The sequence below is a fragment of the Prenolepis imparis genome, unplaced genomic scaffold (assembly GCF_030444845.1).
Source record: "Prenolepis imparis isolate NDT839.2.m4 unplaced genomic scaffold, iyPreImpa1.0 SCAF_10, whole genome shotgun sequence".
NCBI lineage: Eukaryota > Metazoa > Arthropoda > Insecta > Hymenoptera > Formicidae > Prenolepis > Prenolepis imparis.
Window position 1 is genome coordinate 3,856,957 of NW_028141168.1, and position 137,137 is coordinate 3,994,093.

At 34.1% G+C, this 137,137-nt stretch overlaps 6 protein-coding genes, 2 long non-coding RNA genes and 2 pseudogenes across 20 annotated transcripts; 7 read left to right on the forward strand and 3 right to left on the reverse strand.

The window, feature by feature from the left end:
• The first annotated feature begins 3,184 nt into the window (after positions 1-3,184).
• LOC145941351 (palmitoyltransferase ZDHHC2) lies at positions 3,185-12,786 on the forward strand. 10 transcript variants are annotated; one of them, XM_083047463.1, is made up of 11 exons: positions 3,186-3,741; positions 4,196-4,222; positions 4,433-4,527; positions 4,611-4,731; positions 5,304-5,527; positions 5,652-5,781; positions 5,867-5,993; positions 6,890-6,976; positions 8,258-8,387; positions 10,472-10,531; positions 10,938-12,786. In XM_083047463.1, the coding sequence occupies exons 1-10, from the start codon at positions 3,621-3,623 to the stop codon at positions 10,481-10,483; spliced, it is 1,074 nt and encodes a 357-aa protein (XP_082903589.1). In that variant the 5' UTR covers positions 3,186-3,620; the 3' UTR covers positions 10,484-10,531; positions 10,938-12,786. The 10 variants fall into 10 exon arrangements, 9 of the variants coding, with proteins under 9 accessions (XP_082903588.1, XP_082903589.1, XP_082903590.1 ...); XM_083047462.1 differs by lacking the exons at positions 10,472-10,531; positions 10,938-12,786 and adding an exon at positions 9,070-9,672 and having other exon boundaries at positions 3,185-3,741; XM_083047464.1 differs by lacking the exon at positions 8,258-8,387.
• A 97-nt stretch (positions 12,787-12,883) lies between these two features.
• Gip (hydroxypyruvate isomerase-like protein Gip) lies at positions 12,884-16,076 on the reverse strand. The gene is given in 7 exon segments (XM_083047471.1): positions 12,884-14,399; positions 14,401-14,498; positions 14,971-15,090; positions 15,182-15,354; positions 15,478-15,589; positions 15,689-15,908; positions 16,025-16,076. Coding segments are annotated over 7 exon segments (798 nt in total). The 5' UTR covers positions 16,058-16,076; the 3' UTR covers positions 12,884-14,357.
• Positions 16,077-17,822: 1,746 nt separating this feature from the next.
• On the forward strand, positions 17,823-18,588 carry LOC145941353 (uncharacterized). The gene is made up of 2 exons (XR_014426168.1): positions 17,823-18,069; positions 18,156-18,588. It is a non-coding gene; the product is annotated as an uncharacterized LOC145941353 (long non-coding RNA).
• Positions 18,589-23,894: 5,306 nt separating this feature from the next.
• On the forward strand, positions 23,895-34,714 carry LOC145941767 (WD repeat-containing protein WRAP73). 2 transcript variants are annotated; one of them, XM_083048046.1, is made up of 7 exons: positions 23,895-24,309; positions 25,265-25,447; positions 25,555-25,734; positions 33,555-33,812; positions 33,898-34,054; positions 34,150-34,314; positions 34,423-34,714. In XM_083048046.1, the coding sequence occupies exons 1-7, from the start codon at positions 24,139-24,141 to the stop codon at positions 34,626-34,628; spliced, it is 1,320 nt and encodes a 439-aa protein (XP_082904172.1). In that variant the 5' UTR covers positions 23,895-24,138; the 3' UTR covers positions 34,629-34,714. The 2 variants fall into 2 exon arrangements, with proteins under 2 accessions (XP_082904172.1, XP_082904171.1); XM_083048045.1 differs by having other exon boundaries at positions 23,897-24,309; positions 34,150-34,359.
• On the reverse strand, positions 25,840-32,187 carry Elp2 (elongator complex protein 2). Its single transcript, XM_083048044.1, has 3 exons — positions 31,907-32,187; positions 27,506-28,742; positions 25,840-27,044 (listed from the first exon to the last, which is right to left on the reverse strand). Exons 2-3 carry the CDS (start codon positions 28,699-28,701, stop codon positions 25,877-25,879), a joined length of 2,364 nt encoding a protein of 787 aa, XP_082904170.1. The 5' UTR covers positions 28,702-28,742; positions 31,907-32,187; the 3' UTR covers positions 25,840-25,876.
• A 6,379-nt stretch (positions 34,715-41,093) lies between the features above and the next one.
• LOC145941310 (uncharacterized) lies at positions 41,094-75,341 on the forward strand. 2 transcript variants are annotated; one of them, XM_083047366.1, is made up of 9 exons: positions 41,094-41,252; positions 53,364-53,618; positions 68,719-68,937; positions 69,136-69,314; positions 69,607-69,904; positions 70,016-70,456; positions 70,672-70,899; positions 71,353-71,629; positions 74,104-75,341. In XM_083047366.1, the coding sequence occupies exons 1-9, from the start codon at positions 41,136-41,138 to the stop codon at positions 74,199-74,201; spliced, it is 2,112 nt and encodes a 703-aa protein (XP_082903492.1). In that variant the 5' UTR covers positions 41,094-41,135; the 3' UTR covers positions 74,202-75,341. The 2 variants fall into 2 exon arrangements, with proteins under 2 accessions (XP_082903492.1, XP_082903493.1); XM_083047367.1 differs by lacking the exon at positions 41,094-41,252 and adding an exon at positions 50,744-50,824.
• A 24,375-nt stretch (positions 75,342-99,716) lies between these two features.
• On the reverse strand, positions 99,717-100,506 carry LOC145941462 (uncharacterized). The gene is made up of 3 exons (XM_083047574.1): positions 100,373-100,506; positions 100,165-100,278; positions 99,717-100,092 (listed from the first exon to the last, which is right to left on the reverse strand). The coding sequence occupies exons 1-3, from the start codon at positions 100,504-100,506 to the stop codon at positions 99,717-99,719; spliced, it is 624 nt and encodes a 207-aa protein (XP_082903700.1).
• A 3,377-nt stretch (positions 100,507-103,883) lies between these two features.
• LOC145941943 (uncharacterized) lies at positions 103,884-107,106 on the forward strand (annotated as a pseudogene).
• A 252-nt stretch (positions 107,107-107,358) lies between these two features.
• Positions 107,359-109,235, forward strand: LOC145941944 (uncharacterized; annotated as a pseudogene). The gene is made up of 5 exons (XR_014426262.1): positions 107,359-107,653; positions 107,774-107,815; positions 107,891-108,056; positions 108,134-108,298; positions 108,406-109,235. The product of XR_014426262.1 is annotated as an uncharacterized LOC145941944 (transcript).
• A 1,126-nt stretch (positions 109,236-110,361) lies between these two features.
• On the forward strand, positions 110,362-111,332 carry LOC145942191 (uncharacterized). The gene is made up of 3 exons (XR_014426326.1): positions 110,362-110,452; positions 110,595-110,660; positions 110,781-111,332. It is a non-coding gene; the product is annotated as an uncharacterized LOC145942191 (long non-coding RNA).
• Positions 111,333-137,137: the final 25,805 nt, after the last annotated feature.

The following is a 137,137-nucleotide window of genomic DNA, read 5'->3' on the forward strand; positions in this document are numbered from 1 at the left end:
CCCGCCCCCGCCAAGCGCCAAGATACTACATGCGTACATATGTACGTCACTGTATCTTTCTGGCCGCGCATGCGCAAAAGCACGCATGCGCGGCCAGCCGGTCCCTAATCGGAACACAAGTCCAATTGAAGGAAACACCCCGTATGAAGCATTTTTTGACAAGTCAATAAATGTCAACGAGTTGAAAATTTTTAATACAAGAGTAGCTGTACATATACCAAAACAGAAACGTCTAAAATGGGATCCGAAGAGCAGAGAAGGAATATTCGTCGGCTATGGCGAAGATGTTAAAGTTATAGAATATATTTCTCAAAGACAAATAAAGTAGAGTATCATAGAGATGTTATATTTTTACCGAATAAAAAGAGTAATATTGAAGAAATCAAGGAAACGCTGTGTGTAGAAGACGATGAATATGAGAGTAGCAGCAGCTCTAAAGATGATGTTGAAAACGATGAAGACGAAAGTCTAGTAAATCAAAACGGAGAAAGTAAAGATGAAAACGACTATGTTTCCCGCAATGAAGATGATGTTTCTAGTAATCAAGATAATAATACTCGCAATGAAGATGATGTCCGTTTAAAATACAATCTAAGGGATAAAAATAATATAAAAAGGCCGGCAAAGTTTGAAGATTACCACATGAGTTTCCTGTCAATAATGGAAGAGGAAGAGCCAAAAACTTACGATAAAGCAATATTAAGTAACGAGTCCGGTGAATGGAGAAAAGCAATAGAAGCAGAGGTCAAGGCTTTAGAAGAAAACGAAACTTGGGTGTGTGCAAAGAAACCAACAGACAGTAAGGTAATCGAATGCCGATGGGTTTTTAAACGTAAAAGAAACGAATCTGGTAAGGTAGTATCGTATAAAGCCAGATTGGTGGCTAGAGGCTTCCAACAGACCGACAGAGAATTTCTAGATGTATATAGTCCCGTGGCTAAGCTACCGTCCGTATGAATATTTCTAGCTTTGTGCAATGAATATAATATTCCAATTTTTCAATTAGACGTTTGTAGTGCCTTTTTATACGGGGAGATACAAGAGAATGTTTACATCACATTACCGGAAGGTTTTAATAAAGTAAAAGAGTCGGTTTACAAACTTAAAAAATCGTTATATGGACTTAAACATTCACCAAAGAATTGGAATAAAAAGTTTAATAGCCTAATGTTATCTTTAGAATTTATTAATTCAGAATATGAATATTGTTTATATGTAAAAGCAACTACAGAATACAAGATTTATGTTTTGCTTTACTGTAGATGATTTGTTGTTAGCTGGTACTAGTGTAGAAGATATTCAAAAAGTAAAAGCGGTACTTAAGAAACATTTTAAAATGAAAGATTTAGGTTATATCAAACAATTTTTGGGTATGAATATTTCACAGAATCTCAAAGAAAAGAAAATTGTCATTAATCAGTCAACGTATTTAAAGATTGTACTGGATAAGTTTGATATGCAAAATTGTAAACCAGCGTCTACACCTATGGATATAAACTTTAGACATGATTTGTTAAAAAGAGATAAATCAGAAAGTCCTGAAATCGAGCATAAGTGTAGAAAATTGATAGGATCTCTTATGTATGCAATGGTATGTTCTAGACCAGATTTGTGTATTTCAATAAGCATACTAAGCAGGTATCAGTCAGGTGCTAGTCAGGAGTTGTGGTATGCGTTAAAAAGATTATTGAGATATGTTAAAGGAACTGTAGATATGAGTTTAATTTTTGAGAAATCAGATAATGACAAAAATTTTATTTATGGATATGCTGACTCGGACTGGGCAGGCAATAGAGTTGATCGTAAGTCAACTGCAGGCTATATATTTAAGATGTTTGGATGTACGGTTTCCTGAGCTTCTCGTAAACAGTCAGCAGTCGCTTTATCGTCAACTGAAGCGGAATATGTAGCGCTTAGTCTAGCTACTAGCGAAGCGTGCTGGCTAAGATACTTATTTAAAGATTTAAAAGTTAATAACAATTATATACCTGTAAAAATTTATGAAGATAATCAATCAGCTATAAAAGTATGTAATAATCCTGAATTTCATCAAAAGTTAAAACATGTTGACATTAAAGTTCATTTTGTTCGAAATAAGCTAAGAGAAAATGTTATTCAAGTAGAATATCTAAGTACTGATAAACAGGTTGGTGATATGTTTACCAAACCGCTAGGAAAACAAAGTTTTCAAAAGTTTCGTACTATTTTAGGTATAGAATAAGTTAAAAAAAATTATATAAAATATTGTTAAAGAAATCTGCCATTGAAGGGGGGTGTTGGAATACAATGGTAAATTTCTTTTATGTGGCAGCACTGATGAAAAGAGCGCGTTTTTTTTTTGTTCCCAGGTCTGTTCTGTGCTTTTCCCCCTGTTCCGTTCCGTTACGTTTTGTATACTTATACTGTGTCTGCGTTCTGCTTTTATAAGTTTATATCTTCAGGAAAAGCTTAAAGTTCTTAATAAATATTCTAATATATACGTCGATAACTGTCTGCTGTTATTTAAAATACCCATAGTACAACATTTGTTTTGACGAATAAATATTCTAATTTGCATAAATAATAAAAAAAAGTGCGAGTGACGGGAATTGAACCCGACTCGTAGTACGTACACTTAAGTCCGTGGTTATCACGTTACTGATTGTGAGTAGGGTTCGATTCCCGTCACTCGCACTTTTTTTTTATTATTTATGCAAATTAGAATATTTATTCATGTAAAACAAAATTAATTCAACAATTTTTTTTAATGTGCACTGTCAGAAAACAATTTTTTTAATGTACTCAGGAAACTGGATATAATTTTTATTTAACTTATAATCTGATTTTACACCTTATATTTAATATATATTTAATTTTTTATATATTGCCCAAAGTTTAACGTCATAAAATTTTGTCCTCGAATTACGTGGAACGTACGCGCGAAAGGCGAAATCTCGTGCCTGCCGCCGCACGAGTCCACGAGACGCTCATCGTTGGTGAGACAAAGCCAGAGCGATGGATTGTTGGTCCTTGTCTGACTCATCTGTTTAGTTCTCAACTCGGTTCTTATCCGAGTAGTTCGGATATGAACCATATCACGGATTCGAACCATTTACCACGCTTTTTACCGAGTGTAACGACGTAGTTTATATACACTTTCTCAGGGGGCGCATTAGTACACGCGTCCGCTGAATCGCGGTGGCCGCTCTCATGTTTCTCTCTGTTATTGCAACTGTCAAGCCTCTGACAAGCTTGCAAGTAAAACAGATCGACTGATCGGGAAAATGAAATAAACATGCGTGCGGTGTGCAAAGCGGCATTGGGCCCAAAATAAGATTGATTACGAGCATCTCCGATATCGCGCTCCTTAAGAACGTCGCGATAAGCACACTTTGTTGCTGCACTACATGACAATGAGTGTTCTCGCGTTTTGGCATTCGTCCTAAGTTACGGAATCCTCGATAAGGGTTCTCGCTTCGCGACGAAGTGAAGTGGATCTCTCTTGCTTTTTTTTCGCTTTTTTACTGCGATGCCGCTGCGTTTCAGCGGCGCGAAGAATAATGCGTTGTCATTGATGACGGTCGAAGGGCACGCGTCCTCGTGCTTGTCAACATTGTCGACTCAACGGTGAACAGGGAGAAATGGGCAAGCAAAACGGCTCGTGCTGGTGGTGCGTAAAGGCCGTCAAGTGGATACCAGTGATATTCATTTTGACGATCGTCGCGTGGTCCTATTACGCTTACGTCGTGCAACTGTGCTACTGTGAGTATTCAAGGATACTTTTAAATTTTACATTATTTTATGCTCGAGCGATTTGTTACTGGCGGAAAAGACCGCGAAAGATGATTTTTCTAACCTCACTTTTTTTATTATTTTTTTTTTTCTATTATCTCGAAATGTGACTCGATATCCATCTTTTCGTAACACTTTGTACGTATTATCGAACACGAGTGTATATAAAATATATTGTTAGAGTATAATTGGGAGCATTCCAGTAAGAAACACACATACAATGTCACGATTGGTTATCAAATAGAACAATTTTCGAGACAAAAATTCTCTAGTCGATAGCCAATTGCGTCACGTGTCTATTTGTTTTTTTTTTTTTGCTGGAAAGCTCCCATTGGTTGTTAGTGGAAATGCAAGTTGCAAAATAAAGCTTTTATATTAAAAAAAAAAATTTTTTTATTACAATACGATATTATATCTGTTTCAGATACAATAGACAGCTATGTTCAAAAAGGTTTGTATATATTGTGTATTATTTTAATCTTGTTAATGTTTGTTGTCATTTTATTATTTAGCTGTTTTTTATCTTTTATTATTATAACTTATTAGTATCACTGTTTTATATATTATATAATGTTGAATATTTTATATCCTATAATTTTGAAACCACACCATTTAATCTTGTGCACACACAATACTTTTATTGTTTTATGTATGTTAACAGCTTTCTACCTGCTTTTCTTCCACATCCTAATTCTGATGTTTTTATGGTCATATTGGCAGACAGTGTATACAAACTTAATGCCGGTGCCAGATAAGGTAATTTATCTAATTTATATAAATCGAATAGTTTATTGTATATTATATAACATGGCTGGAATAATTTTTTTTTATAAACACAGTTTAAAATACCTGATGTCGAAATGGAGAAACTACAGCAAGCTGAAACAGAAGAAGCACAGAGACAAATTTTGGAAAGATTTGCACAGGATCTTCCAGTTACTAATCGCACCATAAAAGGAGGTAATTTTATTTACAGTAAAAATGATTTAATGATGGAAATTTATATACAGGGTGTCCCAGAATGTTTGGGACTAAATTCGTATGCAGATAGAGCGAAATAAACTGAAAGAGTCGAAAAGTTCTCTACCAATTTGCAATTTTCGCAATAGTTAACGAATTATTAATTATTAAAAATCGCCGTATAGCCCGGCCTACTGTCAAATGCAGGCGCGCGGCAAGATGCGGCCGCCCAGCGATCGAGGTTGCTAAGGCTTGTAATTTGTAATAAACATTGCCGCTTGTAATAAACAACTCCTCGCGCGCCTAGTAACCTCGATCACTGGGCGGCCGCATCTTGCCGCGCGTTTGCATTTGACAGTAGGCCGAACTAATACGGCGATTTTTAATAATTAATAATTCGTTAACTATTGCGAAAATTGCAAAATGATAGAGGACTTTTCGACTCAATTCAATTTGCTCTATCTGCACACGAATTTAGTCCCAAACTTTCTGGGACACCCTGTATATATATGTATATAAATACAATATAAGAATGTTTATAATATGTTAATGGCATTATACATTTTTTTTAGCTATGCGATTCTGCGAGAAATGTCAGTTAATAAAGCCTGATAGAGCACACCATTGCAGCGTGTGTGGCACTTGTGTCCTAAAAATGGATCACCACTGTCCATGGGTGAATAATTGCGTAGGCTTCCACAACTACAAATTTTTCATGCTGTTTCTGGCATACGCACTTCTTTACTGTATGTTTATTACCGCCACATCTTTACAATACTTTATACGATTTTGGAAAGTGAGTGTTATTTTTTTTTGTAATTTATAAAAAAAGAGAGAAGATTTACTTAGATAATATGCCAGAATATTTATATCAATAATTTCATCTTACAATTTGTGATAAAGTGAATTTTTTCTTATAGGGTGAATTAGATGGAATGGGTCGATTTCATCTATTATTTCTTTTTTTCGTTGCGTTGATGTTTGCAGTCAGCCTTAATTCTCTTTTCTTCTACCATTGTTATCTTGTTGTGCATAATAGGTCAACGCTAGGTAATTAATATTATATGTTTTAACGCTAATATGTAATATGTGCCGTGCTTCTTGTCTGGGATATTAATTAACACGATATTTACAGAGGCCTTCAGAACACCTATGTTTCGAACAGGAAAAGATAAGGATGGATTTAGTCTGGGAAAATACAATAATTTTCAGGAAGTATTTGGTGACAATCCACGGCTTTGGTTTCTTCCTATATTTAGTAGGTATGTATCTATTTTGTTTAATACTTTCTATGCGACGGAATTGCGTGATTTACAAAGTGGGAACCAGTTGCACAATACATAATAACTGAATTATTGTATCAATTTGTATGCTTCTAGTATACTGCCTATGATAATCTTTACCATAAAAAAGCAACTATGCAGTTTATGGCATATTTAAACGAAATTTGAAATGCAGTAACATATAAGTACTGCAGGGCCTTGAGTAAAGTGTGAGCAATTTTAATTTTTTCAAAGTTTATTTTCCTTCAAAGGCAAAACAATTGCATGTTTCATGTAATTATTTTTTATTTCTAGTTTTTTATATATAAAATATATTATTTTATCTAAAATATACATGTAGAATGCTCCAATTATGTGATAATATTTCTATATATGATATTATTTCAATTCAGTCTTCTTTCATATAAAATCAATTTATAGGAAGATTTACACGTATCATTGAAATATAAAATATATGTGTATGCGCGTGTGTGCGTGTGTTGAAAACCTACTTTAATACATCTTTGTGTTATAGCAGTTATATAAAAGAAATATGTATGATTTATATCTTATATTTATAATCAGAGCAGAGGATACATATGTATACAGATCGTTAATAAGTTGAAATTTGTACTTCTTTATCCCGTGTGTGTATAAACTCTTTTTCCCTTTTTTTTATGCAAATGTAGTTTTATAGAAATGTAAAAACTGTTGTTTTGGTGCACCATTGACTAGTATGCAACTTTCGCACATTTTAAATTATTTCTATGAGCACTATGTTTATTTGCACCGATTATGGCCGATAAGAGATATTATAGTAGATTCAGATTCACTTGTGTGTCAGAGACACAATTTTTCACTTTTAAATTGGAGTGGTTGCATTGGATGTGTTCTAGTCTGGGAAATGGTGTCGTCTATCCAGTAAGATCGCAACACCAGGGCACACCCAATACTTATGACTCCATGGGCAGTACTCAGAACAGGTCAGCATCATAAACACTTTAAATACAAATGCACTGTTAATTATCTTGATTTACTTGATCTTTACTGTGGAACTCGTTTATCTCTGCTAAAGATATGATTGGCGCATAAATAATATACATAAATACTGTTGAGGCTCCTGCCTCTTCGCCGACTATGTTGGAATTGTGAAATCAGAGGTGAGAAAACACACGCTAAAAAAATCTTAGATGCCATTTCGAAATAAAAAGTTATTTCGATAAAACCACTTCAGATGGCTTTAGCACACTCTTAAATTATATATATATTTTTTTAATATTTACATATACTATTATATTTTTTTCGAGAGTTCCAGAGTTCCAAAGTAATGACACGATTTACAAGTGCTTTCACAGGTTGCATGCAACGCATTTGCATATTGTATTTTTGTTTGACGCTGCCTATCATTTCTATAACTATATTTTCCCAATCTTTTCTTAATAACTTTGCTATAATATCTGCAAGGTCTATAAAATCCTTATCCTCTTCTGCTTCTGAGAAGATTTTCTTTGCAATTACGTTTGTGTTTCACAGAATTGACAATTTACAGTTTGCATATTATTTTCAACTTACTACACAATATAATTTTTAATCGGTTTTATATTTTTACGTTTTTATATATTTTTTTTAAATTGAAAATTTTAGAGAAAATAAAGAAAATAATATAAGGGATATTACTGCCAAATAATAGAAAAACTTTATAAAGGCTCTGCAATATTCTCTAAAAATATCTTAGTTATGCATAATATTTTATTTATATATAAATATTTATTTATTTATAGAATGTGTGTATATTGAAACATTTAATCATTATGTATCTTTATTATGTATAAACACAATTTAGAGATTATATATTGATTTTTTTCCTTTTAAAGTTGCATGTGCCCTATATGTCACATTATAAATTTCAATTAAAGACGAATTTGCATAAAATTTACAATCTGCATATAATTTTTATATTATTACGTGAGGTATTGTGCATCTGGTTCTTACAGACAGTACTTGTAGTACGAAGATGGTGTAACTATGTATAACAATAATTTTTTTTTATGGAAGAAGTATCTCTCTTCTTACGCGATATCTTCTTTCTTTATTAAAATTAATTTTCGAAATTACATTAAATTAACAAATGAGCGAAAAAAAATAATAAATGAAATCAACGAAACAAGATAATGATGATGATGATAACGATACATAAGATAGTTACATCATGAGGATAGTAAACATGGGATGACATCAAGTAGAAGGTAGGGTATGGCTTGCAGCTTTGGAGACGGGGTAAACTTTCCTGAGCGGCTGTGCAATGAGGATACACATACTCTGTTGGGAACCCATGGCACCCAACAGTGGAGTGACGAAACCGAGTTTGATTCCCCACCTCCCTACGTAAATCAGGTACTTTATAGGCTCGATCCTTAGATTATCGAGATGGTCGATTTTGCTCAAAACAAGTAGAGCACATATTAAGACCTCCTGGCTCCTCTCCGACCATGTTGGAATTGTGACGTCAGAGGCGAGAAAACACACGCTAAAAATTCTTATTGTTAGATGCCATTTCGAAATAAAAGATATTTCGATGAAACCATTTCAGATGGTTTTAGCACACTCTTAAAATACCTCGAAAACTTTTCCTTTATAATTAATCAACAGCTGTAAAATAACTGTAATATGAGATGCAGTTCGTCTGGCTTTTGCACATGCGCAACCATTCCAAAGTCTGATATCAAGATTATTTACGGTTGTTGATTGACTATCAAGGGAAAAGAAGAGTTTTCGAGGTATGTTAAAAGTGTGCTAAAGCCATCTGAAATAGTGTTTCATCGAAATATCTTTTTATTTAAACATGGTATCTAAGAATTTTCAGCGTGTGCTTTCTCGTCTCTGACGTCACGATCTAACATGGCCGCGGCGAGGACCCACGAGCCTTAAAACAAATAAAACATTTATGTATTAGGTATTAAGTTCCTTATATACTTATGCATAGATATTTTGTTTTGATTATTTAACGGTCTACACAGCTAGCTGTAAATCTTGATTGAAATAAAGTGTATCTAACTTATAACTTTGATTTTCATAGATCATGGGAATTTGGAATTGATTTTTTTCTGAGTGAAAATGTGGTATCGATAATTTCCGAATTAGAAACGATTACTTTCGCGCGAATTTATAATCTCTAGCTTATCTCTATATAAATAGATAATAAATATATTGGATTTTCTAATAGAAATTTCAATTTCTAGTCTAGTTAAGTGAGATAATGTGTTAAAAAATTGGAAAATTATGTATATTATAAACTATTTGATTCTACTCGATATTTTCCTTCATTGAGCAATTGACTCCAAATGATCAAAGAATTTATCAATTAGAATTAAAGTCATAAGTTGTGGAACATCCTGTTTATTTGGAGGACTTGGCATATTAGTTCTTACATTATAGCAAATAAATCGATGTATATCTAGAAAAAAATTTGAATTGTGATAAATGTGGAATTTATATTACGTTATACAATGAATGTATATTATTTTAAAAAAACGCTATTTATCTATTAATAGATAACAGACAAAGATATATACATTCCGATACTGATTACAAATATACTCTTTGTTATTTAGAAATGAATATTTGTATCTATAAAGGATAAAGTAGGAAAAATATACTTTAAACATCTTTATAAAAGAAAGCTAGTTTCTTTCTGTAAAAAATAAGGTTTTATTTATCTATCCAGTTCCTATCCTATATAATGCACACATCAACAAATATTAAATTATATTGATGTAAATTAAATTAAATATTAAAAATATTGAAAACAATATTAAGAAATACAAAAAACAATATATACACTGTGATCAATAATTGATTAAATGCATAATGTTTTCTGCGTAAAATTTACACATGCATCACACAAAGTTTTCTCATAAAAATGTATACGAATCAAATTATATATAAAATATACATCATATGCTATACGAAAAGAAAATACAGTAAGTTTCCGATTTTAATACTAATAAATATTAAACATTTTTTTGCTGAGTGCTCCTGCTTCCACGATAAACTAATTAAACATTCATGAGCTATTTGCTTTTATTTTCCCTTTTAATAATTTTGTATCAAACTGGTAAGAGATAACTCAATTTGAAACAATCTATAACATTAATATTCTCTGTAATATTCTTATAAGATTTTTTTTTGTTTCCCATTTTCGATTTTGTAGTATATACTTATTGTAGTACATACGTAGAAATATGTAAAAATAAGTTATGCAATCGCATATTTTTCTTGTTTAAAATAGAAAGATTGATCTCTCTCTATATATTTTTTTAAAAGTTTGTAGTAAATTTGTTCTAATTTGTTTATAAATGAAAAAAACAGGCAACTTTGAATTTTATTTACAGCATATATATAGTATGATGTATAAGTAAATATAATATGATATTTCTCTTTGATACAATTTATTTTACCGAATTTTTGATTGATCACAGGTCCACTATTGATCAAATGACTTTGGTACAGGAAGCTACAATTTTGGCTCTTGGCACTGGGTAATATCCATAATCCCCTGATGATATATTACAGTTAATTTCATGCTTGCATGCATATGTACAATACATACATATAAAGTTTTTGAACACTCGGGCGTTCTTTCCTTTTTTTCATTCTATAATCTTGAACTCTCTATTTGAACTTAATGTATACTTTATCTGGGTGTGAGGAATGCAATTTAACACCGCTTACATTTTTTACAATGATGGTATTTATGTAACAACATTTGGGAAAGCTATAGCTTTGGTTTGATTTTTTGTGCGATATGTGATTCGACGGCATTTATTACATATATATCTTGTTTTTGTTGTAATGCATAAAAGATCATGTCCTACATTATTGCTATCATGTTTTACAAAATTCATAGTAATTCTCTTAATATAATGTATTTAAAATATTTTACAGCACTGCTGTGATAGGTCCTTCTGTTGATGTCGACCAACCACTGATGAATACCACTACAGAATCTGTCTGAATAGCACCGTTTGTACGACAAATCGGCTTTCATGCAATTGCTATTTTTGTTTTGATACCGAGTATAATTCGGAATATAATATTGATTTATATTTGGTATGCTTTTTTACATTTTAAGGCTCTTGGCTCCTCGCCGACCATGTTGGCATTGTGACGTCAGAGGTGAGAAAACACGCTAAAAATTCTTAGATGCCATTTTGAAATAAAAAAATATTTCGATGAAACCATTTCAGATGGCTTAGCACACTCTTAAAATACCTCGAAAACTATCGTTTTCCCTTTATATCCCCAATCAACAGCTGTAAAATGAGGCCCAGTCTGGTCTTTGCATATGCGCAGTCATTCCGCATGACAAAGTCTGATATCATGATCATTTTACGATTGCTAATTGATTGTCAAGGGAAAAGAATAGTTTTCGAGGTATTTTAAAGTGTACTAAAGCCATCTGAAGTAGTGTTTCATCGAAATATCTTTTTATTTAAAAATGGCATCTAAGAATTTTCAGTGTATGCTTTCTCGCCTCTGACGTCACAATCTAACATGGCCGCGGCAAGGACCCAGGAGTCTTAAAGAAACCTTTTTTAAATTATTGGCATTGTGCATTCAAATTTCTTATAAATTGTAAATTCACACTGAAATTGTTAGTCCAGTAATAAATGCAAGTATTTTTTGACATTACGGATTGTGTCTCTCCTGCATACATCAAGAAATTTGAATATATTAACTGTATTATAATATATATTGTAATATATATTATACATGGATCGTTGTTAAAAAAATTGTTACAATTACTTGTAATTTTAATCATAGTACGCCGCGCATATAATTAGATTATCCTGTAGTGTAATACATTAATATCTGTTATATTACAAATTTATAATTGCTTGAGTGTGTAGATTTACTTGTACCATAAATAATGAGACGAGTCACTGCAGTATAATCCAAAGATTACTGCATTTGCAATGACTATCTTTGTCAAGATATAGACATATATGGGTGTGTTAAACAAAACAAGATTTACAAATAAAGGTTCGTTTATACTTGTGAAAAATAGGATGATTCTAAAATTCGCTTCTTTTATTAGAATTTTATGTAAATTATGTTCATAATTTATTTTTACATAAAATAATATTAATAAAAAGAATGCAATGAGTAAAGGAAGTAAAAAATTATGAATAGAAATATATTTGTCTGATTCATTTATAAAATATGCATTAATGATACGAAAATACATATATTTACACCATAGATGTGTACACAAAATTTATTGTAATCATTTATCATTGTGTAGTAAGAATCATCCTATTAATTTCTTGAGAATAAACTACTTAATATTATTTTATTTTATTTTACATAATATAAAATTTGATATATTAAATATCAGTTTTTAAACTTTTTAACATTAGTTGCAGTATAATGCTGTTAAACAGAAAATAATGAAAATGCCTGTACTTATATCTGTAAGCACTTTTGATTATTTGATTAACACATTAATTTGAAAAGAGAACAAAATAAACATTTTTTAAAAATACTTAAACTCAGAAAATAAATTATGCTACATGTGGTGTACTTTACTACATGCTATGAATTTCAGACACAAGATTGTATGTACTCATCTTATATTAGACTGCCATATTTTTGCTTATATACGAGTTAAGATATTATTTATGTTTATATTCGTGCGAGATATAAAAGCAATATATGCTTTATCAATCTGACATGTATATAATAATTATTAAAAGACAAAATAAACATGTAAACATAATATTTACATATATATATATGAGCTATGTAATAATGTTTATTTAGATATTTTAATAATTCTTTGTATTTCTCTCTTATACGAGTTAAAATTAAAATCGAAAATTATTCATTAATTACAATTAGCAATCTGTTTATTATTTTTAAGATGTAATAAATGTGTTTACATAAAATTGGTAGATGTTTATTATTTCATTATATTATAATACACAGACATAATATGAATACATATATATATATACAGGGTGTCCCAGAATTAGCGGATCACTTGTTAATGACTGATTCCTGGGATCATTTGGAGGCGATTTGTCCTCAACAAAAATGTCGTGGTATCAATAATTTTCGAGTTATAAGCGATTAAAAATAATGGGTTTTTTCGCAAATTAAGCCTTGTAGAAATAAAATATTAACAAAACCACATTCTTCAATTAACTTTAAATAGAGTTTACTTTAATAGAATTTTAATTTAAGGCTTAGTTACAAAGATACATGACGGCAAAAATTGGGAACAAAAAAATGATGGCTTTCCTCGACATTTTTGCTGAGGAAAAATCGTCTCCAAATGATCCTAGGAATCTGCCATTAACAGGTGATCCGCTAATTCTGAGATACCCTGTATATATATATATATATATATATATATATACATTTCTGATTTAAGACGTTATAAATAAAAAAAAAAATTCATATATTTATATGTATACATAACATATATGTATATGTATGTATATATATATATTAGGGTGTGTAAAAAAAAAGTTTTTATTTTCGCCCGCATTCCAGCTAAAAAGTTAGCTAGTGGGGAGATAATAATTACCCTAAAATGTCAACTCCAATAGATTTCATTTAATGGTTCCACATTCGCCTTGAAATTTTCCCATTTTTTTCTCAATAAATTCGACTTATCTTCATCAAAATCAATTAAAACAATTCAAATTTCAATCTCAGTAGTTACTGTAGACTGTGTTGATAACTGCTAAAACAAAGTAAATTAAAAACGCAGTAGAAAAATGAATGAAAGATCTAAAAAAATAAAAAAGGGCGTTTTTTTCAATTTTTATCTATTTTTTTTAACATAAATAATACACCAACTAATAAATGTGTATTATTTGTTAAAAAAAAGATAAAAATTGAAAAAAACGCCTTTTTCTAATTTTTTTAGATCTTTCATCCATTTTTCTACTGCGTTTTTAATTTACTTTGTTTTAGCAGTTATCAACACAGTCTACAGCTACAGTAACTACTGAGATTGAAATTTGAATTGTTTTAATTGATTTTGATAAAGATAAGTCGAATTTATTGAGAAAAACCGCATTCCCCGTATTATTTAAATGGGAAAATTTCAAGGCGAATGTGGAACCATTAAATAAAATCTATTGGAGTTGGCATTTTAGGGTAATTATTATCTCCCCACTAGTTAACATTTTAGCTGGAATGCGGGCAAAATAAAAATTTTTTTTTTTTAAACACCCTAATATATATATATACATATACACATACATACATACATGCATACATGCATCATACACACATGAATACTTATTTACAGATTGTAACCATATTTCTTAATCCAATTTAATCCTTCTGTTGTTAATGATTTTGGTCGATATTCCAAACCAATATATCCAGTATAGCCAGTTCTTTCCAATAAAGAAAAAACGTATTTGTAATCAATCTCGCCTGGAGTATCTGGTTCATGTCTATCAGGAACTTGCGCTACTTGAATGTGGCCTATAAGAATAATAGTATTATACTTTATGAAAATAATAATATGAATATATTACAGAGTGTCTACTCCCTGGAAAAACGGGATTATCAAGGATTTCTTTTTACCTTAAAAAATCCGGAATTTCTTATGGAATTTTATTAAGACTCAGGAAATTTTTTCAAAAATTGTCTGAGAATTTTATATTGTAAGCGATTGATAATCCGCTGATTAATCAAATTAGCAATCATATATAATTGCTTTCTTTGTAATCGTATAAATAGAAAACATTAGAAAGCGCATACAATAAAGATACTTATTTTAAAAAGCATCTACAAGTTTTTTTTATTTTATTTGGAATTTTAAATAAAAATGCCTGGAAGATCAAAGAATTCTCATGGAACTTTTTACAAGATTTAAATAGACACCCTGTATTAACATAATTTTTTGTATTGTTTGTTGCATCTGAAAATTAATATATAATATAAAGAAACTAACCCACATAGGGCAAAAAATCCTGAATGCATTTTGTAATATTACCACAGCAATGTTGTAAATGGAAAATATCCATTTGTAGCTTAAAATGTACATTGTTTATCTTCTTTACCAAATTGAAAGCTGTAATGACGAAAACAAAAAGTTATTCTGTAAGTCCATTATAAGAAAAAGAATACCGATAATTACATTAAAAATTAATTTGATCTCGCACCTTTCTGAAAATTATTCATGTAATAATTTGGTACACTATAATTATTAATTGGTTCAATAAGAATGACAATGTCTTCCAATTTACATTTTTTAATTGCATACAACAGGTTTTTTTCATAAACTATATCGTTAGCAGTGGTGGGTGATTCCACTTTTCCTGACATTACATGAATCCTAAGGATAGAATCTTAAGAATAGAATTTGTTGTCATATTATATAGCAAAAATTGTTCATCCATACAAGCATTCTCAGTCTAATATTGTATGTGCCTTTACAACTTATTATAGTTATACTCACATCTTACAATCCAAAGCTTTTGCATATTCTATTGTCTTCTCAATACTCTTCTTGAAATTTTCCTCTTCACCTGGAATTGCAGCAAAACCCAATTCCCCTTTTGTAACATCACCTTGCGACACGTTAAAAAAAGTTAAAAAAAGAATTAATGAGATTATTTTTATAAATATGTAACATGTGAACATAAATACAACATAAATACAATATATACCTGTGAATACATTCAAAAGTATTTGATCGACATCTGCTTTTTTTTTAGCTGCAGCGACCTGTTGAACAGAGAAGCCAAATGGAAATCCACTTTCAACTGTTTTAAATCCTGCTTGCTTAGCCAGCTGATATCTATCAATAATATTCGGAGCCTCCGTAAACATAAAAGATAGGTTACTAGCAAACTTTAAAGTCATGGCAGTGGTTGTAAGAAACGTGACCTATGCAAAATAAAGTTTTAGTTAATTACAACATTTACCGATGTATTATATAATAATTCTTATCTTTTTGATAAGAAAAACTCTATAGCAACTAGATAGATAATTAGACAACAAACATCGATAACTGCCATATAACACGTAACTAGCATGTATTGTAAGAAATATGACCGAGATATTCTCTGAGTATATTTTATAAGATGATATACATATATATGGATGTATGAAATAAAAAGAAACAGATCAGATAAAGGAGTCTTTAACACTGGATAATAAAAGATTGATTTATGAAAGACGTATCTTTGCAATAAGGTAACGTTTAATTGATAAATATTAAGTGTGTGATTACAATATGCTCGCTAGAGATCTCGCCAAGGTTACGCTGTAATTGTTCGTTCAATACAAGATAACAATATATAAGTTTTAATTACAACATTTAAACGAATGTCTGTACTTTTATACCAAAGGACTTCCGAATCGATTTCGACCGGTGAAACAAACGTTAAAACTAACAATCGCAAAAGCAAAAAGGCAGACGAATCTGCACAACTAATTTTTCCCAAGGAAAGCGCGACTGTCTTGTTCAAAGGCTAGATTCGCACTCTCTGGATTCAACGACTTTCTCGAGTTTCGTTCGATTTCGATACTGTTTTAGGCCATTGCACGTACAAAAATTTTAGTCGTAATCGCAAGGCCGTAAAGCCCGTGTCACACTACATATTGCGGACGCGGATCGGATTGAGATTGCGGATCACCGAATTTGGATTCTTTGTTCACACTACGGATTCAGTTTGCAGTGTGCGCATTTTCGTTTGCTGTGTGTGATAATGTTTAATTTACAAAATTATAATTATAATCGATATGTAAAAAAAAGAAAACTATGTTCATGTCTTTTGTTGTTAATAATGGCTGAGTACGAATCGCGTGAGCGGAATATATGGGTTCATAATTTGGTATTAAAAAGAAAAGAAAAAGGTTTGCACCATAATCTTTTTCTGGAACTCTCATTGGAAGACCCTAATCGGTTCAGAAGGTTTGTTATAAATTGAAAAACTTACAATTTAAAAGGAAAAACTTAAAATTTTTAACAATAACGGCAATTTTTATTCGACATAACTGGCTATAATCTTGGTAGTCAGATAACATTTCTTTTGAATTTTTATACTTAAAATTTTTATTTTAAAGAAATTTGATTATTTAGATGTCTCAGAATGGACGCAGACACTTTCGAATTTCTCTTAAAAAATTTACTCCTCTAATTAAAAAGCAAAACGGGAAAGCATTCCACCTAGTGAAAGGTTATCAGTTACTTTGCGACATTTAGCAACAGGTAAAAAACAACAAAATCGATTGATAATAGTGTTTTTTGTAACTAAATCTTCATTTTATATGTCATTGCAAAGGAGAAACTCAAGAATCGTTAGCTCTCACATTCAGACTTGGTAGAAGTACCATTTCAAAAATTATAAAAGAGGTAACAACAGCAATAATTATAGTTTTAAAAGAAGAGTTTCTTCGCTTTTCTCAAACTGAGGATGAATGGCGTGTGGTTAGCAATGATTTTGGACAGCAATGGAATTTTCATCATGTAATTGGAGCAATGGATGGGAAGCATTGCATTATTGATCCTCCATTACAATCTGGATCTATGTTTTATAACTACAAAGGAGATTACAGTGTAGTATTATTAGCCTTGGTGGATGCTCAATTACGTTTTATTTATGTTGATGTGGGGACTAATGGCAGAGTTAGTGACTCCGGCGTTTGGAACAAGTGCTCTCTAAAAAATCATCTAGATCAGAGCTGTCCACGTTTTGCACTTTTCGGCCGATTTCCGAGGCTCACCGCCTAGCGGCCCCCACTTACGCTCGAGACCTTAGCAACACGTGACCCGATAACCGTAGTTGCTAAGGTCTCGAGCGTAAGTGGGGGTCGCTAAGTGGTGAGCCTCGGAAATCGGCCGAAAAGTGCAAAACGTGGACAGCTCTGATCTAGATAGTGGTACTCTGCACATTCCTCCTCCTGCTCCATTGCCATTTACACAAGATAAGTTTCCCTTTGTAATTATTGGAGATGAAGGTTTCCCATTATCAGAGAAACTTTTAATTCCTTATCCAGGACCTCAGTGTAGTGGAATGATAAACAGGAGAATATATAATTAGAGGTATGTAAACTATTCATACTATTTTTTAAAATTTTATGTCAAAACCTACAACAGTACTAAAATACTTGTTTAATCGTGCGTTGCAGATTATCTAGAGCTCGACGTTGTTCGGAGAATGCTTTTGGTGTATTGGTTGCTCGTTTCCAAATTTTTCGATCCGCAATGCGATATGATCCCGATGACGCATGTAAAATTATTTTAGCTACATGTTGTTTGCATAACATGCTAAGAAGCCAGTCTATTGGACGAGCTATGTATACACCACCTTCATTTCTTGATAAAGAAGACGAAATCTCAGGTGAATTTTATCATGGGGATTGGAGAGCCTAAAACGCAAGAGGCATGATAAATTTAGCTCACCAAGGTGGCAATCGTCATTCAAATCAAGCAATTGCACTTAGAGATAGGTGGTGTAATTATTTTAATACTGTTGGTGCAGTTCCGTGGCAAGAGAGAATGGTTCAGTAAACTGTTATAAACAAATATTGAAATATATACGTTCTGCTTTAAAAAATTAAATATATTTGTTCATTATTTTATTCATCTCTTATTGCTAGTACAGTTTTAGTAAAATTCTTATTGCTAATACAATCTTATAGAAGTTTAATATCTGAACCCACCAACGTAGATTAACTTTAATCTCGATTCAACTTATCTTCATGAACCGAGATTAAAGTTAATCTATGTTGATGAAATTGGACATAAATAGCTTTGATCTTTAACAATATTTAACGTTTCTAGAAATACATAAATACATACTAGAATACATTACTGAGACAGTGAGTACGTTTACACGGCACCCTTAAGGGGATCCTAGTCGGATCCTAAAGTTAGTTCTATCGGTACGGCAGAACCAACTTTATTATTTTGGGATATCTTTTTATTGACTATACAGATCAATAAATCCTTTTCCACGATTAAAGTACTTATAAAAACGGACCGCGTTAGCTATAATTCCATATATAAATCATATAAAAATCAAAAATTACAGTTTTGTTATCGGCTTCTTTCATGCAGCTCGTAACAATACTTATTTAATAAAAATAGTTCTGCAGTTTATCTGTGCATAAAATATAGTATACGCGATAGGGTTAACATGAAGAAATATTAGTAAACAATAAAAAGTGAGATTGCAAGTCTAATAAAAAAGTTATATATTAAAAACATTTTCACGCATATGTGTGCATACGTGCATATGTTGGATATGTGTGGTGCTAACCTATCGTGTGTATATGTGTATACGTGTATATGTTTGGATATGTGTGGTGCTAACCTATCGGAGTTCTTCTTCTTCTTCTTCTGTATTGGCTGCTTGAGCTATTTATGCTCATACACCATTTTAAACTAACCTATCGGAGTTCGACCATCCGACTAGGATCCCCTTAAGGGGATCCTAGTCGGATGGTCGAACTCCGATAGGTTAGCACCACACATATCCAAACATATACACGTATACACATATACACACGATAGGTTAGCACCACACATATCCAACATATGCACGTATGCACACATATGCGTGAAAATGTTTTTAATATATAACTTTTTTATTAGACTTGCAATCTCACTTTTTATTGTTTACTAATATTTCTTCATGTTAACCCTATCGCGTATACTATATTTTATGCACAGATAAACTGCAGAACTATTTTTATTAAATAAGTATTGTTACGAGCTGACATGAAAGAAGCCGATAACAAAACTGTAATTTTTGATTTTTATATGATTTATATATGGAATTATAGCTAACGCGGTCCGTTTTTATAAGTACTTTAATCGTGGAAAAGGATTTATTGATCTGTATAGTCAATAAAAAGATATCCCAAAATAATAAAGTTGGTTCTGCCGTACCGACAGAACTAACTTTAGCATCCGACTAGGATCCCCTTAAGGGTCGGCAGGCGACCCAGGCAAACTCCGAATTGATGTTGGAGACCTCGCGCGGTGACAACGCGAAACTCCGGTTTCAGTGTTACCAACGTTGAAAAACCAATTTCAGGTTCTATGTAGTGGTGTATATCCGTACACGTACACACTATTGCATTGCTCACGCGGACGCACGGTAGAGAGACAAGGATCGATAATCACGTTATCCTTGTTCCTCTACCGTGCTAATCACGTGACATGCTACACGCGAGATACGGCCTGAAAATGCTTTCTGGCCTTCCGTAGCAGAAGGCAGGAATGTAGCAAGGCTAATAAGCACCCACTTTTTGTAAATTTTATATATGCTTATGCACATATGTGCGTATATATAACAAATAGTATCAAAAATTTATATATATGTCTCCAAATTGTACAATGATAAATAATAATGATAAAATAATAATTCGCAGAGTGAACTAATATACAACATGTAAGACACGGGCGCTTATTAGACTTGGCAATTTATTGCTTTTTTACTTCTACTTTTTTATCGATATTTTATATATCGTCAGCGCGATAGAGAGACAAGGAGAGAACGAGTATTTTAATTCTTGTTTAACATGTAGTGGCAATTGTAGATTTATAGGCTAACAAATATGTATTACTTAATTACTTTTTGATTATATTGATGTTACTGTATAAGAATACTTGCTCCATATAAATCGTGATGTAAAGAACATACGAGTAACATATTATAAATAGCTCAATGCAAGGTGTTCGGTCTGTCACCCTGAAGACTCAAGTTCAAGTCTATCAATATGATTTTTTTAAATAATATATTAGAATATATAAAAATTATTTTAAAAAATATATTTTTAAAGGCGATTAACTTTAAGAATTGTTAAATATTGAAAAGATCAATTATTTTACAACTATCATATACATAAAAATGCAAAATAATTCCGTGAATAAATTAATGTATCCTGTAATAAATCAATAATTAATATATATATATATATATATATATATATATATATATATATATCAGGGACCCGGACCAAAACCGATAACCGTTCCATAACCGTTTTTTTAGTAGAACAGAAACCGTAAACCGTATTGAAATTCTGATAAATTTATAACACCGGAACCATAACCGGACCGTTAAATTATTTTCGGTTTACGGTTCTTTTCGGTATTTTTTTCTGTTTTTGCGCAAATGACGGAAGTGTCATGATAACTGTCTCCTCGAAGTGCAATATTATACAATTATAATTATAAGAGTATTTTTGTGTCGCCAGTGAAGAATAAAATTAAGCAATTATTGTAAACGACCCAACTGGCTTAATTGATCTTTATTAATTCGATATCATATATAAATATACAGACTACGTTTCGACCTTTGGTTCAGGTCCTTATCAAGTCTAAAATTAAAGGATAATACTATATAGAAGGAATCATTTTATAAAAGCATAGCGCAAACCAAGTTGAAAACAACAATTATTATAAAGTAAATGATTAAAACATACCTTACTTAAATTTTTTTTCTTTTTTCAACATGTTACAATTCTCTCTGTACTAAACGTTTCGTATAGATGGTAAAAAACGAACTAAGTTAGACATCCTTTATTATTCTATCATAAATAGGGTTTAAATTCTCTGTGTCTTTATGTAGGATGTAGGTTAATCGTGTTGTTAAATTTTTTTATATAAAACATTTCAGCTATCTCTCTTTTCCTAGTATGTGTTTCACGATGTAAAATATTAAAGGTTGTCCATTTAAAGTCATGTAAATATTCATTTCTATATTTGCTTATAACGCTTTGGTTACATCATTAACAACTTACAATTAGTCGATCACGCTATTTTGTTATCTGATGAACATTTCCATAATAAGAACTTACATATTGTTAAGGGAATCTTGTCTAATAATTGCTAAAGCAAACATAGAAATGAATATTTACATGACTTTAAATGGACAACCTTTAATATTTTACATTGAAACACATACTAGGAAAAGAGAGATAGCTGAAATGTTTTATATAAAAAAATTTAACAACATGATTAACCTACATAAAGACACAGAGAATTTAAACCCTATTTATGATAGAATAATAAAGGAAGTCTAACTTAGTTCGTTTTTTACCATCTATACGAAACGTTTAGTACAGATGAGAGAATTGTAACATGTTGAAAAAAGAAAAAAATTTTAAGTAAGGTATGTTTTAATCATTTACTTTATAATAATTGTTGTTTTCAACTTGGTTTGCGCTATGCTTTTATAAAATGATTCCTTCTATATAATATTATCCTTTAATTTTAGACTTGATAAGGACCTGAACCAAAGGTCGAAACGTAGTCTGTATATTTATATATGATATCGAATTAAGAAAGATCAATTAAGCCAGTTGGGTCGTTTACAATAATTGCTTAATTATAATTATTTTTTAAATGTTCTGAAACGTGTATGTATTATCGCAATAATGATAGCTGTGAAGATATTATATTTTCTGTTTTATATATATATATATATAGGTATATATATAAAGTATATATAAATTATATTACTTTAAAAAATTATTATTAATTTTTATGACATATGAAAATATATTTATATATGTATCTATATTATATATACCTATATCTAAATATATTTTTATGTATAATATGAAGTGTTGTTTATTTATGTCATAAAAATTAATAATAATTTTTTAAAGTAATATAATTTAGAAATTAATTTAATTAGAAAAACAAAAAGTAAAAATTTTTAAAAACCGGAACCGTAACCGAAAAAATCATAATTTAAACGGTTTCGGTTTTTTTATTTATCAAAAAACCGAAACTGGAACCGGAACAGTTATTCAATATTTTATTAAACCGTAACCGAAACCGAACCCTAATTTTGTTTCGGTCCGGATCCCTGATATATATATATATATATATTGATTACTGATTTAGAGAGATAGATTTATTACTGGATTAATTTATTTACCGAATTTTTTGCATTTATATATACAATGTGTTTGTAGTTGTAAAATTATTGAAATATTTTCAATATTTAAAAATTCTTAAGTATCGCCTTTAAAAATATATATTTTTAATAATTTCTATATATTCCAATAATAATAAATATAAAAAAATATATATATATACCGATAGACTTGAACTCGAGTTTTCAGGGTGATAGACCGAACACCTTGCATTGAGCTATTTATATGTTATTTATAAGTTCTTTATATTATTCTTTATGCAGCTGATATTTTTATACAGTAACATCAATAAGAAATCAAGATAACACATACTTGTCAATCACATATATATATATATATATATATATATACACACATATATATATATATACATATATATATACATATATATATATACATATATATATAAACTTATAAATATTTTAAATATTCTTTCTAAATTATACATAAAATAATCCTTAAAAAAAATATATATTTTAATATTTAATAAATCATTATTCTATAATTTGAGATACATAATATATGCGAGATACGGCATACAATAAGATACAATTATTGGAAGATATATCGTTATCCTCGTTTTACATATACAGAGAAACAAAGGTAATACGATAGCCGGTTCTTGTTGACATTATCTTTCAATAATCGCATCCGTGTGCTCAATATATTAGTATTTGTGCCTACATGGACGCTACTACATACGCGATGCAAGAGAGACAAAGACAGAACGATTATCTCTCTCCTTGTCAAGCTGTCAGTATGTTACCACGAAAATTTCCCCAGTTCCTTAGATCTAGTGAGAATCGTATCGTCCAGATTTCTCATCAAATAAGTGACATAGCTTCGTGATTTTTTTTTTAATATATTCTTTATATAATAATGCAATCAGCTAAAGAGCCCGATTTTGCATTTTTGCTCTTAAAAATTTATAATAAATTAAATACGGACTCGCGGCTAACCCAACCTTACCCGTTGCTAACTGCACATTTCCCCAAGTTTATTAAAAAATTTTATTTTCACCTTTTTTTAATAAAATAGCTCTTTAGCTGATTACAGTCGAGCTTACTGATTAAGAATATCGTAAATTTAATGAGATTCATTCAGTATTTTGGCTAAAATCTGGATTATACGAATCCGTAATTCCCGGCCGGCCGACAGGCGTCTCCACCGTGTCGCCTGCCGACCCGGAACACCTCCGTTTTCAAATTTTCTCGTCATGACCGCCAATGCTGAAGAAGAGGATAGGATTCTTCGTGTAAATAATCGTTTGTGCCATTTTTCGAATAACGGAGCATATTTGGCAATCGCGTTTCAGGCAAATTTGCTTATAAAGGATGCAAAGACTCTTGAGACCCGTCAATCGTTTATATTCGCGGATGTGATACAGGTTAGGTTTTTTACATCGACAATCGGTAAAGAATATAGAATGCAAACTGTCAACGCACTATTTTATATATATATATATTAATATATATATTTTATATTAAATTATATTAATATATATTTTATATATATATTAATTATTGCAATTAAATATATATATTGCAATAAAGAACTTTCCAGTAAGAAAACACAAATAAGTATATTTATAATAAATATAAATTATATATATAAATATATATATATATTTACATATATTAGTATATAAGTATATATTATTAATACATATTAAGAGCTTTTTAGCAAGAAAACCTAGATAGACACAATGTCATGGAATTGGTTATCGAATAGAGAATTTTTAAAGATGTATGGGAGATATCCAAAAATAGTACAAAATTCATAAAAATTACATAGATTGTTTCCATTTTTATACTAAAACTATTGTAAAAAAATTTGGATTTAATTCACTTACTCATTAAAAATTATTGCAATTTCCGTTAGTTTTATATATAATCTTATGAAAATTCGTTAATTATGTGGATTATTACATTAAAAATATCGAAAAAATGGATATCGTTATATCATAAATTGATAATATTCCAAATTCTTTACATGTATAATTAAAACTTTGGCACAATGTGGCAAAATTGCATTAACATTTATTAAACTGTTTAGAAGAAAATAATAATTTATTGAAATTCTGGCTTTTTCTCCGATTACCGAGCATTCGGTTGTGTCAACACTTGAAAACAGCTTAAAGTTAGAAAATTAAACTATAGTGATTTTCTATAAAATGTATGTACAGCGTGAATATATAACGTTGGTACTTTTGTCTTCAATTATATTTCCCATACATCCTCAAAGACTTGAAAATTTTTCTATTTGACAGCCAATAGTATAACATTATATTTGTATGTTTCTTGCTGAAAAGCTCCCATTATCCATATCATCTTTCATTACAGCATATTGAATGGTCTTTAAATAGCGAATACATTTTGTGCGCAAATATGAAGAAGGCTATCGTGCAAGTATATTCAGTGCGTTTTCCACAATGGAAATGTAAACTCACCGAAGGTAGTGCAGGTTTGCAGAGCGTTGCTTGGTCTCCAGACAATAAATGTATTTTTACAATAGCAGATTTCAATGTAAGTATACAGTATAATTATTTTTGATAACATTTGCGATTCTAAAAAAGAAACAAAATTTAATTTTGAATCCTATTATAAAATTGAAAAGTGTTATATTTATACAGATTCAAATATCTATCTGGAATTTGGAAGATCAGACCGTATCGCACATAGAAAATCTAAAGTCCTCCACTTTTGACAAATTACATTTTAATCCTGATGGTAAGAAATTGGCTGTGATAGTTATGGAGGAAGGCCAGGATAAAGTGGAGATTTATAAAACTGATAATTGGAAGATAAGTCGAGTGAGTAAAAAATTATGTAAACTGGTTTTAAAATTTCACACAGAGATATTTGTACAATTCTTTTGTATAAGATTGTGTACAATTTTATACAAAAATAATGCAATATTGGAGTAGAAATATTTATATTTGTGCATTATAAAAATTACGTCTTTAAATCTAACAATGATAGATCTATATCATATATCTTAACTGAATGATCAGAACTGCTACTTGCTAACTGCAATGTTTTGCATGAATGTTCATTGTTTGGTCGAAACATAAGTCTCTTTACAGTTAAGTGATGGGCCTGGGAAGTATCATATTCCAACAATCTCAACCATATGTTCTCCAAATTAATAGTGATTTTTTGAATTTCTATGCATCCTGTTTCGTATCCAATAGCCAAAACATAAGATCCTTCTATGCAACTTGGCGCAAAGCATAGGGCTGTAACTGATTGGTTTCTTTGATCTAGAATCGTCTTTGGTATAACATCTTTAGTGTTGTCCTCCATCGTCTCTACGAGCCATATACCGATTTTTCCATCTCTGGAACCAGTCGCGAAATAATTCGAATCGCTCGTCCAAGTGCAGCACCAAATTATCCGCGAATGCGGACTGTCTTTCTTTGAGCTAACTGCGATTAACGCGTAATTTTCCCTTTCGTTTTTGAACAACGACCATCTTCTATCTCTAGAGACGGACAGTAAATATCTATCATTCGGAGAGAACTCCATTTGCGTCACCGTCAATTGATGAGAAATCAATTTTTGAACCTGCAACCACGTGTCGGTGCTCCACAAGATAATTGCCGAGTGTTCTAAATTGGTCGATTTGCACGCTGTAGCTAGCAATTGTCCGTCATGTCTCGCTGTCATGCAGAATATTTCGTAACCATGGCCATAAAGCTTTTGCAATTCCGGCCAAAGTGTATTTTGTGCCAGTTCCTCTTCCGTGGGTGGTTCATATGCAACATCCTTCGTCATTGGACTTCTTTCGTTTTCGCGCTGATTTTCTTCGTCGTCAAACGTTGCTTTATTTGTTAAACCAAGAGCTGGTACAGTAGCACCATAGGCTGCCGTAGATTTGAAGTCCTCAACATTGTCGGCTAGTAGTCTTAGACGATTTTTAAACACTGACGTGGTCGCGAAAATGCGCACCACTTTCTCCTCTGCTCCGGAAGCGTACATGTATGGTGCTAACATAACTAAACACGACATGTCGTATCCGTGTACCTGAGGACGCGCGATCTCATGCCATAATTCCTTAAGATCGTTCTTCCACGGCGCATGAATTTTCGTAGTTTGATCTGTGCTGGCTGTGATGAGAAATCTGTAAAGTATAATTTTAAATTATTACCTTTTACGTCAGCCTCTTTTCATTATATTTAAAATTCCAAAATTCTCTTTCACATTTATCATCATTTATACAATAAAATATAATAATTTACGAAAAAGAGAAAATTTTACATATGTTACATTACATATTGTAAATTTTAAAAGGATTAGAGTGTGAGAAACATTCAAAATAATTAAAGAGGAATTTTTTAAATAATTTTGTTGCATCTAATATCTGTGCTTGGTTCTCATTAGCTCTTTTTATATCTGATTTTATATTTATATATCAGAGCCTTTTCAATTTATTATTTTAAAGTGTGAGAAGTTTAAGAACAATTGTGAATTAATAAGATTATAAAGAATTAAATTCAATTCTTTCCAAAATTTTCCCACAAAACTAGTCAGAATTTAGATAATTTCTTGAAATATTTTAATATTTGATTAATTGATACAGACCTTCCTCTCGGTTCCCAGCACAAATCGATCACTTCGGAAAAATGACCACTGGGTGTAGATCGTGGAATCCAATTTGCAATTTCTTGGGAATATTTCCAAATGTGAAATGAACCCTGATAACCATGCGCCAATATATGTAATCCATCTGGACCAAATTTACAGCCATAGAAGCCCAGGGAATTGCCACCAACTTCTCCAACGCGTACTTTCTCAGTCCAAATTCCACTGGAATCGTCCAATTCCCATATTATCATAGACTTGTCCAGCGAGGAGGACAGTAATCTCGTTGTTTGATCTTGATTGTTCCTTTTTATAGGCTGCCAGTGCACTCCATAAACCCAACCTTCGTGACCAGAAAGAACAGATTCCAGAGTAACACTATACTCTCTATCATTTATTGTAAAGGTATCCCTTTTTTGTTCGAGTTCATCACTCGATGATTCCCCGGCGACAGCTTCGGTGATCTTCCATAATCGTATCGTGTTATCTTGCGATCCAGTCGCAAGAAAAATATTTTCGTCGCAATCATAATGGAAATCGATACATCTCACCCAATCTTGGTGTCCGAGTAAACTCTGGACCCTTACGAAATTCGAGTCCGATACATCTTTGGTGTACAATTGGACGGAAGCGTCCTCCAACGCCACGGCCAGGAGAGGACATTTGGCATTCGGCAAGTACGTCAGACGACAGTGTATCGATAATTTCCTTTCGTAGGAAATAGTCTGAATAATTCGGACGTCCGCGTGTCCCTCTCTCGACCACAATTTCACCTCGCCGTTGATCGAACCCGTGCATATCAACAGCCTCGGATGAGCAACGGCGGTAGACAACGGAGTGTCGTCGAATAATTGGAGGGAGTCGACAAAGGTAACGACACTTCCCACGTCCAGGACTGAGGTGACGCGAAAACCGTCTCCTCGTCCTTCCTCGATACTCCAGATGATCGCGGTTCCGTCCACAGAACCGGATAAGAGTTCCGTTTCTGACGTGCCGTCTCCCGGCCTTATCCAGTGCACGGTGTTGACGCGATCACGGTGCCGGTGCAACGTGTGCGTGACGCGACCAATAAACACGCATGGTTCGTATATCGCGATCGCGTTGCACGTGCCGAAGCAGATCAGACCGTTTGTACCCCAATCGGCGCAATGCGGCACGCGATTGCACGAACAGGCGACGTAATGCGTCGAAGTCATCGCGTCCAAGTGTCATCCGCGAGCGCACCACGTGTTACGTGCTTGAATCATGAAGATAAAGGTCGCAATGGTCGCATTTACGGAGAAAATCATTAGGGAATTTCTCTATTTTGACATAAATAAAAGAGAAATTCCCTAGCGATTTTTTCCGCTAGATTACAAAAAAATTATAGAAAATGAATAAAAGGCCCTGCGCACAACTGCGCACAATAGAAGAATAAATATTAAATATTAGGAATAAGAATTATTTTAAAATAATAAAATCGGAAAAACTCTAATATAAAAATACAAATTCGGGTATAAAAAACTCTTAGTAGTTTATTAGCCCTTACTAGTCCTTTATACTTGAATTTGTATTTTTATATCAGAGTTTTTTCGATTTTATTATTTTAAAATAATTCTTATTCCTAATATTTAATATTTGTTCCTAATATTTTCTCTATTGTGCGCAGGGCCTTTGCGTCGCGTGCCCCAAGCATGCCCTAACATGCTTCTTCTCACTTCAATGCGCTTTAATGGAGCGCATTAGGCTGGGTTTAGGCTGGGTCCACAATAGGTGATTTAAGCCCTAAGCCTTAAGAAATTGATCAATCGCAGTCAAGTATGAGGAGAAAACTCGACTGTGATTGGTCAATTTCTTAAGGCTTAGGACTTAAATCACCTATTGTGGACCCAGCGTAAGACAAAAACTTAAGGGCATAAAACATTGTCTTAGAACCAATTTCACCAACGTCGGTTAACTTTAACCTCCGGTTAAACTATATGTTTGTCTCTTTTTAATGAACGTATCTGAAACGAGACAAAGATATAGTTTAACCGGAGGTTAAAGTTAACCGACGTTGGTGAAATTGGCCCTTAAAGTTGTAAGTCAGCCATTCTGCTCAGGCCCTTACAATAGGGGTGCGTTCGTAAACCTTACTCTATGAGGTATAGGTTAACTTTATGGGGACTAGTCAGGTGAATGTGTAGGGACACATCGATCTCCAAGAACTACCTAAAGTTTATGAACGATCTTGAGGTAAAACGATCGCGTAATATAAATTTGTCAAATGTAATTATCATCATATTATTTTGAATAATTATCTTCATCACTGTTTATTTGTAGAATTCTAATGTGGATGAACTTTAATCTCAGTTTAATTTACTTTTTATTTTTTTTTAACTTTTAGAATTAAAAAAAGATGAAAAGTAAGTTAAACCAAGATTAAAATTAATTTGCGTTAAAGAAGTGATATATAATATTTAGAAATAAATGAAAAAATCATATAAATTAACAATTAGTATTAATAATCTTATCGACTTCTAATATTACTATATATTTACCATTCATTATTCAATGTTCGAACTCCTTCTCATCTCCACCATAAAGCATACCTCCAGACATCTTGGAAGATTGTAGGATTTCTTCAAGTGGTAAAATGTGAAAAGTGCGTTTCTGCGCATGACGGGTAAACTCTACCTCAGTCGCGAGCAGGGTACATAAGGAGCACCCTGGGTAATTCCTCAAGAACTTTCTGAACACATGTGGGTAAAGATAGCTTTTCCACCATTGATGTGTTTTTTGACTTTCTGAACGAGTTCAGAGACATTTGTACCCTGCGGGTAACGTTTACGAACGCAGCCTAGGTGATTTAAGCCTTAAGCTTTAGGGCCTGAGCAGAATGGCTGACTTACAACTTTAAGACAATGTTTTATGCCCTTAAGTTTTTGTCTTATGTAACGCACAATACTGTCTTTTGTCTCAAATCTTATAAGTCAGCTATTCTGCTCAAGCCCTTAATAAATTGACAAATCACGGTCAAGTACAATGAGAATACTCGATCGTGATTGGTCAATTTCTTAAAGCTTAGGGCTTAAATCACCTATTGTAGACCCAGCCTTAGGCCGGATCTACAATAGGTGTAATAAGCTCTAAGCCTTAAGAAATTGACCAATTACAGTCACGTATTCTCCTCATACTTGATTGTAATTGGTTAATTTCTTAAGGCTTAGGGCTTACTACATCTATTGTAGACCCGGCCTTATAGTGGGTCCACAATAGGTGATTTAAGCCCTAAGCCTTAAGAAATTGACCAATCACAGTAGAGTTTTCTCCTCATACTTGACTGCGATTGATCAATTTCTTAAGGCTTAGGGCTTAAATCACCTATTGTGGACCCAGCCTTAGAGTGAGAAGAAGCATGTTGGGGCATGCTTGGGGCACGCGACGCGAACAAACCTTAGGAATAGGAATTATTTTAAAATAATAAAATCGAAAAAACTCTGATATAAAAATTACTCTGATATAAAAATTATAATATAAATTCAGGTATAAAGAACTAGTAATGGCTAATAAACTAGCAAAGAGCCCTTTATATCCGAATTTGTATTTGTATATCAGTTTTTTCGATTTTATTTTAAAATAATTTCTATTCCTAATATTTAATATTTTTATCCCGCTATTGTGCGCAGGGCCTTATTTAAAAAAATAAAATCCTGATATACAAATACAAATTCAACTATAAAGAGCTTTTACTAGCTTATTAGTTCTAAGGCCCGATTGCACCAACGTCATTTTGGTTTTAAGCGAGACTTAAATATATATGTTTGTCTTTATTTATTTAGAAAGAAAAATAAAGATAAATACATATTTAAGTCTCACTTAAAGCTAAAATAATGTTGGTGCAATCGGGCCTTAGTCCTTTTATACCCGAATTTGTATTTTTATATTAGGCCCTGCGCACAATGGAGAAAATATTAGGAATAAATATTAAATATTAAGAATAGAAATTTTAAAATAATAAAATCGAAAAAATTCTGATATACAAATATAAATTAGGACGGCTGTATAAAGGGCTCTTACTAGTTTATTAGCCCTTATTATTAGTTCTTTATATCCGAATTTGTATAATTTTTATATTAGTCTTCTATTTTATTATTTTTAAATAATTCTTACTCATCTTCACATTTAATATTTATTCTTAATATTTTCTCTATTGTGCGCAGGGCCTAAATTTACTAGGTTTGAATAAAATTATAAATTTACTAATAAACTCGGGGTGCTTTCCAGCAACGACACAGTGCGACACAGAGTATCTCTATCTTTGTTGTTCACTCGTATTGAAAGAAGATAGAATGATACTCTGTGTCGCACTGTGTCGTTGCTGGAAAGCATCCTCGCTCATTTTTGTAATTTTCACCCAGTTGTGCATGGACGTAAGAATACCTGGACGGAAAATACCCTTTTAGACGCGGGGAGTAGTTCCTGAGGGGTGAGAGGTCTACGGTAGCGTCCATTTTAGATGCCTCAGATTTAGCGTCTATTTTCACGTCGCACGACGTTAATCGAGACACACAGATTTGTATAGACATCTGTGTTGAGACATTATACACATTCACAACGATAACATTCCGTGAAATTATCCGCCGCCGCCATCTTAGATGCCTCATATCCGTGTCAATAGACATTTCATTCCCTTCACCCTTTGTGCTTCACCCCCGCAGTATTGCGCTCCGTCCAGGTATTCTTACGTCCATGCCACAGATTAATAGACAGATAGCCAAAGACCTGGATGAAGGCGAGACCGGCATTTCTCACTGATTTCAGCGCCATATCGTAGTAGTGGCCAATGCAGTAACTACTAACTACATTCCCAAAGAATAAGTCATTTTCGAAGTCAAAAGTTGCGTCGTTAATACGACGGTAATAGTAGTAATTGTGGGATCCCAGGTTCAAAACTTGGGATGGCATAATTTTTTTTTGTTTTTTATTATTTTATATGTATATGTTATATGTATTATTTATTACGTAGACATAAATATTCGGCATATATTTATTGTTTTTTAGATACGCATATATCTTCTTATATATTTAAAATGTATAAAATAATCATAATATAAATAAAATATTTTTACAGAGAAATATTTTTAGAAATATTTTTACTTTTTAAAAATTTATACATTTTTTAAATTTTCTTAAATAATCTAATAATGTTAGAATACACACTTTTCATAACTTACGGAAAACATTCGGATTAAAAATTTAAAAAATGTATGAATTTTTAAAAAATTAAAATATTTCTAAAAATATTTTATTTATATTATGATTATTTTATACATTTTAAATATATAAGAAGATATATGCGTATCTAAAAAACAATAAATATATGCCGAATATTTATGTCTACGTAATAAATAATACATATAACATATACATAAAAAATAATAAAAAACAAAAAAAAGTTATGTCATCCCAAGTTTTGAACCTTGGATCGATCCCCACAGTTACTACTCTTGTGTTCTCTCGCTGCGCCAGCGGTACTAATCAAAACTGTGTCTTTCTTTAGGCCTTATAACAAACATGAAAATTTCTCTAAATATCCAATATAAAAAAAAAAAAAAATATTACTTACAAGGCGCATTGGACGAAAAGCTCGAATACGGATCAACTTAAATTCAATACAGATTCACTATAAAAAAGGAGATCAAAATCGGTGAAGAGTCAACCGCGATCTCTCCTTGAAAGTATTGTTAAAAAGTTACAGAATAGGGGTGCAGGGGCGAAGTCTTTTGGTAAAGTTAACGGAGTTTAGCACGGACTCGAACCAGGGGCAGTCTTTTGGTAAAGTTAATGGAGTTTAGCACGGACTCGAACCAGGGGCAAAGTGTGTCGGTAAGGGGCAAAGTCTGTCGCACGGAAATGCCGAGCTTGCCTTTTTCAGACCTTTGGCTATCTGTCTATTAATCTGTGTCCATGCCCAGTTGTATGATACAATCGACTCCCTGTTCTCTATAGTTAAAACTGAGAAATTCCCTAGAAATTCCCTATCGTCACTCGTCTGGCGCACAATAATTGAATTTTTGAATTATTTCAGAGACTCATCTGTGAGCGTTTACGTAGCATCGACGGGATCCGCTGGTCGCCGAACAATGAATTGTTATGCATATGGTGTTCTTCTCCCGCAGAACCAAAGCTGCTTGTTTATTCTACTGTGTGGGAGAAACCCGTGGTCGCGTTTACCCCGTCGGAAATTGTACGGCCATTCGAAACCTGTAAAGAACTTAAGGGAATCGAAAATATCGAGTGGTCTCCAAGCGGACAATTATTAGCTGTAATCGGATTTAATGAACTGGTAATTTCTCACATTTGTTACATTTTATTTAGCTTCGTATTCGTTACACTCTAATAATTTTTAATTTTTTACAATCTATATACAGATCGTTCTTCTTAACTACATCACGTGGAAACCATTGTCGCAATTATATCTAGATCCTGTGATCAGGGAATGTAATTATCTAACGAAAGTGTACAAGGAATGTACTGATTCGGAAAAAACTTCTGATAAACGCTTTGCTTCTTGCGAAGAATGTGTTGGTAAGATATCAACGAATTAACAATTAATAAATAAGATATGCTGTTAAAAAGAAAGAAATTTATAAAAGAATCTGATTTTTAATTCGAAATTTCAGTACGTGAAATACACGAAAGGCCAATATATATAGAAATTGGAAAGAAAGATGATAATGACAATTTCTCGATAGCAAAAGTAAAACTATTTGAATTTAGCACATGTGGACAATACTTGGCTCTAAAACATGAACTTTATCCTACCACATTGTGGATATGGAATATCTGTACGGACTATCTTGATTATTTGTTACTCGCAAATCCTATTACAGGTTTGTAAAATTAAAAATCAAGTTGATTCTTTTGTGAAAATAATGTTGATAAATTTTCTTTAGCTATTAAATGGAACCCTGTACATCCACAATTGCTCGTATTCTCCGAATGTACACGTGTGTACGAATGGACTCAAAAAGGTGTAAAATCTGTGCCGCTGTCTAAAAATATGACAATCGTGGATGGAAATTGGCATCCCACAGGAGAAAAGGTTGCATTGTGCGGTTACAACAAATCGATGATTTATGAGATCGCGAATGTATATTAATGAATAATATATTTTTTTTATAAGTTCGTTTTTTATATTGTGCTATACAATTTTTTGATATCGTTTTTTATAGGAAAACAAGTTTTAAACAAGTTTTAAAACAAGTTTTAAAACAAGTTTTAAACAATAAAATATTACATACACTGCACTTATGATCGAAATTAATGAAAAATATTCATAGAGATCATATGCATCATAGTTGTTACAGAGTGTATGTAGATCGATTGATGAAAGATGTTGAGTTGCGCGAGAAATATATAGCAACAGTTTTCTCTATTCAGGAGTGTAGTTATAAAATGTAATTTATTTTAATTTTATTCTTTCCTTAGCCTAATAATTTTTAAATCCAAATAATAAAAGTATATTTTAATTATACATTCTTAATGATTGTCACATTTTTATTCAAAAATGACGAATAAAAAATGCCAATCTGAATTAATTTTTTAAATTCAAGCACAAATGTATTTTTTTTTCAATTTTTTCCATACAAGTTTTAATTTCCGTAAAAATTTATACAATCCGTAAAAATTTTTCTCGTTTACAAGATAATGAAACATGAAGAATTTTGCATTCTCGATTTTCGCAGAGGATTGAGAAAGCTTCGGCGATAGAATTATTTTGTTGAACAATCGCAACTTGCAATTTTTGCAATCAAGATTTGAATGATGTGAAAAATATATACATTGTGAAACATAAATTTTGATTTCAAGATATATGCAGGGGGCAGAGCGCACTGAAAATGGCGTAGTGTCTACATTACTGTCGGAGAAAGCGAGTCTTCGCGAATGGTTGACGCACGACTATCTATTCGTGATACATTATACACGAAGAAGATCAAAAGATTCTAAGCGGGTATATATGATTATGCGGTTTATGCACTAACATGCGCGATTCCCCACCCGCGCATGGTGAAAACATATTTTTCTAAGGCGCTTCTCTCGCGCGATGCGTCTACCGTCTACTAGTGCCTTATCTCACTTTTTATCGAGAATTATCGAGAAAGACGACCGTTGCGTGGGAACGCCTATTTTCTCCACGATGGTGACAACGAATGTAGGAAAGAAGGCATTTATTTCGCGTCGTCATAGACGACCATGAAATACCATTGATACATTATGTCGTTTAACTAGCGAAAAGAAATTATATATGCGATTTAATGAATATTAATATATTCGATAATTTTTTTCACTTTCCTAAAACTGGAAGCTGGATACAATAAACTAATTCTAGCTGGTTGCCGCACAATACTGTAATTAAAATAAAACAAAAAAATAAAAATTTACTTTAAAATATTATGTTTGTAACTAACTTATTATTTGAAATTAAAGGAAATTTACCTGATATAAATCCAAATAGAAATATATAATAATGTCAAATTATATATATAGAGAATATGTTTAAAAAAAATTTTTTTTTAAACTTAAAATTTATTACATATATTTTTGAAAAACTTAAGTCAATATTTTTACATAAAAATAAACAATTTAATATATTCCTTTTTTGTATGATATTTTAATAACTTTTCATTTTTTCACTTGAGACTTTAAAAAGTAATTTTTATTTTAAGTTTTTCATATTCTACATTGAAAATACGTAAACAAATTTATTTGATTTACAGGTTAAAACACATTTTAATTAATTTAAATTCAAATATAAAAAAATTAATACTACGTCAGTGGCCATCAATTATTTAAATTTTAAAAAGACGTAATATACTATAAAATGGTAACCAGCTATATATAGTTGACAAGAAGACATACTACTACATCAGCAGCTGCGAATGTATTTAAGTTCTTTTTCAAATAGAAAAGACCTGGAGAAACGCATTAAAACATGTTCGTACTTGTCCAAGGATGATAACGGACTAAAGTGTTAAGTTATTTAAGAAATAGATAATTTTTCGCATTTACGAGAAATGATTAAGAGGGGAAGAGATTATTATTGTATGCGTACATATTAAATATATGTATATACACGCGTATTTGTAATATACTACTTGTAAAAGTAACTCTGGAAAATAATGTACTGTATAATATTGCAATCTCAAAGTGATCTAGCACGGCAACGATCTAGTTATAGAAATAATGTTTTTGTTTGAAAATTAAGTGAAAGCTTGTGTATCCGAGAGATGCAAGACGTTTATCGAACTTACCACCGCCGCGTACTTACTTGCACCGCAAATTTTCCTTCTGGGAATAAAAACTGCGCACAACACATTATTTTTAAATTCGCGTGCAAAATGGTTTGATTCGACTAAAGTGCCCCCTTGTATGCCGCTGATAAACGATAATTGTTGCATGTACATAATTGGCGGGAATATAAGCCGACAAGATTGTAATTAAATTCGTCGCTTTTCCATGCACCTAATTACACGATCGTCCCCATTAAAAGGGATAATTAGTCGCATATAGTGGATCTCGAAGCAAAGAATATAGGGTGTCCCAGACTTATCGTATCACCCGTTAATGGAAAATTCCTGAGGTTATTTGGAGACGATTTTTTCTCAGCGAAATGTCGAGGGAAGTCATCATTTTTTGCATGTTCCCAATTTTTGCCATCATGTATCTTTGTAACTAATTGTAAACCTTAAATTAAAATTCTATTAAAGTAAACGCTGAAATTAACTAAAGAATGTAATTTTGTTAATATTTTATTCCCACAAGACTCAGTTTGCGAAAAAGTCTTTATTTTCAATTGCTCGAAAATTATTGATACCTCGACAATTTTCACTGAGGAAAAATCGTCTCCAAATAACCTCAGGAATCTCTCATTAATAGCGGATGATATTGTAAGTTTGGAACACCCCCAGTGAGAAATAATCAGTAAATCATCGCAGTTAAAAGACGTGGAATCAGTGACTTTTCAACCAAAAGAGATCGGTTGATGTAGACGTCTAAAATTTGGTCGATTAGATGTCCTTCAAATTTAACCTTTATAAGACATTCAAAAAACGTTTAAAAGACATCTATTAGTAGCAATTATTAGACTTATTTTAGACGTTTTTATTTAATAAGAGATAATAAGAGATAAGATAGAATATAAAAGTTTAAAGTAGACTCGGCAACGAAAGAATGCCTTAACAAATAAATTTACGTGCATGTCGATATATATACGTAAATTCATTTGTTAAGGCATTTCTCTGATGTCGAGTACTTTAAAATTTTATATTCTAAATTTTATATTTTATTGTATAAGATACGAGATAAAATGAATAAATTATAAGCATGATTTTAAGAAATAAGTTTAAAAAATAGAATTTATGATAATACATATATATATATATATATATATATAAATTAAATAAATATATATATATATACATATAAAAGTTCATAGAAAGAGAGCAACAAGTTATATAGCAAGTTATACAATATAATGTTTGTAGAATATTTTATTTTGTTCTCTTGTGAGACGAATTATAAGAGAAAGATGATTATTAACCACGCTCTTTTCTCTCTTATTTCTTCGCGTATCTATTTTTGCTTATATATTATAGCTATATATATGTCTATCTTATATTATTGTTTGCAAACTTTATGTCAAAGCTATACTATTCGAAAATATATAAAGAACTATATAATATATTATTATAATTTTATTTTGTTTTTATTTCATTATTTTTATATAATATTATTAATTATTTAATTTTTATTTATTTTTAAACTGTTTTATATCATGATATAAGTTATACATTTATAGATAAATATTTCTACGTAATCAATATAAAAAAAAATTTTCGATAATTTTTTAGCTGAAAAATAGTTTAAACTGGATTTCAACCGTAAACGACATAATAATTACTGTCTAATAGTCGTCTTTCCGACATGTTATTTTTTACTGACATAGTATATCTTTTTTTGAGATTATATACACATGTTGTTCGAAATCTAGAAAAAAAAATTAATCCGTAGAGACAGACTATTCCAAATACACACACATCACGCAATCAGTGCGTATTTAAATTCGTTTTAATATCGTGTGTTGAAATCTCTTACTTCGGTTTTTCAACCACACCGCGGCCACACCCTTCATCGGGTGAATATCTGCTGTATGTATATCCATCTACTTAACGTGCAGCAACATGTAGTTTTTTTCGCGTGTTACCATATGCGACGAACAAGCGACGATTTACTATCTGCGGCCTCAGATGTCTACTTGGGGAGGGGGGAGAGTACATTTCCTACTTTCTCCGCGATTCGTTCGTCACACGCAGCTCGCGCGCGCGTACGAGTATTTACCAATCTACTTATAAATGTCTCTCGCGCGCGCGTGCGCTTCTCTCTTTTCTTCAATAATGAACGCTCGTTTACGAGGAAGATTTATCCGCGAAAACGCAATCTCAATTTGTTTGTGCAAGCAAAGAGCAGTCTAAAGCATTTATGACAATTTCACGAAGAATACCGCGATATCTATTAACAAAATCTTGTCACAACTTAAAATTGAACTTTTGGGTGTTAAATCTAGTATAGTTTAGTAATTCGATACCTGTTTGTGATTAGAGTCCACTCGAAATTAATTAAAGAAAATATAAGCGCTTGTTATGTATAGGATGTCTCATTTTAATTAATATACAGGGCCCAGATCTACTGAAAAATCTAATATTAATGGCAGATTTCTGGGATCACATTTGGAGACGATTTTTCCTCAGTGAAAATGTCGAGACATCAATAATTTTCGAGTTATAAGCGATTGAAAATAAAGGGTTTTTCGCAAACTAAATCTTGTAGAAATATAATATTAACAAAATCACATTCTTCATTAGTTAATTTCAGGTAGGGTTTAATAGAATTTTAATTTAAGGCTAGTTAGTTAGAAAGATACATGATAGCAAAAATTGGAAACATGCAAAAAATGATGGCTTTTCTCGATATTTTTGCTGAGAAAAAATCGTCTCTAAATGATCCCAGTAATGTGTGCCATTAACAGGTTTTTCGATAGGTCTAGAGCACCCTGTATAGTCGAATGTTGTTGAAACTAGACTGTAATGAAAAAATATTTCATGCAAAGGTTAAAAAATCGATTTAATGGTTTCTTTTGAGGAAGAAAAAAGTTGATAATCTTGAATTTTAACTGTCATTTTTAAAATTATTTGGTCAACATAGTTTTTTTTAAATCGAAGCATCCTAATTTTTTTATAGTATAAAAAAATGTATTACTTGTAATATTTTGCATAAAACGTTATAAGGGTAGGATAGTCAAAATGTGAATAGTTTACAAGATATTGTGTACTTTAATGTGACATAATTTTACAATAAAACTATAAAATCTCCTAAAATATTTTTAAGACACGAAACCCTTTTTTTAAATTAATATGTCATTTATATACTTCTTTATACTATTTTCTTAAAAACGCCTCTACTGTAATTCGATCAAGCGATATTGTTAAACGTTGAAAATTTTATATAATCTAAATCTTGTTGGTCGAAACCATTTCGTGTGTATTATTTATCTCCTTTTTTTTTCAAAATATAAACATCCTTTTTCTCAAAAGATAAATATTTATTATTCTGTATTAAATATTCACATTTTTCGTAAAAAGATTGCTTTTATACACAGCAATTACATATTATGAACGAAGATGCTTTCTCGATGTTATTCCCGCCAACTCTCTGTTCATTGCCACATAGACACACGATCATCTATCATATATTACCGTTGTAATATAAATTTCTTCGCCTTCTCCGGCTGTCACTTCCTGCGAATTGCAGAAGAGCCGATAACGTCATTTCTATACTCCGCACACGATTACTACCATATTTCTCGTCGAAAAGCGATCGTCCCAACAGCGATCGTGCCAACTAATCATTTGTAAAAAAATTGTCGTATTACAACACACACCAATTATAACATTCGAATAAATATCGAATAAAAAATGTAAATAAAAAAGTTATATATATATATATATATATGTGTGTGTGTGTGTATGTGTGTGTACGTTCAATTATTGATCTTGCGATTTTCATAAATCAAGAAAGAAAATAAAGCAAAAAAATGATGCAAAACCATCGTCAATTGCGGTGTTGCTATCCACAGGAGCGTAACGTGCCGCAAGTGTATAGCAGTGAACCGTTCACGTTTACTCATGCTCGTGTGTTCGCACACACATGGTGTTTAGAAAGTCCCGGCAACAAGAACACCACCACCGACGATCGACGACCGCGCGGAGGAGGTACACCTTGGTACCAGAAGGTATAACGAAGTGGTAGCCGAAGGTAGTGCACGTCGATTTAGAGGTGGGGGCATCTCTAAGCTAGCGGTGTCAGCGCTTCCTCGACGCTCACTGCTCGTCGACCCGTCGAGCCATCGACATCGGGTGACAGATCGGAGCGTAAAGAGTTTTAAAGTAATCGTCCATCACCGGGAGAGAAAAAGAGAAAAAGAGAAAAAGAGAAAAAGAAAGAAAGTCAATCGGTTCAGGAAGAAGAAGAAAAGAGAGAGAGAAAGAGAGATATTGACGTTCCGGGTCGTTTTGTGCTACGTGGATTAATTCGAGGAGGCGAAAATACAATGGAGAAGGACCAACCGGATTCTTTGGCGACCGTCGCCGTCGTCTCAGAGAAGATGCCGCAGACTCATAGCCACTATGCGCCCAGCGAGGTCTACTCCTCTGCCGAGCCGCCACCGGTAAGCTTTCGCCCAAGGATTAAAAATCCATTCGCTTCTCATCCGTTTATTTTTTAGTCAATTTGGGATTTATTTTTCTTTTTTGAGATTAATATTTTTTTTCAACAAAAGAAAGATAAATCATTATTTTTCGACATCTTTAAAAAATTATATTTTATAATTCTCAAATTAGAAAGGATCCGCACAATCCTTATGGAAATTGGATTTTGGTGGAATTGACTGGTTTTTTCATATGTTGTAGCTTATGACCTGCTGAACAAAATATGTAATAGCCTCAAAGCTAAATAATGGATAGTTACTAAGCTACAGCCAAACAATCTGATTTTATCGGGATTCAATTTCATTTAGGATTTCATATAGATTCAAAAACTCTGCGTTAATCCTATATAAAATTGAATCTCAGTAAGATCAGTTGGTTTTCTCGTACATTGTAGTTTATGATCTGCTGAACAAAAAATGTAATAGGTTCAAAGTTAAATAATAGATAGTTACTGCAATTTACAGCTAGTCAAACATAAAAAATTTGGGCTTTGCGAGTTGTTTAACTGGCTGTAACTCAGTAACTATTCATTAGCTTTGAAGCTATTATATCTTTTGTTCATCAGGTCACAAGTTACAACATATGAAAAAACCAGCCAATTCCACCGAAAAAAAAAACCCAATTTCCATAAGAATATTGTACGGGGTCCTTTGTTAAAATCAACGAGAATATAAATGAGGAATAAAGTTTCTACTATTTATTTGTACGTCTAGAAAGGATTAGATCCAAAGTGATAAAAAATCTGTGAGTAAAATTAGTGATCCGCTAAGATCTGGAACGTCATATTTCCTATAATTCCAGATGTGCATGCACATGAAAATTATATATATATGTACATATTGATTTTGATTGACTGCAAATTAATATGTATTTGTTCATTGCATATGAATTCCATAGTGTGTATAGCAGGATAAATGGCTTAATTACGCCTAACATGAATGCTGTCAAACGATATGATGACTTCTGTGTGATTCATTGGCTCTTCACATTGAGATACAAAATTTTTTAAGTAAAGTTTAAAATTAATCAGTTTTTAAATTCATCAGAAGAAGCACTCTGAAGGAATTGAAGCCATATGTTATCTTCTACATTTTTTTGTGAACTTTATTTTTAAACAACCTGTTAAAATTCGCAAAATAAAAGCTGCATGAATGACAAAACGAATTATCACATTTTTACACTTGTGCAAATTTTATTGCTCATTAGTATTTTATAAAAAGTAAATATGAAAATGTAGCTTGATGTAAAAAAAAGAACAAAACATTTCAAATCGCAAATTGTTTCATTAAAAATATTCAGTTATAGAAAGATGCTATATTACATATATATGTATACATGTGTAATTTTACACATTTTTGCACATTCAAAAATAATTATAAGAGGCAATATATATATATATATATATATATATATATATATTTACCTCTTTTTTCTTTTATCTACTAGAATTTCAATTTAATATAACTGCAAAACTTAAAAAGATAGTTTACTGATGTGGCTTGTTTTGTACACAAATACAAAATATATCATAAGGTAAAACATAATGTTGGCCTTCACGTGAAATTGTTCATCAAGATGTAATTACGACGACTAAAATGGCGTATAATTTTGTACACGTGTGTGGTTGTTCTCCTGAATAGAAAAATGACATATAATAGCAAATATAGTGTGGAGATAATTGTAGTTCGAAAATTGGCACTATATCGTATAATTGAACATTGCCGTTGTAATGAGAAAGGGAATTACAATGAAGAAATTGCCGTACTTCTTACGATACCCTTTGTTTGCCGGATCGGATGATCCACGCGACTCTACTATGTTTACATAATTATACTGCCTCTATCGTTATCGATAATAATCGGCAATCAATCGATTTCTCATTTACGGTACTCTCGGGGATATTAATTTTTCCTTGGATGCGAAAGGAACGGTTTCAGATAGCAAATTCTCAAAGTAACTCGAATGTCTTCTCAACACTAATGTATAGCGTTGAAGTTTGGACATTTAAACAAATAGAGATGAGGAAACTAGAAGCATTTAAACGCTGGTGTTATAAGAGAATGCTGCGCATTTCTAGGATAGAGCGCATAGATAGCATATAGCAGGCATGTCAAACTCGTTTTGCATTACGGGCCACATGATCTATTTTGTATTAAGCTGAGGGCCGCATGTTTTCAATGTTCCTAGAATAAATAAAATACGATTTTTTAAATTATTATATTTAGTATGTTCAATGTATATTATACATAGTCGCTTTATATTTATATCTTATGTTACTTTTTAAAATAAAAATATTTTACGATTTTTTAAATAAAAAAACAAAAATAGAAACTATAATAAAAAATATTTTACTTTTTTTTATAAAAAGCAAAAATAGAAACTATAATGAAAAATAAACAAAATCACAATTTAATATTATTTTTTAGAAGATATTTGACATCGTTTTTCACAAACCAATTTTTTTGAAAAGATTTTCAAGAAGTTTCGGCGGGCCGCATGCGGCCCGCGGGCCGCGTGTTTGACATGCCTGGCATATAGCAATGGAAGAATGAGGAAGTGCTTCGGAGATTGAATAAGAACAAGGAATTAATATAGCAACCATTAAAAGAAAAAAATATCGAATAAATATGGAAATATCTAGATCATGTAATAAGAAGTGAGAAATAGTATTTGCTGCAACTTGTTATACAAGGACGAATATAAAAAGGACAGAAGTATAGGAAGAAGAAAGATGTCGTGGAGCTATGGAATTTGAGGGAATGGGTTTGAAATAAGTTTCAATCAATTTTTCGCTGCGAACAAAAATGCCATGATGATTTCCAATTTTCGATAGAAAAAAGAAGAAGAAATAACTTTAGAAATTAACAAGAAGAAAATATACTCTTACAAGTACACGTTTTAGAAAATTTTTATGTAAAAATTCATTATGTTATCGAGAAATGCAAACATGAATATTCCATTTCGAGAATGAATATTTACAGAGTATTCGCTATTGTCGTGACTTATTGTTGTTTCTTTGAAAATGAATGGACGAAGTATATCTGCGTCATTAAGCTCGAAGCGATGCGTCACAAGAGAGTGTCGTGTGACACGCATAAATTTGTCTGGCTTGATTCGAATCGATGAGCTGAATGTGCGAGCACAATTGGCAATGTAAATATGACGTCTCGCCGATTGATATCCGGTGACATTGTGTAACGCACTTGTGGATGCCTTTCGACCATTCGCTCTTCGGATCGTCGAGTGAAATTGCAATTGATATTGTTCGTAAATCGAGAGTCAGTATATTCGAATAATACCATTAAACAATATTATTGCGAGGATCCGCGAGACTCAATCTATCAGTAAACGATAAAACGCATATATAGGATTTCCGAAGGACATATGGAAAGACATAGGCATAGAGATAAAAAGATATTCAGTTACGTGATTTTCCTTGAAAATGCATTAACGACATAAAGAACGCTGCTTGTAATACAGCATGAAGCATAACAAATGGCGTGCAACCTTAGAAATTATCATTGCTTAAAAAAATAACGTCGAAGGTAATATATCGACAGATATATTCTTTATGTATATAATGTTATCATTCTTCTTTTTTTTATTTTTCGATAAATAATTTATACTGGAAACATGGCCTTTGCAAGTCGCAAGTTTTGATGTAAAATAATCTATATGCGTAATTATGCAATTGAAAAATTAATTCAGCGATCTTAAATTAGTCTATTGAAATAATAAGCTCTTTAATTATAAAATTGCTATATTCGCAAAAAGCGCACGGATAAGTTATTGTACACTTCCGAGAAAGTTGTTTTATAACATAATTGCACAAAACTCTCAATCACACTCCAAGAGTGATTATACATTTGCGCGATTGTTCGTTATTATTGTTTGTTCATTCGATCATTTCTCAGACTAAGACAGATTAAAATTAGCCGACGATAATTAATGACGAGAAAATTAAAAGAAACAGTCTAGAATACATTAAATGCATTTTATTAGCATAGTGTATTTAATTTATTAACAGTTTGAAATCTACGCGTTTAAAATAAATATTCTTCTTTATTTCTTTCGCCGACATAAGAGAAAATTTTGTTTTCTACGAAATTTATTTTTACGTATAATTTAAAAAAACGCATTCTTTTTTTCAAAAAAATTAAGAGAAGAATGCAGTTAAAACAAAGGCGATATTTGAAGTGGATAGCATATGTTACACTAGAAAAATAAGGAGTATTTAATTACGCTATTTACAACAAGCAAAGAATGTGCAATTCTTACGATGAAAAGACATAAATATGTATTACACACCGAGACGCGTGCACTTCCGCCACGGAAAACGCAAACGTCATTTCATCATTAAAAATGATCACTTAATTGGCCAACAGAGAGTTTGAGAAAAAACTAAAGAAAACATTAAATGTATATTTAAACGTATATTTCTTTCCTGAAAATATATATTTAACTTTTTATTTGTCATCGTAGTTAAACGAATATACATATATGTTACAAAAATTATGGATAATTAAAATTTCAACGATCAAATTAACATTTTATTCCAGATAGTAAAAGAGTTTAACGATTTCAACAGTGTGTATAAGCATATTTGACATAAATTTAAATTTTAATTATTTTATAGAGATATTTTATGTAAATTCGAATTAATAATATTCGAATTAATATTCGAATTAAAATTACGATATAAAATAATAGACGATGGAATAAAGAATTTAGGACAATTTGCTTTTCATCAAAATTTTTTAATCATATAAAGAGGAGCGTCTTTTCCGGCCAAAGAGTCACATATTCATGCTAAGAAAAAAACAGTCGGTATGAAACATCTCTTGAATACGAAAAGGAAGAAAATTAAACTTCGAGAATATGCGAGAATATGCGAGAAGTGAAACAAAGCTTTCGAAACTCGTTCCATCGTCACGATGATATCGCGTGTGCTATGTTTATGAACTCGCAAGAGCCCTGAATGCCGAAATTTTGTTGGCCATTTCATTCTGTTTCTGTCTTTCTCTAATATACATACACGTACATATATGTATACATATATGTATATACGATATACTTGCCTGTGAGTTTTGCAATCGTAAACATACAAAAATCGATGGTTGCCAAGAGTCGTTTTATACTTTAATAATTGAGTAAGAAACAATTTAATAATATTATTAATGTGTCAATTCTTGTGAAAAATTGCGAACGTATTTAATTTAAATAGAGATGCCAATATTACGAAAATAAAATCAGAAATATAATATAAACACTGCGTAGAAATATTAAATTAATATGGGGTGACATGTGGCCTCGCGTGGAAAGTCACGGACTGCTAGGCGAAAGGTCTCAGGTTCGAACTCGGTTTGATCCTAAACACCTCATATGTTTCATAAGAGGTTTTTTAGAAGAGAATTGTGGACGGAGGAGAAGGCAGTTAAGGAGAGGAAAGAAGAATGAGGAGAATGAGGAAGAAGAGAAGATGGGAGAGAGGAGAAAAAAAGGATTATAGTTGTAAGGTCGCTTATGATCAGATCAGATTAAAGGGAGTTAAAGAGATATTGTAAAAAGGTTCGAGTACGCTCATTGTAAAAAAGCGTCTTTGTAGTCCCAAGGGGATCAAATAAACGTTATTATTTATTAAATTAATATAGAAATGTTAAATAAAAATATATATATTATATAAGAGACAGTTCTTTTACAACGTTTTCGTGAATAAATAATATCTTTTCGAATAATTTTGTAGCTGTTTTGCAGCGAGCGCAGAATTCTTATAGCACAGAGTCCAAATAGCACGTTTCGCGTTTCGTTTCGTTTCACTATTGAGCAATCAACCATTCATTCGCCGAGGTTTAACTTTGCGCGTCGAACTTTCCGGAGATTTCAACGCGCGAAGCGGGCCTGGGATAATATCGACGCCAACATAATTCTACCGTACAGTAATTTTCATTAGTAACACGCGCTAATTCGCTATAAGAAAATGATATATTATCTTATTTTTTTATGAGTTCAAGCTTTCACCTCTCTACAAACCAGAAGGCCATTTCCGCCTACGTCGTCAGCAACAATGATTGCTCTGCCGTGCGTATCACCGGTCCCTGATGACAGTAGATTATACTTCTTTTTATTAAATAATATTACGTACTATAAGACAATTCTCGATCGTGTAAGAAATTCTTTTAAATCATATGGCGTACTTAAGTTTTACTTAAGTCTTAACTTTTAAAGCGCATAGATGAACACAATGTAAATGTACATACCTCTATTTGTATGTATGTATATTATATAATTTTTTACAAAATACAACATATAGTGGTTATATATTTTATAATATAACGTTTTTCGCACTTCTCAATTTAACTTGTAAATAAAGTGCTTGGACAAAAAAGCATTCGTCCCTGAAAACATCTCCGCGTTTTCGTTTCTTTCTCTCTCTTTCATTCTCTCTCTCTCTCTCTATCTCTTACACATTATTGGCATTTATTTATTCGCACGTGTAACGCATAATGGACAAACGCAGTCTGCGCTTACATAAGACGAACTTGAACCGGGATTTCGGGGAAATACCAGAGATACAAACTGGATTTTTTTACGTGGTCTTTAATCGTTCCGATGAGAGTTTATTGATTTCGTTTATTGACGCGTTTTAATAATTCAATTATGTTTATCAAATTAAACAACAGAATATATGGAAAGTAAGAATTTCTTGTTAAATTACAAAATTATAGAAAATGTTTTTCAAATGAAAACGATAATATATTTCTTTAAAAAATAAATTAATGCAAATGCATTATAGAGATAAAAATATTGAGAAAAATAAAAAGAATAATCTTGAAAAAAATGGAAATTAAAATACATATGTATAATGTATAAATAATCTATGAAAGTTTAAAAATGTTAGAAAATGGTAAACAATAGCAGTATGCAGTTATATATACATATACTATGGCACGCCGTTTTGCTATTTATTAATAAGATTTTTTAATCTAAAATAAAAATTCAATAACCGATTTAAACTGAAGCACATAGTTCTTCGAAACCATTTCTATTATGTCATAACATAATAAAAATGAATTAAAATTATGTCTTGACATAAAATTAATTCAAAATACATAGAGAAAGATACAGCGTAGGTGGAATTATTTTTATGTCAAGACATAATTTTAATTCATTTTTATTATGTCATGAGATAATATTAATGTATTTTTATTATGTCTTAACATAATAATAATTGCAGGAATATAAATTTTGTAAGCTATCATAATAATTCAATGAATTAAAATTGTGTTACGACATAATAAAAATACAATTTATTATTTTATCTCATGACATAATAAAAATGAATTAAAATTATGTCTTGGCATAATAAAAATTGAAAATTAGAATTACGTGCTACTGTCATTTTAATTCTAGCTTTCATACTAAATTTTAAATCGAAAGAAATTTTTATTATGTCAAGACATAATATTTATTGAGAATTTCTATTATGTACATAATTTTAATTCTCGAATTTCTATTATGTACATAATTTTAATTCCCATAATTTTAATTCCCATAATTTTAATTCCCGAATTAAAATTATGTACATAATTTTAATTCCCATAATTTTAATTCGGGAATTAAAATTATGTACATAATAGAAATTCGAGAATTAAAATTATGTACATAATTTTAATTCGAGAATTAAAATTATAAGAATTAAAATTATGTACATAATAGAAATTCGGGAATTAAAATTATGTACATAATAAAAATTCAGGAATTAAAATTATGTACATAATTTTAATTCCCGAAAAATTTTTATGTTATAACAAAATAAATTCAAAATTAATATTTTCTCTAGACATAATTTTAATTCTGCGTGTTTAATTATATGATAGCTTAATAATAATTCGATGAATTATAAATATGTCTAGACATAATAATAATTTATTTTCTTTCAGTATTAATTTAATTTAGTAGAATTTTTATGATGGTATTAAATAGCAAAACGGCCATACATATACTGTGTGCTTTTCACGCAAAATATACATCGTATTCATCGAATGTGAAACAAAAAGCACATTTACGTGTACTCAACAATTTAAAGAAGTTAATAAATGATTGAAAATTACTTTCATCCGTTAATTTCAAACATGCAATCTGCATTGTGCACTGGTGTATACATATACATATATATTAGAGAAAAAGTGCAAAACGCATAATCGATCTCATAGGTGGATCACATAATGCAGGAATTACAGTTTTTGAGATTGATTGTCATCTTCAAACGCGTAATACATGATCTACCAGAGCATCGAGACCACATTTTCCATTAATTAAATATAAAAAATTTAATTTACCGTATCATACAATAAAAAGAGGGTGATCATTTTGGGCGTTCTGGGCCCCTTTCTCTACGGTTCAAATATGGCAATAATTTCAATTTATTTGTTATAAAGTCCTGATCAAAAGTTGTAAAGAGAGTTTTTCTGCAGGACGTGCAGAAGAGGCTGTATTGGTCTTCAAATCTTTTGTTAGGATAATTGTTCTTTCCCTTGTTTTTTTTGTGATATTTTCTTTTAGTATTATCTTAGATTAAAAGGTCCGGCAATGGCTGGCGTAAACAACATACATATATCTCCCTCACGCAGAAGCAACTGCGTCGTCTCGATAAATATTCTAAGTTGTGAATTCACAACGGATTTCTTTGAAAGCGTTCTTTTCGTGCTCATGGCACTTACAATTAGTCGCACGGAAACGATACAATCGGATACCTCGCGCTCAGATTCCAATGCATCCATTGCGTTGTGGATATTGTGGAAAGTCTCTTTTGAGAGAAAAACAATAGCATTTATTAAGTGTTCCTGAAAATGCCGATGTTTTCCAATATGTTAGGGAGCATTACATGGAGGCTGAAGAACACCGTCGAAAAAATAAAGATAAAGGTTTACACTTACCTAATGAACATGCGACTATATTTGTCATGTTTGCTATCATAAGGTGCGATATGTGTCTTCTGATCAAAAAGAAGCGACTCCTACAAGAAAGTAGTAATTCGAGTGATGGGGAAGAAAACTAACGTTTTGAACTTCGCGCTTCATTCAATATTCTCATGCTTTCCACTCCTCTCCTGCATTAGCTACAAACTTAAGTTTCTAGTTACATTAATCTTTCATTATAAGCTTTCAAATAAACCATATTTCATTAATAGAGAAAGGGGCCAAAATGGTTATACAAATTATTGTTTATTATTGATTTCGATTAAATTCATAAAATCACGATTGTTTTCTCTAGTGTGATTCTATAATCGCAGACGATATTAATCATTGTTCTTCATCACGACGGGTGTCAATGACTCATGAGCGGAAGATAAAACGAGAGATTTGTCTCGAAGAATAAATAATAATTTTTTTTGCCTCCAAACAGTACGGCAACAGTACCTGTTTACTTTTGTCAGATAGATAGCGCAGTATAAAGTCAGCCTCGGATGGCCTACTATCTCTTGGAAGCCTCTCACCCGAGTCGTCCATCCGCATCGAGGTCATTACGAATTGTATGTACAAGTACAGTCTGTGGTGCAAGTCTCACACACATCTTCCGTATGGAAAGAAATTTTCATATAGGAGAATATCTAAAAATTATATAAATAATTATACCTGCGTGTGACGTATCGAAAATATTTGATTTTATTATTGTAAAGAAGCGAATGGATTGTTAAAAATTTTTTTTAATTTCGAAATTGATGTAATAAGAAACGCGATGTGCAGGTCAATCTCGTTCGATTCATTAATATGTATATGATATAGCATAATTATAATAATATAGAAATCACACTCATCTCTGATTGACGAGGTCGCGTAAAATAGCGGCGAATATGATCTACAAAGGCGTCGGGCGTCAAAACGGGTTCGCGCCGCGCTTTAATAATGTCAAGGTACAGTTATAGCATGCGTCAGATGTATTTTATCGCACTTATTCCTTCTCTAAAGAAGTTAAATGACGACGCAATACTTTATCTTCAGGTATCGTTAATTTACTCGATTGCGAGATGCAAATCATTCGATGTGACTGGTCGCGGATATTATACATCAATATATAAAACATTATAAATAAATATATATACTATTTAAATGTATATTATATATTATATATTATATATATATATATATATATATATATATATGAGCCGTTCGCTCGAAGAACGACTTAAGTCGACTTAAGTCGTTTTTTAAAATTCGCTTGCCACTGTGTTACTATTCATCTAAACAATAAATCTGTTCAGTTTCGCTAATTTCCTAACTATTTTAAGGTCTTAAAATAATATTTTGTATTGCGCGGTTTCAACGGCGCATCGCCACCAACGCGCCAATAGTGCGCTGTCGATGTCATTGCGCGTTAAATTCACAGTTAATCGCTCAGATTTCTGTATATAATGTATATGAGCCGTTTGCTCGAAAAACGACTTAAGTTGACTTAAGATTTTACACAAAAAATTGAATTAAAGATTCAACTGTGTGATTCGAATTATTAAACATTATGTTTTTCAGCTTTTATATTTTTTTAATACATAGAGGTATACTATTTAATAATAATTTACCATAAAAACAAATTTTAAAGTAATATAATTGTTTTCACCATTGATTTTTTCACCATTGATTACATTAAAATCATATACATATAAAACTTTAAGTCGTTTTTCTGATGATCGACTATAATAACATGTAAAACATCTTTGAGATGTCCGAAAAAATATTATTAATATACAAAAGCTGGTTTTTAGCATCAATTTCAATTACACATAAAATAAAACATTAATTAATTTAAAAGAAAACTTAGTATCTCGGTGGACGAAAATTTATTTTATTCTATATTACATTAATCTACAACTGTAGTTTTCTTTTAAATTAATTAATGTTTTATTTTATGTGTAATTGAAATTGATGCCAAAAAACAACTTTTATATATTAATAATAGTTTTTTCGGACGTCAAAGATGTTTTACATGTTGTTGTAGTCGATCGTCAGAAAAACGACTTAAGTCATATTTTATGTAATCCATGGTAAAAACAATTATATTGCCTTAAAATTTGTTTTTATGGTAATAAATCATTACTATATAGTATACTTCTATGTTCAAAAATATAAAAGTTGAGGTATATAATATTTAATAACTCGAACCACACAGTTGAATTTTTAATTCAATTTTTTGTGTAAAAACTTAAGTCGACTTAAGTCGTTCTTCGAGCGAACGACTCATATATATATATATATATATATATATATATATATATATATATGTATATATATGCGCGTATTTATAAAATATTTAATTTATATTTTTACGGATAGGATTATGATGGATAGGAATCAATAGAGAGGAATTGATGGGATTTGATGAGCTATGAATAATATATAATATTTATAAATAATATGTAAATTGAATATTATAAAATATTTATAATATTTATAAAATATAAATAAAATTTAGAAAATTTAGAAAATATATAAATATTTATAAGTATGTAAATTAAAGAGAATCTATGTATATATTTACGGTACATTTTTTAAGTATAAAATCTAATGTAACTTGGAGAACTCGCTAAGGAAAATCAAAGTTTGCATTTCCACAATATCTATTATAGTTGAATCGGCTGTAAATAAAGTAACAAGATTTTACATAATCACTTTTCTCCCTCTCTTATCTCTTATAACTAGGCGCGGGAAACCGCAGCAAAGTGCGATTTGTTCATGTTCGCGAAACCGTCTGTACATATATATATATATATATGCATACACATACAAACGTGTACGAATACGCTTCTATCATACACTTTTGTCACAGAACGTTGTTGGTACTCTTCTCAATGCGCACACATACAATAGTATATGGGACTTCACGCTGGTTAACCAACCAAGTCGAGGCCTTTTGTCGTTTTACACTCTTCTTTGACATTCTCCTCGCGATTGTCGCTTTTAAAATGTTAATGTTAATGTTAAAAACGAAGAGCGGTGGATTTATTTGTGCTGCTGATTTTCTAATAATAAAAAAGATTAAATTAATTAAGATTAAATAAATTAATTTTTTTTTTACAGGCGTACATGAGACCGCTGAAAAGCACTGCGGTTCAGATCGCCAGGATCGCCGCCATTACCTTGATCACGATGTCTGTGGTACTTGGTAGCTTCATCCTGGCGGCATCCTGGGTCCAGGCTAGAGCCTCCTGTACGCCGGAATCGATCGCGGCGATGCAGGCTGAGCTGAAGCTACATCAGCAACGACAGACCTCCGGCACGTATCAACCGCAAGGTGAATTCCTTAAACATCTGCAGCCGGAGGCTTTGGTGCAGGTAAGAATACCAAGGAATACCGAGATAATAACGTAGAGAGACATGAATTAAATTGTCGTAAAATATATATATTTGATTTATCCTATGAGAAAGAAATATAGATATAAAATCGAAAGATATATCATTTCTATAGCATTGTTATGAGAGAAGCACACTCAAACATACATATTTTGACATGAAAGGATGAATTCCACATATTATACAGGATTATTCAAAATGATTGATTCGATTTCAAATTATATTTTTGAAGTTTACAAATATATGTATAGTGATCAGTAATACATTAACTAAAAACTTTCAAAGAACTTCGCCTATTTTGGGTCTCCTCAGTCTTCAAACATATATAATTTTATAGATAATAATGGTAATATTAAAAAAAAATAGTTTTGGATTTTCAAACTTCCGCCGGAAGTTATAGTTTTGGCCTCCTAAAGATGTCTTTTATTCATTTGATAGCTCATCATCGAAGCTGTTTAAGATAACAAATACGTCATTACTGTGCTCAGAAAGTATCTGTATACCTTCTGAAAGATATTTAGCATATTCTAGATACTAAATAACCAACATGATATGAGAACAACAGCCTATGGTATGAGCATCATTTTTACGTTCAAGAGACCTCCACGAGGTAAATACTTTGGACATAAAAAGAAATCTTTAGGAAAGTATGAATACAAAAACAAAAGTTCTGGGATTCCCTATCAACTATAAAATAAAAAATCATCAGTTTATTGCAAGCGTGAAAGCATCGTGTAAGCATAGATAACAAAATGAATACACTTTATACATCAACATTAATGACGTCCTAACATTGACAGGCAGGTGTTTCGTACATTGGCATCTATAAATTTTCAATCCTTTCATAATGCCCTACAATTTGATATATGTCTCATCTCTGGGCTTGGGGGGCCCAGAAACTCCTATAAAAATGGATAAAGTTCTTTTCTCTTTCATCTTATGAGACGATAGTTTCAAATTCATCCTATATTCGCTCTATATCCATTGTCACTGATTCCACAGCTGTAACAATGCGATTTTTGAACTAGTTAACCTATTATCTGGATGAGTTCAAAAATCATATTGTTATAGCTGTAGAGTTAGTGATAACGGTGAAGTATTGAAGGAATTTGACTATCGTCTCGACCTTGCTCGTGTAACTAAAGAAAGTCACCGCGAGCTTATAAGGTGAGAGACAAAATTTAAATGATTCTTATTCTGTATCATCAATCACTATGCATTTGTAAACTTCAAAAATATAATTATTTGAAATCGGTTGAATCATTTTGAATAATCCCTACATCAAATGCTTCTTTTCATAACACTCGAAATTTCTAATGCTAACGAAAATAGCACTGATCTTGTCATCGATAGATTGTCGATTCGATTGATGGCGATCACAGCAATTTGATTGCACTGAGCTCAAGGTAAGTGTGTCAAACGAATGTAATTATAAAGAAAGAACAGTGAAACAGAGTTCTTTTATGAACGTCGCTGTTATCGGGGCATTCCTTCTGAAAACACAGCTGTAAACGCGCGATTATCGATTGTCTAACGATCATCCCGTTCGGACTATGGTCCGAATAGATGGTCGTTATGGAGAAATTGCCTCGATGGTCCTGCTAATTTTTCGTAGCGAGGAAAGTGATTCGATCCGTATCGATGACGGCGGATTTCTCGTTTAATTATTAAACTGCTCGTTCGCCGCAAAAAACGCACTCGACGCCGCAGCTTTCAGCTCGTTATTACGTTCACGGTGGTGATTTCCACGGTGGAGATTTCTCTAAATTTTCACGTCGCGGCGGATCGTAAGAAGAATCGATCGATGTCGAGATGTCGTCAAGCGTTCGTTTTTTTACGATCGAAAGTGAGATACGTTAGTGCAAAGTCGTTAATGCGTTAGGGCGTTAATGCGATTAACGCCCGGTAAAAAAAATGCAAATTTGTTTTCGTAAGTCGCGACGCAAAGTTTTTAACTGATGCGATATACGTTGGAACAAATAAAGCATAACACACCTGGGATCTAACGAGTCTGTACATAAGGAACCGACAGATGCCCATTCAGATTCTTCCACGATCTTTTCTTCAAAATTCTTTCGAGAACGCGTACAGTGTTCGCGATTGATATTTCCTTAAAATTTCATCCAAAAGAGAAACCATATTACAGAAGTATTTAGAGAGATTGGATTTCTTGGCAGTTAAGCTTATCGAATTGATTTGCCTTGCTAAAGTAAAGGTATCGGGATTGATTGCGCGTTTTAAATAATCATGTTAAAGTTCGAAGGATGTTCACTGTTATATATCAGTAAGAAGATAAAGCGAGTGGAATCGCTTCTCACGGGGCTCGTTGGAAAGAAAGGCTCGTGTTCGATCTGTCGTGATCACGCCCATCTTCGTGATATTTACTTTAATATTACCAGCATAATGATTACTGAGATCTGTCAAGATGTTTGTCGATGATTTTCTTCCATAGCCATTCCGACCGCAAAATAGGACTTACAATTTTGTAGACATTTATTGTAGAATCGGCAATCGGAACCAATCCACGAATCGGTTATTGCAATAAATCCATAGAGAAATTCTATTTGTTGAGAAAAAAAATGTCTCCGATAGGTTATTAAAGATAAATTAGTAGTTTATACCATAGTGAACAAAGTAAGTGCAACGAATAATTACGGTATAGGAGTTTTTCAGGAAGTACATAATTACAAAGATATCCATGATCGCGAGGTATTGCGTGCGTGATTCGCGGGTAACAATTACGCGAGGTGATTATCGATTGCGACGCGACTTGTATATATTATGTATAATATTTTGTTTAACGTCGTGTTTAGTGTAAAATTATACATTTTTAAATTTATATTCTTTAAAATTTATATTCTTCTTCTTCTCTATGATGTTACAGCCCTTGTAGGACCTTGTCTATTTCTTTATATCTATTTGAGTCTTTTTATAGATTTTTCGCAGACATATATAGGAAACTTATAGTTTTATATCAGTTCCGAACGACTAGACTAGATTAAAGGAGTTACCGAGGAAAGATACTCTCGATTAGTTAATAATATAAGTCTTTTGTTATCTATGCGCCAAAGTATGGAATATGATAAAAAATATATCGACTCATCTAGCTAGTTAAGCATTCCACAATCTGACACTTGTATGTTCAATTTAAAAAAAAGTTCTGGCCGGATTTGAATCCGGGCTCTCGGGCACAGAGCAAACACAACTCTCTGTACCACAATATTTATATTTATTAATATATTTAATGTTCTTAATTTATATCAATATAATAATATATTGATTAATTAGTATTTAATATCAAAATTTTATATTTATATTTTTTTAAATATTGATGTCAATATATATTTACAAATGGAGGAGAAGCGTTCCAAAATATTGATGAACGAAGATTTCGTACCTCTGGATATGGAACAACTTAATGTAAGAAGTTAAATTTTCAAACATAATATAAATGTTGTTTCTTTTCAGTTATTGCATAATCGTCAAATATCGTTTCTCAGGAGATTACCAAATAATTGTTTCTTGTCAATATACTTATTTCTGTTTTTTTTTATAATAAAAAGAATACTTTATTTGTTCAATTCTTTATCGCATTTATGTAGAAATATATGGAATAAATTGCTAAATTTCACGCATTTTGCATTTAACTCGTCCAAGAAAGTTGCATACATCCCGCCGAGATGTCCGCTGGAAATTACGAACGGTCAGATACTAATGAGTAAATTAAAAGCATAAAATATCACAAATTTAGAAAGCGTATAGCTATTTACAAGCGTATTCTTTTATGCACCTCGTCAAGAGAGCGAGCGAGCGAGTGAGAGAGAGAGAGAGGGGCGCGCATGCGCCTTGTAGATGTGCGCTTGAATTGGCACGCGAATTGTGTATTGAATGGATCGTGCCAGGCGGGTAATAAAAATATTTTCACTGTCGTGCACCGAAATTTGTGCGAAAAAGTCGCGAAATAGTCTCTTCTCTCAATCACGTTCGAGCAACGTTATGCACGTTCATTACATCGGCAGAAATAGCATAGTTTCGGTGGAAAACGCTATTGCATTTGTGACTTTTACTGTATCTGCACGCGATGAGAGACGCTGTGGCGTTGGCTCGCTCGTCTCGGACACGGAGAAATTGAGAACGTACACCTTACGTAAAACAAGAATGCAATAGCTTGGAAAAGAAACTAGGAAATTGGAAAATATCTCTCTCTCTTTCCCTCTTTGTTCATTAAGAGTCCGAAAATTTACAAGAGATATATAATTGATTCCCACAACATTCATATATGCTACTCAATTGGTATCTCATTGGGTCTACTAAAGTAGGGAAATAATGGAAGCTTAGAATATAATAGGACAGCGTTCATTTGGGAGATTACAATGTCGTAATCTCGCTGTGTTTATTGATGACAACAGAAAATTACGAAAATTGGCATAAGATGTAATTTTCATAGAATTCAATAAAATTCACAAATCTTATCTATCTTGACGTTATGTCAATTTAAACATCTGATTGAGAATTGCATACATGTATGTACACACACTCGCGTATATTATAGCAAAAATCTTAATAAATCTTAATAAATCGAAACTCTCTAATTTATATTTCACTTGATTCCTTTCTACTTAAGCCGAGACTCAAGGTTTAATTAAAGACAAAGCAAGATTATCATAACCGCACGTGACAGCAGTAGTATTGACGAATCATTTAGAAAAGATTATCCATACTAAAGCAATGTTATACATTCAACAATATTATAACTAAAAATTTATGCGTATTAATTAAGTGAAGATTTCAATTTAAAATCTTGAAATTTACATATTTATCAAGTACAATATACAGGGTGAGTTATTTTAATGTTCCACTCTACATATCTTTTTTTCTACGCCTTTTACAAAAGAATATTTCGCACAAAGATTTCGCACAAAAAAGTTTGACTTTAAGAGAAACACAAGACAGCGATATCAACTTGTTTACAGATGGCACTTTTGAGATATTCACTTTTTTTAAATAAAATCCAATTTTTTTTCTTTTAGCAAAAATTTTCTTTTAACAAAAGTTGTAGATTTTGTAAAGACAAATCCAACGATATGTATTAGAATTTTCTTGATTTTTCTATTACACAACTTTTTAATTTTGAAATATTAGTGCTCCACATATCGAGAAATACTTTCTACTTAAATTAAATTTTATTTTGTATCTTTATTAGTAATATTCAATGGCGTAGGAGAAAAGATATTTAGAGTGGGACATTAAAATGGCCCATCTTGTATATAATATATATTATAAGATTGTATAGATGTCTTATTGGATTTAAGAAGAGAATATTTATGAAGTATTTTATAGCGTTGTTAAAATTTAAGTTTGTGAAAAATATAAACAGATACGAAAGTTTAGATTACTCAGATACACTGCGACTCGTAGGTAAAACTTTTACTTGAAATCTCCCGTTTTTTTATCTTAACGAGCGCTATATCTGACATTCTTCTTAAATCGCGACCGTACTTTCGCTCATGAGCGCGTCGTGAGAGTATAATTGACGCGTATAGATCCTAGTAAGATTACATCTCTTCCTAGTGTCCAGCTGACTGACGGTTGACGCATGACGTGCATATATGACGATTTTTATATGTACATATGTATATATCGCAATTTTTTTTCATCATAATTCCCGACGCGACTTCCTATCGCCGCGAGCGATAACGGCCGAAATGTGCTGGCACATAGATAACAGCGGTTAATTCCGACGGTAAAGTGACTAGTCGTGTAAAAAAAAGGATAGACTTTCGAAGAAGGCACGTTTCGATCTCGTCTCCGAATGAATATGTAGGCGTAAAGAAAACGAAACGCGCGATAAAACGGGCGCGAAGCGGTACCAGGAGCCAAGAGCGTTCAAGGAGAACCGCACAACCTGGGGAGATTACGTAATTCGGCTTCTTGCGTTCCTTGTATGCGATTGCGATGATCGAGGAGCGAGTCACTTATGTTTGCAAATTCGTAATCGCGATCGATCGCTTTTCTCGATTAATCGATTACTAAAATGTAGATCAGCATTCTGTTTTCATTTGTTGATAAAACTCGATTAATTTCTTGTTTGTGTTTATAAATTCATAAATATTAAACAGTTAATTGTAGCTTAATTAAGCTAGTTATCTCGTCGAATATTCGACTTATTTCTCTTGTTAAAGAAATATTTTAATTTACGAATATTTCGTTTATCTCTCTACTTTAGAAATATTTTATTTATTTTATTATTACAGACAAAACATTGTATCCTTATTCTTTAAAAATTTTCCCACTTATTTTTAAAATATCCTGTTCTAAAATAGGCACTAAAAGGATTCTCTTATTTTAAAAAGAGAGAATCCTCTAAAGATTAATAACAGACATTCCTAATTTATAAAAATGTAGACGAAATGGAAATTTATTTTTACATTAACAAAAGGGTATATTATTTTACAGCACATAGGCAAAGCAACACCATAAAAAAAGCATAGGTATAGTATATAAACTAAGCGATGAGGTACGAGATGTAAGTTCTGAATGATTAAATTAAGTTATTTTACACGTTATTCATTCGTGAACACTTTTTTACAACTTACAATAAGTAACTTACGTTTCCTTCTTCGAGTCATTTATTAACTTCATCCATTTTTCTAATAAACTAAAACTTCATTCAGTGAACAAATACTGCGCAGATTATAAATTGCAACACTATATATAACCATATACATAACAGGTGTTATTATATGTATAGTACTATATCCTAACAGCACATGATATCATACGAACATTCTATACTGATACTGTGAATGTACGTACTGTATATAATATATTGAGAACATCTCTATATAATATCTCTTGTAGTATATCATTTTGCGTATAGTCTCAGGATATTATCAGAACATCTCTTATAGTATATCATTTCTCATATATTCTCAGTATGTTTTCAGAACATCTCTTGTAGTATATTATTTCTCGTATATTGTCAGAATATACTTTTACATATATTCTCAGAATATACTTTTATGTATATTCTTAGAATGTACTTTTGATTTACGCTGATAGCAACGCCACCTAAAAACGTAATTTCCGATATTGTCAGTATCGGTTTTTCTTTGTTTCTGTTACAGCGGTCTCAGTCTCAGTCTCTTCTCGACGATAATTTAAGATTATTTCAGAGTTCGATAAGAAAGTACAATCTTACGTGGCATTGCATTGTCTGTGTATGTGTGTGTGTGTTTGTGTATTTGATGAAGGAATATTTAATAAAGAATACAAATTAAAAAATATAACCTAAAATATCCTATCTTTATCCTAATCAATAGGTCTGTTCTTTTTAGCTGAACTGGTTACACTAGTTCAGGGTTTATCTTTTTTACACATTTTGAAAAAAAGATAAACTCTGAATTATACAACCAGTTTAGCTAAAAAGAACAGACCTAAATAATGCATAATATATTACATTCTGGGTGACGTTCTGTAAAACATACTAAAGATATATTAAAGATATACTAAAGATATGCTAAATATATACTAAGGATATACTCTGAAAGATATTCGCAGTATATACTACGAACTAAAATAAGTGGGACATAGGAACGTTTATAGTATGTACTCAGTGTATCGTAGTACGTATATCGAATGTTCTGTGAATGTACACAATATACTTTTGCGATATCCTCTGAACATTCTCAGAATCTATCTGTGCTGTTAGGAACCTAACCTAATCTAACCGTAACCTAATCTAAGCTAACATAATCATATACGTTGCTGCAACAATATAACCATATATAACGTCAAATGAATGGTTTACATAAATAAACATACGACCCTTTGTTATTAACAAAGAATATATTATTAGTTTTAACAGATACTTAAAAATATATGTTATAAGAGGGATTTTATTATAGTACATAGTCCTCTTACTTCAAAAATAACATTTTTTGGTGTACATCTTATTACATTGCAATTATAAATTAAACTTACTCTCCTCACCTTCTTTTGAGAGTAAACCTGCGGCACATTCCGTCGCCCATCATTTGACTTCCGTTAGACAAATCTTAAGTGCTCATTAAACAATCGCGGAAGCGACGCGCTCAATCGCGTAACGTATATTTTCTCTCTTTTGTCGTTAATCAATTTCTCTCGTTCGTGAGAAACTGATTCTCTTAAATTGGATTGTTTCCACGAGCCTTGCGGCGTTTAAAGTAATGCTTGCAATAATACTCGACTCGAAGTCTCTATAATTTTCGATAAAGTAGATCATCGCGAGGGAGTTGCTCTTTTCATTTTCTTTAATCGAATTAAACTAATATGAAAAGTAGAACGTTGATTATTTCTTCACTCGACAGTGAAATCCGATAGATCGATTATTTCTCATGTTCGATGAATGTTGCCATGTATGCGATCGTTCGTTATATTATATATATAGTACAGCGGCTGCTTCCGGTCCGTTTATGGCGACCGATAGAAAGTAAGATCGGTATAAGTACACCGCGTGAATGTAATCCGTCGAGCTAAAAGCTTTGTGTGCTCGTGTAACGGTCGTGCAAAGGTGAAAATCGGTCATCGCGGGGTCGATGAAATCCGGCGAGATCGATTACAGATCCGTGAACTCACATCGATGTCAAGACCTATAGACATCCAGGGAATCGAGGAATTTTTCGATAAAAAGGCAGAAAAAAAATTACAATAAAAAATAAAAATTTGCAAAACATAATAATTAAAGTTATTAAAACTGATGAGATTAAAGTTATTATCTTTTATTATCGCATTTAAAAGAAATCTCAATTCTAAGAAAATTAACTTATTATCAAGCATACAATTGCTTATCAAGAATTCTATAAAAGAGAGTGTATTTAAAGAACATAATTGTCTTCCCTCTCTGCCTTAATCACCTTGACATTAATCACCGACAATTTCAAACTGACAACGAAAAAGAAACTTCCTCGATGCTTTGATAAATAGATGTTTTGTCTATATTTTAGAAGCTGCATTGTTTCAAGGATCATCCTTGAACACACGATACCCTTAATTTCTGATGAGTCATAAGTGCAAATTAACAATTACATGTGCATGTTCCTCGCAAATTATTCCCGGATTTTATAATCGTTTTCTGCTTTGCAATAAACGGAAGTCATCAAGACACATGATGTTAAATCGTAACGCGCAATATTCTCACAAAAATTATTTAACTTGAAAAACGTAAATTAATGTCTCCAATTTATATGCATAATGATTTTTCAAGTTCAATTTCTATTGAAAAATTCTCTATTCAAGAACTTCTAAGAAGACTTAGAATTTTGGATGCACATTTATCTAATATTCACATTTATCTAATATATAGAATAGAAACCAATAAATTATTGTATGATTGTTAGATAAATTAATTTTTTGTTAAATAAAGATATCTTTGTTCAATACTTATAAACCAATAAAGTAAGAATTATTTTTTTTAATTGCCATTTAATTTATACATGGAAATGTACCATTTAAAATTAGAAATAAAAGTTACACAACTCGAGGAAAAATTGATAATTTTTTATCGTTAATTACATGATTACCGTATCTTCAGGATGCTCAAATTTTATCATCTCGGAGCAACGAGACTTGGAAAACGTATTGCGTACTGCGAAAGTGGGTTGCCAGTTGCGCGAGGTGAACGCTCTCTGAACAGATTTTCTCTCGTCGAATTGTCTATTATTGTTATATTATTTTGTTTGTCAGTTTTTTTTAAAAATCAACTCAAGATACTGCCATTCGCGCACGTTCCGTCATCGTCATCGGTAGAAAATAGAATTCTGACTCATTCGTTACTTATATATGTAATGTTCTGTCTGCGTGGTCGACTCTTTTCCTTTTTTATACGTGAGAAACGTCGATCGGTGATATAAACGAATGTATCTAGACGAGAATCTTTTCTCTGTTCATTCAATAGATTCGTCTGCGTCTATAAGACGCAGCGCTGCGCATTATGATTATTAACTTGTCAAGGAAATGACACGGACACTTGAATATATTTAGTTCGCACGCAAGACTTCTTGTACAATATCTTCTATGCTAAGTGTATTCAAGTGCTTGTGCTATTTACTCCGTATATGTATAAGAAATGTATTACAATCTCATATCACATATATATAATATATTACTATTATATATATTATATTATTACATAATCAATGCATGCTTCTCTTTTAAACAAAAAACAAAATTTTTAATTTTTTTTGTTTTTAATTTTAAGCTTAAAATATATAGTTACGGAGCTGTTTAATTTTGAAAATCTAAGTAACTTTATGAAAATTTCTATCTGCGAATAGGCGATCTAGTCTTGGAATTAATTTTAGCTAGATTTTCTCTAAGTAATAAATATAAAATCAAAGACGCATAAACATGATACTGATAACAAGCATATATTAATAAAGATAATACAACTAACAAAGGTGCGATCGTGGCGCAGAGAGCTGTGTATCCGCTCTTCTGTGCTCGAGAGAACCCGAGCCAGAGTTCAAATCCAACCAGAAACACATCTTCACACAATAGATCTATTCGATCGCCATCTCTTAATAGGAAATGGTAAACTACCGAGAATATCTTGCCAAGATAAAAGTCCTCTAATTTGATTTCGGAATAGGCATAAAACTGTATAGGTCCCCTTTGCGGAGAAATTATAATAAAAAAGGCGCACACTGTAGATATATGTAGAAAGATGGACAAGGCCTTACAAAGGCTGAAGAAAGCGCCACAGAGAAGAAGAAAGCGCTACAGAGAAGAAGAAAGCTAATAATGCGCATATACTATAATCGTCTATAATTTCACTAATAAATGGACAAAGCATATCTCATATTTTTATCTATCTATTTTTATCTATCTTTCCGTATCAATAAAATTATAACATTTAGTTTACGAATCTTTCTGTGACGTGACGATTGAAAATTGCGACAAATCGCGTCGTCGTATTGTTTCACAATACCATTACACGAATGTTCAGCACTGTATCTTAAAGACGATAAAATAACTATAATATTTCGCTAATTGATAGATCAAAGTAGTTGGTGCGTTTTCTAAAGAAAGCCATTCGCTTTACGGCGGAATCATCGCTGCGGCAAATTACAATGGCAATTTCTTCCATGTCGCACGCTTCGTGAATTCTGAGTGGGTGGAAACATAGCTCTCTCGTTTCCCTTTTTCTGCGGGATTTCGTGCCGCGATGGTTGCACATTGTGTAGCTCGCGATATACACAGAATAATTGTTCTGTAATATAGCAAGCCTAGGAAAGAGTTGATACGTAGGTATATCGCGCAACGTGTTGCATCTCGCGTATGTGCAAGAAGCTATGGAAGAAATTTAGCATCTCTCTCTAACGGTCTTAACGAATACAATTAATAATCGCTAATTATCGATTGACTATCTAATCATTATTATAGAAAGATGGACAAGGTCTTACAAAGACTGAAGAGAAGCGCCACAGAGAAGAAGAAAGCTAATGCGCATATACATACTATAATCGTCTATAATTTTACCAATAAATAGACAAAGCATATCTCATATTATAGAGAAATATTCTCGCTTCTCAAGAGAGAGGTTACCGCAAGCAATATGAAGATATATGTATCGTATGTATTTACTTCGACATGAAATTTTATGCGCTTTGAACACAACGTTCGAAAAGCGATGTAGATCAGCCTTTTCTCTCTAAAATTGAGCTAAACTGAATTTAAATGGAAAATTAATTGCTGGAGGAACGGGAAAGTTATTATATTTAACTAGGAATAAATTAACGAGTTTCGTGTATGAGAAATTTTAATTATCCATTTGATTAATTTTAATCATTTTTTCTTCATTATTCCTCTTAGAAACTTTTTAGACATCCTCTAGAGTTTTTAAAGAACGTTTCTTTCTCGTCTAATTCGGATGAGTCGTTAAAAGATGCCTGGGAAATTGTAATTACTTGCTATAAGAGGTGATACGTTCTAATAAAACCGCGAGACGTCATGTTAGCCTCTTTCTTCGCGTTCCCATCGTTATAAATCGCAAAATTAGTATCGCAATTCATTTCACAGAACATATACAAAGTGCTATCTCTACCAATGTAAGTTATAACGCGCGTTCCCGCGGTTTATCGAGTTTCATTCCCGTTCTAACTTGACGCGATCGGGTTGTCTGTAGCTCGTCCGGTCTATCGCGAAATCCTTTCTACATCCTGGGCACAATTTCCCCGAGTGGAAAGTGCTTAGTCGTGTTCCCGTTTCTTCGCGTCTGGATTATTGTCAGTTAGTTGTCATCTTTTAAGCACATTGGCATGTATCTCTTTATGACTAGTAATTATTATATTGAACATCAAAAAAACGTATACGTGCACATAAAAGAGAATACAATATTATGAGGGTCATTCAATAAATAAAAAAACAAATGGCTGTTGTTTTAATACGATTTATTCAATGAATCTAACAATTTATTTTTCGACATAATCTCCTTATACACTTAATGTCCCACCGTTTTATTAGTTTTTATGCCAGCAGCAAAGAATTCTTTGTCTTGAAGTCTGAGCCAGTTTTCGACATTTATTTTCACTTCTTCGTTGTTATAAAACTTGATTTCACGTAAATAGGAAGTTAATATTATAAGGCAGATGTGGCAAAACTTTCCAGCCTAATTTTTCATTTTTCTTTTTTGGCTACTTTTGAACTAATCAATCTATTTGTAAAAATTTGCACGATTCATACAACTTTTACCGTATTGTTTGAGCATCCGGGAGTAAAATTTTAATGATTTTACCTTAGAAACTAGAAATGTTATCACTGAACTCTGTTTTTCAGCGCACTTTTTGAAAGAATTTATCATTGTTGAATGAGTGATAGAGGTTATATATATTGAAATAATTGTCAAACAATTGTTTTAAATTGATAACAGAAATGACAATTTTTATAGTTTGAAAATATCGTACTTTTTATTTAGATATTTTTTGAACTACAGCCGTTTGTTTCTTTACTTATACAATGATCCTCGTATTTGTGTTTCAATATTCTTACATTGGCATTTTTTGATATATTTTTTATAACAATTTTTGAAGTAATATTATTTAAAAATAATACCTTTGACTGTTTACATTCCTACTTTTCACGAAGAATAGAAAGATCGTAGCGGGAAGACTTTGTTAAAAAGAATGAAATAACCGCGGCGCTGCGATGTTGCAACAATACATTTCATTGCGTTGGCAGACATCCCAAATGTTAGCGGTGTTGCCGTTATGATCTACAATTGTACAGCTGTTGCAACGCGTGTTTCTTGTACAAAACTGTAATCATTCATTACCAATCAGCCTATGCGTTAGGTAGGAAAGAAAGATATCTAACAGCGTCATGATATTCGCCAGGAGAAGCATTTCAACATGTTCATACCGCGTTCGCGGTAATCCCCAATTTAATACCCGTAGACATTTTACCGGATGCGATAAACGTAGGACGAAATGGCATGCTTGGATCGGCGCTTGGTTTCTTGCATAAAATCCAGTAATTGCGCGAGACCCAGAAACGCAGCCGACGAGAAGAAAATGCGCTTTTACGAAATATATATTAATTTACATTATTGCAGTTATTATAATCTTATTATTGTGAAAGATTATGAGATTTAAAAAAGAAATGGCTTGCATGAAATGTTTACCCGGAGAAAGCGTACCTCTGCGGTAGCTGACAGTTTATTATTTCTACAGAGAGTATCCCGTTTCTCTATCACATTATGTATTTATTAAAACCAACTTGTCATTTAAAAAAATATATATTTTTTCTAAATTTATATATAACATTAATTTATCCAAATGTATGTGTGTATGATATTTCTCGCAGAAAAGAAAGAAACGTATACGGAATCAAGTTAAGATCTCACTGTTTTGTTTATATTCAAATGTTTTCTTCTTCGCATACGATTTCCATCGTTGGTGAAGTCACAGTACGATAATATAAAGCGAGTTTACTTTCACTGGTGACCCGATGTCGCGATCAGGAAGACGAGTTGCATCAACGAATGATTGCTGTGGCGATATTTGTCCAACTTTCGAAGCCTCGAGGAATACTCGTTTTCTTTTTTCTCGGCATTTTTTAAATTTCTCTCGCAGGAGATAAAAATGTTACAGAATGATCCATTTTATCGAAGGAGAATAAATTGTTTGACTTTTCATAGATGAACTAATACAGTCGAACTTCGCTAATTCGAAATTGATGGGAAGAGAAAAATTCTTCGAATTGTAGAGGTTTTGACTTATAAAGTTTTTCGAATTATCGAGGTATATAAGAATAAAGTTCGAATTATTGAGATTTAGCTATTTTGTTTATTTAGCTATAACATAAAATTAATCTATGAAAATGATCGCAAATGTATATTAAAAGTACATTAAATTCAAGGATATTTTTTACAGTGTACATAATAGTGTATATAATGTCAGATAAGTTCAAACAAACATTTAATATGCAAGACATTAACAATTTGTTTAAAAAAAAAAACAGAGGCTTTGTCTTTGAAAATTCGAATTACAGAGGTTTTGTTTCTGAAGATTTAAATTATAGAGGTTTCGTTTTCAAAAATTCACATTACAGAGGTCACACGCCGCTCAAAAAATTTCGAGTTAATTTCGTATTTTTTTTCGACTTACGGAAGTTTTTTCAAAGGAAACGAACATTGTTTCGATTTGTAGAGGTTTTCGAATTAGCGAGGTTTGACTGTATTAGAGTTATGAAAGAAGTGAAGAACATTAATATATTGTCGATATAAATAACTTTTTCAACATCTGTGACATATGTGTACGATTGTCTTTTGTAATTAGATGTAATTATTGGCATTATACTATATGTATCGTATCTGAACATATGTTGTCGATCTAAATGCAAAAAAAAAAGAAAGAAAATTTAATTTATGAATATAATTTAATTGAATATAAAATAATATATTTAGGTGATCCTCTTTGAAGTTAGTTTTTTTAATAGCAAAGAGAGATGTGCAACGATGTATTCAAATAAATAAAACTTGTACTCTCTTTTTCAAAAAATTATTGTTTATTTAAAACTTCAGGTTTCAAAGATGACTTTTTTGTAGGAATCCGTCGAATCGAAGGATTCTCTGCAAAGTCTCGCTGTACCAACGAAGAAGGAAGTTGATCCGGATACTAAGGATCTGAAAGTCCAAGGAGAGGGAGAGAACAGTTCGAAATCTGACAGCGACAACAGCGATGACGATGACGATTACGATGATGATGAATTCCCTCCCGTACACATTAAGCTTCCTCTTCAGTTGGACCTCGACGACATTGCAGGCGTAAATATATCAACAATTATCTTACACAAATGTAGTCCCATTTTTTCACACATGTGTGCCACAAATATATTATTAATAATAATTATTATATAATAAAAATTGTACATTATAGTTTTATTGAGATTTTCTATAGCACCCAGTTTTGCAAAGATATACTAACATTCGAGCCTTCTTTGAATTGCGATTGTGATTTTTCAGACTCTAATTCAACAAGCTCGCAGCAGAGTTTCATGCGTGGTTGAAAGACGACGGGCCGATGAGGTGATGGACGGAACCAGTGACAACGGTTTAGATAACAGTACCGATCCACAGCGTTTCCAAAGACTGAGCGGCGAACGGGTTGCCATCCTTTGTGAATCAGGCAGTCCAAATCAAGAGTAAGTAACAGAGCAGAGAAGAATACATGAACTAGTGTATTAAATGAATGAATGACATTAAGTCATGATCTAATTAATAATAAAATGCCGAAACAATATAATTCGTCGCAAAATTGGCAGCTGGATGGAATAACGTTTTACATTGCAAAAAAGGATTTTCACGATTATCGAATAATAAAAGAAAAATTAATAAACCAGCAACAGAAACGAAGAATTAAATATTTGTATATGAGTTACAAAATGTAAATAATAGAGCACAGTGATATGTCTTTATATTATTGTTTTATTGTAGACCACAGGAGCAGGAAATGCTCACTCCAATCATCGTGCCTCTAGGCACCGTGCAAATTCCCCTCCAGTCCCAGGAACCGAATCCGGGCTATCATCAGTATCAGATACACACCCAGTATCAAGTTCCCGATATGCAGCAATTGCCACTCAGCGACCCACGAGGATTGAATCACATCCCGCCGGGTGTACTTCCACCTGAGCTCCGTAATCTTCCCCAACTGACTATGGAAATGAGACCGCCTCGAATGGGCCCGCAGACGCCCGTGATGGGACCTCAGAACAATCTGATGGGACCACAGGTGGGTCTTGTCCGTCAAAAGCAATGCAAATAAATTTGGCGCCATAGATAGAACTCACCTGTTAATAATTCATTTGACGCAATGATTAATTGTTTTATTCTGATGATGTAGATCGACATGCGTCAGATCCCTATCGAACTGCGTCACTTCCCGATGGATCCACTAAGAGGAATGCGACCAATCGCTCCGGAGTCTCGTCAGGAACCACAGATCTCGGTGATGTATCAGCAGCAGGCCGAGCAAATTCCCAATACTTACAACCAGGAGCAGCAGGGTCCGATTATGATGCCCCCGCCTCCTCCGCAAGCCGAGGCGCAGGTCCAAGATCACAGGATACATCAATCGCCCGTGATGATCCCGCAGATCGAACAGAGACCACCCGCCCCGCCTCAGGTCGCGCCTGAGAAACCACGTTCACCTTTCCAGGGCATTCCCATCGAGATCAGAAGAATAATTCAACAGGTACCGTTGGAGATCAAGAATATCATCCAGCACATCACTGGTGAAGCCAGACCGTTCCCGGTCCAGGTGCCAGACGGAGCTCGTCGCGAGGTAAGTTTGCTCGTTTGTTTTACGTTAAATCGTAAAATAATGTTTCGAAAGAACGTACAAAGTATAATTTCACATATGTCTTACGTAATGTATCTTCACGATAAAGTTATGTAAGAATTTTGATATATGATCTTTACAGTAAATTTTCTGGAAAAATGTGTGTGACAAACAAACATATTTATTATGTATGTAAACATAGCTTGTAACGCTAACAGGAACTCAAGCCGTTTCCGGAAAACGCGAGACCAATACCATTAGGACCGTTCCCACTTCCGGTGGAAGTGAGAAATTTGATCGAGCATGGAAATATTGAAGGTCGCCAACGCTCGGACGGTGGCGACGAGCAACAGGAAGCGAAACCTTTCCCAGGCCCGGAGGACGAGGGCGACGAAATCGAAAGAAACTTCCCCGTTCCTGTGGAAATTCGCAATATAATCCACCAAGTAAATAAACAACGGCCCATTATATAAGTATTTAAATTTTTAATTCTCAGTTAACTGCATATAATAGCGGATTCTTTGACATATTTAATACAATTCTATATATATGAATTTTATTAATTTAGATATATTATATTTTTTATTTAAAAAATTCGTCACAATCTTCAGAGTATATTTATTTAATAATATTTTATTATTTTTTAAATATATTATTTAAATAAAAAATAAAATAAAATTATGTATTTTAAATAATCTCTAAAATGTATATAAGGATAATAAATTTTACATAATTCATATAGATAATAATATTTATGAGAACTATTTGACTATTATATATTTAAAATTATAACAGACTTTTTTATCGAAACAATGAATAATCTTGTGCGACCAGACACTTTTTAATAAGAAATTAACAGAAATAAATCAATTAAGAGTGAATAATTTCTGGAATCATAGGTCGTAGAAGGTCGTGCTTTTCCGGCTTCGAGATTCGCGTTAAGACCAGTCGAGTCCTTGGAGATACCGGTAGAAGCACGTGCTGAGGTGACTGATGGCCAGTCCACGGACCAACAATCCGAGCAACGGCAACAAGAGCAGCACCACGAGGTACACATGATGATTCAGCAGGAGCAGCAGCAGCATCAGCAGCAGCAGGAACAACAACAGCAACCGCAACAACCACAACAACAACAACAGCAACCAATGCAGGAGGAGGACAGTGCCCGCCCGCATTGTAAGTAAAAATTTATTTGGATTTAGATTTTTATATTGCTATCTTTAATCCATTAATAATGACAAAAATCCATTTATTATGATTACAATATTAAAACGCGATGTAAAATATGTATTAAAGAGAGAGGAAGGAAACTAAACGAATGTATAGGTATATACAAGATGCTTCAGGAGGAATAGTAAATATTTTAGAAAGTATCTCGATTATTCTGAATAAAAAAGTTGATATAAACATGTGTCCAATACTCAATGAATGCAGATGCGATACAGCTGGTTGAAAAAGTTTACAAAGACTGAGTTTCGATATTCACTGCCAGTACTGTAAATCTATAGTTTACGTCACGTATACTATAGATTTTCAGTACTGGCAGTGAATATCGAAACTCAGCCTATATCATATATATATATATATATATATATATATATATATATATATACACACTACGAAAAACAATTAGGGGAGCGCTTTAAAACTAGCAAAATTTGATGATTTTTAAGAAGCCATATCTCGGCTTAGAGAGATCGTAGAACAATGTTTCTGGGCGCATTTTAACGGGTGAAGCCTCAACTTTAAAGTGGGTAATATAGCATTATTCGTCTCACATCGAACTCTTTTTCGTGTGAGGCTTAAAATCAGATGGCAAAAAAACTCTGAAAATTTCTTGACTTTGTAGTTATCCATAGAAAAAGCAGGGATGGAACCATAAATGCCACCACATTGGCTTTAAAGTAGGAACCCTGCCCTTTAAAATGCCGCAAGAAACATTGCTCTATCATGTCTAGGAGCCGAGTTATTGCATTTCAAAGTTACCCCTGCATTTTGCAAGATTTTTAGCAATACCGCCGGCATTCGCGTTATCCAATGTGCACCACGGGGAGGTTGCTCGGTTGGATTTTGCACATCATGTGTATGGTGTATGTGTATGTCAATGTTAAGTGTGTGCGTGATGCGTGTGGGTGTGTGTGTGTGGGTATGTGTGGGTGTGTGGGTGTGTGTGTGTCAGCAGAGATAAAGATCCCACGGTTCGTCACTCTCGCAGTAGTTAACGACTCCACACACATTCCCACATACACACCCCCATGGTATAAAGATAATTATACCATGCACACCCCCATACACCCCCCCCCCCCACACACACAGCAGAGGGTTTGGAGTCGTTAACTACCGCGGAAGTGACGAACCATGGGGTCCTTATCTCTGCTGACACACACACACCCACACGCATCACGCACACACTTAACATTGACGTACACAAACACCATACACATGATGTGCAAAATCCAACCGAGCAACCTCCCCGTGGTGCACATTGAATAACGCGAATGCCGGCGGTATTGCTAAAAATCTTGCAAAATGCAGGGGTAACTTTGAAATGCGATAACTCGGCTCCTAGACATGATAGAGCAATGTTTCTTGCGGCATTTTAAAGGGGAGGGTTCCTACTTCAAAGCCAATGTGATGGCATTTATGGTTCCATCCCTGCTTTTTCCATGGACAACTACAAATTCAAGAAATTTTCAGAGTTTTTTTGCCATCTGATTTTAAGCCTCACACAAAAAACAGTTTGATGAGACGAATAATGCTATATTACCGACTTTAAAGTTGAGGCTTCACCCGTTAAAATGCGCCCAGAAACATTGTTCTACGACCTCTCTAAGCCGAGATATGGCTTCTTAAAAATCATCAAATTTTGCTTATTTTAAAGCGCTCCCCTAATTGTTTTGCGTAGTATATATATATTATGAGAGGTATTAAAGAACGATAAATGATTTATTGTTTGTATTTATTAGCTGTTTGAATGATAAACAACACAAATAATTAAAAATAATTGACAAATAATTCACAGTTTACAATAAACATTTGAAAATTCCATCACCTAACCTAACCTTAATGCACTTTGCAACTCTTGAGGTAATAGTATGTGTTGTTCTTTTGAGGCCATCTTGTCTTTTTTATGAAAACATTTATTATATGAACGATCAATTCGTCTCTTATATTCACGGTTTCTTTGTACATCGTCTTTCATCCATTTCCACAAATCAAAATATAATCTATATAAATCGGTAATAGATAGGCTATTCGAGCCGTACGCGGATGTCGGTGCGTCGATTCCAACGAAAATTAATTTTTCGTTGGAATTAACTAATTGTGCACGGGGCACACATTTTGCTTGGTACACCGCCAAGACTTTATTACGGAACAATCTCAATTCGAGATTTTTAATTCCAAAGATCCCCTCTAACCCTCTAAATATAATTTGTTTTAAAAACTGCGCATGCGCATCGGAGTGTACGCGCTAATTTCAAATAGTTGTATTTCCACATCTATTGAGAATTGGGACACATGTTTATATGAATTTTTTTACTCAGAATAATCTATACTACAATCTTCCAAAATATCTCCTCTTGAAACACCCTGTATTATAGCAAATAAACTTCAGAATTGATAATAAATAAATATTCAATTATTTACAGATGTGCAACCACGTTCTGTGCGCTCCGTCTCAGATGACGTCTTCCTTCATCGTCGGGAGAAACGCGTGCGTCGTTGCGCCTGCGACTGTGCGTGTTAAAGGATGAAGCCTGCGACTGCACTTTGGTGCGTGTATCGGACGGAGAATGAGGTTTCAAGTCCGTCTTGTAAGATAAGATATTAAGAAGAAAAGAGTTCTAAAAGCGCGTCATCAACGCACACTTTGATCAAACAATTGCATTACGCTCTTAATTAAGAAATAAAACAAACACAAGAAAAATAGTTGCATATATATATTCTCGATAATGCTGCGATCATTTGTATTAAAAAAAATTCGTATTAAAAAAATTTGTATTAAAAAAAAATTTCATGATCTAAAGTACATTATTGTAAGGTTATAAGGTTCAAATAATTTTTTGTCCAAGTTATCCTAGATTCTCCGAAGCTTTCGATAATAGTCGAAATATCTTGAGTTATACTATATTTGTTATATGAAAAAATAAAATATTATGCGAAATTGATAATATTTTTACATTTTCATCGCGCGACAGATAAATATTAATAAAATAATATAGTTGATGATTATATAATCGAGGAATAATATTTGATTTCAACACGACAACGCGTAATTGTGATTTCAGAATATTTACTCTCTTCTCTATCGGCTAAGAATACAAGATAGAAAACCACATTTATAAAAATATATAACTGTTATATATTGAGATATATTTTACCAACTTGCGAGCTATTGATCAGACAATAAATAATAGTTTCCAAATTGATTTGATTGATTATATTGTTACATTCTTTCATAGAGAGAGAAAAAGTAGGAAGATAGTTTAGTAATCTGTGATTCTCTTATAAATAATCTTCTTATGAAAACGCTGCAAACAAGCAAAGTTTTATTTTACAGAATGATTAATTATTAGGCATGTTTTTCTGTACAATAATCTCGACTTTATATTTCGTTATTAATTTTTGTTTATTTTTTTCTTATCCTCATCTCATCCTTCCAAACGGTAGAGAAAAATAAAAACCGATTTTTTTACGTAAAAACTGAACACCGTATATTATGTATTTTTTAGTTTGGTTAATTGCCTTCGAAAATAGATTTCTGTACATTGCGTTTATCGACAAATTAATTTTAAGCTTTGAATGTTTTATTGAATTATGTTCTTTATGTACTATGTTTTTCCTTTTTCATGTGACAAGTAATAAAAGTGGTACGATATTGACTCAATTAATACCTTATAGAACATCTAGACATATATACAAATCTCTTACATTTTAAAATAATAAAAGATTAAATATATCGCAACATAAGAAACAAAAAATATATTTTAAAAATATAATACATTTATTACATTTTAAATATATATTTATTTATGGGTCTATTCTGTAAAAATGCTCTATAACGCTGTATCTCTATAAGCTATGTAACACTATAGAGCAAAAAAGAAAGAGCGACGAGCGAAAAAAAGAAAGAGCTAAAGAGCTACAGAGCTACAGAGCTTATAGAGCGAAAATTTTCTTACAGAATATACCACTTAATATATGTATATTAAATAATACATTAGATATTTCGCAGTTGACAAACATTGCTCGACGCTTGATTTTTGCTGTATTTAAAAAGATAAAGAATTATTGCTTATTAATTTAATATAATAATTATCTTTTTAATACGTATGGATTTGAATATCATCATCACGTTTTGGATTTTTCACAGATTTAAATTAATTATCGGCTTATCATCTTCAAATTAAAAAACGCGCAATAATATGTAAGGGCCTGAGCAGAATGGCTGACTTACAACTTTAAGACAATGTTTTATGCCCTTAAGTTTTTGTCTTATATATAGTAACGCACAATACTGTCTTTTGTCTCAAATCTTATAAGTTAGCCATTCTGCTCAGGCCCTAAGTCATATAACAGAGTCATATAACAGAGTATAATTAAAGTATAAAGACAAAAAAGTAAATAAAGACAAAAAGTCAACAATCAACCGTTTATAATAATTAATTCAATATTCAAAAAATAAAACATTTCGAAGGCACTTTTTATCTTGTGTTATATGTTAAATATTTTGCGACACTCTTTTCCTCTCCTCATGAATCAATTATCACACAATGGATAGCACTATCAAGCGATGCCAAGTACATAAAAATTTCTTTTTGGCTTGTCAACAGGACAGGGCCGGATTAACGCATAGGCAAACTAGGCACTGCCTATGGGCCCCCACCACGAAAAGGCCCCCACCAACCAATGAAGAAAATTTTTTTTATAACCAAAAAAATTATATTTTATGAATAAATTCGTAAATGGTTAATGATGCATTTCACTATTAGTTATTATTTGTATTATATTAATTACAGTTCCTTTTTTAGTGCTCAAATGTTCAATTAATTTTCAAAAAATCCTACATAGGCCCCCACCATCTGCCTAGGGCCGCATATTAGGTTAATCCGACCCTGCAACAGGACAAGGACTTTTGTCTATATACAGGAAGAGCCACGGCGCTACCAAGCTTCATCCGGAGTTTTATATCTAATAAAATTTCGACTAACTAAAATACCTCAAGAACTAAAGCCGTAATAAAAAAATCTAATTGCACTTTTATATAATGTTGATACAAGCGTTCGATTGTGCAACTAGTTTGAATAAGATTGGTGCAGTCAATCGTGAGGTATGATAATCGCATACCAGAATTGTGATATTTTTCATTCTTCTTCATCGTCAGGATAAGGTTCAGACTCACATACGAACGTTAGCATGCAAAACGATTTTGTCAATGAGTACGTTTACACGTCACTCTTAAGGCTAGAGCACAGGCTTTTGCATAACGCATAACGCATATGGATAAGAAATTCGATTGGTTGAATTTAAGCTTATATTGCTTTCTCTCTCGTGTGATTTTATGCATAAATGGCGGATTTTATGCATAAATCCCAGTTGCGGCCAGACTCTTATTAGAGGGTCTCTACTTCTGTACAATAGAGTGAGAAAGAAGCGTGTCAAAATTGGGGTGCTTTCCAGCTATGTACACAGGCGACACTGTGTAACACAGTATACGACTCAGTGCTTTCCAACTACGACACAAGTCGACACAAGCGTACACAGCTAAAATGCTATGTACGACTGTGTCGTCGCTCCATGGCTACCAACATTTTTACATTTGTTATAATTATTTTATTTTCTATGGATTGGTATCCGTAGGTGATCTCTGTATACTTAGCAGACAAATTTAATATTTCTTATTTTTATTTATTATGCAATCGTTAAAAATTGTTTGGGCAAGTTTAGGAATATAGTCTCATATAGTTTAAGAAATAATTATTTTATTTATAATTAATTGAGCGTATAGTTAGCAGATATAATTAAAAAAATTTTAATGCAATTGTTGAAAATTTATTTGAGCAAGTTTAGGAATATATACTACTATTAGAATTAATCAATATTTATTTTGATTTGTCAGTTTTGATTTGAATCCCGCGTTTAGTTATTTATACTATAAGGTGCAATATTAGTTACGTAGACGCCACCTATCTACCCTAGTAATTTTTTTTATTTTTTGTGTTGTACCTACGTATCTTACCTTTTTACTAAGTCACTTCACTTCCGATATAACGCTGGGTCCACAATAGGTGATTTAAGCTCTAAGCCTTAAGAAATTGATCAATCGCAGTCAAGTATGAGGAGAAAACTCGACTGTGATTGGTCAATTTCTTAAGGCTTAGGACTTAAATCACCTATTGTGGACCCAGCGTAACTGTTTAAGTAGTGACCGTATAATTCTTTTTTGTCCTTACAATAAGAAATCTCTATGTTTATTTAATGCGCTATTATAAAGAATATTCTTCTGGGTTTAAATAAATAATACACGATTATTATCAGTATCTACTAATAGGTTATGGGCCTAGATTACAATTAAGAGCACATCTCGTGAATTTTTTTATTAAATTCTCTCTCTTGTCGAACAGTGTGATATAAGTAAGAATGGCCACGTCGTTGGATATTACAACCAAATATGTCATCCCGCGGCTTAATGCTACTAATTATTTTAATTGGCGTTTTTGTCTGGAGATGCTGCTAAAAGAAAAAGGTATTTGGCATACAATTACTGAGGGAAGACCAACACCTGTGTAAGCGACAACGCGAATTACTAAATAACTCAGTCTTAAGAAGTTTAAATAATATTTATTGAACTAAACTTGATCGTGTGGCCGGACAGCTAAATTCAAAACCAAACAAACACCGTCTCCAAGACAAATACACACACTACACTTCACATGTATCGCTCTCACCTTCATATCACTCGTAGCAAACCTGAGCATACCCGCCAATTTCTCACAATTCGGCCTTTCCTGACAATTTGTCCGGCCTCGGACACAGTAATACAAACACAATTCTAAGAATATAGCGAACGAATACAATTAAACTCTGCTTATCAACTAAACAATTTCATCATGCCAAGGTCTAATATTACATGCTTCCCATGTTCCTTCGTATGGGCGACGCGATGTTTGGGAATTTTCCACGTCTTTAACTATATATCTTCCGCAACTATATATCGTTCCGAAGGACTTTGAATATTTCGTATGGTCCTTTAAATTCGGGAATGAGTTTCTTTGGCGCTCCTAGAGTATTATCAAAATTTCGAATTCCTACGTAATCGCCCTCTTTGTACTTGCGCGGTTCTTTTCTACTCTTATCAAAATAACGTTGATTATACTCCTGACTTTTGAAAATATTTCGGGTGGCCTTTTCTCGTATTGCTTCAAGATCTCGAGTTTCAGATGTATCTTTTTCTTCGAAATGCTCCTTAACTCCGTCAATGTTCGGGCCTCGCTGATTTACTCCAAACAATAAACGACTTGGCATTTCTCCTGTGGATTTGTTTATAGTATTGTTGATCGCGAACTCTGCTTCTGCTAATACTTTATACCAATATTTTCCGATTTTATTATCTACTATTTTGGCAATAAGCGGACCTAACACACGGTTAATACGCTCTACTTGCCCATTCGCTTTCGGAGATCCTGTAGCTATTAATACATGTCGAATATTATTTTCTTTAAGAAATTCTTCGAATTCACTTGAAATAAAGCTAATTTCTCTATCGCTCACTATCATATATGATTATAATTCATGAAATGCTGTTTTAAACATTCGATGGATTCCTTTGAAGTTGTAGTCTTAGTAGCGTATAATTTTGTATATTTCGTGAACGCATCTACAACTACTAAAATATGTTGTTTGATTAAATGTTTTCTATCTAAAGGTCCTATGTGGTCGATATGAAATATCTGAAATGGTATATTGCCTTTAGGAATACAGTGTAAAAAACCTTCAGATCTGCCTGTAGATGGAGAAAAAGCAATACATTTCAAACAATTTCTAATATGATTTTTAATCTTAACACGCATTTGCGGAAACCAATAAGTTTTATCGATTGTACCACATGTTTTTCCTGAACCAAAATGTCCCATTTCATCGTGATATTTTTGCAATACATGACCTTCCATTTTTTCTGGCACGTAAAATCTTAATTCGCCATCCTTCTTTCTATACACGAGTCCATTTCGCATCTCGTACTGTTTATCTTGAGATTTCTCAAGCTTTCCGCGTAATCCTCAAATTTTCAAATCACGGTTTTGACTTAATGCTAGCTCTAATTTAAGAAGGTTATCCTCAATTACCAAGATGTTAGTCGCTCGGCTTAAAGCATCTACATGTTGCATTTTTGAACCGGCTCTATGCTCTAGAACGTAATCATATTGCATAAGCTCGACTGCCCACCTTTCAATTCGTGGACACATGTCTTTCTTATCTAAAGTCATTTTTAAAGACGCGCAATCTGTAACGATTTTAAATTTAATTCCATGTAAATAGATGCGAAATCGACATAATGCATAAACAACGGCGAGCGTTTCTAATTCGAAACTATGATAACGGCTTTCAGTATCAGTTGACCTTTTTGAAAAATACGAGACTGGATGAAATTTTATGTCCTCTTTCTTTTGCATAAGGGCGGCATCAAAACCATGCGAACTAGCATCTGTGTGGAGCTCCGTTTCATCATGAGGGCTGTATATACTAAGTACAGGTGCCTCCTGCAGCTTTTGTTTAAGTATTCGAAATGCCTTTAATTGTTCTTCCCCGAACTTGAATTTCACATTTTTACGAAGCAATTCATGAAGTGGCTTTGCAATTACAGAGAAACCCTCAATGAATTTTTGGAAATACGAAGCCATGCCGAGGAAACATTGCAAGCTTTTTAAGTTTTGTGGAACTGGATATCTCTCAACTGTTTCAATTCCTGACTTATTCGGCTGTACTCCGTTCTCAGAGATACGATAACCTAAGAATTCAATCTCTGAACATAAAAATTTACATTTATCGATTCGGAGCTCCAACAGATTACTTACTAAACACTTAAAGAATTGCTTTAGGACCTTAAAATGATGCTCTAAAGTAGTGGTTGCGACCAATACATCGTCCATATATACGACAATATCTCCCGTCCTAATTAATTCTGCTAACGCTTCGTTTACAAATCTTTGAAATCTTGACGGTCCTACCTTGAGTCCGAAAGGCATTTGTCGATATTCAAAAATTCCGTACGGCGTCGTAAATGCAGTATACTTTATCGATTCGTCAGCAACTCGAATATGAAAAAATCCGTCTTTCAAGTCAAAGATACTAAAATATTTTTTATCTCTTAACACATAGATTTGGTCTTCTATTACCGGAAGAGGATAATTATCGCGACGTAGGACTTTATTTAACACACGATAATCGACACAAAGTCGAAGCTCTCCATTTTCTTTCTTAACCAAAATTATAGGAGAAACAAATTCGGACTTACTAAGCTGAATTATTTTTCTCTCTAGAAGATCGTCTAATATTTTCCTCAACTTTTCTTTTTCCGAAAATGAGACTCGACGCGGATTAAAATGGAATGGATTTTCGTTCGTAAGACTTAATTTTAATTCCATATCCACTTTCGGATCGTTAGGTCTTTCGGGCTCAATGTATTCCGACTTAAATAGTTCTCGCAAATTAAACTGTATTTCACGTGGTACTTCAGGATTAATATATAAAGAATCTAATATTGTATCGCGCGGATTGTCGATTTCTACATTTAAAAGTTCATCTATCGCTTGAACTTCCGGTTTTCCCAGACTCAAATCAAATTTCTTCAAAACGTCACGACCCAATACTACCGAACTTACCATAGTCGTATCCGGAACGACTAATATTGACATATTATTCTTTGTTTCATTATCGATAGTAATATTTAATGTATATAACCGATTATCTGTAACAGCGACTTATTAATTCCATGATAATTTCCCGGGTGCAAATTAAACGATTCTACTGCTTTATTAAACGCAAAACTTTCTTTAATAAAACTGACTTTACTACCCGTATCCATTAATGTATTCAATCGAATCTTATGATTTATACCGGAACGACTTATCTCGTAATCGACATCTCTAAAAAACGTTTCTTCCTCCTCAGCAAATCCTGAGACGGAGCAAACTTGATTCTCCTCCTCCTCGTTGACAACTGCAACCTCCGATGATGGCGTAGTCCTCGTTGGACAATCCTTAAATATGTGGCCCATCTCGCTGCACTTAAAACACGAGCCCTTCTCGCGCTTAGGTTGTCGGCAGTCAGCAGCAATATGTCCCGGTTTATTGCAGTTATAACATCGAAGATTTTTGGATTTTCCTTCATCGTTTTTAGTCTGCTTCTCTTCTTTCTTCTCAAAATCCTTTTGTGAATCAGCTGATTTTGCGTCGTGTTTACCTGTCGATCGAAAATCTCGCTTAATATTATTTTTTACCGACATTCGCAACGACACCTTCTCAAAAGCTCGTAACATATCTTCCTTCCTCTGAAATTCTTTCCTTCTTGCTAAATCTTGTAGATGGTCGCTCGGAATGCCATCGATCAAATAATCGATCATTTCTTCTTCGTCGATAGGAACGTCTTTCGCTAAAATTATTTTATCATGAAAATAATCTGCGAAATTTTCAGATGGTTTCCACTCTCGCGTCTCGAACTTCTTCCTCAGAGCAACTCGCAACGGACGATGATCATACATTTTACGGAAGCCGTCCATTATTTCATCGAGACTCATGGCGATCGTATTCTCCGCCTGAAACCAACTCTTTGCCTTACCTTTTAATTTGTTACTAACGAGCAGTTTTGCACGGTCGTCGTCAAGATGATAGGTTGCACACAACTGGCGAATTTGTTGCTCCCATTTTTTAAATGTCCCTGTGCTTCCGTCGAAAAATCCTACCAATTCCAGCATGGCAGAGATGTTTTCTATTTTACGTGTCGCTGTCACCTCGGCTACTAGCGGTGTGGTTCGTCTCAGCTGCTCGTTCTCACGTCTAGCAATTTCCAACTCTCTTCTTAAAAGTTCGTTTTCCCGACGCTCAAACTCAAGTTGCATATCACGATATTGATGCGCTAATTCTTCATTATTTAAGCGGTTACTATTTTCTGAACAATTTCTATCTTCTCTCGAACACTCTATCATCGTTCTTTCTTCCTCACCGTAATCATCTTCTTCGTCTGCAGTTACTGTTACCTCCTCGTCCGACAAATCCTTACCTGAGGTAGTCCTTGAGTCTTCAGTACAGACGATACAATCTATCCATTTACCACTTGGATCGTTGCTATCCAAACGAGCAATGAGGTCTACCTTGTTTCCGGAAATTGACAAACCTCGCCTTCGTATTTCGGCCTTAAGTTGAGCTACTGAAAACTTCTTCGGATCCATTGCGATTCAGTTTTCGTTCGTCTGCCGATCGTCTTTCAAAATTAATTTATTTTCTCACGTTCTATCCCACTTCTGATTTTTGTAAGCGACAACGCGAATTATTAAATAACTCAGTCTTAAGGAGTTTAAATAATATTTATTGAACTAAACTTGATCGTGTGGCCGGACAGCTAGATTCAAAACCAAACAAACACCGTCTCCAAGACGACAAATACACACACTACACTTCACATGTATCGCTCACACTTTCATATCACTCGTAGCAAACCTGAGCATACCCGCCAATTTCTCACACCTGTCACTCCAGACTGGACAAAAGCGGATGAGAAAGCATTGGCCACAATATCATTAATGATCGAAGATGATCAAATTCAGCACTGTGAGACACGTGGTTGAAACGTGGTTAGGACAGGAATGGCAAAAGGGATAGGCGTGGAATCGGTTCTCTGAGGGTATTCGCCGAAAATAACTTACATCAGTTAGACTGAACAGGTACTTTATTTGGAAGCGTGTTCCCGGCAAGAGTCGTGGATGAAGACTGAGGTGGCTGGAACTCCTGCCACCTTTCCGGCCGCGCGCAAGCGTCGCTGGCCAATCCCCAGCGCGCCTGTACGAACGACCAATGAGCGGCGAAGTTGCCGCTGCGCGCGCAGCCTGTTCGCGAGCGCGTATACATCGTGTCACATTAATAAGAAACGCTCATCAAGCATCTTACAGCACATTAGAACGAGTAAATGTGCAAAGGACGCATGGATTGCGTTGAGAGAATTTCACGAACGTACACGCCTGGTAGTAAGGTTAGAGTTCTCCGTACCATAATGCGACAACGTGCCGACGAGAACAGCGATATGGAAGCCCACGTAAATCGCATGAACGAGTTGTTCCAGCAGTTGTTGGCTCTTGGGGACGAGCTTAACCCGGAATTCATTATAAGTGCAACGCTTCTTGGTTCATTACCGAGTAGTTATGACAGTTTAATTACAGCTCTCGAAGCACGACCAGAAGTCGAACTGTCATCATCTTTTGTGCGTTCTAAAATTATTGAAGAGTACCGGCGACGTAAGGACAGAAATAATGGTCAAGGCGAGTCACAAATAATGAAATTTACAAATGATGGTGCAGCCAAGAAATCTACAACATGCTATTTTTGTAAGCGTAAAGGACATCATCGAGATAAATGTCAACAGTATGCAAACTGGAAGGCGAAGAAAGGCTTAACAGGTAATCAAAGTAAATCAAATCCTTCGTCTAAAGCTAATATAGTTAAGAACAATGATGCCTCCGATGAGTCGTTATTCTTGGTTGGCAGAGCCAATGGATGGATTTTGGATTCCGGGGCAACCTGTCATGTCTGCTGCAAATATGAAAACTTTATTGAATTTGATGGCACACATAGCGAAAAGGTGTCGGTGGCAAATGGACAAGAAGTCAAGGCATCCGGCAAGGGCAAAGTGGCTGTCGTCTTTCTAAATGGCAGTGGAGACACAACAAGAGTAATAATTAAAAATGTATTATACGTCCCATCAATTGAAGGAAATTTGATTTCTGTAAAACAATTAACGGAAAAAGAATTCAACGTGGGATTCCGTGGAGGCACCTGTGAAATTCATACTAACGATAACAAACGTCAAATTGCTGTGGGCGACATCGTCGGAAACTTATACCAGATACGAATAGCAAATCAAGTAAATGCTGTTGCAATTCGTCAAGAGTTATGCATTCACCAATGGCATCGCGATATTGACGTTGTCAAGAAAATTCCGTCAAGTGACCTTGTAGCTGGAATGAAACTATCAAGTTGCGACTCTGGATGTGCCCATATAAGGAATTGCGAAATATGTATTCAAGGCAAGGTTACACGTATGCCCTTTCCAAAGAAGTCGCAGAATCGTTCGTCCGCCGTATTGGATTTAATCCATAGTGACGTTTGTGGACCTATGCAGACAAAAACCGCATCAGGTAAACGTTATCTGTTAACATTAATCGACGATTTCTCACGATACACAACGATTTACTTGATTAAAGAGAAATCGGAAGTATTTCAGAAATTTAAGGAATTCCATCGATTGATGCAAAATCAATTTGGTAAAAATATTAAATCTCTTCGTACAGATAGAGGAGGAGAATATTTAAACAACGCGTTCATAAATTATTTGAACGAAAATGGTATCAAATCTCAACGTACAGCACCTTTTTCTCCAGAACAGAATGACGTCGCTGAAAGGAAAAATAGGACCTTAATTGAGATGGCTCGATGCATGTTACTCGACATGCGAAGATGGATTTCAGCTTCTGGGGTGAAGCAGTTACAACAGCGAATTTCTTACAAAATCGACTTCTCTGGAAAAATGTGGATAAAACACCGTTTGAATATTGGTACAATAGAAAGCCAATTTATACAAATTTAAAACGTTTCGGTGTAGACTGTTATGTCAAAATCCCTGATGAAAAACGAAGAAAACTGGATCCTAAAGCATTAAAAGGAATTTTACTTGGCGTCGATATGGAATCAAAGGCATATAGGATTTATATACCAAGCTCCAGAAAGGTTCTCATTTCAAGAGATGTAAAATTTATTGAAGAAATAGACGCTGTTGGTAAACCATCAATCGAGTCAAAGAAAAACATTATTCATCAGGATGCTGTAGCTGGTGAGTCAAATATTGAAATCGACGGATTTCCGGTTCAAGATGATTCGAAGAATGAGGATATTAGTCATGACCGAAATATCGACTATGAAGATTCAGCAACGGAAGATCCGAATTCAACTGAAGAAGATATCACAAATCAACCTATTCAATTGAGACGCTCTGAGAGAGTAAATAAAAGCGTTCCACCTGAACGACTAATTGAACAAATAAGTGTTGTAACAAATGGCGAACCATCGAACTTCGAAAAAGCAATTTCATGTCATGAAAAGAACAATTGGATCCGCGCTATGCAAGAAGAGCTATGCTCATTAGAAGCTAACGGGACATGGAAATTGGTCACTTTATCCACAGGTAAAAAGGACCCCGCACTAAACCACGTGAAAATGGGCCCCGGCGAAAATGGCTGAATTTGAAATATGTTGTACCTTTTGGGTCACTGAATAAATGTTTCCTCAGGCAAAATGTCAAAAAATGGACAGTTTCGTCGTTTCAACCCTTCAAAAGCCTGCGGTCAGACCAGCAAAGATATCACTTTCGGATCAATGCGGTTACCATTATAAGGAAACAATATGAATTTTTAGTGAACAAAATAGTTAAAGAATAATTTGTTTATGACAGTATTGTTTAAACACTTTGAAAATGTCATTGTTTGCAAGAACTGATTGCTGATTTAAAGTGGGAAAAATCATAACGGATAGCGTTTTTTTAACGCATTATTTGTTTTAAAATAAGCAATAAACAATACTGTCATAAACAAATTATTCTTTAACTATTTTGTTCACTAAAAATTCATATTGTTTCCTTATAATGGTAACCGCATTGATCTACGAAAGTGATATCTTTGCTGGTCTGACCTCAGGCTTTTGAAGGGTTGAAACGACGAAACTGTCCATTTTTTGACATTTTGCCTGAGGAAACATTTGTTCAGTGACCCAAAAGGTACAACATATTTCAAATTCAGTCATTTTCGCCGGGGCCCATTTTCACGTGGTTTAGTGCGGGGTCCTTTAGTCGGCTGTAAATGGGTGTATAAAATAAAATCAGATGCAAGTGGAAAAACAAGAAGATTTAAAGCAAGACTTGTAGCTCAAGGTTTTAGTCAAAAATTTGGTATTGACTATGATCAAGTGTTTGCACCTGTAGCCCGACAGACAACATTCGGGATATTGCTAACTATCGCAGCAAGCCGAAACATGTTAGTTTATCACTTCGATGCGAAGACCGCATTTTTAAACGGCGTATTGGAAGAGAAAATTTATATGCGTCAACCACCCGGATTCGCAAAGGAAGGAGCTCAAGAAATGGTATGCCTATTGAAAAAGAGCATTTACGGATTAAAACAGTCCGCGCGCATTTGGAATGAAACGATACACAACGTCTTAACTAAAGCAAAATTAACACAAAGTAAATCTGATAATTGTTTATATATATACAATGGGAATAAAGAAAGTGTGTACGTTCTCATATACGTGGACGACATATTAGTGGCAGGCTGTTCAATTGAAGTAATCAACAACATAAGGAAAATGCTGAGTACAAATTTTGATATTGAGAATCTTGGTGAAATAAGAAGTTATTTAGGGATCAGAGTTACAAAACAAGCAGATTATTTTTTACTTGATCAACAAAAATACATTTTAAATGTAGCCGCAAAATTTCAATTAAACAACGCTAAGGATTCGAACATACCATTAAGCCCATCGTATCAGAAGGAACCAAATGAAGATATCATGGCAAACAATGAGAAGTATCGTGCAGCAATTGGACATCTATTATATATTTCAACAAATACACGGCCTGACATCTCGGCAGCTGTTTGTATTTTATCACAAAAAGTATCTAAACCTACAACGTCCGACTGGAATCTGGTTAAGAAACTAATTAAATACTTAAAAGGTACTTCATCGTTACGATTAAAACTAGGAGGTATTAATGACAACGAGAATTTAATTGGTTTTCCCGATGCAAACTGGGCTGAAGACCGCAAATCAAGAAAGTCCAATTCAGGTTTTATATTTATGCTCGGAGGGGCAATTAGTTGGAGTTCTAAACAACAAGACTGCGTCGCTTTATCGTCAACCGAAGCGGAGTTTATAGCACTTTCAGAAGCGTGCAAGGAGTCAGTTTGGATACAACGAATTTTGATTGATTTCAAATGGAAAGGACAAACGTACACGAAGATCTACGAAGATAATCAAAGCGTTTTAAAAATGATAATTACTGAAAGACTAAGTAACCGAACTAAACACATTGACACAAAAGTTCATTTTGTGACCATATTGATAAAAAACGCATTATATGCGAATATTGTCCGACCGAAGAAATGTTGGCTGATTTGTTAACAAAAGGGTTAAGTAAAGATAAGTTTGTAAAACTAAGGGATCTCTGTGATTTAATTCATATTGATTAAGGAGGAGTATTAGAATTAATCAATATTTATTTTAATTTGTCAGTTTTGATTTGAATCCCGCGTTTAGTTATTTATACTATATGGTGCAATATTAGTTACGTAGACGCCACCTATGTACCCTAGTAATTTTTTTTATTTTTTTGTGTTGTACCTACGTATCTTACCTTTTTACTAAGTCACTTCACTTCCGATATAACCTGTTTAAGTAGTGACCGTATAATTCTTTTTGTCCTTACAATAAGAAATCTCTATGTTTATTTAATGCGCTATTATAAAGAATATTCTTCTGGGTTTAAATAAATAATACACGATTATTATCAGTATCTGCTAATAACTACGTTTACGCGAGTGTTATTTCTGTAGTAACTTACTCAAATTATCGTAAGGTTACGATAATTTGAGTAAGTTACTACAGAAGTAACACTCGCGTAAACGTAATAATAGTCTCATAGTTTAAGAAATAATTATTTTATTTATAATTAATAAAAATTAATTAAACGTATAGTTTTAGCAGACATAATTATCAAACTTTTAATATTACAATAATTAAAAACTTATTTGGGCAAGTTTAGGTATATAGTCTTATAGTTCAAAAAATAATTATTTTATTTATAATTAATAAAAATTAATTAAGCATATAGTTAGGAGACATAATTAAAAAAAAATTAATATTGCAATCGTTGAAAAATTGTTTAAGCAAGTTGGGAATATAGTCTTATGTTATATAATTTAAGAAATAATTCTTTTATTTATAATTAATGAAAATTAATAGAGCATATAGTTAGGAGATATATAGTTAAAAGTTCTTAAATTGAATGGATGCTTACGCGCGTTTCTTTCTTTTAATCGCTCTTTGCACGAAAATAATTATGTAATTTAAATAATTATAGAAAAAAACTTAATTTTATTAATTTATAACAATTTAATTTACATAATTTTATCAGTTTTTTTTAGTCTCTTCTATATATCTGATAAATTAATTTATTCATAAAAAATTTTTGTTACAAAATATTTTTACAACGAAAATATCTACTGCGATTTTTAATTATTACAAATTGTTAAACATAATTGTACATATCATCGGTAAATGTAGTGACAAATATTGTAAAGTAACTGCCCTGCACTCTGGTGGTGAAATGAAATAGCATTCCAGCTACAAGTCGGCACTATGTAAAACTGTGTAACACAGTGTCTCACTGTGTTCCGTAGCTTCTTCTTCTTCGATTTCGATGGCACTTAGCAGATGCGATTTCTACTTATGCTGCCAGATTTTCCTCTGCAAGAGTCAGCAAACATCAGTGGTCATCTCACTATTCTCTGTTTCCATTCCTTATATATGGTTTGCAGATGCTCATGCTTAAGAGACAGGAAATGCAACGTCCCCATGCATGCTCACACCAACAAGCAAAGCAAAGCCAAATCCCCATCCTCAGTCAATCCGATCAGATCATTATATCATTCTTTTGCAGAAAAGCGACCAAAGGTGATAGGATTTTATATGAAGGGAATTTCAGTAATGCAAAAATATTATAAGGAGGCCCGTAGCCCAGGCCGCGACGAAGGGAGCTCAGGAGAGCGCCACGACCAGCCTCAACGGTGGGGCAGTCCCACAAGACATGTTCTATATCCTGCAAAGCAGTCCCACATTCACAACCCGGCGAATTGACGATTCCACATCTGAAAAGACTGCCATTCAAATTATAATGATTAGACCTTATTCTACCGGTCAGTACAATCTCAGCTCGTCCCAACCCAATCGCAGAAAACCATGGTTTAGAGCAGAAAAAGGAACCGTAAAGTATGAAGTACAACGATCCTTTATGCCCAGCCTGTGCGAGAAGATAATCCGATGTAGAGTTAATATATCTATCTTTTGCTCTTTCATAAAAATCTGTGTGGGGAGGAAGATACGCCGAGTTCTCCTTGTAGCCTCCTTAGCCAATAGGTCAGCGGTTTCATTACCCAAAATATCGACATGGGCCGGAATCCACACCAGAACTATATCCAAGTCCTGCAAAAATGCAGACCTTAATTTGTTCTTTAACACCAAAAGCAAGTAGTTAAAATCTCTATCAAGTCTACTATTTGTGATCATTTCAATGATACTGCGGGAGTCGGTAAACACCGAGACATTTTTGATATTATTTTCAAGAATGCAATCAACAGCATGAATTAACGCTATACATTCCCCGGAAAACGATGAGAAGTTACTGTCTAGCTTATAGCCCCTTTGAAGCTTTAAAGTAGGGGAATAATAGGCAGCTCCAACTGAAGTATTGGAACCATACTTTGATGGATCCGTGAAAATAAGATGTCTGTTTACGATGAGATCCAATAGAGACCTCTGAAAAACTAGCTGTGGAAAGGGAGCCTGGTGTATCTCTTTGACCACATGCCGCGGGGTAATTATGGAAACAGGTTTGAATATTGTAGTGTCGAAGGAAAACAAATATATTGGAATCCCGGAAAAGGCAGCAATTTTTGGCTTATAATTCTTGTTCTTGCAAAATACCCTATAAAGTAAAAAATATTTTGATAGATTGAAACCGGAGCCAGAATTGATTGCAGCTTTATGTAGATCATAAAGTTTATCTATTAGAGTATTGGAAACCGCCGCAAATAATTTATAAATGAATTTGGAGGCAAGGTATTCGAATCGGAACTTAATCGGACTAATTCCCGTCTCCGAGTAGACGATATTGGTTGGGGTGGATTGTCTCAATCCCACACAACATCTAAATGCTCTTCGCTGTACCCTCTCCAGGAGTTCCGTCAATCCTGCGTTATGAAGGGGAAAAATAAAGGACCCATATTCCATAGATCCCCTTATCAATGCCTTGAAAACACACAACAGAGTGCGCAGATCTGCACCCCACCAAACCCCACTCAACGACCTTATCACATTAACCAGCCTTCTACATTTATTAGTCAAATACTTCGCATGAAGATGACCCTTCAAAGCCGGATCAAAGAGGATACCCAAAAACTTATATTGGTTAACTGACGTTATAACAGAGCCCCCAAGGATTATCGAATGCCTCAATGGGTCGCCCCTCCCTCTAGTGAAGACCATCAGCGCCGGCTTAGAAGAGGATACCGATAGTCCCCCCCAGACACAAAAAGCTCGCTATTCCATTCGCCGATCTTTCAAGTGATCTCAATGAAGCATTAAGATTAGACGTTCTCACGTAAAGCACTATATCATCTGCAAATTGAAGCACTCGACAATTTGCAGTTAGCGAGGAACGACAACCTGTTAAATATAAATTGAATAAAAGAGGGCTCAAGATAGAGCCCTGTGGAATGCCCTTGTGAGAAACAGCAATCTGATAACTCTCCATTTATAACAAATTGGAGTGTCGTTGAGTTTATAAGTTGATATATAAACCAACAAATCTTTGAGAGGGAGCCTCATTTCACTCAGTTTTGATGTTAAAATTGAAGGGACCACATTATCAAATGCTCCCTCGATATCCAGGAAAAAGCACGCCGTATCTTGACGAGTCACGAATCCTGTAAAAATCTCTGTAGATAGAATGCTCAAGTTATCCTGACATGATCTTCTCCTGCGAAAGCCATATTGAAAAGCGGGCAGCAGCTCCCGAGACTCCACCCACCAAGTCAGGCAAACCGATATCATCTTTTCCAGAACCTTAAGAAGACTAGAAGTAAGAGAGATAGGTCTAAACTTTCCTGTGGAGCCCTTTAGAATCAAAAACACCAAGGAGTGACTCCAGGAATCCGGAAAGGAACCCGCATCAATAAGATCATTGAAAATCCCCAACAAAGTGTTCAGATATTCATCCAGAAGCAAAGAAATCATATGATTATCGATCCTATCGATCCCCGAAGAGGAACGAATTCTAAATCCCTTGATCACTGATCGTATCTCATCCAAAGTGAAAGGTGAATCAAACATTTTACATACGTAATTGGACGAAAAATCATTCACAGACGAATAAGCTCTATGATACACCGAAGAAGGACAAAAGGAGCCAATAGCTTCCCCAATGCTCTCTGAAACTCCATTATTCGAAGTAGGAATGGGAACCTGCGTTCCCAAATGGCGATTCTTAAAACGCTTTATCATACCCCACAAGACAGAGATAGGTGTTCTAAGAGTCAAACTATTACAAAAGCTCCTCCATCCCTTTTTCTTTTCGGACCTCAACACGCGTCTAGCTAACGCCTCATGTCTCTTAAAAGATATATAATTCGAATAAGAAGGATCCCTTTTAAAATCCGCCATTAGCCTGCGTCTCAAGTCCACCGCCTCCTGACAAGCCTCATTCTACCAGGGCGCCGGATTCGAGGATCTGTGACAACCACCGGAAGCGCGAAATCTCCTCCCCCCAGAGTCACCCGTCCCTCCAGCAGGCATCCGTTGAATTAGATGGTCTGCAAAAATAGCATATTTTTCCACAGGATCAGAGACCCCACTTAAAGCATCATTAAGAGTGACTAAACTCGAGGTCAAATTTCCCATAAAAGTGATACTCGATTTTTTAGTATGTTTAAATTTATGTGAAAAGACATTTTTTCTTTTAAGTTGATAATTAAAACGTATAGAAATAGAAAAATGATCACTAAAATAGGAATTTTCCATTACAGCCCATTCACAGAGGCTCAAGATGGGAGGAGATATGAATGTCAGATCAATCGCCGATCTAGCCTGCCCAGGGCAAGTCAAAAAGGTCGAGGCTCCATCATTAATGCACGTAAATGAGGCGTTCAGTGAGGCCTCCAGCAGAGAGATACCCTCCCCACTGGAACGCACACACCCCCAATCCCTATGATAACCATTAAAGTCCCCCATCACAATGGCACAAGAATAATTATTGCAAAAAGAGAAAAAAGAATCCCATTCCAGCAAAGAAAGGGACCCCCCAGGTCTTCTGTAAATTGATATTATAGTAAGATTAAAATCTTTATAGTATATTAAGACGACCATAATCTCAAGTTTTCCATCAAAGAATGGACAATGATCGATAAGAGTATATGGAATAGAGAGACGGATAGCCAACAATAGCCTGCTACTGTGTCGACTTCCTGAGTCCTTTCTAAGGATACAATATTCCTTCAAATTAATCTGGGATTCCCTTACCAGCGTTCCGTAGCTGGAAAGCACCCATTAGACTTATACAATAGATTGCGCGTTCCGTGAGAGGGGTTGAAGCCGACACTAGAAAGAGAGAGCAATAGCGTAAAGTCGTTGTGTCTTTCTCTAACATATCTCCACTATAGACATATTAAGATAGATTGCTTATAAGGTGGTGGGGGGCATCCTTCTGAGGGAAAAAGATGGCATGAATTGACTTGACTTTTTGTCTTCTCCTAATGGTATACTGCACTGGTGCGCAGATTACGTCATAAGTCATGTTTATTGGAAGAAAACAGAAACCCAAAGGTTTGTTCGCGTCGCGTGCCCCAAGCATGCCACAACATGCTTCTTCTCACTTCAATGCACTTTAATGGAGCGCATTAGAGTGAGAAAAAGCATGTTGGGGCATGCTTGGGGCGCGCGACGCGAATAAACCTCAAGTCATTTCTTTCCTTCAGGAGGATGTTCCCACTCCCGGTTTCACTGCCTCATAAGCAGTCTATCTTAATATGTCAATGGTCTAGTTTATACCGTTAAATCGATTGGTACGCGCATCAAGTTGGTGCGGATTAAACATTTGATTAGTCCCTGTTTACACCGATCGATTTCAAAACAGATAAGGTTAGGTTTTTAGCGAAATATAAAAATAATGGAAAGAGAACAAATTATGATATCATTTATGTTAGTGTTTAAAATTTTAAATATGCAGCAAAAACGTTTAAAAAATGTGATAAAATGTATGAGGATGAGATTTGATGCGTTTACAGCGTGCTGGCATCTTTTGATACGCGTATCAACTTGGTCTGATACTCGCGAGTCAGGAGTATCGAACCTGACCATACTAAAATAATCCGCTTCTTCTTCTTCTTCTTATGTAGCTGGAAGGCTTCGTGAGAATACACCTATACGCCAGTTTTAGTCTGAAAGAGCTGGGGGTTAGTAGTAAGAAAAGTTATAAATATATGTTGGCTTTTTTAGTAAAGGCCAGTATAGCTTTGTATGCTTGAGAGTTGTTGGAAAATACAATGTTTGGTATATCAAGGGTGATTAGTGGATTTGATTTTGTTAATGTGGATATAAGTTCATTAGAAAGATCGCTAAAATTAGGGCAATGAAAGAAAATGTGATTAATGTCCTGATATGTTTGTTCGCAGGAGCATTGGGGAGAGTCTATTATGTTTTTTCCCATAGGTGGGAGTTTGAGGCTGTATGGTAAGATCTGAGTCTTGAAATGAGAGAGAGTTATTACTGGTCGAGTGAGAACTTCTTTGGTTTTTTGGTACCAGGGAAGGGATAGTGGTGTATCGATTTTTGAGAAATATCTGGCGCTCTTGTAAAGGCTTTCATTCAAAAGAATCTCAGCAGCCCTAGCCTTGGCCTCTTTTTTGAATTTGGAGTATAAATTGGTGTAATGACATTTGCAAAGAAGGAAGGAGTCGGGAAGGTGCAGTGACTCTTTAGCCAAAGAATCTGTCTTCTCATTACCTGGTATACCGCAGTGACTGGGTACCCAGACGATTTTAACATTGAGACCAAGTTGGTTACAGTTGGTCATGATATTCTGAATATTAAAAATGATATGATGTGATTTTCCATGATAAACAAGATTTTTGAGGTTTGTGAGGACACTTAAAGAGTCAGAGAAGATTACTGATTTGTCAATTTTTTCATCTTCAATTATTTGGAGAGCTTCAGCTACTGCTAAAGCTTCAGCATCAAATATTAAGGAGTGTGGGTTAATTCTTTTTTTATAGGAGAGGTTCATTTTGGGCGAGAAGACTGCAAAGTCTACTCTGTGTTGATTTTCTATTTCAGCTCTAGAGCCATCAGTATAAAAGCTGAAATTAATTTCTTGTTCTTGTAGCCAGGAGGCGAAAGCGCCAGAAGCGTCAGCGCCGCTACTGTTTTTTATATGAACGCCCGATTCAGTGTCATTTAATGGTTTAAAGTTTCTAATGTGGTACGGGAAATCTAGGTGACCAGGCAAATAAAATTGGTCGATTTGGTTAAAGAGATGTGAGTGAATCTTGAAAGTGTCTATGAAATTGTTGCTTTGAATAGTATCGTTGCCAAATGGATGACCTGCTTGAGTGAAGGTTGAGCAAAGGGGATGAGACAGACGAGCTATAGTCTTGCACAAGAATTTCTCTGTCAGGAATTGCCACCTTGTTTTTAATGGTTGTTCACCGTTTAGATCTAAAAGTACATTAGTAGGTGTAGTGCGCATAAAACGTGCAATATAGGGTATTAGAATCAATATATTTGGTGGTATAGGTGTTATCATTGGCTTAGTTTACATCGAGCACTTGATACGCGTATCAAGTAGTGCATTTGAGCTAATCAGCCAATAACTGAATCAATGTACTAGTTATTTACTATTTGATACGCGTATCAAGTGTACGATGTAAACTAGGCCATTCACTTTAGTGCCAATGACATATTATACAGGGTGTAACTAAACAAACGTATACGAAGCACACCATCAGGTGCAGGACAACAAACTAAATCGAAAAGTCCTGAGCCATTTTTTTATCTGAGCTTTATTTTTTACGCTATAAATTGTTAAAGTTTGCCAATCAGCGCGTGGCTACAACGAAAGGCAGCGTAGGCGCCGCCTACTGGGTAGGGAGCGCGGGATCGGAGAGTAGCGAGACAAAGTGGGGCGAAGCGAATGTAGCATGTCTCTGCTCTTTTTTGTACGTTTTGCGTAGCTCTTAAAATTTGATTATTCTCGATACTCTTGGCAGTGTGGAATATTTAATTTTTCCATCTCGTTAGCTGTCTCCATATTTGTGTTTAGAAATACTTTTTCTTTGAAGAGAAAGGTGACCTCACATGAGTTGTAATCCGGAGATCGAGCAGGCCACGGACTAGTACTGAATCCTTCCCATCCTTGAGGAAAATTTTTATCGAAGTAATGGCGGATGATACTTTTGAATAAGATTCATTGAAATTAATATTAAAAGTGGTTCCGATAATTGGACTTAAATATTAAATTTATTTTAAGCGCAAAGTATGTTTTTATTTTTAACATATTTAACAAAAAAAAACTTTCTTCATGTATGAAAACATTATAATACATATGTATGTAGTAATGACTACTTTTATTAAGATTTTTAGTCTTGATGTGTGAACATGATATAAAAATTAAGCCCTGAGAGTAGAATACAGTATTGAAACTGAGATAGCGATCTTCACAATTTTGATAGATTCTATTAAACTACGCAATAAAATAATAATTATAAACATTTTTATAATAATAAAATAAAAATAAATAATAATATAAATATAATAATAATAAAATAAGAGTAAAGATATATTATACATATTCAAAATAAATATTTTTATAATAAAAATAATTCTTACGTGCAGAATGGACAAGTGCGTCATCGTGTATGAATATCATAGCTCATCTATTTAATGTTACCTCTTCTAAATTATTCTCTGCCGGAACCAACAAATCTGGCAGATTATTTTGTAAGAAATCGAGACTACTTTTGAGAGTTCAAGCGTGATAATATAAAAAGTTCGATCTAAGTCCTGTCAATAAGTTTATAGGTTTGTTCGCGTTGCTTGCACCTTTTACACTTCAATTCTAGTGAGTTCTCTAGGAATATAATAAATGTATAATTTTATTTAGTTATTTGTACAAAACAACTCGAACGCCAAAGTGCACATAGGTTATCAAAATGGCGTACGAAGTAAATATTAATGAAATATTAGATAATATAGAAGAAATAATGGATACGTCTGACGACGATGATTTACTTTTACCTCTACTTCCAGCATATCCAGAGGCTATCTACTATGCTGGTATGTAAATAGTATATATATATTTTACTTAATAAAATAAATAAAATGTTTATTATAATACTATATAATAAAATAATACAGATACTTATAATACTAATAAAATAATACAGATACTTATCAGTAAATAATTATTAATATTAATATTAATAATTATTTACTGATAAAAGAACAATTTCTGTATATTTTTATATTTTAGATGACGAAATGCTATATTTAATACAATTAGGATTAAGAGGTGTTCAACGTATTCATCACATCAAAGTTAATAATTATATAGAAAATGTTGTTCGAAATTATATTAATAATGATTTTATTATGCATTTTCGCTTGTCACGTCCAGTTGCATATTATCTTATTGAGCATTTTACAACATCTGAAATCTTTACATCTCTACAAGGTATTTCACTATTATTTATTTTCAAACTGCATATAATTTGTAATATCAGAAATTGTCTATTTATTTAATAGACTAAGTATGTTTTTCATTTAGCGACACAAGTCGACACAAGCTATCTTTATTCTTACAGAATGTAGAACAAAGATAGAATGATGCTTGTGTCGACTTGTGTCGCTAAATGGAAAGCATACTAATTTATAAAATAGATGTAGTTTTATTGTTTATTGGTAAATATATTTAGCAAAGCTAATCAACATTGCAGAATATGCAGGATATGCACCAATTTCAGCAGAAAAACATATTTTAACATATTTGTGGTATCTTGGACATGAAAGTGCAGGATATCGCGATGTCGCTGATCGGTTTGGCATTACAATTAGTACATTGCATGTCATTTTAACAAGAGTAACAAATTTTGTAATGCAGCTTGCGCCACATATAATAAAATTTCCTACATTACAAGAAAAAGAAGAAACAATGGCATATTTCTTGGAAAAGAAACAGTTTCCTGGAATCATTGGTATTACATTTATAATCCATTTTTGTTAGATTATTATGTGTAAATATTATATTTATAATTTATTCATATACATGCAACTTAAAATTTGTTTATAGGTGCTATGGATGGCACGCACATCCGAATTGATAAACCAACGCAAGATCATGATTCCTATGTTAATAGAAAACAATATTTTTCTATACACATGCAAGATGTAGTAGATCATAAACTGAAATTTGTAGATGTGTTTGTTGGATACCCCGGATCTGTACACGATGCCAGGGTTTTTCGGGAATCTGATTTGTACGAATGTCTTCAGGAAATCTGTCCAAGTAAGTGATATATTTACGTTATTAATATATTCATTATTTTATATTAAATTATATAAAAACAAATTATTTTTAGAAGGTTCTTATATATTAGGAGATAGTGCATATCCTTGTTTGGAATGCCTAATGGTTCCATATAGAGATAATGGGCATCTGACACGAGCTCAGAGGCATTTTAATAGTAAATTGAGTTCGTGTCGTGTAGTAATTGAAAACGCATTTGGTTGTTTAAAACAAAGATTTAGACAATTGTATCACTTCAAACTTCGAAATATTGTACGTATGGTACAAATAATACATGCTTGTTGCGTTTTACACAATTTGGCAAGTATACGCGATTTAGAATTACTGGAGCCTCCACTTCAGGATGATTATCCTGATCCAGAAGCCAATATGATAAATATTAATAATGATGAAATTATTCCTGAAAATCAACGTGGTCGCATTTTACGAGATGAGTTATGTCGTCAATTAATTGCTCAATAGTATGCTAATGAAACAAATAATAATTATAGTAATTCAGTGCCAACTGTTTCTTTAAAGAATTTATAGAATTTTTTTTAGTTTTTTTATTTCAATTATTTTGTATTATTTTAAAAATAATTCAAAAACATTAATACTACAATAATGTTTAAAGATTCAACGCAGGTAAATATTAAGAAACTTTAACAGGAAAAAATGTAGCATGTTTCTGATATAATTATATTCTCTGTGAAATAATATTTTAGTTATAATAAACAATAATTAATACAAGTATATCCTTATATCACAAAAACAAAATTGTGCGACAATATTCTTATTATTTTATTGTAATAGTACATGTCTCAATTATGTTTAAAGTTATTGATCACGTCTTATTTTTTAAAATTATATTTTATATTGCTGTCACTTATGCATACAAATAAAAAATGATAATCATGGGATAAAATTTTATTTTAGTGGAAAAATTAAATTAAATTAAGTAGAATATTGTATTCATTATATAAATATAACTTAAGAGATATGATTCCTATGATCTATTTATAATATTGTATCACCAATAACTTCCATAATTACTAACAAAAAAACTTCAAAACTTAGAAATATTGTACGTACACTACTATAATGTTTCTAACTTACAAGTATTGCATTTTGTACTGTCACTTAAACTTACATAGGGTACTTTCCGATTCACGCATGATGCGCATAATGCATGATTTATCCTTGTTGTTCACCAAATGTTAAACAAGGATAAATGATGCATTATGCGCATCATTTGCGTGAATCGGAAAGTACCCATAGAAACTTTACACTTTACTTAGAAATTATAGAAATTATCACAGATTTTAATATTATTTTTTATATTAGTAAATAAAAATTCAACTTTTTCTCAAGTAACAAACAAACATTTTAAACAAAACAATATTAAATAATTATACTTATTAAAACTTATTAAATATTATTAAGAATTAAAACTAATATTAAAAAAAGGTAAGTATTATATAGGACGAATTTTGAAAGATCTCGTTATTCAAAAACAACAGAAATAAATATATATCTTCACTATTATAAGAAAGCTTAAGAAGATTTTATGAACTCAAAGAAACAGTGGGATATTATTTGTACTGAGAAAATGTAGCTATGTCTTGCAAACTTTTTGCAATTTCCTTAAGAATTTCATTTTTTTCATCTCTTTTAACTTCTTATTTATCATGTCCCACTGTTTCTTTGAGCAGTTAATAAAATCTTCTTGAGCTTTCCTAATATTTCTAAATTCTTCCAGTATCTGTACTTGCATGTTTTCGTTGCGTTGTTTTTCACTATTTTTTTCAGAAATATACGTATCCAGAGCAGCTTGACATTTACTTAGATATGCAGTCGTTGTATTTCGTCGTATCTTATGTGTATTTTGTAGTTCATCTTTTCTCAACCTTTGTACATTTTCGATAGGAGCTCTACTATTTGATGAACTTGGATCACTAAATTCTTCGGAGACGTCAACTATGTTGTTAACTCTATAAAATTAATTAATGACATAAGTAAATTTGATATGCACTATTTGTACATATTCTATATATTATATTTACATAGCATTATTTTCTTTATTAGAATTTAGTTGTTCTCTAAGTACCAAGCCATTCCTTCCCGATAAAGCCAATGGTTGTATGTTGTGTTTTTCTCCTAATAAATCTGTTAACTCGCTGTAATTAAAGAGAATTATATTATTTGTAATATTAAGTCTAATATTATATATGTATATGTATCATATAAAAATATGTATTTACAAATACTTACGCTTCATATTTACAAGTTTTTCTTGCTCTTCCTGTTTTTTTATTATTACTGATCATATTTTTAAATGAACGTTCTAGTGATTTTATTTTATTTTCGATTTGTAACGAAGTTACAGAGTAACCATTTTGCCCCATAATTTCCGCAATTTGTTTCCATAAAATTTTAAATGTTTTTATTTTTCTTACACTTACAAGATTTTTCTTGGATTTATATATATCCAACAACAATTTTGTTGCTGCATCATTCCAAAAGAACTGTGTAGATTCATTGTTAATATTTTGATCATTATCTTGATCATTTTGACCATTTTGATCAATTTGATCATTTAGATCATTTTGATTATATCTTTGATCACTCTGATTAATTTGATTATAATTTTGATCACTTTCATCATTTTGATTATATCTTTGATCACTCTGGTCATTTTGATTATAATTTTGATCACTTTCATCATTTTTATTATAATTTTGATCGCTTTGATCATTTTGATCATTTAAATCGTTTAGATTTTGAGATCTGTTCTCATATATTTTAGTTCTTGATTTAGGAAGTTTTACACAGACTTGAGTGTCTTCAAAAATAAAGTTTATGGTATCACAAGCAAAATTAATTTCATTTTTTTTAATTTTGAACTGTCTTCCATCTGAATAAAAGAGAAGATATTAGAAGATATAATTTCAATATTATATTATTTTATATTATTATAAAGCAAATTTCTAATATAAAAATTTCAAAAATAAAATTTTAAAAAGATAAAAATATTTTTTAAAACTAAATATATATATTTTATACCTTCAATCATGCATATCGCATATCCATCTACATCAAAATTAATATTTCCCACTGAATTTAATATAAAAAACCCACGTAAAATTTTTGGCATCTTGTATTAGTTGTTTTATTCCATATAACAAAAGCTGAAACATATTTATATATGTATTAAAATCTCAATTTGAGATATAAAATTATTTAAGAGGTTATGTATTATTTGATTTTACCTCTCTAACCTACTCCCTACTCCTCCTCCCACTTATCGGCCATCTTTGCACGTTTTACTCTTCCTCAAGACCAAGTACAAAAAGTGTTGCCAGAAGTGCAATTGCACTGGTAAAACGAACAGCAGTTATTACATCATGTCCGTCAACAAAAACGAGTTAGTGTACACTTAGTACAAAAGTTCTGAAAGTACATGCAACACGAACAAACCTTATGTCAATAGGAAAAATAATTCAATAGGAACAATACTAGTAATAAAAGTAAACAGTAATATAACGATTACACATTATTTTTCTAGAAAGAAAATGTTTATTGTATTGATTAAATAAAAAAATAATTCAAATCGATAGACAGACGAAAGATAATAAAAAAAGTTACATTAGAGAAATGATTAAAAAGGAAACAATAAAAATAGTTTCAATTTAATTAATTTAAATTACAATTAAATTTTAATTTTATTTCAGTTTAAAATACCTACTTACGATTTGATTTCTCGGCAATCCATACCAAATATTTACGGAATTCGATGTTGAAAAGATCTCATTCGAGTAAGAAATAGATTTCCAAATGGCTGCAGTAATGGTAATGATAAGAGAATGTGGATATTAAACATTCCTAAAATGTTTCTTGTAAAGGTACATTTATCGACATAAAAATCCAACTTCTATAATTTGGTTTTTACTAGATTTAAATAATATTCAGCGAAAATCATGATATATCTATGAAATATTAATTTCAATGAATCTTATTCAAAAGTATCATCCGCCATTACTTCGATAAAAATTTTCCTCAAGGATGGGAAGGATTCAGTACTAGTCCGTGGCCTGCTCGATCTCCGGACTACAACTCATGTGAGGTCACCTTTCTCTTCAAAGAAAAAGTATTTCTAAACACAAATATGGAGACAGCTAACGAGATGGAAAAATTAAATATTCCACACTACCGAGAGTATCGAGAATAATCACATTTTAAGAGCTACGCAAAACGTACAAAAAAGAGCAGAGACATGCTACATTCGCTTCGCCCCACTTTGTCTCGCTACTCTCCGATCCCGCGCTCCCCACCCAGTAGGCGGCGCCTACGCTGCCTTTCGTTGTAGCCACGCGCTGATTGGCAAACTTTAAGAATTTATACCCAGTCAGCAAAATCTGTTCGAACAGATTTTGCCAAAACCTGCTCTAAATTTGTGTAAGCATAAAGACTGCAGATTGTACACAAAATCTGTTATATCAAATAATGATAGCAGAATGTCAGCAGAAATGTTACAAAACCTGCTGACATAATTTGACTGCAGATCAGTAGCAGAAATCGAGCAGGATTTGTACAGAATTATTATAGCAGATTGGCGGCAAAAATCGAGCAGAAGCTGCGCAACGCAGTTTAATGTCAGATTGGCGACAGAAACCGCGCAGAGCCAGCACATACATTACTTGGTAGCAAATTGTTGGCAGAAACCGAGCAGGATCTGCCGTCATAATTAAAATGGCATTACAGTATATTAATATAAAATATGTTTCACTAATTTATATTACTTGTTTCGCTTATATATTAAAAGATAATAAATTAGATGTGCAATGTACTTTTTGTTTGGGAAAAATATCAAATTTCAAAAAATTACACATAGAAAAATAAAGTACAAAAAATACACATATAAAAAGATATACAATGTGAAACGCGCGTAAAATTATTTCACACATATATATACAGGGTGTCCCAGAATGATGGGAACTAAATTCGTGTGCAGATTCCTGGGATTATTTGGAGACGATTTTTCCTCAGCGAAAATGTCGAGGGAGGTCATTATTTTTTGCATGTTTTCAATTTTTGCCATCATGTATCTTTGTAACTAAGCCTTAAATTAAAATTCTATTAAAGTAAACTCTACCTCAAATTAACTAAAGAATGTTAATTTATTATTATTTTATTTCCACAAGGCTTAGTTTGCGAAAAACCCTTTATTTTCAATCGCTTAATAAACTTTTAATGTTTAATTTATATAATATGTATACTTTTAATAATAATATTTAATAATAATTGACAAAAGTTACAGATTTTATATAATATGATAATGAAGTTTTATAATAAAAGGTTTAATTAATATTATATATTAAATATTTATATTATATATATTATACATATATATATTTATATATATAAAATTGATATTTATATAATATTTATAATTAATATATATATAAAATTGATATTTATATAATATTTATAATTAATATATATATAAAATTGATATTTATATAATATTTATAATTAATATATATATATATATATACATACATATATATTATATATATGTACAAATATTAAAATATATGTAATATTTTATATTTACAATCTTAGTAATGTTATCCGATTAATGCTGTTAAATTTCGCGCCATGTTATTACCTAGCAATAATCCGTATTGGATTGGCCGAAGCTTGTGATTGGATCACAGCGATCTCAGCTTTACCGCTATTTTTAACGGATCGCTTTCTCGATCATTCTGAGTTTAATCGTTGCGGCAGTGAGCAGTGACTAGTGCGAACGAAGAATATTATAGTTAAAAATTGCACAGGATTCGACGAGCTACGTACATCATTTGCAGCAGACGTCATCGAGGAGATACGTAAATATGGAAAAAATCAAATTAAAATCATCTATCTCACGAAAAACATTAAACAATTTATCTATGAGACAACGAAGTAGGGTTATGTTCGAAATAAAAAATCGTTTATATTGTCGTTCAAAATATATTTCCGAAAATAATCGTGATATTCAAAATATTCCATTAGTTACCGAATACGGTTCTTCTTTTACAAATAATAATAATAACTGTAACATATTAGATAATTGTAATTATAAGTGCGATGCAACTTTTGGAGATAATGGCTCAATATCATTAAAGGATGATGCAATTGCATCATTCTTTAATAATACTTCATCGATTGAGCCATCCTTTCGCGAACGTTTAGCATCTTGTTTCGCGAATAATAATTTAACACATATTCAAGGTAATAGTATATTATCTCTTCTGCGAACACATCCCTGCTTTTCTACCTTGCCTAAAGATGTAAGAACACTTCTTGATACACCACATACACGTGTTGTCACTTTTGATATAGAACCAGGAGAATATGTTCATTTTGATCTCGAAGCAGGGATTATTCAACATCTTTCAGATATTCCAATCGCATCTATTAATTACTTAGAACTTGATTTCAATACAGATGGATGTAGTTTAGATAAATCAGGTACTATTCAACTTTGGCCCATTCAATGTAGAATTGTAAATGTACAGCGGACTAGCCCAATAGTAGTGGGAGTTTATAAAGGTGCACAAAAACCATGCGATCCTAATATTTTCTTGAAAAGATTTGTTGCAGATATCACAAGAATCATATCTAACGGAGGAATCAATTTTCATGGATGTAAAGTGCCAATACGGTTGAGATGTTTCATAGCAGACGCACCAGCTCGAGCATTTATTCTTAACCATCGTAGTCATGTGTCTTTGCATCCTTGTTCCAAGTGTAAAGTTTCTGGTGTACGCTGTGAGGGTCGCTATGTCTTCAATGGTATAAATCATTCTCTTCGAACCGATGAAGAATATGTGAGATGTGTAGATGAAGATCATCATAAAGAGGGAAAGAGCCCCTTATCAATGCTTCCTATAGGGATAGTTTCGCAAACACCTTTTGAATATATGCATCTGGTGTTTGGGCGTCATGAAAAAAATTTTGTCTGCATGGATACATGGAAAGTATTCACGTCTGTCGAAATTATCAGGAAGATCCATTTCTGTTATGTCTGCAAGATTGAATAATCTTAAAGAATATTGTCCATCAGATTTTGCAAGACGCCCTAGATCTCTTGACATGTGTTCCAAATTTAAAGCAACAGAATATCGTCAATTTCTGCTATATACAGGACCAGTTGTAACGTATGGTCTATTGGACGAGAGATTATACAAACACTTTTTATTCTTTCATGTGGCAATAAGAATCTTAGTTTCTAAATTTTCATCGTCAAGAAAATTTATGAATTTTGCAGAGCTTGCGCTACAAAAATTTGTTCTTCGAAGTGAGATTCTTTATGGTCCAACTTTCAATTCTTATAATGTTCATGATCTTCTTCATCTTACCGATGATGCGAGACATTTTGGCAATTTGGATTCATTTTCTTCATTTCCTTATGAAAATAACATGTCCATTTTTAGAAAATATTGTAGAAAACCGGGTTTACCTCTGCAACAATTTGTCAAAAGAATGAAAGAGATTGAAATTCACGGAACAGATGCTCGTGTCATTGATTCGTCCATTCATGTATCTGCATTGTATAATAATGATAGTAATTGTCGTCAGTTTCGTAAAATTAAATTTAACGGAATATTGTTGAGCATAGATATACGTGATAATTGCTGCATCTTGTATAACGGATCCATTTGCATCGTCTGCAATATTGTTCTAGACAATAATTTGTATCGTTTAGCAGTTAAAAAATTTTTACAGGTTGAAGATTTTTATGACATTGGTATATTATCTTCAGCTCTTCAAATATATACATGTTCCATGTTGAGCAATGAAATCTTTTATATTAATCTGGATGAAGTTCATGCTAAATGTTATAGAATGCCTTTCTGGAATTCTACATCGATGGATGACAGTGACAGTGACGAAGAAGATCATTCACCTCGATACGTTGTCGCTGCTATTATACATAGTGAGAAGGTGTAAAATATATCCTTGCAAAAATCTTTGACAAGTTTTTGTAAAGGATTAAAGGATTATGGTTTTCTTTTCTGCATGAATTTTTTATACTTTACGATATTTTATTTTCTTGTTTGTCTTCTTGGTTCGGATTTTTTGGTTTCTTGGTTTCTTGATTTGTTGGTTTGTTGGTTTGCTTTCTGTTTTTCTTCTCTTTTTTTTAAACAAATGTTTGCTAGTTTAAAAAATACTATTTTATTATTATTTTCGTCTTAATCTTCTGCCTCTTTGTCGCTTTCTTTTTTTTTGCTTTTGATACATTATGTATTATATCCATTATTGAACACACACACACACACACACATAATATGCATGTTTACAACAGAATAATTTTCTTAATAGTTTACTATAAATTGTGTGCAGTTTAATATTTTTGTGAGTACAATTTGAATTTTATCTTAACATTTTAATATTTTAATATTTAATATTTATTTTTTTTCTTAATTTAAATTTGCCTGTATGAAAAAGTTAAATATAATGCAACATATGCAATATAATGCAATATATTTTATTTATACTTTCAAAGATAACGTATATTTTCTAATTTTTTATTTTTGTTTTTATATTTTATAAAAACTATATTTAATCAAATATTATATATATATTGTGCTATATATTTATTGTGCTATATTATATTATAATGTATATTGTACTATAATCGACATATGTATATTTTTGCTTACAAACAGATGGAGGGACGACCGAAACGCACCGTTGGGAAGCCTTCTCGGTATAACACCACTTCCTCCGATGAATTACCGAAACGTAGGAAGATCCCAAAGACTGTCACGGCTGGAGATATTGACACGGATGTCGACCATCTAAAAAGATTTTGGGATAATTCAGATGATTCTGATATGGATGAGAATTTAAATAATACTAATACTAATACTAATATTTATACACCAGAACACACGGACACACAACCACACATTCCTATCTATACGCAATCAGAAACAAACATTCAAGCTTTTAATACATCCACTGTAACACTTTTAACATCACATCCAAACACATCCACACACATTCAACCTTATACATCCACTATAACACATCCACACACATCCACACACATTCAACCTTACACATCCACTATAACACATCCACACACATCCACAAACATTCAACCTTATACATCCACTATAACACATCCACACACATCCACAAACATTCAACCTTACACATCCACTATAACACATCCACAAACATTCAACCTTACACATCCACTATAACACATCCACACACATCCACAAACATTCAACCTCACACATCCACTATAACACATCCACACACATCCACAAACATTCAACCTTATACATCCACTATAACACATCCACGCACATCCACAAACATTCAATCTTATACATCTACTATGACATCTTTAACATCACATCCACACACATCACATTCACACACATCACATCCACATACATCTATTCACTCTGATGCACAGGATAATTTTCAGATGAATGAAATGACTCGCGTTGAAATCCCATGGTCTACAGAAAAAACGGCCGACAATCGGTAAATTTATATATATTTAAAAAAAAAATAGTGATTTCTAAATAAATATATTTGTTCCGTTATATAAGAATATTATATATAAGAAAGAAAATGTAAATATTACTTGTACAATGTTCATAGGATAATGCAAGAAAAATTGAGTAGCATTGATGTCGAACTCAAGTAAGTAAATCAAATATATCTATATTAACACATGATGTCTATAATATAGATGCTTTTATTATATTTTATTTGCAGAAGAATGAATGGTTTGCTGCACAATTTGTTGAGATGCGTGCAAAGCAACAATGATCGCGACCGCGAACGCGACCGCGTACCGCGTAAACCAGCCTGTTTGCCTATATCATCAGTGGTCGAGATGGATGCTTTTGAAATTATTAACGATGACGATTATCGTGAAGTTGTAAGTAAACAGATATAAAAACTTTCTGTTGTCTGTATGAAATATGCATTAAAATTATTTTTTAATACTTTTTCTAGGTGAATTATTTGAAATACATTGGCGGATTTAATTTGAAGGAAGCGGTAAATCTATGCCTGAAGGAGGGATTACAGGATTCGATAACGCCGTCATTCACTTGGTGGGGTCGCGAAGAAGAACGACAACGGCCGTTATATAATACCCGCTTTATTATATAATTTATGGTACGATCTCTTTATTTTTCTGTATATATTTAATATTGTATAATATATAACATTAATATTACGTACCTTGTTAATAATAATAATGTAACTATTGTTTCTTTTCAGAGGCGGTGAGCAGCAACCGTTATTTCAATAAGCCGACTCGGTCAGAATTCCAACATCAGATGCGAGAAGCTCTTAGAACAGCCAAGGAGAGATGCAGGAGTAAGGCACGTATGCAAGGCGTACGACGCAATCGCAGGCGTGAGCTTTGGAATGACGATATTCCGGAAGAAATCCAAGAAGAAAGAGCGAACGAGTAAACGAGTAAGGATGCGTAAGACACGCAGACGATCTTTATAAAAAGATAAGTAAAAGTTTTCTTTTCATATTTTTAAATATTTTTAATATATATAATATTCTTTTATTTCATGAACATTTTTATTTCTTCATTATTTTTGTATATTTTATTTTAAAAGCTTTTCTTTCAGCAGACTTCGCTGTGGTTGCGAAGAAAGGCACTTTTCAGTGCCTATTTTTTTAATATATACGTTGGAACATCGTTCGCATATTATCGGTACTTTTCAGTGCCACTTAAATATTTATTGCGGAACATATCGTTCGCATATTAATCGGCACTTTTCAGTGCCAATAATTTTTTAAAATTTTTATCAGTACTTTTCAGTACTAAATTATTTATATTCTTTTTCATATCCATGGCTTAATGTTCATTTTGTGTGTTACCAGGTTGCTCCCATAATCAAGATCCTCGGAATTGGGCTGCATATTGCATCTTCCTTATATAAACTGCTTCACAACGATATTTTATGTATATATACATATATAAAATAATAATACATATAAAAGAAGTGTATACTTTTGTAAAATACTTATATATAATACTTACATATAATACTTAAAAACAAAATACTTAATAACTAGACAAAATTTACATTTTACACAGTAATTTTATAATAAAATGTCTATAATTAATATTACATATATAAATATATAGAATGAACAGATATATAACGTTACTATAAAAAATAAATATGATAATATATATATATAAGATAAATGTGATAATATATATATATATATATATATATATATATTTTATCACATTTATTTTTTATAGTAACGTTATATATCCGTACAATCTATATATTTATATATGTAATATTAATTATAGACATTTTATTATAAAATTACTATGTAAATTGTAAATTTTGTCTACTATTTAATTATATATTATATGTTTTATGTGTACTTAATTTAATTTTGTATATGTAATGTTTCGAAATTTGTAGAAATTTGACCAGCTTTTCCAATAAAACAAACATAAAAAATGAGCAATGTAAATTAATGAAGCATTTAAGGCTGATTTATAGAGACCGTAACTGTTCACTTATGCTGGAACCGGTAAAATTCAATACTGGAATTTCAATGCTTTCGTTCATAATGAATTTATGAACAAAAACATTGAAATTCCAGTATTGAATTTTACCGGTTCCAGCATAAGTTAACAGTTACGGCCTCTATAAATCAGCCTTAAATGCCACTATTCCATTTAAATTATGACGGCAGATCCTGTTCGATTTCTGTCGATAATCTGTTGCCAAGTCATGTGCACAAGCTCTGCGTGATTTATGCCGCCAATCTGACGTCAAACTGCGTTGGGCAGGTTTTGCTCGGTTTCTGCTGCCAATCTGACGTCAAACTGCGTTGCGCAGGTTTTGCTCGGTTTCTGCCGCCAATCTGCTCACATTGCTTGTCAACAGGCTTTGTTGACAGAACACGAGCTTAATGCGGACACAGATGGCTATGGTTTTGATATAGAATTCTGATCAAATTTGCAGGCATTCTGCTAACATTTTGCTTACTGGGTAGCGTAAAAAATAAAGCTCAGATAAAAAAATGGCTCAGGACTTTTCGATTTAGTTTGTTGTCCTGCACCTGATGGTGTGCTTTGTATACGTTTGTTTAGTTACACCCTGTATATAGACTAGAGTCCTATAATAAGAGAAGCGCGATATCTACCTCCACCTTGTCACCGCCGCCATCTTAGGCCCGTACATCCACATGTCGTGCTAGGTCAGTGCAAACTGGAGCAAACGTAAGCAGTGTTTGTCGCAGTGTAAATGAAAAAGAAAATCATCAGTGCTGTCTACTGAAGTAAGTATTCTTCATATATGTATACGAAATATAATAATGAAATGCATCGAACGTGATATTCTCGAATCTTGAAAAACTTGTTGCTCATCGTTAAAGGTTAAGCCCGTCAAATTTAACGCTTCTCAATAATTTTCTTTTGCAGAGGGAGAAATATTAAGTCGTTTCGCTGCTGTATCATTCTGCTGATTTATTTATGAACATGTATGAGGTAAATTTAGTTTTATTTGCAAATAAATTACAAATATCCATCGTGTCTAGTGTTTTGTTATATCTTGATCTTTTTGCAAATCTTAAATCTGTTCCATCATCTGACGCGGATGAAATACAGTGTCTCAAGCTCCAGACCGGAATAGTGGAAGAAAAAATAAAAAATCTTCAAAAACAGTATGATAATGACTTTGCCAGTTTACAAAATATGGTTTGTGAGATAGATGTGATGAAGCAGGAGCTACATATTGGCAAGCACTTGCTGAAAATATTAGACTACAAAGCAGTTTGTAGGGAATCTTAATGGTTTTTAATTTGTTGTTCCGTCTATTATGTAATTGAAACAGATAAATTGTATATTTATAATCATAATTATACAATGATTTGTATTAATATTGGGACATCGTAATACTTAGAAGCTGCGCACAATAAAAGGAATAAGGAATAGAGTATAAAAAACAGAAAACAGGAATAGTAAATAAAGAACAGTTCAATATAAAACATATGAAATGCAATTTAGTTATGCAGAATAGAGAAATTTTTTGTTGTCTATTCTTTATTCCTTTTATTGTGTGCAGCCTCTTACTAACTTTAATATTTTGGTGAATATTCTTTTGTGCTTTAACTTACTAAAAAACAAAATCAAATTCCTCAAATAAGTATACAAATTAATTATTTTTAAAGTATTATGGTGTTCAAACATTAATGCGAGTCATTATGTATGTATGTATGTGTGTGTGTGTATGTGTGAAATTGTATATATTTCAATTCTAAAATAAATTATTATTAAAATAATAAGAAAAGCTCTGATATAAAACGCAAATTCGAGTATAGGAAGGGCAAATAAGAGCCAGGCGCAGAAATAAGACGCAAAGATTTTGTTTTATTCAACAAAATATTTGCGTCTTATTTCTGCGCTTAGCTCTTATTTGCCCTTCCTATATTCGAATTTGCGTAAATTATTATTTTTATAATAAATTAGTTTTATAATAAATTCTTTATTTTATGTTTTACATTAGTCGTTAACAGCTTATAGTAGTTTATTATAACTTCAACTTTTACAAAGTCAGGAAGTGGAACTTGGTTTACAAAAAATTTCCTACTCTCACACATAACCCATCCTTATCATTCAATTCTATCATATCACCTCTATTCCTTTAGATTAAATACATAAATAATTAATATCGCACTTTATAATGCCTAGTTTAATTTAAATCTCTTTTACACAGCCTTTTTACTATATTCAGTCTAGCAATAAGCCTCCGAGAATAAATTAGAATATACCAAAACACATTAAAGTAACTTAAATTAATATATATCACAACCATTAATAATTCAACAAATAAACATTAAAGTTTATAAATATAGCCTCTTAGATTGCTTCGCATACATCTATACATACATTACTCTTCCTATCTATTATTGTATTATAATTTATCTATTTCCTCAATTCCTTCTCCAAGCACCATGTTTTCTTTTTTTCTTTCTTTCATAATTTATATAATACATCACCTTTTTCATTATCTATCTCATCACTCCATATATTATTTAGCCTACTTTCCTCATTCTCTCCTAATTTCACAAACCAATCTCTAACTATTTCACACTCTTTAATATAATGCTTTAAAGTGTCCCATCCCTTCTTACAGAAAAGACACCTCCTACTCTCCTCATCCAACCAATATTTGTTTGCTTCCTCCATATTTCCGCATCGTACCTTCGCCAACGCTTTAATCCCAAAAGTGCTTTTAATATTACTCGTATTATTTTTATCTAGGTATTTCGGGTTTCCAACTAACACCTCTATATCCTTATATCTTTTATTATATCTAGCCTCCCTGATTCTACTGTCCTCCAATTGTATTTGTACATCTTTCTCTCTTTCCCTTAGGTTTTCTTCAAAATTCTCATCTGTTTCAGACAATTCCTCCATCATAATATTACTCCACCCATTCCTGTTATAAAACCTTTCCCTTTCTTTACTATACTGATCTTTCCATTCTAACTTTTTTTTCTCCTCCCAGCACACTTTTACCCACCTTTCCTCTATCATTTCCTTTATTTTTCTTTCATATCTATATGCTCTAATACCCCAGTTAGTCTTTAATTTACCTATCCTTAGTTCCCTAGTCATTATATACCTTGGAGTACAGAAATCTAACTTAAAAATCCATCTTATATAATCCATCATTATTTTTTCTAATTCTCTTTTTTCTCCCATCCCCAAATCTCCACCCCATATGACATGACACTTTCAACGAGGTACTTAAATAACATCCATCTTCTACTAAAGTCGTTTCTACATAAACCTTCTCCTAATCCCCACACTTTGTTTACCGCAATCTTTCCTTTTTTTCAGTTCATTAATATGCACCTTATAATCTCCCTTATGATTAAAATGAAATCCCAAATAGCTAAACATTTTTACTTCCTCTATTGTCTCCTTCCCCCATGCCCATTTCTCATTTTTTTCCTCTCTTTTCCTATTGAAAACTAAAATCTTTGACTTTGCAGCATTTACCTTTAATTTTCTTTCTTTACAGAACCTACTAAATGTACCCATCATATCTATCATCGCTTCTCTATTTTTAGCCAGTAGGACCATATCGTCAGCGTAAGCAAGTGACCATATCCTATCATTCCCTAATTGTAAACCTCCTATCCCTCTATTACTTAAGTATTTATCGACATTCGCCACATAAATATTAAAAAGTAACGGACTCAGCACACACCCCTGTCTCACTCCTTTATTTGTCTTAAAACCATCAGTTAAACCTTCCTTAGTCCAGACTGCCATTTCCGTTTCTTCGTATAGCATCTTCAGTCTTCTTATTAATCCTTCTTCAATTCCTATATTCTCCATAGTAGACCATAGTTTGCTTCTGTTAACATTATCAAAAGCAGCTTTCAAATCAACAAAGAACGCATATATTTTCTCTTCTTTCTTTCTTCTCTCTCTTTGTACTAAATGGTTTAGGACAAAAATATTATCTATTGTTCCTCTATTTCTTCTAAATCCACATTGACTCTCCGGTATAATGTTTTTCATCTCCACCACCTTCTCCAGCCTTCTTCTTAAGATCTCCGCAAAGACTTTGTAAGCCGTACATAGTAGAGAGATGCCTCTATAGTTTTCTACCATCTCTTGATTACCTTTCTTATAAATCGGGAACACTATGCTCTTTTTCCAGTCTTCAGGTATGATTTGTTTCCTCCAGACTTTCTTCAGCAATTCCGTTAGACCTATTTTTACTTTTTCTCCTCCATATAGCCAAGCCTCTGCCGGGATCTCATCAAAACCAGCCGCTTTCCTACATTTTAACCTCTTGATTGTATCTCTAATCTCTCCCTCTGTTAATTCTTCTATATCCGTTGTATCCTTGGATGCATTATCTTTTTCCCTATACCTTCCTACTGCCTCATTTCTTTTCTCCTTTTCTATCTTATTATCCGCGCCATCCAGTAACCTTGTAAAATATTCCTTCCATTCCTCGTTCTTTATATTATTCTCTGTCCTCCTCTTCTTTCCTCTCTTTTTATTAATAAAATTCCACACATCCTTTTCTCTTCTTAGACCTTTAAGTTCTTCTTCCTCTTCTTCCTTTTTTCTTTTTATTTTATCGTCTAGAAATATTCTATAACCTCTCTTCCCTTCCATAAACGTTTCTCTATTTATTTTTCCTTTCTTCCATTTCATATACATCCTATGTAGTTCTTTTTTTTTTCTCGTACAGCTTCTATCCCACCAGTCGTAGTAGCCTATATCTCTTCTGATAATTTTCCTTTCTTCTGTAACTAATGCCTCCTGTATCAGACTTTTCAGTTTACTCCAAGTATCTTCTACCTCTTCTTCTTCTATTTCTTCCTTACTCCATATACCTTCTGTGCGTTCCTTGTAGATTTCCCTGGCCTCTTCATCCCATTTTATAAATATTCTGCTTCCTTCTTCCTGTAATTCCACTGTCATCTCCTTCCTCTTCTTTTCTTCCTCCTTTATCCACGTGATAAGGGGCATGTGGTCTGAGTCCACCCGTTCATCAACTTTGAAACTATCAACTAAGTTATAAGCGTTGTCATTTATTATTACATAATCAATAACTGTGTTAGCTCTAGGACCAACGTAAGTATACTCTCTTTCTTTATCTCCTACTGCCATTCCATTTAAAATATGTCCACCAATATCATATACCAAACTAATTAGACTTTTACCATAATTTCCTACCGTTTTATCCTTACTTTTCCTATTTAACTCCCACCCTTCCTCCCCATCTATGATATCCTCTCCGGTCCTTTTTTTTTTGTATCGCAGTGGAAACCGTCATGGTACCCCCGCCCCCCGGGTAGAGGACGAAGGTTATGTGGGACTCCTTGTTCCCCTTGGCCGATCCACGAATGGATCGGCCAGGGGGCCCAAGACCTACCGCACTAAAACCACTGCGGGTATCCTACACGGGCGTTTCAGGGGGTGGCGAGGATGCTGGAATCCCATGCCAACTCGCCGCCCCCCCGCCTTTCCTTCCCAGGGAGACTGCCGCCCCGAGAGGCGACACTCTCCCCCCGCGTATTGCATCGTGCGGGACGACGCGGTTGCGGCGCAGGGCGATACCAACCCCACGCCGCGCCCTCCCAAAAAGTTTGGGGGGCGGGATCACGGCTCGAGTATCCCGCTCGAGCCGCCACCCCCCGCCTCCGGAGCGGTGCTCCCTCCCCCCTCCCCAGAAGGGGGAGGGTAAGAAAGGGGGATTCGGCATCCGACCCCAGAGGCCCTCTCCGGATTGTCACCCTCAGAAGGGAGGTGACATCCCCACGGAGGCTGCTCCCTCCCCCCGGGAACACCCAGTGACCCTGGGCGTATTTCCCAGTGGGAGGGCATCAACCCCCGCCCACTCGGGGGGAACCGGGGGATCAGGCACTGGCCTGGACCCCCTGCAGTTCCCCCGGGTGCCGGGTACCGCGGCTCCCCCCCTCAGGGTTCAGCCAACGGCACCCGGCACCCAACACGCCGGGGTGCCGTTGGCCTGGCGTCCCCGTCCAGTCCAGCCGGGGCCTCTCCAAAAAGGACGCTTAACCGCGTCGAACCGGATGTGGGCCCGTCCCCCCCGGCTCCCACCACGGCGGTTTCTTCGCCCAGGCAGCCAGGAGGGGTCGTCCCTCTCCTCCCGGGATTCAGGGGTGGGGGGGAGTCTCCTCCCTCTTCCCCGTCTCTCACGTTCTCTTTCCTCCTTCTCCTTCTGCGACATTACTTTCTCGCAGAAGGAGGAGAAGGCTCCCCACTTTTCATTAGTTTGGACTATCTCCCTCACTACAGCAGCGAGGGAGAGGTCCCCTCCTATTTTCTCTATCAGCTCCTCTCTTTTTTCCCGCCACGCAGCACACTCCTCTAGAGTGTGCTGCGCGGTATCCTCCTCGGCTCCACAGCTGTGACACCGCGCGGTGCGTTCCTTGCCAATTTGACTCAGGTACCTACCGAAGCACCCGTGCCCGGTAAGCACTTGAGTCATCCTATAAGTCACCCCCCTGGCCCCGCCTATCCACTCTTCCAGGCAGGGCCGGATGGCCTCGACGGTCCGCCGGCCCGGTAGTCTCGGATCTTCGAGCATACCGGACCAGCTCTCCATAAGGGACCGCCGAGCCTGGGCCCTGATTCTATATCGGACACGGTAATCGGGGCACCCTCCCTCTTGAGCTCGTCTGTACGCCGATATACTTCGGGATACCCCCATTGAGCTAATAGCTGGGGGGTATCCCCGCGATGATCCCGGTAGCTACCCAGCTTACCGTACGGTAGCTCCTGCATACACGGCCGGCCACCCGTCTTTGCAACTGATGTAGTGTTGCTTTGATTTCTCGGGTGGCCACCACTTTATTGGCCAATACAGGGGCCCCGTACATGATCATCGCGTGGACCGTGCCCGCATACAGTCTCCTAACCCTCCCGTCGGGCCCCCTCAGGTTAGGCAATAGCCTGCTCAAGGCCATAGAGGTCCTCTCTGCTTTGGGGGTTACCCGGCGGAAGTGTTCCTTGAAGGCCCATTTACCATCCAAGTGGAGGCCCAGGTATTTAATCTGGGCCCCCACCAAAACGGGGGTTCCTCCTACATTAATACGGGGTTCCGGTGGCTCCCCATGAGAGCCGTCATGCATATAGACGGCTTCTGTTTTTTGGGGAGCCACCTTTAGCTCCAGTTCTCTTATTGCTCGCACCACGCGGTTCACAGCTATGTTCGCTCTCGCCCTAGCCTCCCCCCAGTCTCCCCCCTTAGCCACAACAAGTGTGTCGTCAGCATAACACACAATGCTGCAACCGAGGGGGAGAGCAGTCCACAAAACTGTGTCGTATGTGAGGTTTCACATTAATGGCCCCAATACTGAGCCTTGTGGAACCCCACACGACATTTCCCTCTCGCATACCTTGGCCTCTTGGTCTGTATACCCGATCTTTCTCTCGCGGAAGTAGTCCCCCATAATGGCAATAAGGTAGGGAGGCACCCGATGATGTTCCATCGCCTCACCCACCCTACGCCAGGGCAGGGTGTTGAATGCATTGGTTATGTCAAGAGATACAACCAATGCCACCCCGCCCTCTTCAGTGATGGCTTCCACCGCTGAGCGGACCCTGAAGACAGCGTCTATGGTGGACCGCCCAGCACGGAAGCCATACTGGTCCTTATGCAGGTTAGGACCACTCCGGGAAAGATGGTCGACGAGGCGGTCGGCAATAATCCTCTCTAGGATTTTGCCCGCCTCGTCGAGCAAACAGATAGGCCGGTATGCAGAGGGTTCTTCTTGCGGCCTGCCCCCTTTTAGAAGGACTAACGTTGCCTTCTTCCAGACTGGGGGGAATGTTCCTTCCTTAAAGCAGTTATTATATAACTCTACCATTTCCTTTTCCAAGTGGGCAAAGGCGGTGGCCCAAATCTTACCATGCATGCCGTCAGGCCCAGGGGCTTTGCCTCTTTTTATTCTCCTGACGGCTGCTTTTAACTCCCCTCCCGTAACCCCCATCTCGTTCTCGGACCATCTAAATTCCCTACGCGGGATTGGTTCCTCCTCCTGTCTCTCTTCTTGCGGAAACAGGGTGTTGATGATCCGTTCGACGAAATGGGGGTCCATCGCTTCAGTCAATGGGGACGCCCCTCTCCTTAATTTATTAAGAACCATTTTATATGGGCGCCCCCATGGGTCCTTGTCAAGGGAGAGGAGTAGTTCATTCCAGGCCACAGCCTTTGCCTCCCTTATCGCTTTTCGCAGTTCATCCCTCGCTGCACGGTATGTTTGCCATGCTTCCTCATCCATGTCTTCGCCTCGTCTCCTTCTTCGGATTCGCCTCCTTGCCTGGTCGGCCGATCGCCTTAAATTGGCGATCGTGTCCGACCACCAATAGGCTGATTTGGGGGGGCGGAATCTGACCCTAGGCATGGATGCATCGCACGCCGCCTCGACCGTTTCGAGCATCCATCCCAGGTGTTCTTGCAGATTCCGGCCCCCCTCTACCTCACCCCTAATTAACAGAGCCGCTTGTAACACGGCTCCAAATATATCCTCATCCATCTTTTTGAGGGACCATCGTCGTCGCATTTTTTCCTGGGCCTGGCGGCGGCACCGAATTTCAGGTGGGATGACGGAGACGGAGAATTCTATGTACCTATGATCGAACAGTGTCTCCGCCTCTGTCACCACTCTCCACCCCTCTGTTAATCTCATTGCAGAGGGAGTCGCCCACGTTAAGTCTATGATCGACTCCCCCTGCATTCTCACGCATGTGCTGGTGCTCCCCGTGTTCATCACGGAGAGCCCCAGCTCCGCCGCCCAGTCCAGGACTTGCTTCCCTCTCGTGTTGTTTTGCGGGGAACCCCAAGCGCCATCTTTGGCGTTGAAGTCCCCCGCAACTATGGTTGGCAGTGGGAGATGCCTCTTTACGCAGTCTCCCACTGCCCCCAGCCTCTCTCGGAATTCCATGCTTCTCATATTCGGAGAAGCATAGAGGCTCACGACGACGATGGCCCCCCATTTAACTGCGACGTATCCTTCGCCAGATCCTCTACTCTAGATATTGGCGGGGAGTTTTTCGCTCCCCTCCATAAGATGGCAGCTGAGCCGTCCACACTCCCTACCCAGTTTGGGTTGTTCTTGGGGATGTGATACGGCTCTGATATTATGCCTAGCCCTCCTCCACGCTCAGCAAGGCTCTGTATAAATAGGTCCTGAGCCTTACTGGCGTGATTTAGGTTACCCTGTAAAGCCAGGCAGCTCATGCTGAGCTATGGTCTGGCCTCACCTCGGATACCACCTCCATCGTATCCGGATCATCCTCTTCCAAGTTCTCTCGAAGCCTTTCCTTCTTGTTGCCTCCCTCTTCTTCTCTTTTTTCTTCCTCTCTTCTTTCTCTTGTCTTCATCTCCTTTGTGGAGATCTTTGCTTTCGAGAGGGTGAAGGCTCCGGTTATACTGTCGGTTTTAACCGCTATTGCTACTTCTTTCACCTCCTTAACGCGGGGCTTTGTTGCCTCTTTCTGGCTTATGGGTTTTGGGCCCAGACTTACCCCTTTGCTACCCTTCTGTGTGGGTCCACAAGCTTTACTCCCTGCCCTATGATTGGCAGGGAGTCCCCTGTCGCTGCACACTGGGCAGTTTATTTTTTCCGTGCAGAGTCTGGAGGGGTGTCCTTTGCCCCCGCATCTGTAGCAGCGGGAGCTCCTGTCTACTTTGTTGGGACATCTGTCCCTGACATGACCCCCCTCCAAACATTTGTAGCATTGCAAGGGCCTTTTTTCGAGAACTTCTACTCTAGCCCTTGCCCATCCTACAACGATCCTTCCTCTTTCCGCTATTTTCTTAGCGGCTGTCAGTGGGCATCTCGCCCATGCCGTGCCCGTACCTGAGGGGGATATTCTGATATCCCCCACCTTAATTTGGCCTACATCGCAGTCTCCTGCATCAGCTATTGCTTCGTGTATTTTTGAGGGTGAGATCGACCCCTCCAAGTCCTTAATTCTAATTTCGGCTGTCTTGGTGGGTCGGTCCACCCTCACTCCTTCTTTCCCGGCGAGTGCTACTTGTAGCTTCGCAGCCAATTTGTCGGCCCTTTCCTCCTTGGTTTGGACTATTTCTCCGTCTTTGTTACGGAGTGCGGGAATTTCCATTTTTAGTGCTCCCGTTTGAGCTCTGGTAATATGAACTCCATCTTTCATATCTAATTCTTCCAGGTTTATTTTCTTTCTTGCCTCCCGCATTGTTTCCTCGTACGTCCCTGCGGGGCATGTTAGTATTACCGCGGCTGTTCGCGGTATTTTTCCCATTTTGGGTTTGTCCTTCTCCCCTTTTGGGTTATCCTTTTTGTTTTGTCCCTTGGTTGGGGTTGTCTCCTTCTCTGGAGCATTTTTTGGCTCCTTATTATTATTATTATTATTGTTAACTTTTTTCCTCTTGACCACTGTGGTCCATTCCTCCTCTTCCTTCTCTTTCTTTGGCTTTTCCTCTTCCTTCTTTGGTTTTTCCCCTTCTGATTTTGCAGCTATTGTTGCTGCTTTATTTTCCCCTTCTCTTTTTCTTTATTCTTTCCCTCGTCCTTTTTCCCTGATTTACTAGGCACAGGGTTTTTCGGAACTGGGTTGCGAGCGGGTGGGTTGAGGGTAGTTACCCTCTGCCCACTTTCCTTGCTTTTGAATTTTTTATCTCTTGTTTCCGGTACTTTATTGGTCTCAAGAGGTGCCTTGTCAGACTTAAGAGGTGGTCTCATTGGCTTGACCACCATGGCGGTAACGTCTTGGATCATTTTTCCCATCATTCTTTCCATCATTGGGAAGAAATCACTATAGAACAATCTTTGGGTCACTTTTTCGATTTCCTCTTCACGTTTATTCCTCCCTTCCTCTGTCTCTTGAGCCTGAGGTGGTGATATGTTTTCCTCTTCTCCCTCTACTTCCATTCTTTCTTCCTTTCTAGGTGTTGGGGAGGCTCCCCTGCCACTCTGTGGCAGAAGTGGGGTTTCCTCGACACTTCCTTTCCCTTGTGTTGAAGAGGCTCCCCTACCTTTTGGTAGAAGTGGGGTTTCCTCAGCACTTTCTTTTCTTACTCCTCTTTTCCTGGGGGCTTTCCTACCCCTTGCGGGTAGAGGTGGAGCTCCCTCTTCTGTCTCCGTGTCCTCCCCATCACTTGATGGAAGTGGGGTTACGGAGGCTTCCTCCCATCCAAAGTATCCCCACTCATCGTTGGATCTTTCCTTCTTTTTTCCCTCTATCTGTCTCAACTTGCCAACTATTCTTCTTAGTTTGGCATTTTCCTCCCTTAGTGCTCTTATTTCCTTACTCATCTCCTCAAGCCTTCTTTCGATGGCTGAGGAGTCGCCATACTCTTGCGTTTTTTGCGCAAGGACTGTCGCTGCCGCGACCATTTTTGCGGCCGACTCTTTGAATTGTTTCTGGAATGTTCCTTTCAGTGTTCCAGAATCCCTTGCTACTTTGAACAGTTGCGTAGCTTCTTCTGCGACCATCGCCTCTATGTCTAATAGTGGGGTCATTTTCATTTCCTCCTCCTTGTTCTTCGTTGATAAAAGAAAATCCCGATATGCTTTGGTATCGTCAGGCTTCGATGAGGGGTCCAGGATGTACCTCTTCAATTGTGCCTTTTTTTCATCCTCTTCCTTCTTCTTCTGTTCCAGGAGCTTGCGGTATTCTCCTGTAGATTCTTTCCTTCCCCTCTTTTTCTTTCTGGGCCTCTCCGTACTCAATTGATTGCCTTCAGTATCTCCTGTCTCGTACTCGGATTCGCCGAGGCTTATTGTGTCGGCGACAGAGTCCGACCGCTCCCCGTCTTCGCCCACTTCCTGCTGTTAGCTAGTGGTGAGCGTTGCCTTTTCCTGGGTGTTTTGCCCCTCTTTGTTTTGGTCAACTGTGATGACCGAACTTGCATTGCTCGTCGAGCTCATTCTCGACAAGGCAACGCTGCATTCCGACATGTTGATGCATACTTGCATCCCTCTCTGTTTGTCGTCCAGGCTTTGACTACGATTTATTTGGCTCTGCCTTGTCTTCCTGGTTGTCGGGAATTCTTCAACCTTTCTGATAGGAGACCTTTCCCTGCCCCTGCCATCCTCCTTTCCTCTCAGCTCCTCAGAGCTTGAGTTCTTCCTCTTTTCTTGTTTTTGGTTTTTAGGTGTTTGTTGTCTTTTCATTTCTGGTTTTTCCCACTACCCGCGGAGGCTCGACCGGCCGGCGTATCTCCCACCGGCCAGGGGACGACCCGTAGCGCGACCCGAAACATGACCGGCCTTCGCGCCCGGGGGGACCGGCTTATGTCGCGGGCCGGGGGGGATACCGCACCCCCGGCACTGGACTCCGAGCCCCTTACTCCCCCATGAGGGGTTTGACTCCCCCATGGGGTTTCGGGGGTCCCCCGCCTCCGACAACGGGGGCACCTCCGCGGGTGACGTCACTCGGGGGGTCCCGCGGACGCTTTGGACAGGGTCGCCGCTCCCCGGCCCTGCCCTACACGCCGTGGCGGCGAGCACATCCCCCCGCCGGTGCCTTCACCTGCCAGCGGGGGGACAACGCCTCTCCTGGCCGGCCGGTTCGGAAGGGGAAACGGTCCCGACCGGCCAGGAGTACTTGCTCTCGCCGCCGGGTCCCGCCTCGGAATAAGTCCGAGCGGCCCCGACGGCAGATCCGCGTGGCACCCTCCGGGCAATGCCCCTTGGGTAACCACGCGGCCCTCCACGCCGCACCCGACCCGAGTTCGGAATATGTCCGAGCGGCCCGGGCGCGGCTACTCCCCAGGGACGCTGGGACGGGGACCCAGGCTACCCAGCCTGGAGACCCCCAACCAGCACCCTGGGGTTCCTCTCGTCGCCGGGCCCCGCCTCGGAATACGTCCGAGCGGCCCCGGCGACTGACTGCCGTGACCCCCTCCGGGCAATGCCCCTCGGGTGAAACCCTCCGGGCAAAGCCCCTCGGGTAGTCACGGTCAGTCCCCTCCCCCAGCGGCCCACACCGCACGAAATCCCACCCCCGCGGCCCGGGGGGGACACCCCCGGGAAAAACCCCGAAAAATACCCCCCCCCCGAACAACGAGGGGGAACCCCGGCGGCCAAGGCCGCAAAAGCATGGCGGGAGGGCAAACGCCGAAGCGCCGTGCAATGCCCTCTCCTAACGGTGCCATGCCACCGGGCGTTTGTATTCCGGGTCGCCATCCCTTACCACATACGAGCCAAGACTCACGCGAGTCAAGGCTCTGACGGGGAAGTGGGCCCCGTCCCCCGCGGCTGAGAGGAACTCTCCCAGCCGCGGAGGAGCCCCCAGTGACCGGGGGCAAGTGTACCTCCATTACTCGGAGGTACTATCCGCTCTTGGCACCTCTCGCAAGGCTATTCCCTTGCGAGGGGTGAGCCCCCCCACCACGACAAGGTGGCGGATAACGGGGGGGATCCTCTCCGGTCCTAATGTTGAAATCACCCCCTATTATAATATAGTTGTCCCTTTCCTCCTCAGCAATATTTCTTATTACCTCTTCTAACTTATCCCAATCTTCTGTAAAGTATATGGAAACAATAATAATATCCTTCTTTTTTTTACCTCTTACAATTCTAGATAAAGTAATCCCTTCTTCCACTCTCCTCCCAATTTCACTACCTTCCTCTCCCCAGCCTTTCTTCCTACCGATTAGCATACCTCCCTTAGCTCTCCCTTTCTTTTTGATCCTCCTCGCAAACACACATTTCCACTCATGTGAATCAGGTAATCTCTCTTTTAATTTAACCCAATCTTTTTCTTCCACCCATGTCTCTATCAAACTTACAAATTCAAATTCCTTTATATACCTCCAAAAATCTTTATCCTTCCTTAGCCCTGCTGTATTCCACATTAACAATTTACTTTTCTCCTTCTCTTTATTTCCCCCAATTAAAACCTCGTATTCTTCCTGACTTATTGAAAATCCCTCCTCTCCTCACTACTATAAATCCTCCCTTCTTCCATATCTCTCGCCTTTCCTTCTAATTCCTTCTCTATATCCTTCTCTATATCCTCCCATTTTTTCCATATTCCTCCTATTTTTGCTCTAGCGTAGCCCACTTTTACCTCTCTGCCTTTTTCCCTTTCTTCCTTCGCCCATTTGCTTATTTTTCCTTGAATTTGTCTCTCATGCCACGTAAGATCATGTTCAATAAAAATCTTTCCTCCCTTAAAATCCTTTAACTTATATTTATTTGCCATTACCTTCATCTTATCTTCCCAATTTTCCATTTTAGCTATATATACTCCCTTCCTTTCCCAGCAGCCTTTAACTTCTACATTAATACCTAGTTTCTCATTCAAAAATTTTGTAATCCATCCCTTTAAATCTTTCTCCTCTGTTGTTATTCCCTTAACCGCTATATTCTCCTTTTTCTCCTCCTTTTCTTTACTAGCTACCATCTTTCTCTTTAAGTTTATCTATCTCTTTATCATTCAAATACTCACTAGCCCCACTTCTGAATGAATATCCTCCCATGCTTCCTTTACTGATAATACTTCTACTTCTACTAATACTTTCTACGCTCCTCCCATCTCCTTCCTCTGAGTTTTCCCTTCCCACTTCTAACCTCCACCTCTCCTCCTCCTCTTTTTTTAACCTTTCTTCCTCTTTTTTTTCCCCAATATACCCTTCTATACTATTAACCTTCTCCTTAATTACTTTAAACTTTTCTCTCCACTTAGTCATTACTTTGTCCATATCCTTTCTAACCTCTAATTTAATTTTTTCTACCATATCATGCATATCCAAATCTCTACTCTCTACACCCTTAAAAGTGACTTTTTTCCCGCCCCCTGCCTCCTCTAACTTTAAACTATTTTTATCTACTAAATTTAATTTCCTTTGCCTATCGTCATTTTCTTTTACCTGACTCTTCCCTTTCTTCAACGCTCCCGTTGTTCCGCGCGTATCCATAACCTCTAAAATCCCGCCTTACCTTTCTCACTTCCTAATACCTTCTTTCCTTCCTTCCTGTATCTCCCTTCACTCACACTTCTTCTATTGCTTCTCAATATTCGTCTAAACCTCTTTCTACCTGCCCTTGCTCTTTCTATCGTAAGTATTCTTATGGAATCAATCACGCTTTCACGCTCACATCCACTCTCAAACACGCCATCTAACCAAGTCCCGTTAACAGCTTATAAATTATCCAAAAATTTACAAACAATTTAATTGTAAATTTATAACAATTGTAATTGTAAATTAAAATTTATAAACAGTTGTAATTGTAAATTAAAAATAATTTGATAAATAAAAATATTCTGTATGAGAAAATAACACAAATAAACAGTCTTAAATTATAAAATACTCTGCATGAGAGAATAACACAAATAAACAGTCTTAAATTTATTGATAGCAGTGGAAATACAGAGTGATAAGTACATACTTCACAAAGTGTGCTATTTGCATGAGGTTGCCAATTTACACGATTTACCATTGTAATCCATTTCGCACGTCTTTCTGGTTCTTTTGGAAATCGAAATAATATTATACCTTGTTTTTCTTTTACGTTACAGTCTTTAACTGCACTGTACCTCACCATCTAAAATAGAGCAAAAAGACGAATTATGATGAGAATCCGATACACGAATGAAGAGGTTAGGTTGCATATATGTGTACTATTAGGCACAAATAAGGATCTCACAATATCAGTATGAAGTCTCCTGCAGTTATTTAACAGAGAAAAAACATTTCTACTTACCGTGATTACAAGTGTGTATTTATTTAAATTGTATATAAACAACACAACACATGGGTCACGTGGGATCATGCGAGCCTAACATGGCGGCTACAATCGACCAATCAGGAAGTAGGAACAAGGTCGCGCTTCTCTTATTATAGGACTCTGGTATACACAGGTCTTGCAACTCCGGTGGTGGGGGGTGACTCACATTTGAAGTCGTGTTTTATAATTGACAGTCTGGCCACATGGAGCGCTGCGATCAGGTGCTCTTTCGTGCGTCAGGCAGTGATGCAAGATTTCACGCGCGACAGCCACTTCGCGACAGCCATCTTGCAGTGGAGGAGGTAGGTCGGCAGCGCAGAGCGCACCGAAAAGATGAGAACCCTTGTCCTTCGAACATATGTAGAAGAGGACAGGTATATATCTTTTGTCCTTTATTTTCTTTTGATAGAATTACGAATTTCGAGCGAATCCGGAATACTGGCGATAGCGAGTAGGCGATGCGACCCAATATGCAAAAAGAAAATATAAAATATAAAAAATATATTTAATATTATAAAATAATATTAATAAAATTAATATATTTTAAACATAAATTAAGTAAACACTAAGAATATAAAGGCTCGATATATATCAAATATAAATCGGTAATAGATAGGTTATTCGAGCCGTACGCGGATGTCGGTGCGTCGATTCCAACGAAAATTAATTTTTCGTTGGAATTAACTAATTGTGCACGGGGCACACATTTTGCTTGGTACACCGCCAAGACTTTATTACGGAACAATCTCAATTCGAGATTTTTAAATCCAAAGATCCCCTCTAACCACCCTACAGAATTATAGGCGAGAAAATTAATTATGTAGGGGGGTTAAAGGGGATCTTTGGAATTAAAAATCTCGAATTGAGATTGTTCCGTAATAAAGTCTTGGCGGTGTACCAAGCAAAATGTGTGCCCCGTGCACAATTAGTTAATTCCAACGAAAAATTAATTTTCGTTGGAATCGACGCACCGACATCCGCGTACGGCTCGAATAGCCTATCTATTACCGATTTATATTTGATAAATTAAGTAACTTATATTTAAAATTTTAATTAAAAATAATTATTAATTAATAATAATAATAATTAATAATTATAAGTATATTTTATATATAAAAATCCACTCTTGGCCAATATATACGCCTTTCTATTAAAAAAGATTTTTTATCTTTAAAGAAATAATTGTAATAAAATAATATTTTAATTTATAAATATTGTTTAAGATTTTATTCTTTTTATTCCCTATTTATTTTGTACTAATGTACGACGTACATATTGTTGCTCAACGGAAACCGCGAGAAGGTGGTGGTTTCTTCCGTCAAAAAATTTAAAATATTGTATATTGGGAAATGTCATTATTAAAAAAATATTAAAATTATAAAATAATAAAAATAAATAATTAAGTAATTAAAATAAAAAAAAATTAATAAAAAAATTAATAAAATAAATAAAAAAGAAATAAAAAGTCAATTATATATAATTAATTAATAAAAAGTGAATTGCATCGAAATATACTTCGTCATATAAATATATTATGTGTATGTGTGTGTGTGTATATATATACATATATGTTTACATTGTATGCATATATATATATATATATATATATATATATTATATATTATATACATATATGCATATAATTGTATACGTATATATATATATTTATTTATATATATATTTATTATATATTTATATACACAATTTTCTTACATGCTTATAAGCATGACGTCTTTTAAATAAAATGTATTATTAATAAGACGAGGGACCAGGTATGTCGGCAACATCAGCGTCTGCAGCATGTAGCTTTAAAATATTTTTATTTTTTTTACAGCAATAGCATATAATTTGTCCGCCGACATAAGAAACAAATGTTTTTCATTAACTTGCATGTTTATAGCTGTTTCTCCCCTCGTCTTTAATGCAGATTTAAATACACAAATAGCATTAACAGAAGTCGACGAAAATTTATTACGTTTTTTTGTTTTTACATTATTTAAAAGAGAAAACATTCTCTCCGGATCGGCATTAGAATTTGGAAGCGATCTAATAGTATTTATAACATTTTTTAAATTAGGATATTTAGCATTATTATTGGTGTCTCGACGTTGTAAAATTTCTTTCCAAGCATTATCAAAATTTAATTTAGTGAGGCTTTGTTTTTCTTCCATTGTAAAATCTGATGCTAATGCAATCCATTCTTTTTTTAAAGCATCTTCATCAAAACCGCTAATAGTTTTAATGACGAAAGAAACGTTATTAAATGATGTTTCTCTATTATAAAATAAACTTACAAATGGTTGAAAAACTATTAATTGTGATAAAAATGTGTCATTTATTGGTAATCTTTTACGAATTTCTTCTGCAGCAGTCACATAAAATGTTAAACAATTTTCTCGAATAATTTTAACAATGTCTACGTGACCTTCCAGTAGTAATTCGTTAAGATATTCCTCACATTCTGAACCCAAAGTAACTTCATTAAGATCTTTTTGATTCTCCTTTAGAGAGAATGCAATATTTTCAGAAAATGGTTGTAAATGCTCTTCTTTTAAAAAATTTTTGCAGATTTGGAAAATAAATTTTTTGGATTTTGGTTGTAATAAATGAATTCTGGTTTCTAATGCTTGAAAAAATGCATTAAATGCATTAAAGAAATTTAAAGTATATTTTAAAAAAAGAAAATAAGCTTTTAGTTCTACGTTGTTCATCATAGACAGTAGATATTCTCCAGAATTTTTTTTTTCCCTTACAACCATTTCGGTAAGAAAATATTTAATTGTATCCCAAGATTCAAGAAGTCGTTCGACACATAAATAATGAGACAGCCAGCGTGTATCACATAATTTTAATATTTTGCGATTTGTTTCTTGGAAACATTCACAAAATTCTCTGAAAATTGCTGTACGTTTTGGACTGCTGTTCAAATAATTAGAAATTTATTTTATAAATTCATTGCAATACGCAGGTATTTTATTACATGCAGTATGCGCTGCTAATGCAGCGGAGTGGCAAGGGCATGTTAAAGTTAGTAAACGTGGACATAGTTCTTCCAACTTTTTTTTGAACGATAAATATTTCCCTGTCATAACAGATGCGTTATCGCACAATAAGGCAACAATATTTGGAAATGATATCTGCAGTTTCCACATTTCACATTTAAATGCCTGAAACAACTTTTCTGCGCTTGAATCTTTGGCATCAATATCGATTAATTTGACTAATTGCGAGCGAACATCTAATGTCTCCGAATCAACGTATCGGACAAAAAAAGTCATCCATTTATTATTAGATATGTCTGATGTTTCGTCAATAAAAACTGAAAATTTTGTATTTTGAATTTTATTGACGACACGATCCGTCTCAATCGGACACAAAACGTTTGTAATAATAAATTAATTGACACCTTATCTCTCGATCAAACTGGCAGTATATTTATTAAGAAAATCACAACGTTTCGACCTCTATATTTGGTCCTTATCAAGTGATCTGTACAACGATATATTATATCAATAATGAGGAATTAACAAATGAAATAATTAATTTACACTTACATAGTTCCTTAAAGTTATACACTTATGTCATATTGATACGCGTCATGCTAGACAGACAGTTTATTGCCGACTAAACGACCTTTATTATTTTGTCATAGATATTATTAAGATTTTCAATGTCCTTATGTAAATTTATTGTGTTGTTATTTTTCTTTATATAAAACATCTCAGCAATCTCTCTTTTCCTTATATGTTTTTCGTTCTCGAACGGAGGTTTGGTTACCAATTGGTATCGAAAGCCTACGAGCTCAGATAGATACATAAATTTCTATTCAAATCATCCTCTCAAGTATAAAATGAATACGATTTTTAACTTAGTCGATCATGCAATTTTACTAGCAGACAAAAAATTTCACCATAATAATATTGAAATTGTTAAACGAATATTGACAAACAATTGCTTTCCTGAACAATTCATAAATCGGTTTGTTCACAAAAGACTGCATACCTTGGACAATCGCTTAACAAATGACGCTAGTAACAATCAGGAGAAACGGGAAATTACTAATACTATTTCGCTCCCCTTCGTAAAAGGCCTAAATAATATTTATCAGAATTTTAAAATGATCGGTCTTAACATTGTGCATTACATTCCTAAGAAATTAAATCGTTTAATAAAACTGGGGAAAGATATCCTACCTATTCAGGAAAAAACGGAAATAGTCTATAAAATAAATTGTAAGGATTGCAGCGCCTCATACATAGGACAGACAAAAAGGCAATTATGTACGCGAATTAAAGAACATTCAAATAATATAAAACTTCACAGCAGTAATCTTTCAGTGGTGAGTAAGCATAGGATTGATTTTAACCATGACTTCGATTGGTCTAACCCAAACATTTTACATAACGAAAAACATATAAGAAAAAGAGAGATTGCTGAGATGTTTTATATAAAGAAAAATAACAACACAATAAATTTACATAAGGACATTGAAAATCTTAATAATATCTATGACAAAATAATAAAGGTCGTTTAGTCGGCAATAAACTGTCTGTCTAGCATGACGCGTATCAATATGACATAAGTGTATAACTTTAAGGAATTATGTAAGTGTAAATTAATTATTTCATTTGTTAATTCCTCATTATTGATATAATATATCGTTGTACAGATCACTTGATAAGGACCAAATATAGAGGTCGAAACGTTGTGATTTTCTTAATAAATATACTGCCAGTTTGGTCGAGAGATAAGGTGTCAATTAATTTGTTTTTATATTACTGGTGGATTTTAACATACTACCACACCTATTGTTTGTAATAATGCTTTTACATTTCGTTCGACTCATGCTCATGCTTTTCAATACGTCAGGATCTTCTCCTATTTGTTGAAAAAATGTAAGAATCTCTGTTGCATTTTGATGAGAAATGTTTTTATCAGCAATTAATGCTGCATATCTGATTTCCGCGGATTTTTTACGCTCATTAAATGGCAAAAGAGATTTTTTGCATATTTAAATCTTCTAAATTTGATTGATTTTTTTCTAGATATTTTTTATACATATTTATATGTGTTTTGGATTCTGCATGACGATGGATTTGCGATAAACTACTAGCGATAGATTTATCGCAAATCAAACAAAAAAATAATCATCATGTGGCACTTCACGCAACCAAAGTTTAAATTCTTCAATATCTAACCATTCTTTTTTAAATATTGATTTACGCGATTTTTTTATTGGTATCTCAACATTATCATTACTATTATTATCAGATGATAATGTATTTTTTTAAATATTATTTTGTTGATACGCGGAGTCAGCATGTCTTAATATGTATGTTGAATTGCACGAAAAAGTTTTATTGCATATATTGCAATAAAATAAAGACTACTATCAGATGATACTTTACATATCCAAGATTTGTATCGGTCGTCTGTAAGCCAAGCTTCTGCAAAACTTCGCTTACGAGCTTTTCGGGGCTTCGTCAATTCAACACACATTTTTCGTTACTTTATACTATTTGTTAAAGCGAAATATATATACTGATCAAGAGCTAATTGCTCGAAAACGAGAGATGTTTATAGTAAAACGGTCTACAGCTGACTCGACGAATTTCGAAGACATAAATGTCAAAAACCTGTCGCTAGATTGTTATTGTGTCAAACAGCTGATTGGAGAGCTGCTTGACAAGACGAGATGCGCGGTAAAACGATCAACACGCGCAAAAAAGGTAAACACGGCTCGTCGGGAAGCCGAATATAATGATTGAAATACATTTCCCAATATACAATATTTTAAATTTTTTGACGGAAGAAACCACCACCTTCTCGCGGTTTCCGTTGAGCAACAATATGTACGTCGTACATTAGTACAAAATAAATAGGGAATAAAAAGAATAAAATCTTAAACAATATTTATAAATTAAAATATTATTTTATTACAATTATTTCTTTAAAGATAAAAAATCTTTTTTAATAGAAAGGCGTATATAATGGCCAAGAGTGGATTTTTATATATAAACTTATAATTATTATTAATTAATAATTATTTTTAATTAAAATTTTAAATATAAGTTACTTAATTTATCAAATATAAATCGGTAATAGATAGGCTATTCGAGCCGTACGCGGATGTCGGTGCGTCGATTCCAACGAAAATTAATTTTTCGTTGGAATTAACTAATTGTGCACGGGGCACACATTTTGCTTGGTACACCGCCAAGACTTTATTACGGAACAATCTCAATTCGAGATTTTTAATTCCAAAGATCCCCTTTAACCCCCCTACATAATTAATTTTCTCGCCTATAATTCTGTAGGGTGGTTAGAGGGGATCTTTGGATTTAAAAATCTCGAATTGAGATTGTTCCGTAATAAAGTCTTGGCGGTGTACCAAGCAAAATGTGTGCCCCGTGCACAATTAGTTAATTCCAACGAAAAATTAATTTTCGTTGGAATCGACGCACCGACATCCGCGTACGGCTCGAATAACCTATCTATTACCGATTTATATTTGATATATATCGAGCCTTTATATTCTTAGTGTTTACTTAATTTATGTTTAAAATATATTAATTTTATTAATATTATTTTATAATATTAAATATATTTTTTATATTTTATATTTTCTTTTTGCATATTGGGTCGCATCGCCTACTCGCTATCGCCAGTATTCCGGATTCGCTCGAAATTCGTAATTCTATCAAAAGAAAATAAAGGACAAAAGATATATACCTGTCCTCTTCTACATATGTTCGAAGGACAAGGGTTCTCATCTTTTCGGTGCGCTCTGCGCTGCCGACCTACCTCCTCCACTGCAAGATGGCTGTCGCGAAGTGGCTGTCGCGCGTGAAATCTTGCATCACTGGCGTCAGGGTGCAGTCCCACCAAGAAGACTAGAGACCAAGAGATCGAACTCCAGTGGTGGGGGTGAGTCAAAATATGGTCGCATTTCATGGGCGCTGTTCGCGGTAATTGTCGTCGGCCAATTCATGAACTACGCTGGATTTCGGAGCGTCGTGCAACATAACCAAGAACATAAGCTTGGGATATACTATACTTAGGAACGACGAAGTTCACATAGGAAATCTTTTTTTGATAAAACAAGCGATTTTTTTGACACAACGGTTCACAACAAACAACGTAAACATAATTTCGAACTTTGGCGAGATTATGTTGGACGACGCTCCGAAGTCCAGCACGCGTAGTTCATGACTTGGCCGACGACAATTACCGCGTACAGCGCCCATGAAATGCAACCATATTTTGACTTACCCCCACCACAGTATTTTACGGGAGTTCGGTCTCCTGGTCTCTAGTCTTCTTGAGTCCCACGTAGAAGAAAAAGCGGAACGGAAAAGCAGAACGGAAAAGAAGTATAGTGGGGGTAACCAATCAGGACGTTTCTCCAAAAGACATCATACCTAGCGTTCTCGTATGTATGTACCTAGCATATAGTCTTTCTTGTTCATAAATAACATTTATAAATTTAAGCCGCAACCACATCAATAGAAACACGACGCAGCATTTTACACCGCAACCACATCAATAGAAACACGACGCAGCGCTCGGTCATAACAGACCATAGACTTCTAAACCATGAGTTTGATTGGAACAGCGTGGAGATCCTGGATGAGGAGCCGATTCTAGGGAAAAGACTCGTGTCCGAAATGATTCACATTAAATTACAAAAAAATAGCATCAATTTACAAAATGACACGGAGTGTTTAGACCATATATATTTCCCGATGATAGAAAATATGTATAATATCTAAAGCTAAGCGTGCGCTCATTTATCATCTGTTTTCGGTTGACCTCATTTCTGTGTTTATATTATTGTCTCGATCTCATCTTTCCATTTAAAGACCAGTCGCGATGTATCGTTTAACAAGTGCGATTATATGTTACGTTCCCGTAGGCCTCTGTGTTTTCTAGCATCGGTAAGTTGCCTCTTTCTTTCGTGTTTCTTTGTTAGCTCGATCAACTTTTCTTTAATCAACACAGGTTTGCAATAATATGCATTCACAAACGTTCTCTTTCCGTTTGGTAACGATGAGAGGTGACGCTGTTGCGATTATACATTGGCTGCGGGGCTCTTCGCCGTTTTTTGCCGCACGATTCTTATGAATCATTCTTTCTTTCTTTTATGTACGTATTGTTTCTATCTTTAATTTTAATTATTCTTTATCTCATGTTGGTCCTTTTTATTATAATTATACTAAATTTCTGTTTACTATCGCCTCACCGTTTTTTGTTAAATAATTTTTGCCATTTTTTCAATTTTGTATTTTTTACCTTTTATTTTTATTTTATGTTTGTACAGCTTACTGAGGATGGCCCGAATTAGGGACCGAAACGTTTGAATAAATTAACTTTGTAACTGTAAGTTCGTTTCCTTTTTTTGTCGCGCTTCTATCCGCGCTCGGCTCTTATTAGCCCGTTTATCTATTGATTTTGAATAGTCAGAGCCTTGATATTATATGTTTATTATTTATAAATTTATTTTTATATACAATAATAATGTCATCGGTAAATTTTTTCATTATAATATAAAATATGTGTTTTATTTTCAGATATACATATATATTAAATTTTGTGACAATTTACAAATTACACTTAACATTAAATTAGGTGTTAGATTGTATATTTTCCATTATTAAAAGTTGACAGAAAGAAAACTAAATTATTTGTTTTTTATTAATTCAGGAACAATTAATATGTGCATATTGTGACTGGGTGTTAAAATCTTCTCAAATTGCAGAACATTCTTGTTTTGCAAAAATTACAAAGAAGAAACGTAATTGATAGTGATAGATGATGCCAGATGTATTTTCATAAAAAGTATAATAAATTTTACAGATATTTGTTATTCCTAATGGCATCTTAATTGTGGAGTTGTTTTCCACTCTCTAATTCTCTTTATTAATAATAATAATATTTTATTTGCTTTCATTTCAATTTCCTAAAATAAATAAAAAATATTTATTATAAAATATTTATTAAAAATATATTATTCTGAATAAAATATTTATTACAATATAAAATGTAATTTTATCATCTTTTCATATAAATAGTTTAGTTTAATTTTATATTTTCATAAAATATAAAAACAACAGAATTACACTAAAATAATATATTTCTCTTGTTAAATTTATATTATTATAAAGTTCTTTATTCCGTTCCGCTTTTATATGGCTGGGTTCCCCATGGAATATATTTTACGCAAAAACGGAAAAAATTCTAACCTAAAATTTGCAATAATTCTGAATTTGCTTTGTTTTCCGTAAATTTATATTCCATTGGAATTTTCCATTTATTATAAAAAGATATTTTTTTACAAAATTGATTATTTTTGTTAACTATAATTCATAAAAAATAATTTTTTACTCTTACTTATTTCCGCTTTTTCCGGTACATGGGGAACCCGGTTATTTAAAATCGGAACAGATATGTCTTTTGGAGAAACGTTCTGATTGGTTACCCCCACTATACTTCTTTTCCGTTCTGCTTTTCCGTTCCGCTTTTTCTTCTACGTGGGACTGCACCCTGCGGGTGCCTTCACATGCGGCGTAAGATGCGTACGCGTAACTTACGCCAAACTCATCAACCAATCACATCGTTTTAGTTATCATACGCAAATTCGCCTAGTTATTTAACGTAATGCCGATACGCTAAATTCAATTTTTTGCGTAAGCTGCCGAAAGTCGTATAGGCAACCAGTTTATTTACGCCAGAGAGAAGCCTGAGAGAGGCCATGCCGGCGATTTTCGTGGGACGCTTTTACTAGGCTGTACACATGAAGAATAGAGATAAGGAGGCCGAACTATGTGTTTGGGATGTGCGACCAAAACCGAGGCCCGATAGTAGTACCTATAGGTACCTATAGATGGCATTGCAATCACAAGATGCTCGTTAGTTTGAGAGAGAGGAGAGATTGCAGGATGTAGAGCAAGAAGGATAGAGAATGACTAACACAAAAGTCCACCGTGTACGTGTGAGTCCCGTGAGGCAAAAGCGCAACCTTGCGGAGCATTAATAAACTACAATTAGGCTCGACATTTGGTCGCACATTTCGATAATTCCTCAATGCTAGTTCGGCCTCCTTATCTCTATTCTTCATGGCCGTACAGTAGCGCCGTGCATCCACTTTTAGGAATTGGAACTACGTATCCACATCCACTTTTCGATACCATCGATTATTTGGTTCATGTCCGTGCTAAATACATCCACTTTCATTTCTAGAAGTAAAATCTAAAATCATTTTTTACGCATGTGTGTCCACACATCTTATATCCATAAATTATAGATAAGAAATACATTTCGCGTATATAAATAAATTTTAAAAAAGAGATATATATATATATATATATTATATGCGATATTTTACATTTTAACATATACATATATGTATACACTACGTACGCGCACGGATGAATATATATTATATATATGTGCGCATATATACAATTAAAATAGTAAAAGTAAAATTATATAATTATATAATTAAAATTAAAATTATATAATTAAAATAGTAAAAGTAAAATTATAATTTTATAATATATTTATTTACTGAATTTTTGCAATTAAAAGACATCAAACACGACTTAAATCGGATAATTTTTGATTATTCATATATATTTATTAATTAAAAATTATCCGATTCATGCGTCATCGTGTGTTTGATGTCGTTCTAATAACTGTAAATATTTCATTAATCTATTATACATTTACTTTCAAAAAGGTAAAATAAAAAATAAAGGTTTAAGTCCTTATATATTTCATAAGACATTTAAATTCGTAATTATATATTTGTTATTATATATATATATATATATATATATATATATATAAAGATTAATTATATTAAAGTCTCCGGATGTCGAAGCGAAGACGAGAACGAGATCATGTCGTCAGTTTCGCAGTCTTTTACGCGAGGCTTTCTTCATTTATAGTATTTCACGAATACATATGTATATGTATATGTCATCTTACTATAGAAAATAACATTTTTATAATTCGCATTTTGTCTGCTGAAAATAATTTTAATGGATTAAAGATTAAATCATCCGATTTATGTCGTGTTTGGTGTCATTTTAATCGCTAAAATTTCATTAATCCATTAAAATTATTTCCAAATCGATAAAATACAAATTAAAAGTTTTAATTTTTATGTATAAAATGTTTATATTCGCGTGAATTATCGTAGATAAGGAAAGTTTCCCGATGTCGTCGAAGCGAGAGCGAGAACGAATAAAGAGCGAGCGAGATGACGTATCATCAAAGAGTTCCGAAGTCTCCTCGCGAGGCTTCCTTTATCTAATCTTTCATATATCATATGTCATGTTACTATAGAAAATAAAATTTTGATAATTCGCAATATATCGAATTGAAAATAATTTTAACGGATTAATGAGACTTTTGCGATTAAAATGACACCAAACACGACATAAATCGGATGATTTTTAATTAAAAGTAATTAAAATTTTGATTACATTTTTAATTAAAAATCATCCGATTTATGTCGTGTTTGGTGTCATTTTAATCGCAAAAGTCTCATTAATCCGTTAAAATTATTTTCAATTCGATATATTGCGAATTATCAAAATTTTATTTTCTATAGTAACATGACATATGATATATGAAAGATTAGATAAAGGAAGCCTCGCGAGGAGACTTCGGAACTCTTTGATGATACGTCATCTCGCTCGCTCTTTATTCGTTCAGTACTCTGCGTTGATACCACTGCTT

What these genes read in the sequence shown, in the direction of transcription:
- LOC145941351 (XM_083047461.1), top strand. Translation starts at nt 3,621, where the DNA reads ATGGGCAAGCAAAACGGCTCGTGCTGGTGGTGCGTAAAGGCCGTCAAG. An exon ending in TAATGCCGGTGCCAGATAAG is followed by an intron (nt 4,528 to 4,610) that starts GTAATTTATCTA and finishes TTATAAACACAG; the next exon opens with TTTAAAATACCTGATGTCGA. An exon ending in TTTCTTCCTATATTTAGTAG is followed by an intron (nt 5,994 to 6,889) that starts GTATGTATCTAT and finishes GATGTGTTCTAG; the next exon opens with TCTGGGAAATGGTGTCGTCT.
- LOC145941767 (XM_083048045.1), top strand. Translation starts at nt 24,139, where the DNA reads ATGACCGCCAATGCTGAAGAAGAGGATAGGATTCTTCGTGTAAATAAT. An exon ending in TATTCGCGGATGTGATACAG is followed by an intron (nt 24,310 to 25,264) that starts GTTAGGTTTTTT and finishes CTTTCATTACAG; the next exon opens with CATATTGAATGGTCTTTAAA. An exon ending in TTACAATAGCAGATTTCAAT is followed by an intron (nt 25,448 to 25,554) that starts GTAAGTATACAG and finishes ATATTTATACAG; the next exon opens with ATTCAAATATCTATCTGGAA.
- Elp2 (XM_083048044.1), bottom strand. Translation starts at nt 28,701, where the DNA reads ATGACTTCGACGCATTACGTCGCCTGTTCGTGCAATCGCGTGCCGCAT. An exon ending in TGCTGGGAACCGAGAGGAAG is followed by an intron (nt 27,045 to 27,505) that starts GTCTGTATCAAT and finishes TATACTTTACAG; the next exon opens with ATTTCTCATCACAGCCAGCA.
- LOC145941310 (XM_083047366.1), top strand. Translation starts at nt 41,136, where the DNA reads ATGGAGAAGGACCAACCGGATTCTTTGGCGACCGTCGCCGTCGTCTCA. An exon ending in TCAGGCAGTCCAAATCAAGA is followed by an intron (nt 69,315 to 69,606) that starts GTAAGTAACAGA and finishes GTTTTATTGTAG; the next exon opens with ACCACAGGAGCAGGAAATGC. An exon ending in TTCGCAATATAATCCACCAA is followed by an intron (nt 70,900 to 71,352) that starts GTAAATAAACAA and finishes CTGGAATCATAG; the next exon opens with GTCGTAGAAGGTCGTGCTTT.
- LOC145941462 (XM_083047574.1), bottom strand. Translation starts at nt 100,506, where the DNA reads ATGGGGCAAAATGGTTACTCTGTAACTTCGTTACAAATCGAAAATAAA. An exon ending in AAAACTTGTAAATATGAAGC is followed by an intron (nt 100,279 to 100,372) that starts GTAAGTATTTGT and finishes CTTTAATTACAG; the next exon opens with CGAGTTAACAGATTTATTAG. An exon ending in AATAAAGAAAATAATGCTAT is followed by an intron (nt 100,093 to 100,164) that starts GTAAATATAATA and finishes TTAATTTTATAG; the next exon opens with AGTTAACAACATAGTTGACG.